This window comes from Prosopis cineraria, unplaced genomic scaffold (assembly GCF_029017545.1).
Source record: "Prosopis cineraria cultivar Desert tree isolate PC_DT_omini unplaced genomic scaffold, ASM2901754v1 PC3, whole genome shotgun sequence".
NCBI lineage: Eukaryota > Viridiplantae > Streptophyta > Magnoliopsida > Fabales > Fabaceae > Prosopis > Prosopis cineraria.
Window position 1 is genome coordinate 7,112,355 of NW_026555334.1, and position 143,397 is coordinate 7,255,751.

Genomic DNA, 143,397 nt, shown 5'->3' on the forward strand with positions numbered 1-143,397 from the left:
AAATTTTATATAGGAATGCATAGATTCAACTTCAATTTCAACGAGAGGAGAAATCAGGATGTGATGCATTCCAGCATGCCGTTCCTAGAAACAAAGTCAAACAATACCCCGTTTCCTGCACTGCAAAAGAGTCAGCCGTTTTTGACTTCTCAAGAAACCCTCTTCAGATTCCAAATGGTCCAATAACAAGAGCAAGAGCTAGAAGAATTAAAAAAGTTTTGTGTGGCTTTGTTCAAGACACTTCGACAAAGCAAATGACAATGGGCCCATCAAGTCAAAACGAAAATGTCAAAAACATCACTAATATGTTTTGGGCTGAAGATGGAGCTGCTATGCATATTTTGGGCGTAGAGACTTCCAAATAAAAGGCTTGAACCAAAGTGCGGATTATATTTAGTGATTTATAATTGTGCAAAAATTAGATTTAATTTTGGCAGATTCAACTTTTGAGTTTGTTAAGTTCATTTGAATTAAATCTTTACAATTTCCTAAGCTAGAATTAACTATTTTCAATTTTTTGTTTCTATTTCTTAGGTAATTAAGTCAAAATTTGAATTGCATCACCTAAAATGCTTTGTACCCCTTCATCTTGCAATCAAATTTGAGAAATTGAAAATTGATGATTTTCATCATTTTGGTTTTTCTAGAGTTGAGAGACCTTCACTCTAAGGTTCTTAGATCTAATAGACTTATCAAGGCTTGATTAACCTTGTAACGTTTTTCTTGCACTTCAGGTCTTTGCTCGATAGTGCTCAAGGGTTCAAGTGAATCACCGGACCTTTGTTTAACATTCTTGAGCTGCGTATATTCAAATTGATTGTGGGTTCGCACCAACTTGGTATACTAACAGACTTATTAAGGCTTGATCAACCTTTTGAGGTCTTCCTGCACTTCGAGTCCTTGTTCAACAATTCTCAAGGGTTCAAGTAGATCATCATGCTTTTGTTTAGCATTCCTGAGGTGCATATATTTGGATTGGTTGCGAGTTCAAAGGATCCCTCCCGGACCAACATGTCTCCAGCTTAGATCGCTTTCAAACCAGGAAAAAAAGGGAAAAAAAAAAAACAGAGAGAGAGAATATATTGTCTGATATCGATTGCAAAGGCAGGACAAATGAAAACTTCTCTAGTAAAATCGATCTATAAAAGATATATCAACTCCGTCTACAAAAGATATAGCTAACTAGCATTTGCTGTTTGATCTGTAATATGATGTTCACTCTCTGTGTAATCAAATACAACAAAATTGTATTCCACCCATGGTATAGAGTATCCAACAAGAACGTAGAAAATTACCTACCCATCAAATTTAAGCATCACTAAGGATATGAAGTAAGAATTTGAAACTAACCTATATTCAGGGGGGGCTCTCTTTCTCTTCAAAATATTAGCTTTGGGATCTAAACAGCAGCATCACAAAGTCACCCATAAGAGGCCCAAAAAATGGCTCTACTTTCGAAGGATCATTGAATCAGCTCATCATTTCTTCATCACATCAACCTGCATTTTTCTTGTTTCTGAAGTTCTCCTTCATCAATGCAAATTTTTTCTTGCACTGGTTCATAGTCTTTCCTGGGACGGCTGCTGCAACTCTTTCCCATCGCTGGGGAGTTTCCTTCGGGAAGGCTTTCAAAGCCTGAACCAATGCTCTCTCCTGTACAGCTGACCAGACATCTTGGTCTGAATTAGAGGATACTCCATTTGCAGTTACTGAACCAGAGGAGACTTGGTTGTCAGCAATTTTGCTGCTAGAGTCCTCCGGGTTATTTGTTGTCGAGGAAGCATCACTATGGGAGATCACAGGAGTTGATTCCCCTTCTAACTCTGCTCTAGTTGTGAGTGGAGATGCAATTGATTGTGCAGGTTTCCTTTTCTCAAGAAAAGCATCAAAGGATTTGGAGGAATCAGGCTTCTGGAGGAGAACTGTTTTCGTTGCCTTCATGATTTCTTCCACAGATCGTCCAGTACCAATATACTCTGAAATAACTTCCCATCTTCGTGAAGTTCCTTTGGGATATTTTACCATTCCCTTTCTTAATAGATCAATCTCTTCCTTACTCCAAGGTTTTTCCTTCCTCTCCAAGTTTCCCAGTGAGGCACTCCCATTAGCCTTGACAGAACCATTATGTTGATCAGTTGTTTCTTCTCCTTTCTTATTTTCTCCATCTTTTTTGTAATCATGTGCTTCTCTGAGAACTTTTGCTTGTTCTAGCATCTGTAAGCCATCCATTTTCTCACACAAACACCTCAACTGCTCAGTATCAAGTGACATACAAAGACCTTCTATATCATCCTCAGATATACCAAGTAAATTTTGTGATGTGATATGTCCTGAAAGTGTTCGTAGACGAGCACGCTCTTTTCGCAAGAGCTTTTTCTCTTTCTCCTTCAACTTCTTCTGTTGTAAAGCAGCTTCTGCAGCTCGTTTCTCTTCCTCCTCCTTTTGCCGCTTCTCCCCTTCTGCAATTCTAGCAGCTTCTTCTTCCTGCAGCCTCTTTGCAAGTAACTTAGCATCCTTTTTTCTTTGCTTCTCAGCTTTTTCCTCTTCCTTCCTCTTCAGTATTCTAGGATCTCTTTTATAAGCATTATCAACAAGAGCACGTATCCTCGCAGATTCTTCCTTCCTTGCTTTTTCTGACAATTTAGCATTCTGCCTTTCCATCCACCTCCTGTGGTCTCGAGATTCAGCTTGCTCAAGATCAAATTCATCAGCATGAGGGAATTCTCTCCAGCTTTTGAAGGTGTACCAGAAACTGTAGAAATTATCAACTTCTTTTAATGGAGTCTTGTTATCACCCAAAGATGGAACAGGTTGATTAACTGACCACCTCCCATTCCTCATAAAAGCGGGACCAAAGACCTTGAAGAAGTCTTGTAGGGTGCAGTCAGTAGGGATCTCATCATCAAATTCATCTGTGGAATCATAGATTCTTCTCTTCACAGGATCAATCAAAACTTCATAGGCTTCCTGGATTGCCTTAAAATGACTTTCTATCTCATCCTTCTTTGCCTGCTTTGCAGCTTCAGTCTCCTCAGCAAGAAGTAGTGCTGCCTGTTTGTCAGGATGATACCTCAAAGCAGTTTCACGATAGCTTTTACGTATTTGATCCTCTGTGGCAAGGTATCTTAGATGGGCCAAACCCAACAATGCATAGTGATCTTGTTGCTTGTCTCCAGAACCAGATTTCTTTTTACTCTTGCTGCTATAAGAATCAGATGATGGAAAATAATTATGTTCATTATCATCAACCACTTTTTTATCATCAGCAGCATCCAAGTTTTCTTCCTCTACACCAAGAAGTTTAAGTACAGCAGAATGGAAAGCATGACCCGCAGGTTCAAATTTCCAAGCCTTGACAGGAGTACAATTGGAAGAAACTAATATTGGCTGCCCATCTACAATATCTTGTGAGTAACCAATAAGCCTGAGCTGTGAATGTACGGCCATAATGATGGCCCAAATAACCAGGAAATATGAACTAGGTTATCGTTTAGTGTCAAGAAACAGGTCCACTTCAATTCAATACCTCACTTCAAAGATGTATTCTAACAACGGGAACCTGCATCTTATTGAAATTTTAGTTAGAACATTTAATACCACCCTGAAATTATTACATCAGACAGGTGAAAAAAAATCATCACATAATAGGAACAGATAATGGATCTATCAATCAAGCATAAACGCATAGTCAAAAGACACTGAACCGAAGTAACAGAGCAGGACAGTTGGACTGGATATTAGAAATGTGAAATTTACAAGGGATTGTATAGAGCGTAGCACTTGTGGGGTGTGGCGAACCTGCAACAAGTCCATTTTTTGGCAAGCTGCCCAGCCAAGAAACATGGGCTGAATTTCTCAGCCTAGCCTGCACATTGGTGGGCTAGCTGGCCAAACGTGCTTTTTTCCTGTTTCTTTTCATGCTTCCCTTCTCAATTCCCTATCCTTTGAGGAGTAGAAATACTTATCTAAGGACATAAAACTCACATAAAAAAACATTAAGAAAAACATAAAATGCTTTTCCGCCAAACATCAATTTGGGTTTGGTAATTGGTATCACATAATCACCGAAACATTACCAAATAAAAATTAAAATAATATATCATCGAAAATCTTACTAATTGACATTTAATCTGCATAAGCTCAGATATGTAGGATACAAACATTCACCCAAGTGTTAATTTATATCAGCAAAAAATAAGCCTTTAGTTTTAATATTACAACTGCTTGATTCCGTTTCCAACTTGTACATCGAACATATAGAAATAGAACCCACCGACAGATTTCACTTACGATATATTCTACGACTGCTAGAAAAATAAGCAACAATTCGAAAATCAAAAGAAAACGAAACATGATGTTCTTAGCACAATTACTTAAAGCAACTAAACAGAATAATTAACTTAAAAAGAACGCCACAAGGCAAGGGAAAAAAAAAGGACTTTTACAATGCTATTTTCTTCTTAACAGAGCAGTAGGAAAAGGCAGAGGTGTAAGCAGATTTTTGGTACCTCTTCGCTCTTCTTAACAAATGCTATTCCCTTCTTCGCCGGAGTAGATGACGATGAAGAACGAGACTTCAGAGAATGGCGGGGGCGCGGTGGCTGCGGGGCACAGTGTACTCCAGACACAGACGGCTTTGTCTTCGCAAGAGTGGCAGGCGGTCGAGCGGAGACGGAACCCTAGAACGAAATCGGAGAGGGAATGGAGGCCGAGTTGAGTCTCCGAGGGGCTTGGAGACTGGAGGCCGCGAAAAAGGAAGCGTGATTAGGTCAGGTATTTCTGGGAAGTTAATAAAAAATTTAAAAATTAATTTAAGGAAAAATAACCCGCGCTGGCTGGCGAGCCTGCATAACCCGCCTTTTTTTTTTTTTGGTGAGACTAATGAGTCCATTTTGCTAGTACGGCCCGGCCCATCTATTGTAGGCGGGATATACTAATCTATTCTCCCATATTTAGATTTAGTAACTACATTTAATATAGACACTGAGTATCTATAATATTTGAACTGTTAAAATATAAATTAATTATATAAATTTACTTATTCTTTAATATCAAATGAAATATAAATTTAGAATTATTGATATGAATTTTAGCGGTTCAGATGCTGTATGCACTTAATGTCTATATTAAGTACAGTCACTAAATTTAAATCCATATTCTCTTAGCTTTGTATTAGTATTTATTTATTTTTAAATGTTATAATATCTTTTTGAATCTCTATTTATGAAAAATAATTTATTATTTAATTATTTTTATAATAATTTTTGCATTTTTATGATAATTTCTCTCACCTAGTGTATCATATTATTTTCAAAATATATTTAAAGTGACATTTTAAAATAATTATAAATATATTTTTTCATATTCTGATTATTTTAAAAAATTTAAATAAATATAATAAAATTTAAAAAATATTTTTTAAAAAATAAATGATGTTTTCATGAAAAAGATTAAACAAATGGGTCCTTAAGCTCAACTAATTACACTAGAGCTCACTTAAGTTTCAATATTCATCCCTTGACAAATTTTTTAATAAGTGGAAATAGAAGTGGAAGTAGAAGTGAAATTGTAATATCTCAAATTTTTAAATTTAGAATTTAAGGACTAAATGAGGATAAATTAGTCAATTAAAGAATTTATTGAATTAATTTAGTCGTCGGGACACTAATAGACTTGTTGGAACATTAGACAACCTTAAGATTATCAGGCCAATCGAGCCCAAGATTAGGACCCAAATCTCTATAGGCTCAATATGCATTCTGTCGTGGCACATACATGGTTTGCCTTGGCAGACCATACAAATTTTGAATAAATATGTCACGAGCTTATTCAAAAAAATAGAGTAAGAGAAAGGGAAGACAAAAAGAATGAAGGGAGTGTGACTTGGGGACTGCTAAGCAGTGACAAATCCACAAGGAGCCAACAGGGGCTATGGCCCCCCATGCTACAAAATTTCATTTATAATTAAGTAACATTTTATTTATAAAAATGATAAAATTAATTTTAGTCTCCTTACTTTTTGATAAAATTTTAGTATTCCCCCCACACAATGATTTCTAGATTCGTCCCTATTGTTAAGGCTTTCTTGGGGAGCTTTTTAAAAAGAGGTGATTTGAGCTAGATTAATATTTAGGTAAGCTTCCCAATCACTTTTCCTTCTCTCTTATGTGAATTTTCTAAGGTTTAAGAGTTGAAAATTTCTTCTTTCATTATTGGTTGGGTTTTGACTAAACTCAATGGATTTATCTAAGCTAATAAGAGTTAAATTGAGTTTCTATACCTAGGTTTAAAGATTATATGATGTTTTAGAGTTGGGTACTAGGTTTTGGATGAACCTTATGCTTAAAATGGGATTTCAGGAGCAATGTGAACCATACTTTAATGTTATTTAAGTTTATGAAAGATAAATGAAGCCAATAGAAGATTGTTAAAGCTTTGGTTAAGCTAACTGTAGAAGGTGGAGAGTGTAGATAACTAATATAAGCTTAAAAGTGTGTATGTTAAAGTTGGATATTAATTATTAGTGTTCAATCATATAGATTATTATTGCTTGGATACCATTTGAGCAATTGGAGGCTAAAAGAGTGTGTAATTTTCATAGGTAACTCTTTTTGTGACTAAAGGTTTGAGATAATTTAATGATCTAATCATTTCACTTACTTGTTTAGATTGTTGTGAGTTTTGTGAAAAGAGTAATATGTTGTTTTGATATGTAATTACGCATATAAAAGCACATGTATGATTTTAGAAAACTTATATGAAGTGGGAATAATTTTAAAAACTATATATACATGTATGAATAGTTGTGAAAATGATTTTATAAGTTGATAATCTTGAGCATAACATTATAGAATGTGAATATCAATATGTTGAGAAAATGAATGTTATATTACATTGTGTTATAGCATGATCATATTGTAAAATGGTAGGAGTTTACCCTACAAGGATAATTTCATAAATTCATATTGTACTCATTAACACCATTAGTGGCCCTAGTGTTTATTTCTTCTTATATAAAAGTCCTAATACTATCATAAGTGGTAGATTGGGCATATGAAAGTTAGAGTATTTGAAAAGGAGGAATCTATGGTTTAAGAGTGGGCATAGGCACCTTTGGCCAAGCTATCTCCCATAATTAGTGAGTTTAGGCCAATTTAATCACATAGACTTGGTTTTACTGAATTGTTAGCCCACAAATTTAGTCAAAGGTAACATGGAGAAAATAAGGCTAGTGCAATAATCATGCAATGTATAAATATGAATATGTGCTTATATGCCTTCTTGATCAATTAAATGTTTTATAGCCTACTTTTCATACTCATTTACTTTTCTAGCTTACTTGTAGATAAATTAGTTTACTTAGTTCTGTGTGACAAATCATGTATGGAACCTCTATTATCTCACGCGTGATATGGATGGTAGAATATCAAAGTCATTCTATTATGATCAAAACTCGTGCGGAACTAGAATGATATCATGCATGAAATTGTAGGCAATAATGTATAAACTTGTCTTATGCATATTCACACATGGAACAATGCATAAGTCAAGCAAGATTTTATATGATCAAGAGATATAAATTTGTAAATCAATGATCATACATGTGAACCATTTTGGCTTGGCTTAAGAAGATTTAAGACTTAACAAAACAAATATGATTGTTCAATAAGTGATAAATCACACGTGGCTACTATCAGTTTCATGCATGGTTTTGCACTTTGTCATAATACAATGAAGCAAAGATGCTAAAACTTGCATGGACAATAAAGCCTTTCACGCGTGGTTTTGCATGTAGAGACAAAGCTTAATGCACCATACAATATATTCACACTCATGTGATTTAGCTGTTAATGTGCCTAACATACAAAAACTCGTGAGTAACCTACAGAATCATGCGTGATTCTACCTTTTACTATGCAAACATCTTTTATGAAAAACCATACGCAAGAAGGATATTGTTTGTAAGCCTTAACATATTCAAGTGAGTCTTATTGCACATAAAAGAGACAAATGATACATTCATTTTACGATTAAGAAAAGTGATTAAGCTTTCTAAGTTTTCACATTAAATTTAAGAAAATATAAATTACTTATCCTAAACTTCTTCATCTTCTTTTGATTCTTCATACTCTTGAGGTTTTATTTTCATCCATAATTCTTTATATCTGCACACATAATAAATTTTTCTTCTTTTAATTTTGTAATCATCAAAACACATGATCCAATAGAAGATGCATGGGAAATGTTGTTTGCATACTATGAGTTAGTCTTGTATGACTATACAAGATCAAATTAATCACACTAGAACATGAATCCATTCAGAAGTATAATGTTATTTTGGTTCCCAAAGTTGACTTAAATGAATCCAATGGACAAGGAATTTTTATGATTACATTAGACACAATCAAGTTTAATACAAACTTGGGACCATCTTAATTGATGTTCTGGAACACATGTTATAAATTTAACAAATTAGTGATTAGAAATATGGAACTAGTGAAGTGTTTTTTAGGTAATGGTATCCCTATTGATTAACATATATTCAGGATACAAACCAACATCTAGTTTAATATTTTCTATTATAATAGACTTATTAAGATTCCTATAGCCCTATATCATCTTAATTGGATCCCTATAACCCAAGTTATGAATTTTTCAAGTTAGTCCATAAAATATGGATCCAATATCCATAGCCTAGATATGACATTCTTAAAGATTAAATAAACTATACCAATTGGGAATTCTAAAGGTATGTTTCATATTTTTCCCATATAAATAAAGTCATAAGGGTTCCAAAGAGTCTAAGATCATGTCAATTAGAATTCTATAATTCTAGATATGAATTTTGCAAGATAGGACAAAGAAATTTGGATTCAATATGACAAAAGATAAAGCAATTTTGAAGATTCATTAAACTGTATTAAATTAAGAAACAAAAGTCATATGGAACATTTTTATCTTATAAAAAGACACCTAAGTATTTATAATAAGTACTAGATCACCTAGTTTGGATAAGTATGCTCAAGATATGAATTTTCAAAGTGAAACAAATGAATCTGGAAAACTGGCAAAAACATGATAGAGAAATTTAGCCATAAGAGAAAATAGTATTAACTAGCTTAGTCAAAGTCAAGTTTAGATTTTTTTTCCCCTATATAGAGGGCTCATTTAAGTTTAAAAGGAAATAAGGATGAGCTCAATCAAAGATTTCTAGAATAAGTTATGAATTTTTGAATTTAATCATCTATAAATATCAAGTTAAGGAAAACAAAGTTTGAGCTTGAAATGTAAGCATTTCTTATCTTTATGGAGCCTAAGATAGCTTTCATTGTCAAATTATAGTTCCTAAAATAGGATGTTTCAACTTTCACTTCTCTAGTCTCAATTCCATCCTACCAAATAGGCCAAACAATTATAAGATTATTTTTACATTTAATTTTGTACCTATTAAAATAATAATTTATTAAAATATAAAAAGTAAAAGGGTTAAGGGTCATTAAGGATTAAGGGTCATTTTTTTCCTTGAACTGTATGTGAAAGGTCAAAAATACTTTTAAACTCAGCTATGGATCAATTCTGTCTCTTAACTTTAAATTTTTTCTCCACTATCACCTTGACATTAAAAACACTTAACATCCGTTAGTCATCAGTGAGCCTCACTATTTTTTAATATTTTTTATCAAGCTAAGGGTAATATTTGCCACTCAACTTCTATTTCAATGTCCATTTTTGCCTCTCAACTTAAATGTTTTATAATAAAAAATAATAATAAAATATAATGTGAAGTCCATTAACGATCAATTAATTATGAGAACATGACAAGGTGATGGGAAAGAAAATGTTTAAAGTTAAGGAATATAATTGACCTATAGTTGAGTTTAAAGGCATTTGTCACAGTTCATATACAATTTAGGAATAAAAATAACCCTTAATTTAAAATAAAATTATATTAAATTTGAACTATCCAGTTTAAATACTGACAATCTTGATTGGTTCAAATTAATCAGCATTAAAGTTGGCTTCGAGCCCCAAATGAATGGCTCATGCAATCTTAGCAGCCAGCACAATCTTTTCTAGCATTTATGAAACCTTGTTTTCTACTTTTCTAGGCAGAAGAATTGGGCCAAAGTTTTAAGATATTGCAAAAAACGCATGGCATGATGGTATATTTCTTGATTCTATCACTAGTATATAGAAAAATATGGGATGTTATTATCACCACCTGCTCAAACTAATTCAAATCCTCCATGGCATTTTTTCTTAATATGACTTTATATTTTAAAATTCAAACTCAAAATCAAGTACAAGATAATTCAACTCCCATTCACATGTCAAATAATAACAAGTCTTATTCTATTATATCGGCTACATATATATTACATGACAACCTTTTATATATATCAAGGTTTTAACAAAAAGCCCCAAAAATTATAAATAGAGACGCCAATCCAATAGTAAATATAATAATTTTAATTAGCTGAGCCATTAGAGGGGGTTTCAGCAGACTTGGGTAGAAGTCCTTTCTCTCTACAAGTATCAACAGCTTCAGTGAACATGTCCTCTAAGCTATATTTAAACTGGAACCCTAAATCTTTTATCTTCTTGGTAGAGAAGTGTGCAATCTCTAAGTTCTTCGGAATGTTCTCAAACCTACAAACAAAATCATCATTCGAGCTTACAACAATCAGTCCAACATGGATTCATCCACTCACATAAAATAAATTAATGAAAAAAATAATCATCTCATCTCTATGGGTATAACTTAGTTTTTAAACATTGATTCAATATAACTCAATCTCTATAATTTTAATTTGGTTATAACTCAATTCATTAAAAACTTAGTAGTTGTCATTTTCTTCTCGTAAGTTGTTAATAGATCTTATGGCATTTAATTGTCTTGTGAGGGATCCCAAAGGAATTATACCTATTTTTAATTATTGAAATTGTTGATCCCTATTATTCAAAAAATAAAATTATAAGGACTAAAGTTATTTTTAGAAACATAAAGACTAATATTTTAAATATTTAAAATTATAGGAATTGAGGTGTACCGAGTTAAAATTCAAAAACTGAACTACAACTGAGTCAAACTATAAGAATTAAGTTGCACTTAGTCAAAATTTAAAAGCTGAATTATAAACAAATCAAAAATATGCGGACCAAATGATTAATAAGCAAGAAAGGTTGTGTACTTGGTGGGGACATTGTAGTGTGGGTATTTTTGATTAAGCAGGTTGGCAATTTCATGAATGGTGGCCTGATGGGAAGAGCATATGTATCTTCCTTGTGCTTGAGGATGCTCATACAAGAATATGTGACACATGCAGAGATCATCTACATGAACAAAGTGGCCTTTCTTCAGGATTGAATAGTGGGCTTCATTCCCTACAATTAGAGTGCATTAAATATGATTAGAGTTAAAGTACTCAATGTTGAAATTAATAAAAGGAATAATGAATTAATATGAGCGCATTACCAGTGATGGGAGAAAGAGAGGTAATAAAACTAGGAGGCATTGAGTTGATGAGAAAGGGGCCGAGCACGTGAGGAGGAATTACACTGATGAAATCCATGTTATGCTCTTTGGCAAATTTCCATGCCTCTTTCTCTGCCAGTGTCTTTGAAACGAAATACACCTGGAAAATATTTAATTTCTTTATTTTTTTCCTAAAAATAATATAGAAAAAATGACAAAAAAATTCCTCTGAAATGTATAAATAACAATTTAATCTCTCAAAATGTTATAATTTTCTTGAAGTTTCTAGGAACTTTTTTTATTATTAATAAATTTATGTGAATTACCAAATCACCCTTGTTGAAAATAAATGATTCACAAGTTTTATTTAAATATTCATAACTTTTTTTCTTATACTTATAACAATGTAACAGCAAATCACAAAGAAGTAAAGTTGTGAATATTTAAACAAAACTTATGAATCATTTATTTTCAACAACGATAATTTAATAATTTATTTAAATTTATTAATAATAGAAAAATTTCTAAAGACTTCAGAGAAATTATGATATTTTGAAAGACTAAATTATTATTTATATATTTTAAAAACATTTTGTTATCATTTTTTCCATAATATATCTCATATGGCTAATAAAAACGTTGAACAATAAAGTAATTAACGAAACATGGGAGAGAGATACGGAATGACTAACCCAACCAGTCATCTTGGCTCCACGACAGAAGTCAACGTCGGTCCAACAAGTCTCATCGATCGCAGGCTTGTGGTGCTCCGTGATGCCGATAGTTCCAGCCGAAGATGTGAATACCAATCTTCTCACTGTCTTGGTCCTCAGGCATGCTTTCATTATGTCCAATAAACCATTTATTGTTGGTTTTATCATTTCGTTCTGCCACCTCCCCATCAAATTCATACTATTTATTTAAGCGTAATTAAGTACTCTAAAAACTTTGCACCAAAAGAGAATTAGAAGTAGAAGGAAAAAATAATGAAACAGAGAATTAGAAGAAAAAGACAAATTATTTTCTACCTTTACCTTTCCCCAATTTTCTTCTCAAGAAATTAAAGGAAAAACTAAAAAAATAAAAAAAAAACTCTATACCAATGTGGAAAAATGCCTTTTTTTTTTATCAACTTTTGTCTTTTCCTTTTTTTTAAATAGGAAAATTAGTTTGCAGGTCCTTTTAGTATTTTACAGGTACTTACTTCCTCAATTTTCTTTGAAAATGATTTTATTTTGAAAAATTAATCATTCATTAATAATTCTGACATTCAAAGATTGACATATCTAACGGTTTAAACTACAAGAGCTTAGTTAAAATAAGATAAACTTAAAAACCCGATTTAAAATTAAACAAAATTTTATGGATTTGCTTATTAATTTTTTTCTTAATTTTTCTATTTTAAATATTCCAAATAGATGGTAAATCCCACACTCCTTGGTCTTAACAAAGCTTTTAGATCAATTTTCACAATCAATCAATGATTAATTAATTACTACAAAAATAATTTTTTGCAGTGATTAAAAATGATTTGTTAATTATTTTTCACCCACCATAGGAAATTAATTTTTTACAATGGGTGTTCTTCACCTTTTGTAGAAAGTTTTTTTTTATAGTGAGTGACTATTCACCAGTTGTAGAAAGTATTTTGTATATCAATTTTCTTTTCACCCATTGTAAAAACTATAAACTACCGTTTTAATTTTTTATATCGTTTGTCTTTTAATTGATGTAGAAAATACCTATTAAATTTTATATTTTATATTAGTGATTATTCTAATAACAACATCACCCCTATCTTTTAAAAGAGGTTTTAGGTTTGAATTCAGTTAATATGCTTGCGTGCGTGGTGTACTCATTCTCACCTACTTATGAGAAAGGGATAGGTTAATGAAAAAATTTTTAAAACGATCAATTTTCACACGTGCTTGCATGTTAGAAACAGCAGAAGAAGAATAAACCTCAGGGTCACGGGAATCGAAATCCAAGGGGGTCGCCACGTGGAAAACTCCAGAGCAGCCATTGATGGCATCGTCGAAGCTTCCCTCTCGAGCAAGGTCTGCCTTCCACAGAGTCAAGTGCGTGTCAGCACCTGGCAATTCTACCAGATGCTTCACCTTCTTCATGTTGGCTGCAAATATCCATCATCGAGTATCCAATAATTCATTAATTTATGAAGAAGGAACAAAAAACAAAACCCATGTGATAAATAGCAATATATTCCTTCATTTTAAGAGTCAGATCGCCGCATAAATATAAAAGCGATTCGATTTGGCTCGTTTATTTAGAAATATTAATATCAACTTACTTCTTAGTTATTCTAATAAAATTTTGACTGTGTAATTTATTTATTGGCAATATATGAATGAAAGAGTTAAGAAAAATAAAAACTCATTTTCTTTAAAAGGATAAATAAGATAAATAAAAAAATATTTGAGAAAATTCATAATTTCATATGTTATGATTGGACAATTATGAACTATGAATGATATTATCAATATTTCTAATATATATATATATATATATATAATTATCATATTACTGGTTCAATTGTTGATTCAACTACTAGTTAAATCATGAGAACTAGTTAAAATCCGATTTAAATTTTAAAACATTAAACATTGATTATAAGTTACTTAATTGGATATTAATTAATTTTTTTAATATTATCTTTATTTAAAGTCATTATTTATGAGAGATAATGTAATGTAAACATGAGAAAAAAATTATTTAAATATAAGTAAAATCATAAATAAATTCCCAATGATTAAAGCGAGGGTTTTTTTTTTATAATAAAGACGGGAAAGAACATGAGAAAAAGGGACTGGAACTGAACCAGGGTCGCGCACGGTGGCTCGAACGGTATAGCCACGTTCAAGGAGTCTCATGACGAGCCAGGAACCGATGAAACCGGCAGCTCCAGTGACAAAAACGGTTTTTGACAGTGAAGCCATGATGTTTTGTTCTGTCTGATGAGACTCTCCGTCGTTTGTCGCAGCCATTTGTCGGAAGAAAAGTAGCAGTGATTAATAATAGTGACGATGATAATGGTGGGGAAAGAGGTGGGTGGTGTACTAGTATTAAGGATTAAAAATGATCAAATATGGCTGACACTGACAGTAACAGTGTTATAAGAAGAACAAGAAGAAGAATCCGACGAGTGAACGACTCATATGTGGAGGTGTAATATTAATATGGGAATATTTATTAGAGTAAAAACAGTAATTAAAATAATGGTTTGGGTTTGGATTACACTGTTAATCATGTGATCAACCTGACAACTTTCTAAATGGGTTAGGTGGGTGCTGACTATCAGCTCTCTCGTTAATTTTTGCTTTTAGTCGTCTCTAGCTGCCTCCTCCTAATTACTCAGTTCCATTCCTATTATATACCCTGTTCTACGTGCGTTACATTCATTCTTGTTTTGTCTTGTTTTGTGTGACCAATATAGTCAGAATCTTGATGTTTCTGTTGGAAAATCGGGTAGAAAATCTGATTTGAATTGTACGAGGATATTGTTTTCGAGAGTTATCCTACCACACAATATAAGAAATGCGACAGTTTTTCAGAACTAAACAAGTCATCTCTGCAAAAAAGTAAGGGCCTCTTCCAAGAAAGCAATGTGATATTACTCTTTAGACGACTAACCATTGACAATCATTTTTCCTTATATCTTTCTCTCACTCTTAGATTAAAAATTGAGTGTATGAGATTTAATATTAAATTTATTTATTTATTTTAACTATAATTTATGGCTGATCTACAACTATAAACTTCTCTAAAAATGTCATATATATTTTTAACATCTAACCTCATAAAAAATAATACCTTATATTTTTTAACATCTATAGTATTAAGCAAGGAAAAAACTTATATACTTATATTTACATACTTAATATGTTTGTTTTCAATTAAATTAAAATATATAAATTTTTTATAAATTATTTAGTCTGTAATAAATTTCTGTTATTGATTTTACTCACATATTAAGATTCAGTTGTTATGATTTAATTGGATATAAATATATTGAATATATAAAGCTAAATACATAAATTTTGTCATTAAGCAAAATCAGAGATGCATTGCTATAGTTTGGAGACTTCTCTTGAGCTCTTAAACTGGTTATATTTATTGATCTCGTTTTGTTTTCAATAGAATGATAATATAATCTGACCTCTAACTTTTAGTCAACCAGTTACTACTTTGTACAATAACAAATAAGATAAAACATACTTTTAATCCTCTAACTTTATATAAAATTTTAATTTAATTCTTTAATTTTATAAAATATTTTTTAGTCTTTTAATCCTAATATCGTTAGTTTCAAATGATTATTTTTTGTGTCAGTTATTATTATTTTGAAAAAAATAAATTTAATATATCAACATTTCAGAAGGTTTTGTCAATATTTAAAAATTCAATGTAAAAATTTATTGGGGGAAAAGCTAACAATATTAGGGTTAAAGGATTAAAAAAATACTTTATAAAATTAAGAGACTAAAATGAAACGTTGTATAAAATTAAAGGATTATATGTATACTTTAGCCTAACAAATAATCTTAAAATTACTCCTTCTGTTTAAAAAGTAAGGTATTTTTTAAAGAGTTAGATGTTAAAAAATTTAAAGCATTTTTAATCTTTCGAAGTGTAATCATTGTCTTTTTTAAAAAAATGCCCGTATTGATGGTGACTTTATATTTATTGTAGGGTGTTTAATATGAATAAATATAAAAAGAGAGGGTTAGTTTGAAAGTAAGTAACTACTTTAGTGGGGATGATATTCGATTAAAGATGTCTTATATTTTTGAATGAAGGGAGTATTTCAGAGATTGAAATTGTTGGCAACCAAATCTTGATTGATTAAGATAATTGTCGTCATTTATTAAAAAAAAAATTAACAACAACAACGTAACGAATAATTTATGATGATTACAAGGCAATTGGTCGTTGGAACCAAGAACGGATAAGATTAATTGCTTTCAGACACAAATGGAAAAATGACGTTGATATCCGATTTCCGAGATCGAGGAGCAGCGTTATATATGTTCAAATATTTCAAGTACAAAAAGATGAAGATTGAATCTGAATTTAAATACAAGAGATGAAGAGAATAAGTAACGTATCATTATCCTTACAAGCCTAACCGTGTACCTTCTGAAATATCATTATTGTAATCTTGAATATCTGAGAGCTTGAAGTGTTTTGGCCATCTAACTAGTTAAGAGCATTTTTCTAATAAACTACATTTATATCTGCCGTACTAGTTTGGGGTGAGATGTGTAAAAATTCTAGAATACTAGTTTTAGGTGAGCTGTTTAAAAAATTCCAAAAATTGCCTATGACCTTGCAGCTTATAAGTAACATGTAAGCTCTCATATAAGTAGAATGTTGTGGGTTTTTGCTTGTAATCTTGTGAGAAATTTTTCAATAAACCTGACACACCACATTATTCATAGCCCATCCAAAAAAAAAAAATTTAGTGGCAGCATTACAATTGAAAGAAATGAGAAAGGTGGCAGCATTAAGAATTTTAGAAATAAAATTTACTTTATTTAGTGGTAATTGATGATGAATCCACCACTTACTCAAGGCTTATATATACAAATGGGTCATTCTTTCATTTGGCTATCAACCCATCACTTAGAGGGAGTGTGAGGGAAATTAAAGAGAAGCAGAAAGAACCCTTTGGACACAGAATCTAACAAACTCAAGCCGATAGGAAAAAGAAAAAGGTTATCTCAAGTTAGAGGGAAACAAGGTAGCAAACTTATTCAATTATGTTCTTTAAATTGTTTCAGCTGAATGCGTGAGAAGACTTTTAATTTATGTAGTTGTTGAATTTATATTTAAAGTTAAGCAGGCTTGAAATTGATGTGTCTCATGCCATAGCATCCTTTTATGTTTTAGTCATGACACCCAGATTATTTGGCATGCATGTTAGTATGCCAACTTGCTTTAGTTTAGCGATGTATACTATGAGTAAATATATGCTTTGCTACTGATATTGTCACAGTCTCACTCACCAAAATCTATTTTGACAAGTGCATGAGATTGTCATAGTGTGATACCATGCTCTGTATCTATGACCCCTGAAGTAGTAGTAGAAGTATGGGAAATGTTGTTTGCATAATATGAGTTAGTCTTGTATGACTATTATAAGATCAAATTAATCACACTGGAACATGAACCTATTCAGAAGTATAATGTTATTTTGGTTCCCAATGTTGACTTAAACGAATCCAATGGACAAGGAAATTTTTATGATGACATTAGAGACAATTAATCGAGTTTAATATAAACTTGGCACCATGTTAATTGATGTTCTGGAACACATGTTATAAATCTAACAAATTAGTGATTGAGAATCTGAAACCAAGGGAGTGTTTTCTGGACAATGGTACGCCTATTGATTAACATGTATCTAGTATGCAAACGACGTCTAGTTTAATATTTTCTATTATAATAGACTTATTAAGATTCCTATAGCCTTAGATCATCTTAATTGGATCCTTATAACCCAAGTTTTGAATTTTTCAAGTCAGTGCATAAAATATGAATCTAGTACGTAGCTCAGATAAGACATTCTTAAAGATTAAATAAACTATGTCAATTGGGAAGTCTAAAGGTATGTTTCATATTTTTTCCATATAAATAAAGTCATAAGGGTTCCAAAGAGTCTAAGATCATGTCAATAAGAGTTCTATAATTCTAGATATGAATTTTGCAAGATAGGATAAAGAAATATGGATTCAGTATGATTAAGGACAAAACAATTTTGAAAATTCATTAAACTGTACTAAATTAAGAAGCAAAAGTCACGTGGAATATTTTTATCTTATAAAAGACACCTAGGGATTTGTAATAAGTCCTAGATCACATAGTACGGATGAGTATTCTCAAGATATGAATTTTCAAAGTGGAAAAATTGAATCTGGAAGACTGGCAAAAACAAAATAGAGCAATTCATCTATAAGAGAAAACAGAATCAATTGTCTTAGTCAAAGTCAAGTTTAGTATTCTTTTTTTTTTTCATGTATAGAGGACTCATTTAACTTTAAAAGGAAATAAGAATGAGTTCAATTAGAGATTTTTAAAATAAGTTATGAATTTTTGAATTTAGTTAAAAATTCTATAAATATCAAGTTAAGGAAAGCAAAGTTTGAGCTTGAAACTTTAAGCCTTCCTTATCTTTACGGAATCTAAGATAGCTTTCATTATCAAATTATGTTTTCTAAAATGGGATGTTTTAACTTTCTCTTCTCTGGTGTCAATTCCATCCCACCAAATAGACCAAGCAATTATAAGATTATTTTTGCATTAAATTTTATACATATTAAAATAATAATTTAATAAAATATAAAAAGTAAAAAGATTAAGGGTCATTTTTATCCTTGAACTGTATACGAAAGGTCAAAAATATCTTTAAATTTAAGTATAGGTCAATTATGTCTATTAACTTTAAAGATTTCCTCTGCCATCACCTGACATTTAAAACACTTAAAATCTGTTAATCATCAATAAGTCTCATTATTTTTTAATATTTTTTTATCAGATTAAGGATCATTTTTGTCCCTCAACTTCTATTCGAATGTCCATATTTTACCCCTCAACTCAAATATTTTATAATAATAAAATATAATGCGGGTCTCACTAACGGTGGGAAAACAATAAGATGATGAGAAAGAAAATCTCTAAGAGGAACAGAATTAATCTATAATTGAGTTTAAAAGTATTTGTAACTTTTCGTAGACAGTGTAGGAGAAAAAATAACCCTTAACCTAAAATAAAATTATATTAAATTTGAACTATCTAGTTTTAATACTGACAATATTGATTGGTTCAAATTGATAGCATTGAATCTGGTTTCAAGCCTTAAATGGCTCACGCAATCTTAGCAATTAGCACAATCTTTTCTAGCATTTCTGAAATCCTTGTTTTTTTCTTTTCTAGGCAAAAAAATTGAGCCAATGTTTTAAAATATTGCATAAAATGCATGGCATGATGATATATTCTTTTATTCTATCACTCATATATAGAAAAATATGGGATATTATTATCACCCCCTCAAACTAAATCAAATCCTCCTTGGCAATTTTTTTAATATGACTTTATATTCCAAAACTCAAACTCAAGACCAAGTATAAGATGATTCAACTCCTACTCACATGTCAAACAATAACAAGTCTTATTCCATTATATCGGCTACATATATATTACACGACAACTTTTCATATATATCAAAGTTTTAACAAAAAGTCCCAAAAATTATAAATAGAGGAGCCAAACCAATAGTAAAAATAATAATTTGTCACGATCGCCAATTTGATAGCAGTGAATAGTACACAAAAATACCATTGAATGCAATTATTCTATTAATATTGCCTCGATATCTCAAGAAAAGAGTTCATATATCAGTCATTACAAATATGTTAAAAATTATGCTCTAAAATCAATCATTATACTATGCACATTATTATTTAATGAATTTCTCTTTTGTTATCATATCAATTACATGTTTAATATAATAACTGTATCCTTGAATAAAATATAGTGATTGTCTTAAATATCCCTAGTCGATCATCTATGAGGAGTCATAGATAAAACAAGACTAGTATGACTTTGATTAATTATAGAGATACAAATCAAAATCATAGGCACTTGAAAGAGTATAAGGTGTTGGACCGAGCTGCTATGAAAAAGTTGCATGGTACAAGTTATAAGCTTATATCATATGTAACTGTATTACTAAACCCTTTGACCTGAGATTATCATGGATTCCTACATGATAATTACTGACCATTGATCTAGTCAAAAGTCACATTTGATCAAGTGATCATAAAGGTTATGATTGAGTTTAGTGATATTTATGTAGAGAAATATGAGTGGTCATGATGGAATTTGTCCCTCACATTAAGTGAGAGATATTATCGGGTCCCTCGATGAGTAAGAATAAGAAAATGTATGGTTATACTACAATGAAAAGTTTTTTTTTTCATTACTACAATCAATCCACTTAGAAATGGAGAAAGTAACGGTAAAGTAAAGAAGAATGACAATTTCATATTTCACACTTGACCGAAATATAGCCTGACAAAAGAGATGCGATACCGTTATATGATAGGTTACATTAAATCATTGATTCTCATGTAAATTAGGTAGTTACAATGTTTGGTTAGAGGCCACTTGTGATTTGTGGGCTAATAACATAATTAGCTTATTGTTAATTTCATATGAGCCTATAGGGTCGCACATAAGAACAGCCCAACTCGAGTTATGATATCCAATTTTATTGAATCTAAAATATGTCTGAATTCAATAAATATAATATAGGGTAAATGAATTATATATATATTTAAATATTTATTTGATAAATATTTATATAAAATATAAAATTCAAAATATAATTATATATATACATATACATACATACATACATACATATATATATATATATATATTTATATGTGTGTGTGTATCTGATATATATACATATAAATATATATATATATATATATATGTGTGTATATATATATATATTATAATATGCATATGTGATATTATATTATATTATGTTAGTTTTAAATTTAATTTTATATGATATTAGAGAATATCATATCAATTTTATAATTTAAATTTATAAGATAAATTCAAATTAGATATGATATCATGGATTAAATTTATGAGATAAATTTAATTAAATTTTCGTAGACTTTTATGTAGAAGATGAAAACCCTTATCCATATACTATATATGGATAGAGACATCTTTTATGAAGGAGGAAAGAGTTAGAAAAATTCTGAAGGCAAAAACATTTTGAAAGCCACGGAACATCCTATAAAAAGAAAAACTAACGTTTAAAGAAGAACAAACACTGGGAGTGCTAGCACACTGTTCGAGTTAAGAGAGTTGTTCGTATGGATACTGATAGAGAAAACAAATTTACATTGTCAACTCTTGAGATCCAAACTTTTGAAGAGAACGTGTGCTAAATTTGAAGAATTAAAAAGTAATTCTTCTATCCAACTTGACTTAAACGAGTTCATTTGATCCATATCAGAATAAAAATTTTAAAATTTTAATCTTCTGCTACACCTCCCTGTCTGACAAAATATTGGCGTGAAGATGCTAGGAAATGGAAAAAAATTAACATAAAATAATGAGAGCAATAGCACAAATACTGAAGAAAGAGAACACAGAGGAAAGAAAGTTGAACAGGGAGAAAGTGTCGACCAAATTCTTCTCTGCCCACACCTCAGGCCCAGAGCCCCTCTTGATGCAATCTTCAGCCCAATAATTAAGCCTTAGGCCCACATTAGCAATTTTTCTTCATATTTGTTGCACAAATCAAGCCCATTCATAACATACCCTTCCCCATGGACCTTGTCCTTAAGGTCCAAGCTTGGAAAAATATCTAAAAAAGAACCATAAGCTGCACATAAAGGTGGATCTAAGACCATTCTGAAGGATCAAAATGTGATAAGCCCATAAAAAACAATTAAGTATCCACAAGTGAATAGAAGCATGTATGATTCCAAATATTTTCACAGCAATCATTAGAAAAATTAAGCCAAGAACAATTCTTGAATTATCCTCAAGGTTCAAATTGCACATTTTAACTGTTGGATAAGAAGGAAAACCCAAGCAGCTTCCACGAATTGAAAGAGTGGCCACCGTGACTTGAAGGACAGGTGTAGATGTTGAATAGTATCACAAACAAACTTGAAAAACCCATTCATTATCTCGAAGCTTGGACATATGGGGTACCCAATGCAGATTTTATCTTTAGTTTTATAATATCCTCTTTGCACTATGACCCAAATAAGGCCTATCCATGAAAGAGGATCTAAACCATTCCAAGAAACAAAATTATAAGAGACCCAAGAAACATGTTTGGAATCAAATGAGGGAACTCCATCTTTGAATATTTCAAAAGTCATAATAGCAACCATCGCTCTTGATAAATCTCTTTGAATGCCCAACAGTAAAGTGACAATACTTGGCTCACCATTTAAAGGAAAGTAAGGTGGATCACACATGGGAAAGCTCATCACGGCAATGTCTCAATACTGTAGAGGCTCATCAAAATTAAATAACAAATATTGGTGCAGAGTGAATTCTAGTCTCCCTTGGACCACAATGCAAATATAAAGACCATCCATAGAGATAGATACAGCCATGATAAAAATGGTCAAGAATTATCAAGTGCCAGATGGGAGGTGCACGTACTAATCGAGTAATGAAATCTTGAACCTTGGTTAAGGTAGGTACAATCCAATGCAAAAAAATTCCACCATTTTATGCAAACCAACACGTTACTTTTTAACCCTTCCAATAAGCAATTAAAACATTGTGTCAAACAACTACACAATAATTCCATGCATACAATTTGTGGCCAGCATTGAAATAGAAGATTGCAGGAAATGGAAGCAGGATCAAAGACCATTCTAGGATTGAAGTTAGTGATATCTTGTTGCTGCATGTCTAGCTCAACAAATTCCATGGATAAATCATTTGAAGATTCAGCAAAAAAATGAATAGTATTGCAATGATAATAGTACTCGATTGCAAATATAACAGAAGCACAGCATTTTAATGGGTTCCCATGAAGAAAAATTTCAAATCGATGATAAGTATGAAGGGCCATAACTAAGTACCAAATGGTAGAAAACACTACATATGCATAACAGGAAATAACATCCCATTAAACCTGAGTTTCAAATTGTGGCACTCACCATGTAGAGATACAGAATGTTCTAGCATTCATGCATGATTGTAAGAAATTAACCCTTGCCATATATATCGCCTTGATAAATTTAAGGTACTCATTGCTTGTAGCATCTCCAGGATCAAAGATAAAAATAGCAAAGCCATATCCAGCAACATAAATTACAGATCTGGAATAACCTCCTTCATGTTGCAATTTATGAAAATAAAACATAACCCCCATAGTTTGAGCAGGCTCAGAATAGAACAAAACATCAAAGATAATCCCAGGATCATAAATGATGATAAAATTCGAGTTATCAGGTCCTTGTAGTGTCTCGTGTGCCCTATAAATCAGAGCCAAGCAACCAATTATCTTAGAGCAATTTAAAGCAATTAACCAGGGGATACGGCACCATAAAAGGATTATTCTCTGGTGTGAATTTGAACATAACAAATGCCAGCAACTGAGCCATAAGCAAGCCATCATTCCACAGAATAAGAATATTGCATAAGTCCCTACACTGAAGGGAGCCAAAATAGATATAGTGGAAGAGGAAAACACTGGGTTTAATACTAACTACTAAACCAAGAATCAAGTTATCAACAAGCCTCAGCTGAAACATATATCCACTAAAATTAACTCTGTATTCATGGAATTTTCCTGGTTCCTTATACCAATCCATACATGCTTGCAATTGGTAGTTCATGTTCAAAGGAAATGGAAGAAAAATACCTGGATCTAATTTGGTGTAATGAGTCAAGCCATTGTTAATCCCTTTTGTTGCATGAGCCGAATCTTGTTTGAGCAAATTATTTTCCTTCATTAAAGAAGTTAGGGCCAGAATAGATGCTGATTCTACGATTGAAGCTTGAATGGTTTCTGAGTTGACGGCCGCTAAAGTTGTGTAGTCTTTGGAGTCATCCTCCTCGTCAATGGCGGATGAAGAAGAGATGCATTCCATTTCTGGTTCGATCAGCAACATTGATTCATGATCCACTACCATCGATTTGCATGCGTCACTTGGTTCTGAACTTGAGTGTGGATTTTTGATGGAGTCAGAACTCCAAGGTAAGATTGGCAACAGTGACGACGTTTCATTAGTAGTGATTGTCTTGAAGTCCGAAGACGTAGTGGTGGAACGCTGAATCAAAAGCTCAACATTGGAGGATATTTCCAAAATGTTTCGACGCAACTCGGCCATGGTCTGCTCAAAGTGGAACATGCGATTAGTGTTTTCCGCCATTCGATCTCTCAATGAAAGTACCTTTGCCACGATCACCAATTTGATAGTAGTGAATAGAACACAAAAATATCACTGAATACAATTATGCTATTAATATTGCCTCGATAACTCAAGAAAAGAGTTCATATATCAGTCATTACAACTATTGGCATGAAGATGCTAGGAAAATGGAAGGAAATTAACATAAAACAATGAGCGAAATAGCACAGATATAGAGGGAAGAGAACACAGAGGAAAGAAATTTGAAAAGGAAGAAAGTGTCAACCAAATTCTTCTCTGCCCCTACCTCAAGCCTAAAGCCCCTCTTTGTGCAATCTTCAGCCCAATAATTAAGCGATAGGCCCACATTAACAATTTGCTTCATATTTGTAGCACAAATCAATCCCATTGATGACATAATTCTAATTAGTTGAACCATTAGAGGGGGTTTCAGCAGACTTCGGTAGAAGTCCTTTCTCTCTACAAGTATCAACAGCTTCAGTGAACATGTCCTCTAAGCTATATTTAAACTGGAACCCTAAATCTTTTATCTTCTTGGTAGAAAAGTGCACAATCTCCAAGTTCTTCGGAATGTTCTCAAACCTACAAACAAAATCATGATTCGAGCTTACAACAATCAGTCCAACATGGATTCATCCACTCACATTAAATAAATTAATAAAAAAATAATCATCCGGTCTATATGAGTATAACTTAGTTTTTAAACATTGATTCGATATAAATTAATTTTTATAATTTTAACTTAGTTATAACTCAATTAATTAAAAACTTAATAGTTGTCATTTTCTTCTAGTAAGTTGTTAATAGATCTTATGGCATTTAATTATCTTGTAAGGGATCTCAAAGGAATTATACCTAGTTTTAATTATTGAAATTGTTAATCCCTATTATTTAAAAAAATAAAATTATAAAGACTGAAGTTATTTTTAGAAATATCAAGACTAATATTTTAAATATTTAAAACTATAAAAATTGAGGTGCACCAAGTTAAAATTTAAAAATTAAACTGCAGTTAAGTCAAATTATAAAAATTGAGTTAAACTGAGTCAATATTTAAAAGTTAAATTATAAACTAATCAAAAATATGCGGATTAAATGATTAAGGAGCAAGAAAAGTTGTGTACTTGGTGGGGACATTGTAGCGTGGGTATTTTTGATTAAGCAGGTTGGCAATTTCATGAATGGTGGCCTGATGGGAAGAGCATATGTATCTTCCTTGTGCTTGAGGATGCTCATACAAGAATATGTGACACATGCAGAGATCATCTACATGAACAAAGTGGCCTTTCTTCAGGATCGAATAGTGGGCTTCATTCCCTACAATTAGAGTCCACTAAATATGATTGAAGTTAAAGCACTAAAGGTAGAACTTAATAAAAGGAATAATGAATTAATATGAACGCATTACCAGTGATGAGAGAAAGAGAGGTAATAAAACTAGGAGGCATTGAGTTGATGAGAAAGGAGCCAAGCACGTGAGGAGGAATTACACTGATGAAATCCATGTTATGCTCCTTGGCAAATTTCCACGCCTCTTTCTCTGCCAGTGTCTTCGAAACGAAATATGCCTGCAAAATATTTAATTTCTTTTTTTTTTCTAAAAATGATATATCTCATATGTCCAATAAAAACTTTGACCAAAAAAGTAATTGACGAAACATGGGAGAGATATGGAATGAGTCGAATGACTAACCCAACCGGTCATCTTGGCTCCACGACAGAAGTCAACGTCGGTCCAACAAGTCTCATCAATCACAGGCTTGTGGTGCTCCGTGACGCCGATAGTTCCAGCTGAAGATGTGAATACCAATCTTCTCACTGTCTTGGCCTTCAGGCATGCTTTCATTATGTCCAATAAACCATTTATTGTTGGTTTTATCATTTCATTCTGCCACCTCCCCACCAAATTCATACTATCTATTTAAGCGTAATTAAGTACTCTAAAAACTTTGTACCAAAAGAGAATTAGAAGTAGAAGGAAAAAATAATAATGAAACAGAGAACTAGAAGAAAAAGACAAGTTATTTTCTACCTTTACCTTTCCCTAATTTTCTTCTTAAAAAAAAAAAAGCTTTGTACCAAAGCAGAAAAATGCCTTTTTCTTTCAAATTTTCTCTATTCCCTTTTTTTTCATGAAAAAATTAGTCCGGGAATCATTGTATTTTTTTTTATAGCCATATATGTACTTAGTTTTGCTCAATTTTCTTCAAAAGTATTTTTATTTTGAAAAATTAATCATTCATTAATAATTTTAACATTTAAAGATTAACATATTTAATAGATTAAATTATAATAGCTTAATTAAAATAAAATAAACTTAAAACCTAATTTAAAATTAAACAAAATTTTAAGGACTTGCTTATTAATTTTTTTCTTAATTTTTCTATTCTAAATATTCAAAATACATGGTAAATCCTCTAGTCCCAAGCCTTAACAAAGCTTTTAGATCAATTTTCACAGCCTTTAGTTTGTTGTCCTAATAACAACGTCATCTTTATCTTTTGAGAGAAGTTCTGGATTTGAACTCAAGTTAACATGTTTATATGCATTGTGTACGCATGTACTTTACTTATGTAAAAGGATTAGGTTTATGAATTTTTTTTTTAAACGATCAATTTTCACACGTGCTTGTATGTTAGGAACGGCAGAAGAAGAAGAATAAACCTCAGGGTCGTGGGAATCGAAATCCAAAGGGGTAGCCACGTGGAAAACTCCGGAGCAGCCATTGATGGCGTCGTTGAAGCTTCCCTTTCGGGCAAGGTCTGCCTTCCACAGAGTCAAGTGCGTGTCAGCACCTGGTAATTCTATCAGATGCTTCACCTTCTTCATGTTGCCTACAAATCCATCATCCAAGTCCAATAATTAATTAAAGAATGAAGAAGGAACGAAAAACAAAACCCATGTGATAAATAACAATATATTCCTTTATTTTAAGAGGACTGACGGCCCCTGAAATTCAGATCGCCAAAGATATATACATATGCTTTCCCTAATAAAATATTTTTTGAGGAGTTGAATATTTAAAAATATAAAATATTTTTAATATTTTAAAGTGTAGTCACTGTCTTTTTTTTAAAAGTGTCTCTATTGATGAATAATTTTTTATTTATTGTAAAGTGTTTAATAGGAGTAAATATAAAAAGATAAGGTTAGTTTAAAAATAGATAATTACTTTGTTAGAGGTGAAATTCATTTAAAAAAACCTTATATTTTTAAACAAAAGGAGTATGTATAGCAATTCGATTTGGCTCATTAATTTAGAAATATTAATGTCAACTTATATCCTAATTATTCTAATAACATTTTGAATGTATAATTTAATAAAAGTGTGGAGCAAATTAAGATTTTTTAAAAAGATAAATAGAATAAATAAAAAAATATTTGTAGGAAAAAATGAAAAAAATTCATAATTTAACATTTATGACTGAGCAATTCTAAACTAAAAATGATATTGTCAGTATTTTTAATATAGATATATATTTAATTATCATGTCCGATTTGATGTTTAAAACATTAAACATTAATTATAAGTTACTTAATTGAGTATTAATTAATTTTTTTAATATTATCTTTATTTGAAGTCATTATTTATGAGAGATAATGTACTGTAAATATAAAAATAAAAATTATTTAAATATAAGTAAAATCATAAATATATTCCTAATGATTTAACCGAGGGTTTTATATAATAAGGACGAGAAAGAACATGAGAAAAAGGGACTGGAACTGAACCGGGGTCGCGCACGGTGGCTCGAACTGTATAGCCATGTTCAAGGAGTCTCATGACGAGCCAGGAACCGATGAAACCGGCAGCTCCAGTGACACAAACGGTTTTTGACATTGAATCCATGATGTTTTGTTCTGTCTGATGAGACTCTCCGTCTTTTGTCGCTGCCATTTGTCGGAAGAAAAGTAGCAGTGATTAATAATAGTGACGATGATAATGGTGGGGAAAGAGGTGGGTGGTGTACTAGTATTAAGGATTAAAAATGATCAAATATGGCTGACACTGACAGTAACAGTGTTATAAGAAGAAGAAGAACCGAGGAGTGAACGACTCATATGTGGAGCTGTAATATCAATACTGGAGTGTTAGGTGGGTGCTTTTTTTTTTTTTTTTTGGGGGGGGGGGTGGTTAGGTTGGTGCTGACTATCAGCTCTCTGGCTTAATTTTTAATTTTAGTTGTTCAGCTGCCTCCTCCGATACTACTTTACATTCATGATTGTTTTGTTTGACCAATGTAGTCATGAATCTGGATGTTCTTGTTGGAAAATCAGGTAGGAAATCTGGTTTGAATCGTACTTGAGGATATTGTTTTCAAGAGTTATTCAACAACACAATTTTCCAGAATTAAACAAGTCATCTCTGCAAAAAAGTTGAGACCTCTTTTAAGGGAGGAATGTGACATTACTGTTGGTTGGGATAGCTAACCGTTGACTGCCATCTTTTTTTCTTATTATATCATCCTCTCACCCTTAGATTAAAAACTGAGTGTTTGAGATTTAATATTAAATTTATTTATTTATTTATTTTAACTATAATTTATAGTTAATCTACAGCTATGAATTACCCTAAAAATGTCTTATTTTTTTAACATCTAACCTCATTAAAAAATATTTTATATATATTTTTTAACAGATGGAGTATTAAGTAAGGGAAAAACTTATATACTTATATTTACATACTTGATGTACTTATTTTTAATTAAATTAAAATATTTTAATCTTTTATAAATTATTTATTCTGTAATAAATTTTTATTATTAATTTTATTAGCAAAATATATTAAGTGTATAAAATTAAATACATAAATCTTGTCCTTAACCAAGACCAGAGATGCACTGGTAGTTTGGAGACTTCTCTTGTGCTATTAAACCAGTTATATTTATTGATCTCATTTCGTTTCTAATAGAATAATATTCCCTCTGTATTTTTTAGAAGGTTAAATGTTTAAAAATGTAGTGTATTTTTAATACTTTAAGGTATAATCATTGCGTTCTTTCTAAAAATGCTTCTAATAAAAAATTATTTTATATTAATTTTAGAGTGAAACACCCTATTAAATATGAAAAATATAATGTTAGTTTAAATATAAGTAACTCATTTATGAAAAAGATAACATTACTACATTTTATAATAACATATAATCTAAAAATTATTTCAGATATTGAAATTTTAGGCAACCAAATCTTGATTGATTAAGATAATTGTCTTTATTAAAAAAAACAACAACAACGTAACGAATAATTTAGTCGTTGGAACCAAGAACGGAAGTATGATTAATTGCTCTCAGACACAAATGGAAAAATGACGTTGATATCTGATTTGCGTGATCAAGGAGCAGCGTTATATATGTTCAAATATTTCAAGGAGAAAAAGATGAGGATTGAATCTGAATAATACAAGAGATGAAGAGAATAATTAACGTATCATTATCCTTACGAGCCTAACCGTGTACTTTCTGAAATGTCATTATTGTAATCTTGAATATCTGAGAGCTTGAAGTGTTTTTGCCATCTAACTAGTTAAGAGCATTTTTCTAATAAACTACTTTTATATCTGCTGTATTAGTTTGGGGTGAGATATGTAAAAATTCTAGAATACTAGTTTTAGGTGAGCTGTTTAAAAAATTCTAAAATTTGCCAATCACCTTGCAGTTTATGAGTGATATGTAAGCTCTCGTGGAAGTAGAAAGTCATGGGTTTTTGCTTGTAATCTTGTGAGAAATTCTTTGATAAACCTGACACACCACATTATCTATAATTCATTCAATAAAATTGAATCAATTTAATTAAAGAGAATTTTATGTGTAATTTTTTTAATGATTTTATTTTTATAATAGAAAGCATATTTAATTTCTTATATTTTCTCTCCCTATTGTCATTAATATTAGAATCAATTTATATTTAATATAATTTAAATATTATATTTTTATTGGATAGATTATGGATAATATGGTGCATTGTTCTATTTAAGTATTTCTCATAATCTTAGATCATTAGTGTCTAGTGTCTACCCATTAAATTGTAGATGATCTTGCTGTAAAACTTACTGGGACAGTAATTAAATTATCATAATGATAAAATTTCTTTAGTGCTACTCTAAGAGAGTGTGTAGGTCAAGAGACGGAGTTAGGATAACTCTTGTGATGCATGATTTTTCCCCCCTTGTCTCTTCTCTCGAGTTGACTATAGTTTTTTTTTTTGGGCCAGATTGAGTTGACTATAGTTAATTGTGCATTTCATTACACACAATTATCGCACTATCCTCATTTAAATGAAACTAGGTTATTATTATAATAGATTTTTTTCAATTTTGTATGTTATTTAAATGAAATAAAATAAATAACTTGATGAGTGATATAATTTTATTACATTATCCTTGTTGTATCTTCTGACTTTTTTTTTTCATGTGATTACATGATGCTACAAACATATTCATTAGTTACTTGTTATTGTTAAGGGTCAACTTGGAAATAGCAAGTGTATGTTCATATAAAAATATGGTTAGCGTGAAATGAACTTTTTTTTTCCTGGCTAAAAGTACGTACGAGGAAAAAGAAATCGAAGGAATACTTTTTAAAACAAAATAAAAGACATTTCATATTTACAAAATTATTTTTTTTATTTTATTCCACATGATGAGAAGCATTTTTGTTCGTTAGAGTTGGAAGGGAAGGTGCGTAGTCAACATATATAAGAAAGTAAGTCCACGAAGCCAGGCTTTGATTTCCGACTTTCGGGGGGGGGGGGGGGGGAAGCTCCATGTGAGCCATATTTCATTATATCAGCTTCTGTGGACAATACCAGCTCAAAAAATGGCTTAGAAGACTCAAGGATGTCATGTCTTGGGCTGCGCGTGTGTCCCCTTCTACTCGTCCCTTCTTGGTCACACCACATTACAACGTGGTAGTTTCAGAGATGGTAGAACATCCAAACGCACTTGGACTGCATTGATTCATGTAATATGAGTTTGTTCATCTATTTTTCATAATCTGGTACATCATCCGACTCTTAGAGGTATTCTTAAAATGGTTCATTAATTTTTTTAGCCATGTTTGTTGCCGTCATTTACAGCTCCTTTTTCTCTCTTTAAAAGGCTCGGTGGAGATGTTTTAAGGATCATCATTTCGACGACTTCTCCTCTCTCCTGGATTTTTTTTTTCATGTCCGCCATCTTTATGGAGTCTTCAGACTTCCTTTATGTTGATTGCCTTGAGATTGGCCTGGTGGAAGACATGATTTTGTGCAAGGCGGACAGATCTTACCTGAGGACTGAGTTCGATATCTACGACAAGGACATGGGTCATCCGAAGAAGGTGATTCCGTGGATCTCATAGTCTTCGACCCTGCTGTAAGTTGTGTCCTTCATCTTTGTTCTTCGTCTTCAAATACTTTGTGTATGATTAAATTCATTCATAGCCTTTCTCTAATGTGACAGTGAACCCAACTCATTATCCCTATTTTTGGTGATGAACAAATAGTTCGTCTGTGCAACTGCTTAGAAGAGGGCAAGATATATTATGTCCAAAATTCTAAGGTGGTTGTTGGTGGTCTAGGCATTCATAAACCGTTTCACATAGAAATGATGAATGAAACAAGTGTCAAAGAATAACACACAATGATGCCTAAGCACCTATTCAAAATTAAGTCAGTGGAGTGGATTCGTAGAGAATGGTGGCCAGAAGTCAGAGTTCGTGGTGAGCATTGCAACTTATCCTTGACATATTTCCTTTTCTAAAAACTCTCAAAATAGTTTTGGCTGACTTCTATTACATTTGTGCGATGCAGATGTCTACGGATTTTTGGTTGAAGTCGCTCAAGATATATGGCATTTTGAGAAGGGACTTCTAACAGAGTTTGAGTTTGTGGTGGAAGATAGCCAATAAGTCCCATTAATCAGTTTGAGCCATGTCTTGCGTATAAAATTAATCGAGGATTGATTTTCAATTGTTTGGTTGCAAAAAGTTCAGTGAGAATAAAACTTGCAGGAGAAATAGGATTGAATGTGTCTTTTTTTACGACACTGCTATTGAAGCATGGACAAAATTCCAACACAAGACTAAAAAGCTAGAGTTGATGGTGGCTATGCAACAAGTATTAGTTAAGCAAAATGAAGGTATATATCCTTTATATTCACGTATCTAATCAAGTTATTTATATATTGACATGACTTTAATACTATGGATTTGTAGGGATTTGTCATCTGACCAACTTCGCCAGTGATACTAGGTTTTTCTAGGACCCAAAGTTTCCAGAATTGCGTGATGTTCGTAAGGCATTGCTTTTAAAGGCGGCGGGTCGAATGAAAGGAGGATGTATATTTAATTAAGGTTAGGCTTAATCCAAATAAGCCCGATCAGAATAAACCCGAACCCGAATAGGCATAATTCTCAGAAAAGGTTGAATGGCTAAGTTCGGCTTGAATTTTTTCGAGCTTCGGGCGGCCCGAATACCTAAATTTTATTTTAAAAATCATTTTTAATTAATTTTTTAACTTTAAAATTAATTATTTTATTTTATAAAAAATATGAAATATATATTTTTGATACTTAAATGATGTATAGGACTCAAATACATGATATTTTAGCATAAAATGACTTAAATATTTATTATATTTTATATATTTCTTAAAAATAAAATTTTTTATTCGGGTATTTAGACCAAGTCCAAACCCGATCAGGCTTGGCCCGAATTTTCCTGAACATAAAATAACCATAATTTTTTAAAGCCTAACCCTAAATTTTTTTTGATGGGTTCAAGCTAGCCCGTCTAGCTCAACCCGAATTACCGACTCTAGATTTTACTACTAGATATATAAAGTTACAGTTATAAAATATTAAAATGTTAGTTATAAATTGTTGATAAAATAATTGTAAATAATTAATGTTAAACTTTATTAGTAATACATAATTTGTTTAATTATTAGATATATAAAGTTCTAATTGCATAATATTGAAGTGATAGTTATAAATTATTGATGAGATAATTATATACAATTAGTACTAAACTTGTAGATTAGGTGTATCATGTCTTTTGTGATTTATCCAATAAAAATATGACATCAAAATGATATTAAATATAACTTGATTATGATATTAATGATGGTGTAGGGAGAAAAAGCAAGAAATCAAATATGAATTTGGTTATAAGAATAAAATCAATTTAAAAAATGTCATATAAGATTTTATTCAGATTACTTGTAGCATTTTAATTTAATAGACCACAAATGATGTAGTACATCCGGTCTTTTTAAGTATTTCTCTAAACTTGTAATGCATGATCGATTTAATTATTGAATATATGAAATTATAATTATAAAAAGTTAAAGTAATACTTGTAAATTATTGATAAAGTGATTATAAATTACTTAATTAATGTAATATATTTTTAATTGGAGTTTTATTATCTTCACATCACAATTTTAAATTACACTTAGATTCTAAAAAACTTGGTTGTTTTTTTTTTTGAATTTTGTGAAACCTATTTGCAAATAATTTATTCCATGAGACCTAAACATAATTTTTCTTTCTTTATTTTTTTTTTGGGACGTTGACTCCCAACTGAATAACAAGTTAATAACAATATGCAAAAGGAAAACGGCGGAAACAATGAAATAAATAAAAACCTAAAATATGCAAGTTTCTCCCCACTTTGAGCTTTGAAGTAGTTACAAATAACTTCTTGAAAGTTTAAAATTAATCTTATTAATTTTTTATTTTTTAATTGTAGGCTCTTTCATATTATTTTTTAATTATCTTACTAATAAAAATTATCATTTCATATTAAAAAAAAAACACATAACAACATATATTGTATCCAGTGTAAAATAATAATAACATAAAAATTAATAGTTCTATAAAAAGATTTATTAATAATTTTTTATCATTATTAGCTTACATCAAATGCCACATAAACTATTATGTGCCTTTTGTAATATGAAATGACAACTTCCATTAATAAAATAACCAAAAAATAATAGTAGGAAAATCTTTAGTAAAAAAATAAAAAAATAAAAGGTCAAGGAGATTAATTTTAAATTTTTAAACATAAATTTTTTTGTAATTGTTTTAAAATTCAATATATTTTAATTTAAATAAAATACTCTTTATTTCATGTATATTAAAAAAAGTTAATTTTTTAATAACAAATAAGATATACTTTTATTCCTGACCTTAAATAAGGATATAATTACATTAAATAGTTTTATGTTGATTAAAAAAGGTTAAATTTAAAAAGTAATTTAATTATTATTATGTACCTTATATTTTAGGCTAAAAAATTATTTTCAAAAGATGTTTAACAAATAGCAAAAGGGGGCAGAAAAGAAAAAGAGGCCAATAAGAAACTAAAAATTCTATGTTAATACTTAATATAGTGTGTGTGTGTCGAAGGCTGTAATCAAATCAAATGTCAAAAGCAAGATAACTTACTGCCTATTTCTATTACATGCTTACATTGTAAAAAAATAAATAAACAAAGCTTAAGATATATTTAAACTTTATTTGGTTTAAAGGAAGGAGAGGAGAGGGAAAGAGGCCTCCCCCCAATTTGGGGGGGAGGTTTTAGAGGAAAAAAGAAAAAAAATTTTAAAAATTTTTTCTCTCCTCTATCTAATTAAGAATTTTTTCTTGTTTGGATGGGATAAGGGGAGGGGAGGGGGCTCCCTCCCAACCAAGCAATATTTTCATTGGAGGGGAGGGGTCCAAAATTGACAAAGTCCTCCCTTCCCCTTATTTTTAATTAAATATAGCCTAAACTAACTCTAGACTTCCATTAAAAAGCTGTGTTTGAAAGACAAATGTATCTTTTAATTATTTCATATAATAAGTTAGTTTGTTTAAAGGATTAATAAATATAATAGTTTTTAAATTATTACTCAAGTAACATGTTGAATTTTTAACTTTTAAAATGAGCAATTTTTTTTAATTTTTTAATTTTTAAATTTCAAGCAAATTAACCCTTATTTTATTTGTATAACGTTGACGGTTATGTAATCCAATTGACATGCCAAATGTTAAAAGAGAATTAGTGCTATATCAGCCTTTGTCTGGACCCTATAAAGTTAAAAGTAATGGCTATTATATGTAAATTAACAGCGGAGAGTAATTTACTATTTGAGCAATGATTTATAGTTCAAGATATTTATTTTAAAAAGTCAGAATTCAAAATGCTATTCAAGTAATAATTTAAAGTACATGATATCCATAACCCTTTTTATATTTAAAAAAGAATGTATTTTTATTTGTATTCTTAACTGTAAATAATGATATGATTACATTAAATATTTTCACATTAATAAAAAATAAAAAAATTAATTTAATTATTACTCTATATTCTATATTTTGAATATAAAAAAATAGTTATTACAATATATTTTATATTTTGATTTGAATCAATACACACACGTTCTCGTAGGCGGTAATCAGATCAGAAGTCCGAAGTAACTTTCACTGCTCGTCCCTGTTACATTGTATTGTATAAAATATAAAGAAAAAAAAAAGCCTAAACTAACTTTAGACTTCCACCGAAAAGCCGTGTATGGAAGATCAAGGCAGTGAAGGAGGAGGCGGAGAAGAAGACGAAGAAGTTGAAAATTCCCAAGGCGGTTCGCTGACGGCTGCTATTGTGGCTACTACCTAAGGAATTTGCGTGACGTAGGGAAGAGTATGGGTAAAAATAAGGGTAAGGGTCTTCTCTCCTTCCGCTCCTCAAGCTTACGCCGGCGCCCGAAGAAGGCAGCCGATCATCGGCCGCCACCATCGCCGCCGCAACAGCAGGCAATCGGCACTGCTGGGTCTCCGGGTGATGGCGGCGGTGCCGGCGGGGCGTTGGTGAAGAGCAAGAAGAAGGCCGGCGTGGCGAGGTTGTGGATAAGGTTTAATCGGTCGGGTGAATCGGAGCTTGTTGAGTTGGATAAGAACGCCATTATAAGGCTCGCGGCGATTCCGGCCAGGGATTTGAGAATTTTGGGCCCTCTTTTCTCTCACTCCTCCAATATCCTTGGTAATGAATTTGGATTGTATTGTGCTGTTCCTCTTTACTTCACCAACTGATTTGTGCATGGTTTTCTGGGTATTACTGTTTTCCAGAAATTTATGTTTATTTTTGCGATTGTTTGTAGAAGGATTGTGCTGTATTTTAATCTGAATTTCATGAGCACTTGATGAAAAGACGAGATTGCAATTTGAACGAGGAGCGGGGAAGTATTGCATAATTTGGATGTGAGTTTGTTTTGATCTTAACGTTTTGGGTAAAGTACACTTTTTGGAAGACCATTACTCGAGCACCGTAATAACCTTTTGTCTTTCTTTGCTCCCTGAATCCCGATGATTTTGTCTCTATTATGATACTTTACATTTTTGGGCTTCAGTGGCATGTGTGTATGCCAGTTCTGATAAAAAGTGTCTGACACTGACACACAATAATTGCCACGTATATTTAGAAAGGAGGATTTTTTAAACTTAACAAAATATGTTCTTCTAATTGGATCGATTGCAAAATATATGTTGCTTGGTTAATGGTTACTTGGTTTGAAAAGAATTGTAGCCTTGGTCTGACTGTTGGTTGCACTGTATTGTTACATCTCTTGTCAAAGAAAACTGGCTACTGATGTAGTTTAGTTGATGATCACTATCTTTATTTCAGCTATTAGAAGAATATGGATTTAACCATGTCTTTATGTTATTTCTCTATCCTCATGTTGCAATATATGTTTTTCACAGCCAGGGAGAAAGCAATGGTGGTCAATTTGGAGTTCATAAAGGCCATAGTCACAGCTGAAGAAGTCCTCGTTCTTGATCCTCTTTCCCAAGAGGTTCTTCCATTTGTTGAACAACTCAGGCAACAAGTTCCATTTAAAACTCAGCCAAAACTTCATGGCCATGCAGATGAACAAGAAAATGAAATGCTTGTTTCAACTGATAGACAATGGTTACCTGTGCCAGAGTCCACAGATGGTTTGCAGGCAGAGCTTCCATTTGAGTTTCAAGTTCTAGAGATTGCTTTAGAAGTTGTCTGTACATATTTGGACTCAAGTGTGACAGACCTTGAGAAAGGTGCCTACCCTGTATTGGATGAATTGGCTAGAAATGTTAGCACCAAGAATCTTGAACACGTGCGAAGTTTGAAAAGCAACCTTACACGTTTGCTGGCACGCGTGCAAAAGGTATGCTGCATTAAGTATTACATTCCCTTTCCTGTGGTTAGTCCCTTTGTTAGTCTCTACTTTCTCACGGGGCTGCAGGCTACAGCAAGTGACCAAGAATAAGCTTTTGTGAAAAACAGTACAATGCTTAAAATGATATAAGGGGGGCTAAAATTTTTACAAGTCTGAACCTTTGTGACAATTTTATGGCATTCAACTATGTGGTCATTAAACAAAGAAAAGAAAAATGCTATCTCCTCCCCATCTAATTGATCGGTTTCTGTTTATGAGCTGTTCAGAAGTCATTCCTTTCTTGACCAGGGAAATTCTTACAGCTAATTAAGATATTTATGTTTTATCATTTGATGATGCTTGCAATCATATTGGAGGCATCATCATACTTAGTAACGTGTACAGTCCTTTTTCTTTAGGTGCGAGATGAAATTGAACATCTTCTAGATGACAACCATGATATGGCACAATTGCATTTGACGAGGAAGTGGTTACAAAATCAGCAATCTGAAGTTCTCTTGGGAGCCACAGCCTCCAACGCTCATGCTACTGCAGCCCTTGTTCCTCACATTGGCTCTAACAGAAGTGGAAGTCTTGTGACTAGCAATGCCATGGATGACTCTGATGTTGAGGATCTGGAGATGTTGCTTGAGGCATATTTTATGCAGTTGGATGGAACTCGGAACAAGATATTATCTGTAAGTTTTTTATGATAATCATTTTAGTTAATACAAGCTTGTATATCAGCACTCAATGTGGACCAACAATTTCAGCATCTCTAATTCTATTGGATCCACTGAATTGTGTGTTTGTTTAGATTTTGAAATCTAGTATTGTCTGGTTTTTTTGAATAAAAACAAGTTTTCTTGGTTAACTGTTTGTTTTTACTTGTTTGCAAAAATAATTAGTGGAGAGATTTTGCTGAGCTTTTTCTGGCCCAAAGGAGGAAGAAGGCAATTAGTCTATGCTCCATTGAACAAAGGGCCTGTTTGTTTTAAGCTTAAAATATGAGTGATTTTTTTTTTAAATATATTTTAGAGATTCTATGAAAAGTGATTTATTGTGTAGAAATTTTATAAAAAAGCGGAAATTATATTGTGTTTGGTTAAATGATTTTTTATTTAGTTATTTTTAAATTTTATGATATCTCCTTATTTTATGACATCCTTTTTCATCTACCATATCTATTTATTTTTAGAAGCTACTCAAAATGATCAAAAATCTAGTTTCTTTAAAAGATTCTAATTATTTTTGAAAGCTTAAGTAAATATGATAAAATTTCGCAATAGGATCCCCCCTTAAAAAAAAAAAGTGATTTTTTCCTGAAAAAACTTGAACAAGGGCCCAAAATGATGAGTTAGTTGTTGGATACTGAATTATTGAAATTGTCTTCTAATTTGATTTTATGTAGCCATTGCTCATGGAAGGTGTTTGTGTAAGGATAACTTAAGTTCCCCCTATTAACTTCATTGCAGCAAGCACGGCTTGTATAAAAACTATTTTGTAAGAGTTGATGTGTTGAGCTGTAAAAAAAAAAAAAAAGCTCGTACATTTTTTTTTTTGAGAGAAGTTGTTAGAAAGCGTCCAAAAAGTTGTTTCTTGATTTTGTCTTTTCTTGTAATACTATAATGTGGTGGAACTCGACTCTAATTTTGTTCTTAACACCATGGCTATTGGTTTGCAGGTGAGAGAATATATTGATGACACAGAGGACTACGTCAACATCCAACTTGACAGCCATAGAAATGAACTGATTCAGCTGCAGTTGACCCTGACCATCGCATCATTTGCCGTTGCTTTTGAGACTTTGATTGCTGGTGCATTTGGTATGAACATCCCTTGTACATTATATGATAGTCACGGAGTTTTCTGGCCATTTGTTGGAGGCATCACTGCAGCTAGCATATTGCTTTTCTTCATTGTTTATGGATATGCAAGATGGAAAAAGTTGCTTGGTTCTTAAGTATCTTACCAAGTATAATCATCTTGGCAAAATAAAAATAAAAATAAAAACTAGGTTTATTACAGGTTCACTTTCAATGATGCTCCTCCTTGCCCAAGAGAGAAGGATTGTTCCCCTGCTTTGATGAATAAATAGATATTTAGCAAGCTTTGGAAACCCTTCAAAAGAAAGAGGATTGATCCTATGCTGGCTATTCTTGATGAAGTTTATTCTAATGCTTGGATGTGGGATTAATTGCATCAAATGTGCATAATGGAGGTTAGGCTAGGATGTGACTCTGTTTTACGTTCGGAGTACAGGTTCTGGAGTGACTTAAGACTGAACATTTTGAGCAGAGTATTTCACTTCAGAGCACGAGGAAGCATAAAATCAGGTTGCTTATGTGCAAATCTTCGAAGTAGAAGTTGCATTATCATCATGATTGTGTATCAAATTTTCCTCTTTCAAATATTGTGCGATGGAGCTAGTTTGTTCTGTTTTGAACTTAACATGTATGACACTGGCATATTATGGAAGGCCTCCATTCTAAAACTATTTTCCTTAAACAAACCTTGTATGGTTATCAACGTAATATATTCACTGGTTGTTTTTGCAAATATTGATAGTATTAGATATTTATTGGTTTGTATTATGCAGAATTATAGCAAGCTATTGAAGCATAATCTCATCTGAAAGAGATGCAAGTGATACCGCCATAACATGGGGGACATGATGTTCTTGATAAATTATAGATGGTGTATGTTTTTGCTATTATATTCTTTTTTTACAGTTTACTGAAAAGAATGACCATTGGCTTGTTTACTGGAACTGAGAATTGCTAAGATGCACGATCTTCATAGTGGAATTATTATTCAGTGATTAGTATTGCAGATTGCGAGGAGTACACAATTTAGAAAGATGAACTTTATAATTTTGGGTTGCAGACTTCATAATTCTACATGAGGTTGAAAGACTGGAGCAAATTGAATTGAACCGCTGGCATCGGTGGTTTGAATTTCAATGTTGTTTCTTAAATTGTTGTTGTTAGGCTTGTTGATCGAAAAAAGAACTCGATTAAAGAGTTCTTTGAAACAGCTGAAGTGTATAAAAACAAACTGAACCACTGAAAGAGAATGCATCAACTTGAAAGATCTTTTCAGTTCCTGAACAAGTCCGTCAAGGTCCCTCTTACAGTGGGGTGGTGTTATATGCCCTGGTCAAGTTTAGGAGTGTTAAAAATTTAAGACATTAGATACTTCTACATTACATAATCAACAGAGCTTCTTTTTTTTTTTTTTCATGCCATGTTACACTTCAGTTATGAGCATGAAAATACTTATTTATTCTTTTATCCAATCAACAAAGTTCTTCAGATTCTTGTTTGAGCGGCCACCATCTTCGTCACTGTTAATCAATTTTTCCTTCATCTCTGAAGCCCTTACTCTTAATCCCTCATTATTGAGCGCTTGCTTAATCTTAAATGTTATTTCTTCTTGACTTATTATCCCAATGTTTTGATTAAGCCTTAACCCAACCTTCCAGATATCACAAATGTAGGTCTCATTAAGAAACTGGTCGGCAAAGTAAGGCCAACACAAGAAAGGCACTCCATTGATGACACCTTATAAGGTAGAATGTCAACCACAGTGGCTCAAGAAACGAGCAATTGAGGGATGCTTTAGAACTTTCTGCTGAGGAGCCCAACCAACTACCTTCCCACGAGAAGATAATCTGTCCTCAAATGCTTTTAGGAATGCATGGGTTGCCCCACTGTTGATTTCTGTTCTTACAACCCATAGAAATGGGTTATTTGAGAGCTCAAGTCCCAATGCTAGTTGCTGCAACTGGAGGAGATGAAAGATAGCTATACTTCCAAAAGCAGCATAGACATCTGAGTTGTCTGGTTGTTGGTCAAGCCAGTTTAGACAAGTTGAGTCTTCGGGCCAAAATGATCCTGCTAAATGATCAACATGGGTGCTCTTGCTTGCTTGCAGTGGACCTATAGGAAGAATTTCTGGGGGCAAAAGCAAATGCTGAAGGCTCAAGTTCATGGGTTGAGTTGCAGATAATCCAATTTTCTGTTTCCACAATTTTGTTGGTCCTTGTCGTTGAATTAAGCATAATTTTTTGTGCATTCAAGCCATCACCAATTTTTGCCCAGATAAAATGTTTTGTTCTCATAGCAGGCATTTTTCTCGCCAGATGAACAAACAGCTTGATCTTTTGTCGGTGTTCCCGCAATGGAGATTACAAATCACTTGTGAAAAGTTCTAGCCTTTTGGATGCACTCGTTGGGTACTCCTCTCTCTCATATTATCTCTTTTTAACATCAAAGTTGAAGCTGTCAATTAATGATTTTGTATTCATGAATAGGTTTATTGTGATCAAACACGATTCTTTGTATAGATAGTTTGGTTATAGTAGTTTTGGTGGCATTTCAAAAACAGGTCAAGTGAGGAAAGGGAATATAAATAGTTTCAATACTTTTTATATATTTGAGGATAAGTATTTTATTATCTTGTTTTAATTGTTAATTACCACCAGTGGGATCGTCAAGTGCCGTTGCGAGTATTTACTCATTACCAAATGTGAAAGAAAATGCAGAGAAAGGAAAAAGAGTTGAGCACAAAGGTCTCTCACCTTCACTGTCAATAATTTCATCATCAAGCAATTTTGGGATGCTGAAAGACAGCGCCTGGACTGATGCTGATGCGGGCAAGAATGCTGCTCTCTGGACCTCCCATCTTCTCTGCAACTTCAAGTCCCCATGCCATGCCTGCATCTGCCACTACACAACTGATCTTCTCACTGTCTGCTTCATTTATCCCATTTATGAGCTTTTCTAGTTTCTTTGGCATGACTTCCCAGATTGACTCTATTAATATCTCTCTGCGATTCCTGTTTTCATCTTCTTCCAGCCCATCTGGGATTGAGACTAAGTTAATCTTCTTCCCCACTGGTTCTTTACCTTCACCTTTTGTTGCCAGAACTTTCATGATTTGTTGGTGATTGAAGTCTGTGTTCACAAATGTGACTTTGATGCCATTGTTAACCAGTTCACGTGAAAGCTCCACGAGGGGACTAACATGGCCTTGCGTTGGAAAAAGCAGAACCAAAACATGTGCTCTACTCATTGTGCAGCTTTGAACTCTGGAATTTTGATGCCAAAATTGCCAGGAATTGGGAGATAAATGCTTGCCAATGGTATCAAAATATGATATTTCTCAAATTATAAGACACTTTTAAAAAAAATTTAATATCTCAAAACAAAAGATATTTTGATAAAAATAAGGGTTTATTAATGATATTTTTTTAATATTATTGTTTTCATGTATTCTCACTCTTTAATATTCTTTCACCAATATAGTATTAAATGAAGGGTATTTTTAAGAGTTTATATTTTTGTATTGAAAAAAATAAGATTATAAAGTGTATTTAATGAATTTTAATACTATGTGTGATTTTGTTTAAAATAAGATTGTTTTATTTTGTTTTTAAAAAAAATCGAATGTCATTGTGGGATGTGATATGGATGTTGGATAGTGATTACTAGTAATTACTTCTCCGCAGACGGTCCAATTGCATAGGACATGATTGGAAACATTTGGATATGAAATTAGATTTCTTATGCGCAAATCTTTCAAGATAATCTATATTATGTACCGTGATCAATTGTGCATCACGTTTTCCTCTTTGAAATAATTGTGCCACTGATCTATTCCGTTCTTCCTTAGACATCACTTTTATAGCACTATGATTGGGCCGAGGAACCAGGGGCCATACCTTGGAAGTTCTACATTCCATAACTGTTTTCCTCAAACGTCATATTATCACCAAGTTTTTTTTTTTTTTTTGGGATGGAAAAACACACACATGTAGAGTTGAGAATATAGATTAGGTTTGTTGCGCTACCTATTTAATAACATACTTTCTTTTATTAATATTTAATGAAAGAAAAAATATGATAAAAAATTAATAATGTGATTTTTAAATATGATTAAAAAAAAAAAATTCTCTCCCTACCTCGTAAACAAAATTACTATGTTTGTATTGCAGTGCGCACACTTTGGAAAGTATCCATTCTCATAACTTAAAACATCCCTTTTATGGTTATCAATGCCTAATTCACTTTCTGATTAAACGTGCACATTATTATAGGATTACATACAAACATGCACGCACGCGCTTGGATGTATGTGCGTGTATAACATATAAGTAGGACTGTAGCAAGCTTTTGCTCAAAAGAAAAAAAAAAGAAAAAAGAAAAAAACGGGGAGTGAAGCAAGCTATTTGGAGCATGCATACCTCAAAAAGTACATCACACCATATCAAGCAAGGATGTCAACATATGTTGACAATTACTCCTTTAATTCTCTTTATAAATTATTTTTATTGATATCATCAATATCAATAAAATAAAAATAAGTGAAATTCTAAACATAACTCTCAAATAAAAAAATAAAAAGTAAGCAAACCATTTAATATTATTTTTTCCGTTTCTCTCTCTCTCTCTCTTACCTTGCAAGGATAGTTTAAACTTTTTAATTTAAAACAAAATAATTACATCAACTAACAACTTATAAAGTGAACCACTTTGGGTTCCTAAAAAGCATTTAATAAACTAGATTGAGGGGAGTACATCATAAAAATCATGTGAAATATTTTTTTTTTCAAGGTGAAACTCCTTCTTAATACCTTTATATATTTCTGTTGGACAAATATGTACACACACGCATATGTACAACAATAACTTAAATGTCATTTAGTGTCCTAGGAAGTAGAAAAATGGAGCAAAATCTCTGATGGGATTACACTAGTGACTCTGGTCGTAACACTTGTACATCCTAACAAAAAACATCAAAATGTCTCCTTTGTAAATAACACAATCACTTTCTCTTTATCTTCAGAGTCTCAATCATAATCTGCAACCTTACCAGATCCTTGTTCATATTTGAGAGGTTCTTCTTGAGAATTCCTAGGTGTCACCAATGGAACTTACTTGGTTGTAATAATAACGAATCCTCGTTAAAGCTTTCATAGGAGTAATTTGAGAGGTCTTGAAAGTGAATCCTTTCCTGCTCTGCCAAATGACATAAAGAAAGATGGCGATCAACTCGCTGTTACCAGATTTGTTGCTTGGCTCATCATGTTGCTTTTGCTTAACCAGAAGAAGTAAAGGCAACAAATGACCATTGACATCATCCTTTGACCCATCAGCCATTATTCTCAAACTAAGTTGTGAACCAAACCAAACACATTGAGCAAAAGGGCATTGGAAAAATAAATGCACAAGATCTTCTGGAATCTCCCCACAAAAAGCACATCCTTCATTGATCCTTTGATGATGATGAGCTTTCAAAGCACCTCTTAATGGCAAAGCATAATGAACAAGCTTCCATGAGAAAAGTTGCACTCTGGGGTAAACATGTAACTTCCAAATGAATAACCAGGGATCTTTAACTTTAACATCACTTTGAACTTCACAGCTTTTCATTAGATAATTGTATGCTGTCCCTACGGTATACTCCCTGGAGTCATTCAAGTTCCAAATGATACCATCTCGCTCTCCCAGTATGGGAAAAGGCATCCTAATTGGTCTATCTCTTGCTTGTTCATAAAAAATATGATTTAGTAACTTGGGGTTCCATTTAGCTTTGGTATGAAAAGTAAGATTGACTATTGTCATATTTGTTAGAGGCAGAGGAAACTGCCTGGGCCACCAAAGTTTGACAATTTTGCACTTAAGGTGATTCACAATAATGTCACTGTGAGAAATAATACCTTCCCACACACATGACATGGAGGAATACCTTTGTAAATGATAAGAATGAGGAAGATGCAGAACTTGGCTGAGAAGTGAATTTGGCGACGTCGAAATTAAGCACCAAGCTTGCTTACCCAATAAAGCCGTGTTGTATTCTGCAATACGCTTAATGCCCAAACCTCCACATACGTTTGAGACACAAATGGAATCCCATTTCTTCAAATGCAACTTAGGAGAACCCCAAAAGAAATTAGCCAATTTCATATCAATTAAATGGAAGTATTTTAGAGGAAGAGCTTTGTGAGATAGAGGGTGAGTCAAAAGTGAAACCAGGACCGAATTAATCAACGTTAAACGTCCAGCCTGAGATAAACATTGAGCTTTCCATGCTTGTAATTTCTGATCCACTTTGTGAATCACTTCCTGATAAAGAGCAGAACGATTCTGACCCTCATCTAAATAAGCACCCAAATAACGACCAATCTTTTGGCAAACTTGATAACCAATAAACCCGAGAACTGACCTTTAGAATGATGAAGTACACAAGGACTAAAGGTAATAATTGATTTTTCCTTGTTAATGAACTGACCTGACAATGTCCCATAAAATTGTAGAATCTTATCCACTGTCAGTATCAGTATGTCCTCTTCTTTAGCATGACCAAATAAAACCGTATTATCAGCATAAATTAAATGAGTCACTGGCAAAGAGTTTTGTGCAACCTTAATTGCTTTCCACTTTCCTTGATTTTCCTCATGCAAAACCCTACAAAAGAGTATATTGGCTGTGATTACAAACAAATATGGAGACAATGGATCCCCCTAGCGAATTCCACGTCGGGCTGTAAAAGGTGATGTAAGAGTTTCATTAATGAAGACCTAAAAAGAAACTATTCTTACACAATGCATCACCAACTGTATCCACTAATTAGGGTATCCCATTAATTCCATTGCAACTTCTAAAAAATTCCATGATAATTTATCATAGGCCTTAGCTATATGAATCTTAAGAGCCCACAAACCAGTTTTATTTCTTCGAAAGTTCTGAATTTTATGCAACACTCAGCAAAAATGAGGATATTATCTGAAATCTGTCGACCAGGCACAAAAGCATTTTGAAAAGGAGTAATGATCTCCTCTAAATGCCCTTTCAACCGATTGCTAATTGACTTGGAAACATTCTTATACAGGACATTACACAAGCTAATAGGCCTGAAATCATTCAAAGACCTACGAGAGTCATATTTCTTAATCAAAACAACACAAGTATGATTAATTATTGGAGACAACCTCCCAGTCTCATAAAATTCCTTCACTAATTGAAAAATATATTCACGCATTAATGACCAATATCTCTTATGAAAGTGGGCATGGAAACCATCTAACCCTGAAGTGCTATCTGACCTCATTTGAAAAAGTGCTTGCTCAACCTCATCAATAGTTATTGCCCTTTGCAGTCTTTGAACACTCTCAACAGACAATTGTAGGACATGCAAATGCTGAAGAGCTTGTTTTATATCATCTTTGGACTTCGAAGGAGGCTGAGAAAACGACTGCATGAAATGCTGGTGAGCCAAAGAACGTAAACTCTCCAAGTCACTTACCCAAGTACCTGAAGCATCCCTTAATCTGAATATATTATCTCTAGCCATTTGCTCACGAACAAAGTTATGAAAAAAATCGAATATTTCTATCACCCTCTTGCTGCCACTGAAATCTTTCTTTTTGAGACCAAAGTATTTCCTCACATTCCAACCAAAATTCCAACGTTGCGTGAATATTCTTTTCGTCTGCGGACACATGAGCCCCTGGTACGTGACTTTGCACTCCTGACAATTGCCCCTCTAAATGTCTAATTTGCTGAGATATTTTGCACACATCTGTTTTGTCCCAATTCTTAAGTCGACATTGCAAGGTATTTAGTTTTCAAGATATCTTAATGTCCTTAGGCCTTTTGATAGGAGACACGAAAGTAAAATTGTGCTAGTTTAGGGACAAAATCATGAAACACAATAAAAACACAAGAATAAAAAAAAAGAAAGAAAATAAATAACAGAATAATGATCAAGGATAAGATTCTCTAGAGCACCTGTCTCTAGGAACCTCAATCTTTAAAGACACCACAAGAGTTGATCACACTCTTAATTATATTTGTTTTTCACATGAGATGCCACCACAAAATATTAAGACTCACAAGAGTCATAAACTCTAAAATAAATAATTTAATTCAACTTCTCTTTTATTTACAAGAGGGAGCATACCTAATATATATAGGCTCATAGAGAAGACTATTTTCTAAAATTAAAACCTTAATTTCCTAATACTAAAAGGAGAAAAAAATAATATAAAATAATGAAAAAATATTCAGCCACATAATTTAGTAGAAGTGATCCTAAAATTATGGAATTGCAAAAATTAAAAATTAATAATATAATTAATTTTAATCTTTGACTAGACTCAAAATAGAAAACTAAAACTAATCTTGCTCCTTAAGAAAGGAAGTTAAATCAAAGGACTATTAAAATAGAAAACAATTTAGGAGACAATCAAGGAATCATAAATGCTTTAAAATCATGCCACCCAACTTCTTTACTAGGATTTCATACTTCTTTACTTGTAAGAAGCTCAACTTGTAGTCTTCCTTACATTGGGCTAGGGTTTGCATTTCTTAGGCTTGACTTTTCGTGTATTTGAATCTTAAGCACATTATACATGCTTAGAGGCTCTCCTTTAGACTTGAGAGGAGTGCCTCAAAATATGTTATAAAGGGTCTTTAAGCATGTTGGATTGAAAGTATTGGGCTCCTTGCTCCTTGTCTTGAACTTCTTTCATATTACTATGTTCATGATTATTATCCTCAAGCTTCATTATTATTAACACCATGTCATTCGTGCTATGGGTCCATCACCCTTGATGAGATTTTTCCAAGTTTGGTCAACAATCTCATGACGCTGTTGGAATTGGACCCATGCTTTATTAAACCTGAACATTTGTGGTCCTTTAGAGAGAGACCTGGTCGTGGAAACCATCAACAGAGAATGATCCGAAGCTGCAATCGCCAACGTTTGTAAATTCTTACCCGGATATCGTACCAGTCATTCAGTATTACACAAAGCCCTATCTAATCGTTCCCATACTTAATCATCTTGCCCTGATCTTCTTTCCTCCTTGTAAACCAATTACCTCTAGGAGTTAAATCAACCAGTTTACAGCTACTCACCAAATCACAAAAACTTATCCACTCCTCGCAGATCCTGACCTTTTCCTAGCTTTTCAGTCCCACACAGTCTGATTAAAACCTCCTAATAACAACCATGGACCAGACAAACATGCATTTTGCTGCATAATCCGATTCCATAAAACATAGCCAGACGAGAGAGAAAGAAAACCATACACACCAGTCAAATACACCAAAGGCTCATCATCATTCTCCTTCAATGATAGGTGGATCCAATGAGGGGTAATGTCCAGTATATTACAGGTTACCGAAGAGGAACAAGCCAGAAACAACCCTCCACTTTTTTTTCCTATTACAGTCACACCCACATGCACAAGAGAATCCAAAAGAGCGATACTTAGAAACTATTCTATCAACAGTGGTTCTAGTTTCCAGGAGAAATAGCACTGTAGGTGAATAGTTACATAGGAGCTTCCTAAGCCGTTGAATTGTTGCAGGAGCTCTCAAACCCTCACAGTTCCAGCTCAAGATGTTCATTTTCACCATTGAGATTTGAGACTCAAGGTTGAGGTTCGGTTCACTGATGCATGCCTCTGCCGTTAATTAGAAAGATGTCCATGGCTACTCTGAAATCATCTCGACCAAGCATGCATGTTTGCCACGTGTACGCTCCATTGCTACATTGCTTCAATGACGGACCAGAAAGAAGACCCAGCCCATGACATAAACGTTCATGAGCTGCTTCAGGGCCCGTTTATTAGCTGAATGATCTCAAATTTAACTTCATATGTGAATATAATGCATTCAGAATGCATGTTCGAGGGTGACTGAGACTGAACATTATTACCAAGGTGCTCCACAACTCAGACTGAACATTATTGTAACAAGGAACTTGGAACCCATATACGCATTATTATCAAAGAGTAAAAATGATGTGCATTCAGAACATTATTATAATACTTAAATTTTACTCTTTGAATTATTACAAGTTCCTTTGGAATTATTTTTTAAGTATTGTAAATTTAAGAACTACAAGTATTAGATAGAGAAGCTTATATTTTTTATTCTGAGTTGCAGACTATTTGCTTGTGACAGAAAAACTAGAATTTATTGACTGGCATCAGTGAACTCAGGTTCATTGTTATCTATTACTTTTTTGTCACTTGGTTTATATATGATGGAAAAATAATTCAATAAGATTACTTTAAAACAAGAAAAAAGCATAAAAACAAACTACGACTCTCAAGAAAATCCATTAGCTTAAAATGAATTTCCGCACACTTCTTACAGTGACGTTGTATTATGCCCTGATAAAATTATTAGCTACATTCTCCGATGTCACATGTCGAACAAAGCATGTCCTCTTTTTCCTTTTGTCATATTACATTTCATTTATAAGGTTGCAATATTTTCTTTATGCTTTAAGCCAATCAACAAAGTTCTTCAAATTCTTGTTTGAGCTGTCACCTTCTTAGCTTTGACACTACTTATGGCTTTTTCCTTCAGCTCTAAAGCCCTTGCTCTGAATTCCTCGTCATGGAACACTTGATTAATCTTAGATGCTACTTCTTCTCTGCTAATGACCCCATCGTTTCGACCAAGCCTTAACCCGACCTTCCAAATATCACAAATATAGGCCTCATCAATATATTGATCAGCGAAGAAAGGCACTCCATTAATGACACCTTCTAAGGTAGAATTCCAAGCACAGTGGCTTAAGAAGCAAGCAATTGAACGATGATTCAGAACTTTCTGCTGTGGAGCCCAACCGATGACCTTCCCTTGAGAAGACAATCTCTCTTCAAATTCTTTTAGGAAGTCATAGTTTGCTGCTTTGTTGATATCTGATCTTACAGCCCATAGAAAAGGCTTATTTGAGAGTTCAAGTCCTACTGCTAGTTCTTGCAACTGGGTATGATCAGTTATAGCTATACTTCCAAAAGCAACATAGATAACTCATTTAGCTTGTTGTAGATCAAGACAATTCATGCAAGTTGAGTCTTCTGGCCAAAAGGATCCAGATAAATGATCAATATGGTTGCTCTTTCTTGCTTGAAGTGGACCTACAGGAAGAATTTTTGGAGAGAGAAAATGTTGAAGGCTCAAGTTCATGTGTTGAGTTGCAGATCACCCAGTCTGTGGTTTCCAGTGCTTTGTTCCCCCTCAATGTGAAGTTAAACAAAATTTTTTGTACATTCAAGTTGTTACAAATGTGTGTCCAGAGAAAATGTTTTGTTCTCACAGCAGGCATCTCTGGAGCCAAACGAATAATCTGATCTTCTGTTGGTGTTCCTAGAATAGAGAGTACAAATTAGTTCAGAAACTCTAATAGTTCGGATACATAGATTTGATACAACTTATAATTTAAGCTATCAAGTAAAAAGGTTAATTGCTTATGAAAAGTTTTCTTATGTACAAATAGCTTAGTTATAATGTCAAACATACATGTCAAAGGCTTGATTACTATGTCAGAAACCATTCAAGTGAGGAACCGTAAATAGTTTCATCACTTTTTATATATTTAAGTCTAAATACCCATCGTGTTTTAATTAATCATCAATAAGGTGATCTGAAGTTCTATTGCAACATTATGTAATGATTCCCAACATGTGAAAGAAAATAATGTAGCAGAAGTAAAAAATAAATACTGAAGCACAAGGTCTCACCATTCCTGTCAATGATTCCATCATGAAGCAGTTTTGGGATGCTGAGAACCTTAGCCAAGAGTGAAGCTCAAGCAGGCCAGAATACAGCTCTATGGATTCGCATCTTCTCTGCAACTTCAAGTGCCCATCCCATGGCCCCTCTGCAGCCATACAGCTTATTTTTTCACTGTATGATTCATTTATCTCTTGTATCAGCTTTTCCAGCTCCTTTGGCAAGACTTGCCACATTGATTCCATTAATCTTGCCACACGATGACGATCCTTGTTTTCATCTTGTTCCAGGCCATCTGGGATTGAGACCAGTTAAATCAAATCATTTCCCACTTGTCCTTCTTCTTCACCTCTTGTTGTCCGAACTTTCATGATTCTCTCGTGGCTAAAATCAGTGTTCACGAATGTGATTTTGATGCCATGTTTGACCAGTTCATGTGAAAGCACCATAAGAGGATTAATATGGCCTTGTTCTGGGCAAGGCAAAACCATAACATGTGTTCTACTCATTTTTTAACTCTGAACTCTTGTTTCTCCCAAAGTTCATGTAAATATTGCCTGGAATTATGACATATATGTGTCTGTGTGTACTTGCCAAGGGTATCAAAATTAGACCAAATAGATTTATTCTCTTGTGGCGAAGGGCATTGATGTGTTGAATAATGAATACCACCGATTCTTTCTTTTCATGGATGATCCAGTTTGATAAATGATTGGAAATATTTTGATATGATTGGACATTGGTGGATTCCCTTGTCCATAAGATGACGAAAAGATTTGATCATGAGTGATTGCTCCGTCGTTTTTTCAACCATACGCCAAATATAAAAGAAGCTAACAATTTTCTTGACTAGATTACCCACGCATACCCTTTATATGAACTCTGATTTTACAACCATATATAACTCACCTCTTGGGCGCAACAATCTTTTGTTTGTTGATTTATATGATAAGAATCTAGCTCCTATTTATTTTTTTCATATATTTATAAACAATTTTTATTGATTTTTTTTTTTAAATGTTGGTAGGGGCATAATTGTTCGCTTTTTATCCCTCTCCATTCTCATCTCCTTCCTTTCTTTTAAATTTATTTCTTCTCCTTTCTTTTGTTGTACCAAATACTATGCTAGGCTTAAGAGAAACAAATGAGTTTCAAATTGTTTTAAAAAGGTCATATATTATTTAGAGATTTTGCTTTGGTTATATTAAAAAAGACTTTTTACTCATAACCTTTTTTTTAAATAATTAGAAATATATATTTTTTATTTTGATTATTGTTTAATCAGCATTCCTCGTGTTGGGTAAGGCAAAACGAAACCAAATCATGTGCTATACTCATTGTTGAACACTGAAATCTTCTCCCAAACTTCATGCAAGAATTGTAAATTATATAGAACCCAATAGTTTCATAACTAAACCAAATAGATATTTTTATATTTTTACCATGGTATTTAATAATTGAATCATGCAATGGCCACGAATTAATTATTTGTTCATGGACGGTGCACATGTCTTGAACATGATTGAAAATATTTAGATTTATATGAACGGAAATATCAAAATGTTTATATATTATGGTCTTTGACACAAGTTTTTGGCTTCAGATGCTGGTTGCTTTGGAAGAACAGATGTAAATTCGAGCCAATGATCTTAACTTTCGTTCTTGGATTTGATGATTTGGCACAGAAACTGAATGAAAAACAAGCAATTCTTATTCTTTCAAGTCTGCTTCTTTCACAGCCACAAGGGTCCTATTTATAGTCCTAGAATTCGTGAAACTGAACCATACAAATTTAAAAGGGAGTTACAGAAATTAAGGGGAGGTTACAAAGAGTTTATGATGCTCCATTATGTGTGTCTCCCGTTTCTGCTTCATTATGTGTGTGCCTTCCGTCTTAGCTCGTTTCTGCTCTTTCCGTTTCATCCTCCTCGGGTTGGGAAGAACTCGCCCTCGAGTCAAATTCATCATCTTCATCAACGTACGGAGATAAATCAGTGACATTGAAGGTGGCAGATACACCATAAGAACCAGGTAATTCCACCTTGTAAGCGTTGTTGTTGATCCTTTGCACTATCTTGAACGGACCATCAGCTCTTGGGGACAACTTGGTGTTTGGCTGTTTAGGAAATCGTTCCTTTCGTAGATGTATCCAAACCAAGTCTCCTACCTTAAAAGTCTTTGTCTTCGATGCTTGTCACGTTGAGCTTTGTATCTCAAATTCTGCTTTTGGATTCGCTCGCGGACTTGCTCATGCAACTTCTTAATTTCCTTGGCCCTTTGGTCAGCATCAAAGCTGTATTGCTGCTTATCAAGTGAAAGGGTCAAGTCTAGTGGACTAAGGGGACGAGTGCCATAAACAACTTCAAACGGACACTTCCCAATTGCTTGGTTGACAGAGTTATTATAAGCAAACTCAACTTGAGCAAGAATGAGATCCCACTGCTTCAAATTCTTTCCCACGAAACTACGAAGAAGATTACCAAGAATCTTGTTTATTGCTTCAGTTTGGCCATCTGTCTGGGGATGACTAGTGCTGCTAAACTGGAGCTTAGTTCCCATCTTCTTCCATAGTGTCCGCCAAAAGTGGCTGAGAAACTTCACATCATGGTCAGAAGTGATAGTCTTGGGAATGCCATGAAGACACACAATCTCCTTAAAGTATAAGTCTGCTACTTGAACAGCATCATTAGTCTTCTGGCATGGAACAAAATGGGCCATTTTTGAGAAACGATCCACAACTACCATGATAGAATCTTTTTGCCTCTGAGTCCGTGGTAAACCCAGAACAAAATCCATAGTTATATCTTCCCAAGATGCTTCTGGAATTGGCAGAGGCATGTACAGTCCGGTATTCTGACCTTTGGATTTAGCCAAGTGACAAATCCTGCATCTTTGTATATGCCTGTTGACATCTCGTTCAAGTCGAGGCCAGTAAAAGTTCTCCTTCACCAGGTCAACTGTTTTATCCCGTCTAAAATGTCCTGTTAATCCACCGTCATGTGTTTCCCAAATTATGACTTCTCTCAAGGAACCCTGTGGAATACAGAGGGTTTTACCTTGAAATAAAAACCTGTTTTGTCTGTAGAACTGGTGGAAAGGTTGATTTACAGTTGCTTCCCACACTCCTCGAAAATCAGGATCATCCTGATACAACTCTTTGACAAGGTCAAATCCAACAACCTTGGTTTATAGTGTTGTAAGTAGCACATGGCGACGACTAAGGGCATCAGCTACGGAGTTCAAAGTTCCAGCCTTATGTTTGATAAGGAATGAATAAGACTGTAAGAGTTCACTCCAACGAGTATGTCTGTGACTGATCTTCTGCTGGGAATTCAAATACTTGAGAGCCTCATGATCATAAAAAAGTATGAACTCTTTATTCAGGAGATAATGACTCCAATGTTGGAGAGCTCGAACAATGGCATAGAATTCCTTATCATAAGTAGAATATCTAAGCTTGGCATCATTAAGCTTCTCACTAAAAAAGGCAATAGGATGGCTCTCCTGGCTTAAGACAGTACCAATCCCGGTGTTAGAAGCATCACAACTAACTTCAAACACTTGGTCAAAGTTAGGAAGAGCTAGGACTGGAGCTTCAGTCAACTTCTTCTTAAGCTCCTCAAAGCTTTTCTGAGCTTGCTCTATCCACTGAAACTTCTCTCCTTTGGTACAATCTGTAAGTGGTGCAACAATTGAACTAAAATTACGAATGAACCTCCTGTAGAAAGAAGCTAATCCGTGGAAGCACCAGAATAAAGCTCATCATTTGAGCTTCAGATTTTGATACCTTGAATTCCTCTTTAGTCAATTCCCTTGAAGATTGACTAATCTCATTGGGTGGTAGAGGCGCTAGTGTGAACTTGACACCATCTTTCATAAAAGAATAAGTGTTCACTCGCCCGTTGTGCATAGCATGTCGGTCATATTGCCATGGCCTCCCCAAGAGAAGGTGGCATGCATCCATGGGAACAACATCACATAAAACTTTATCACAATACTGATTCCCAATAGAAAAGGTCACAAGGCATTGTTTAGAAACTTTTACCTCATTCCCTTTGTTGAGCCAGTGAAGCTTGTAAGGTTGCGGATGATCTTGTGTTGGCAACTTCAATTTCTCCACCATGTAGTCAGATACTACATTTTCACAGCTTCCATTGTCAATGATGACATTACAAACTTTTCCTTGGGCTGTGCAACGAGTGTGAAAAATGTTGCATCGTAGCCAAGATTCTTCTTTGACTATTGTTGTATGCAGACTTTGTCTAAGCACTAATGCTTCTCCTTGATCAGCAGGTGTGACCTCCTCGTCATATACAGGATCAGTGCCGTAGAACTCAACGTCCTCCTCATCTTCTTCAAGTGCTTCATACCCTGATCCTTCTCGAATGGTGACAACCCTTCGTGTAGGACAGTCTGCAGCAATGTGGCCAAATCCTTGGCATTTAAAGCATTTGATTACTTTAGAACCAGATTCCTTGTCAGCATTGGATGGTGGTTTGCGCATAGCAGTAGGTTGTAGCTTGCTTGAGGAGTTGGTCTGCTGAAATTCTACCTTACGGCCTTTTGGATAACTCCTAGAGGATGAAGGTTGGAAAGTGAATCTCTTGGGCATCTGCTTCTCAACACGCACGGCCAAATGGATGACATCATCCAAGGTCCAATATTGTTGAAGTTGGACTGGACGACTGATATCTGTGTTTAAGCCTGCAAGGTACCGGGCTATTGTTTGCTCCTCCTTCTCCTGAATATCACACTTCATCATGAGTTGTTCAAACTCTCTAGTATATTCTTCTACAGATAAAGATCTCTGTCGAAGATTTTGCAACTGGATAAAATTATCCTGGTGGTAATGATCTGGTAAAAATTTCCTAGTGAGCTGGCGTTTTATTTTCTCCCAAGTCTCAATCTTGCGCTTTCCCTCACGTTCTCGCTTCTGTCTGAGGTTTTCCCACCAAATAGAAGCATGTTTCTTGAGTTTGAGGGCGACAATTTTGACTTTCTGCGCATCTGGAATCTCCTTGTATTCAAATACTCGTTCAACAGTTTGCAGCCAATCTACAAACTCGTCTGGCTGGAGCCTTCCCTCGAATTCAGGAATGTCAACCTTGATGTCATTAGGGCGGAATTGTTATTGTCGTGGGCGGCGGCGGTTGTCAGTAGATGACGAACTACTGCTTCTCGAATCTCTCTCTAAGTTTTCTCTGTTGTTGTTTAACAGAGTTTGTTGCAATTCTGCAGTGGCTTTCAATTCTCGTATCCTACATCTCAACTCTTCCATCTCAACCTTGTGCACATGTCTACGTCTTGGAGGCATTTTGGATAAGTGTCAAGGCTAGGGATATGGGAAAGATTGGGGTGTAAATGGAAACGTTGAAGGATATAGGGGTAAGGTGAGATTTTTCAAAAGGCTAGGGGCAAAATGGGGATTTTGGACTGTCTAGGGGGTAAAATAGAGATTCTAGAAGAATGATGGGGTCAAATTGAAATTTATGGAAAATATAGGGGTTAAAATGGAATTCAAGTAAAATTAAGGGGCAAAAGTGTAATTTTAGGAAAAGTTTAGGGTTCAAAATGGAATTTCAAAAAATTTGGGGTCAATATGAAATTTCATAAAAATTAAGGGGAAATATGGAATTACTTAAAGATTTGGGGCAAAAATGTAATTTATGAAAAATTGGCTGACTGGGTGTAGTGACGTGGACGAATGTGACACGTGGCAGATAATGATTGGATTACCTGGCATTTGACTGGTTAGACAGATGACGTCAGCGTCGTCTACCTTGGAATGGCACGTGCGGCGCGTGAACCGGCGGCGAGGCGCGTGATCTTCCGACGGTGGCGCGTGAAGGCGCGTGTGGTGTTTTTCAGTGACGGGGAACCTCTTGTTCCATGTTTTCGGACCTCCTGAGCACGATGGTGATGTTAGTTTTTTGAGAAAATGCCTGGTTTGTAAAACGCAAAGACGTTAGGGACTCCTCCTCTGAATCTCTCTCCTGTCCGGCATACTTTCTCAACTGTAACTCACTCTCTCGCTCTCTGGACCTTGCTCTGATACCAAAATGGCACAGAAATTGAATGAAAAACAAGCAATTCTTATTCTTTCAAGTCTGCTTCTTTCACAGCCACAAGGGTCCTATTTATAGTCCTAAAATTCGTGAAACTGAACCATACAAATTTAAAGGGGGGGTTACAGAAATTAAGGGGAGGTTACAAAGAGTTTATGATGCTCCATTATGTGTGTCTCCCGTTTCTGCTTCATTATGTGTGTGCCTTCCGTTTCAGCTCGTTTATGCTCTTTCGTTTCATGATTAAAAACAATTAAGGCAAAAGTTAATGAGTTAATATAGAAGTGATTTAATATCAATAAAATCACTTAATGTGGTTTATTCTGATGTTTGGATATGAGATTTTTTTTTTTGTACTTCATATGTGTATAGTGTGTTATCTCATGGAGAACAATATTAATCGAAAGAGCCTCACAATTGAAAAAAATTCAACTCATTACTTCAATCAAGTCTTAAAAAAATACAAAAAGTTGCCAGGCACATTCTTGTTTCTCATGTACTTCTTGAGCTTTTCCTAAAACTTTGGAAGCTTTTTACCAATGATTTGGTGCTCTAGTAAGAAATCTTATCATCAAATTAGTGCATAATCAAAAAATTAATGGGTAGTGATTTTTATTTTTATTTTTTTATACTCAATGTGTCGTTGGATCAAAACATTTGCTCCATTTTAAGTTTCCAACCAAGATAACCCTTGAATGATCTAAATTTGGATTACCCTTGAATGGTGGATATTTACCTTTTGGTCAGAAATGTCAAATTTGGATTGGGATTTCCTCCTCTTGGAGTAAACTTCATCTTCACTATAATCACTATGTTTATTTCCTTAGGAAGCTTTTAATTCTCTTAGTTCTCTTTCAAATTGAGTAATGCAACATTCTCAATTTTAAACTAAATTAAATAAGCCCAATTAAATTAATTAAGTGTATTAGTGAGGTGTGTGGCCAAAGAGGCCTAACGGGCGTGTTTTATTTTAATTTCTACCCTAAACATAGGTCCAAAGGAGAATCGAGTCACCTAAGAATGAAAGAAAAAGAAATTCTGAAAGGGGAGATTATATGCCATGCACCGCGGCTTGTGGATAAACCGTTGCAGCTCATGTGTGGCAACACGCCTAGGAGGTGCTCTCTATGCCATGCACCGCTGTGCATTATGCGTTTGCCGTGACGTATGGTCACATTTTTGCTATCATAAGTTTGCTAAATAAAGCAGAAACCAGAGGAGGAACAAAGGAATACGAGAGGGCAGCAAGAGAGCAGTGCTAGGCTTGGAGAATTTGAGTATTAGGAGTATTTTGGAGCTCCTAAACATTAAAGGTAATCTTCCTACACCTAAATATTTCTCTCTTCTTCCATTTTCTTAGTGATAGAAGTTAGGGTTTGATTAATAATGGTGATTTTTGATCCATAGTTAATATGGGTGTAAACCCATTGACTTAAATGAAGTTAATGAGAATAGATTAAGCTAAGTAAACTTAGTATTTATGATTATATGATGATTGGTAGTTGAAGGACATTAAATGCCCAAAAATTCTCATCAATGTGTTAGTTAAGGACAATATGGCTTCATTAATGAGCATTAAAGAGCTCAATGATGTTAGTGAGGGTTAAAGGAAGCCAAGACACCCTATGGGTACTTTTACATGAGTCGAGAATGAATCTTGAGCATTAAGAAGTGTCGAAGTAATAGATAAAATTACCCTAAATGTGAATATTGATTATTTGCATTGTGATTGCTTGTAGAACAACATTATTGGCACCATTATAACTTCTTGGAAGCTTTGGGGGTAAGTATTTGAGGGGTGAAACCTTTGACCACTCAAAGGTTTAAGGTAGCCAGGGAAATTTTATCTTATATTTTTGTGTGTTAATTAGTTTATTGATTAAGATTTGATAATTGAATTGTGTGAAATTGATTAAAATGTAAATGTGACTTGCTTTGTTTGAAAAGCCCACTATAAAATGGTAATTTAATGGAGTTCAATGATTTTTGAAATTTATAGAGTTCAATGATTGTAAATGCATGAGGTACAATGATTATGATAAATTTAGAGTTCAATGACTTGTTTGATTTGGAGTTCAATGAAAATGTGTTTAGAGAGTACCATGATTTCTTGTCAATGAGGTTTTATGAGTATATGTATTGTAGGAGTTCAATAATTTATAAAATGGTGATGAAAAGTAAAGTTGAAGAGTTCAATGAATATGAGGAGTTCAATGATTGAATGGTATTTGTTGACATGATTTTTGTGTACAATGATATGTTTGTGTATGCTTAACATTGAGTAATTGCATGCCTTGAAACGTCACATGAATATGCATTGCATGATCTTGAAAGGCAGGAGTTCGCTTGAGAAAAGGAGTAGAAAATTAAATCCATGTGGTAGGGCTTCCATCAGAGTTGATAGCTTGCCTGAATTGTTTATATACTCATTGCACCACTTGTTTAATGAGAGACTGTCCCATTGGTTCAATGAGAGATTCAAACCTAACTAGCTATCTACTGGTTCAATGAAAAAGCTAATTTAGAAAAAATGATACCACATAGTGTGAGAAAATAGGAGAAATTATGTTTCGCAAGTGAGTTGGGTGAGCTTTAGCTGGGTAATCCCCTCACAAGTATTTAGACTAGGGAAGTCACGGATTATGGCCTATCTCATTATGCTATAGCCCATGGTTTCATGTCACAAAAATAAGGAGGATATAAGGGAGGTGTGAATATGTATATATGGAATAAGAACACATGGTTATCTGTATTATGACCTTAATGATTAATATTCTTAATTGAGTCTTAATCCATTTTGAGTATATGTCATTTGATTGTGTGACAAACTCTTTTTGATATGAAAGTTGTTAAAAAGTATTATTTCATAAGTATCGTGCTATTATGCCTAGAAAAATGAATTTATGCTCTTGAATATTTTATATGGTTTGGAAATTAATTTTACTTGCCACTTGCATCTAAATTAATTTACATGCATTAGTATGAGTTAGTTAAACCTTGGTTATTAAATGGTTGTACTCACTCTACTATCTTCAATATTACAGGGAATAACTTAAGAAGATTGGATAAAGGAAAGCACCCAAAGGTGTAGGATTATGATCCTATTTAGTAGACCTCTTTATTTTTGAGTCATTATGTGTATTTGACTATTTAAATTGCCAACTAGGATTATTCTATTTTTGATTCTTACTTGCATTATGCATTTATGAGTTTTAAGTATATTTTGGGCCCTATGGAGTGAGTTAATGATATGTGATATATGTGATAAGGCCAAAATACTAATGCAAGTAAGGGTTTAGACATAATCTGTGTTGATTATGAAATATTTGATGAAAAGTGACCTGAACTCCCCTTTATATGTTTTTAAGATTAATGGATTGAGTAGTAAAATTGAGATTTATAAGTGTTTAATAAAATATGGTGCATTGCACAAGTTAGTTTTAGTGTTTTGCATGTGGTCTAAATGGTATCAATGACTATTGACTTTTGATGATTGAGTTGGACACTTAGTTTTAAGAAAAATGTTGAAAAAGTGTAAGTTTTAAAAAGAGTGTTCAAATTTTAATTGTATGATAAATTGATTATGAAACTAAAGTCATTAGTTAGAGTTCGGAAAGAGCTTTTCGCAGAGACCTAATTCACATCAATCGGATATTAGACGAAGGATTGGGGCACGTCAGAAGTTGCCCCAAAAACTATCAAACTGATAGCAAAATTTACGGTCATAGCTCGTGCATATGCATTGTGGCACATGATGCCATGAGCCATGGTACATGTTAGACGAGCCGTGGTGCACGCTCTAAAATTTTGTAAAATTATTTTGTTTTCGAATTCTTTTGCAAATGTATTAATTCTTAAAATGATCCCATGCTTCTACATAAATTGTAGACTCTAATTTGTCTATTTGAAAAACCTTGAAAATGGTCTTAGTTTTGAACACTTGGGATCCCAACTTTTTCACCATTTGCAATTTGGTTTTATATTAATTATCTTAATCTAATCTCCTTGATATTTGAGAGTTGAGGTTAATCATTTTTTTAAAAGGAGGATATTACAAGTAAGCTTCTCATATAGAGCCTTTGCATAATCAACTATAGGTATCTGGGAAGAGTTTTCCCTTGAGTAGAAATACTTGTACTTGAAAGGTTACTATAGCAAAGTAAAAAAAAAAAAATTGGACCTTGTATACTAGCTCACGTATTTCACTCAATAAAATATCACTATTATTTATCACTCTTTTAATGTGAAGCTAAACAATCTTTACTCAAATTCGATTTGGCAAAGTTCTATGTGAGAAACAACAATGTGAGATAACAGTTACCATGAAATTAATGTTAAGTTACAAAGGAAGTGTAAAAGATGAGATATGATGAGGTATGTGAGATAAAATAAGATTGAATGGGATATGATATGGTAGATAAAATAAGATGAGATAAGAATGAGATAAAAGAAGGTATGGTAAATAAGATATGATAAGATTCACCGAATCAAAAAATATATCAACTCTATTATCTATCAAATTGAATCTCCACTCTCTTTCTCTCTTTTTTTAGATAAACTTTTATTTTCAACTCTCTCTTTTTTTAAAAAAATTATTTTGCACCTTTTTTTGCTTGATTTTTTTTCTTTTTTTTCAATAACAATTCTGGCTCTCCTTTTGGAGCACATGCCTATTGTTTCAATATGAAGATATAAGGGAAAGAGATTTAAAAAACTCAATAACAAAATGACTGAGTTTTTTTTTAATAAAAGAATGGATGGAAAAAATATAAGTAGATGAAAAAAAAATGAATGAATGATATAGGGAAGAAATGATAGATGAATGAGAAAGATGAATAAAAAGACAATGAAAATGAATGATAAATGAAAATGAGGATAAACAAATGAGAAAGAATGAAGAACACAGTGAAAGAACATGATAGAATGACAAAACTTCATTACAAAAAATATGACTTTTGGCGACAACAATTTTAGCAGCGACAATTAACATGATAGAATGACAAAACTTCATTACAAAAAATATGACTTTTGATGATGACTTTTAGCGGCGACAATTTTAACGGCAACAAATTGTCGCCGCCAAAAGTTTACAATTTGCCACCGCAAAAAATCGTCACCAAAACTATATTTTGATTTGTTGTAGCCAAATTCTAGTAGCGACTTTGATTTGTCGTCGCCAAAAGTATTTTTATAAAAAATAATTTAAAAATTAAAAATAATTAATATAATTTACTTTTGGTGGCGATAATTATTTTTATAAAAAATAATTTAAAAATTAAAAAAAATTAATATAATTTACTTTTGGCAGCGACATTTGTCACCACCAAAAATATTATTATAAAAAATAATTTAAAAAATAAAAAATAATTAATATAATTTAATTTTGGTGGTGACAAAGTATTATTATAAAAAAATAATTTATATAATCTACTTTTGATGGAAATATTTGTAAAATTATAATTTAGTTTTTTAAAAAAATTATGATTTTTTTAAAAATTTGAAATTAAATAAAATTATTCAAAATATATTTATGAAATTAAATTTCTTATTTTATGTATAGAATTAGAAATAAATTATATATAGGAACATGAAACAAAAAATAATAGTCAAAGTGTGCTAAGTTATTAAATATTTTCTAATTTTATATTATTCATAATCATTTTTTAGACATATATAACTCTTTTTTTTAAGAATTATGTTATTAAGCTAGTATTTTAATATGATAAATTAAAATCTTCATGGGTTCTTACTTCATTTATAATTAGGTTAAGTTATACATAAATTATTACTTACAATCAAATACATAAATAGCATTGGGAAGTTAAAGTTGCACAAACATCGTGAGATGCAAATGATATTATAGACTACTTAGCATATTGCGCACTTTATACTTAGCTTGATATACATATGATATTTACTTCTTTTACTGAGCTCTAATGACTTTTGGATAAGGATTTCATGTAATTTCTCCTAGTATATTTAGGTTTTCATTACTATAATAACATTTTATAACTAATTATTACTAAGAATAATATGAATAACTATTCAAATTTACCTTGCTATAAGATTGGAGATAATTAGATGTTAACGAAATTTATTACATATAAGATTCTTATAATTATCATATATCGTAAAATTTATTAGTATTTATTTTCAAAATGACTATTAACAAAATTTATGTTGTTAAAATTAATTTTTTATTAAAATAATTTTTTAAGATATTGAAAAATTATCTATAAAATATATTTTTATTAAAAGAGGGGGAAACATTTAACTATTTTGAGAGAAGATAAAAATTTAATCATTTAGTTTATCAATTTTTGAGAAAAATATGGAGAAGAAAAAAGTAAAAGATATTTAATATAAAATAATATAATACATATTTATAAATAAATTATATACTTAATAATTTTCATTTAAAAAATAAAAATATAATTTAAACATTTATTACAATGTATATAAGAATATTATTTAATATTTAAAAATTGTTTATTTTAAGTTCATTTTCCTAAAAAAATATTTACTAGTAAAAAATAATATTTTATTAAAATTATAACTTAAATATTCATATAAATCATTTTTTCATATTAATAATTGAAATAAAATATAATATATGTATATCTTTTTAATAATATATTATTTGATATATGTGTATGCAGTTGCATAATATATATTTAATTTTGCATATAATAACTGCAGGTACATTTCAATTCAACTGACAAAGAAGGAAAGCTTAAGGCTTGGAGAAGGGAGAGGTCAAGGATTTAAACCTTGGCTTTGCCATATTTTGTAACAAATATGTGACGTGGCGCGTGGTGGTGACGTGGCACATGAGGTGGTTTGAGAAGGCACACACGTGACAGGTGATATGGCACAAGATGGTAGCATGGCACATGAGGTAGCTTGAGAGGGTACACACGTGGCAGGTGACGTGGCACGAGATGGTGGCGTGGCACATAAGGTGGCTTGAGGAAATGCACACATGTCATGTGACATGACATGAGATGGCTAGGTGATATGGCATTATCTGTTGAACACGTGGCCTGTGACGTGGCACAAGATAGCAAGTGACGTGGTATCATCTGTTGCATATATGGTAGGTGATGTGGCATCACTTAATGCACACGTGACAAAGTGATGTGGCATAAAATAAATTATCATTTCTTAAAAAAAAGTTTTGGCGGTGACAAATAGTCTTTTTGGTGGCGACATTTGTTGCCGCTAAAGAGACCTTTAGTGGCAAAAAGACCAAATGTCATCGCCAAAAATTATTAGTGACGATTGTTATAGCGATGACTTTTAGCGGTGGAAAGTCGCTGTTAAAAACATTTGGTGACGACTTTTTGTCACCGTCAAAAGTCTATTTTTTTTTTTGTAGTGCTTGAACAAGCAATCAAAGCTCTAAATACCAAATAATATGAGACAATTGAATGATAGCTCATGATAATCTAAAAATCCTACAATGTGTTATCTCACGGAAAACAATACTAATCGAAATAGCCTCATAATTGAAAAAAATTCAATTCATTAATTCAATCAAGTCTTAAAAAATACAAAAGAATGAATTGTTTAAATAGACTTTTAAAAATACATAAATGATGCAATCCTATTTAATCCAGGATATCAAATGGATAAATCATATCCTACTAGGTATATCATATCCTTATTTGAATTTAAAGCAAGATAAACTAATTTCTTAAATTTAAAAAAATAATATTAAATAAACTAATGAGATTCATGGGCTTGAGTTTTTTGGAATAGATCCAATATGTTAAGAGTTTTTTTTATGTATTCTAGAACTCTATTTTCCTTTAGGACTTCTTGGTCATGTAGGACATTCTTTATTAATGAATTTAAGAATTCTTTTATCATGTTGGTTTTAGATCTAGTCTTTGGTCTTCCAATGCTCTGCAACATATCAAAGGTATTAAATGTAAGGTTTTGACTTAGCTCTTAATTCCCATCACATTATCAACAAAATGTTTTGCTTCAAAATTGGGAAGCATCAAAGCAGCTTCTTTCATAATCTTTATGCGCAAATCTTTCAGTATGATTTGAATTAGTAATCCATTTTAAGCCCTAAGATTGAGCATCAAATTTTACTCTTTGAATTATTACAAGTTCCTTTGGAAGTATTTTTTAAGCATTGTAAATTAAAGAACTGCATACATCAGATGGAGAAGCTTATACTTTTTTTTCCCCGAGTTGTAGACTACTTGCTTGCGACTGAAACTAGAAAGCTGAACTTAATGACAAGCATTAGTGAACTCAGATTCATGGTTATTTATTGTTTTTTTGTCACTTGGTTTATACACCTCCGGTCTTTTTAATATTTCATTTCTACTAACTTCATTAATATCAGTACAAAAATAGTATAAGGAATAAAAATGTGTAGAATTTTAAATATGCCCTTATATAATAAATCTAAATAATAATGTCATATTACTTTACCCCCATGAAAAGTAATTTTGAAAATATTTTTTAAATATTATCTAAAAAGTTACGTCATGACTTATAAATGAGACCAAATTAATTTTTTAAAATGTGCCTTATAAATAGAATCGAAGGAAGTATATGATAGAAAAATAATACAATAAGATTACTTTAAAACAACAAAAAAGCAAAAAAAAAAAAAAAAGAACAAACAAACTACGACACGAAAGGAAATCCATTAGCTTAATAAGAATTTCCACACCCTTCTTACAGTGAGGTTGTACTATGCCCAGATGAAATTAAAAGCTACATTCTTCGATGTCACATGATGAACAAAGCATCTCCTCTTTGTTCTTCTGTCATATTACAGTTCATTTATAAGATTGCAATACTTTCTTTATGCTTTAATCCAATCAACAAAGTTCTTCAAATTCTTGTTTGAGCTGCCACCTTCTTTGACACTGTTAATGGCCTTTTCCTTCAGCTCTAAAGCCCTCACTCTGAATCCCTCATCATCGAACATTTGATTAATCTTAGATGCTACTTCTCTGCTAATGATCCCATCTTTTCGACCAAGCCTTAACCCGACCTTCCAAATATCACAAATATAGGTCTCATCAAGAAACTGATCAGCCAATAAAGGCCAGCACAAGAAAGGCACTCCATTGATGACACCTTCGAAGGTAGAATTCCAACCACAGTGGCTTAAGAAGCAAGCAATTGAAGGATGGCTTAGAACTTTCTATTGAGGAGGCCCAACCGACGACCTTCCCACGAGAAGACAATCTCTCTTCAAATTCTTTTAGGAAGTCATAGTTTGCCTCATTGTTGATACCTGATCTTACAACCCATAGAAATGGCTTATTTGAGAGTTTAAGTCCCAATGCTAGTTCTTGCAGCTGGGCATGATCAAGGATAGCTATACTTCCAAAAGCAACATATATAATTGATTTATCTTGTTGTAGATCAAGCCAATTCAAGCAATTTGAGTCTTCAGGCCAAAGGGATCCTTCTAAATGATTCAAGCAATTTATCTTTTTCTTTCTTGCTTGAAGTGTACCTATAGGAAGAATTTTTGGAGAAAAAGCAAAAGTTAGAGACTCAAGTTCATGTGTTGAGTTGCAGATCACCCAGTCTATGCTTTCCAGTGCTTTGTTTCTCCTCATTATAGAGTTAAATACAATTTTTTGTGCATTCAAGTTGTCACAAATTTGTCTCTAGAGAAAATGTTTTGTACTTATAGTAGGCATCTCTGGATCCAAATGAATAACCTAATCTTCAGTTGGTGTTCGTAGAGTAGAGATTACAAATTAGTTCATAAGTTCTAATAGTTTGGATACATGGATTTGGTACAACTTATAATTTAATCTATCAAGTAGAAAGCTTAGTTGCTTATGAAAAGTTATATTATGATCTGTACAAATAGTTTAGTTATAATGTCAAACATACATGTCAAAGGCTTAGGTACTATGTAAGAAATAATTCATGTGAGGAACTATAAATAGTTTCGTCCCTTTTTGTCTATTTAAGGCTAAAAACTCATCATTTTTTAATTATCATCGATAGGATGGTCTGAAATTCTGTTGCAACATTGCATACTGATTCTCAACATGTGAAAGAAAATGACGCAGGAAAAGTAAAAAATAAGTACTGAAGCACGAGGTCTGACCATTACTATCAATGATTCCATCATGAAGCAGTTTTGTGATGCTGAGCACCATGGCCAAGAGTAAAGCTGAAGCAGACCAGAATACAGCTCTATGGATTCCCATCTTCTCGGCAACTTCAAGTGCCCATCCCATGGCCCCATCTGCAATCACACAGGTTATCTTTACACTGTCTGATTCATTTATCTCTTGTATCAGCTTTTCCAGCTTCTTTGGCATGACTTTCCACATTGATTCCATTAATCTTGCCCCACGACGATCCTTGCTTTCTTCTTGTTCTAAGCCATCTGGGATGGAGACCAGTTGAATCAGATCATTTCCCACTTGTTCTTCTTCTTCTTCACCCCTTACTGTCCAAGCTTTCATGATTCACTCATGGCTGAAATCAGTGTGATTCTGATGCCATGTTTGACCAGTTCATGTGAAAGCTTCATAAGAGGATTAATATGGCCTTGTAATGGGAAAGACAAAACCAGAACATGTGTTCTACTCATTGTTTAACTCTCAACTCTTGTTTCTCCCACAGTTCATGCAAATATTGCAAGGAATTATGAGATGTGTGTATGTCCTTGCCAAGGGTATCAAAACTAGGCCAAACAGATCTGTTCTTTTGTAGCCATGGACATTAGTGTTGAATAATGAATACCACCAAAAAAATTTCATGGATGATCCAGTTAGATAAAACATGATTGGAAATATTTTGATATGATTGAACATTCTTGGATTCCCTTGTGCATATGATGACGAAGACATTTTATCATGATTGATTACTATGTCACTTTTTCAATTATATGCCTGAAAGAAGCTAACAATTGTGTTGACTAGATTACTCGTACAGACCAACTATATGAACTCTGATTCTACAACCATGTATAACTCACCACTTGGGTGCGGCAATCTTTTCTTTGTTGATTTATATGATGAGCATCTTGCTCCTATTTATTTTTTCCTATGTTTATAAACAATTTTTTATTGAATATTTTTAATGCTGTAGGGGTATAATTGTTCACTTTTTATTATTTTCCCTCTCCATTCTCATCTCATACCTTTCTTTTAAATTTCTTTCTTCTCCTTTCTTTTGTTGTGCCAAAAACTATGCTAGGGTCAAAAGAAACAAATGAGTTTCAAATTGTTTTAAAAAAGTGATTTATTATTACAGATTTTTCATTTGGTTATAATAAAAAAGACTTTTTACTCAAGCTTTTTCTAAATAATTAGAAATTCATTTTTTTATTTTTTTTATTGTTTAATCAAGATTCCTTGCGTTGGGTAAGGCAAATCAAAACCAAAACATGTGCTCTCCTCGTTGTTTAACTCTGAACTCTTCTCGAAAACATCATGCAGGAATTGTAAATTAAGTACAACCCAATAGTTTCAAAACCAAACCAAATAGATATTATTCTCTTTTCGCCATGGTATTTTACTTTCAAAAGGCTACATTATTGTCTTGTACTATAATTAAATCATGAAGTGGGATGTACCACCTTCTGCAGACCTTGGTTAATGAATGGCCACAAATTAATCATTTGTTCGTGGACAGTGCACATGCCTCGATCATCATCGAAAATTTGGATCTATATGAATGCAAATATCAAATATGCTTATATATTTATATTAAATGAATGGTTGAATTGTGTTGGGGGAAAACTGAACTGGCTGACACTTTGGGGTCATGTGCTGAAAGCTTTAAACACCATACATCCACACTACTGGACTTTGTATAAAAAAATTGAAAAAAGTTAAATTTAAAGCTATGATGTATTCTGTCTTGTCAATTTAAAGTTAAAAGATACATGTGGGTGAAAATCGTGGCCAATACTTAGCTCCGCTCCACCGAATTCAAACAAGCAAATTGGAGCAGAGAAGGTTAAGTTGACGGCAAGGGTGGAGAGAGAGGAGGATAGACAGGGGAAGCAGCCCCTAAATTTTTTATTCTTTTAATAAAATATAAAAGTTACATATTTTCAATTCTCTAAGTTGGTATACTATAAAAATTATAAAATGTTAAATGAAATTTTAATTTTAATTTTATATATAATTTTTGACATATATATAGAGCAATTATTTTAATAGTTTAAAAATATGGTTATCATAGAATCTACTCATTTTCAACCGAATAATATTGTACATACTTTTAAAGTATTGATATTATTTTATTTTACTTTCATTTTATGTTTGATGAAAGAAATTATAAGAATTATTATCAACAAAATTTGTTAAGTATTTTAATAAAAATCTCAAAATATATTAAATGTTATGTACTTGATATCTATGATAAAATTACTTATTCAAAAGTTAAGAGATTTGATGAAGATGTTCTTCTAAAAAAAATTACTTTTTTAAAATAATCAAGTTATTAAAATTTATTATATGCATGATTTTTACTCTGACATAATTTGATTAAATTGACATAAATATAAATATTTTATGATAATTGAGCATTATTAATGTGTTGATATATTTGTTTACTACAATTATTAATTGAAAATTAAATAATAAATTCAATAGGTAAGTAATATAGCTTATTATATTAAATAGAATTTTAAATTTTAATGATATATTTAAATCATTTAATACTTATAAGGGTGATAAATTTTTTTATCAATTTAATAATAATTCATATTGAAAAGTAAATTGTTAAAACATTTATCGTAGATATAATAATTAATAATTTTTATACCATAAAAAATTAATGAGCAAAACTTAATATATATATATATATATATATATGTATATATATATATATATATTGTTATACATGTGTAAAATTAAATATAAATATATGTGTTGAAATATTTATATAATATTGGTAATATATATATGTATATAATTTTTTTTTAATTATCATATACATATACACACACTTTGTCATCTTAGCCTTTTTTAATAAAAATTTCTGGTTCTGTCCTGATTGATAGGGAGTTGTAATAGGATAATAGGGCTAGTTACATTAGCATTGGTATCCTTAGAAAAGATCTTTAGTGAAATGATGATGATATTCCAGTTAAGCAGGGTTTAATATAGTTACAGTGAGGTTGTACTTCGCCCAAATAAAGTTAAAAACTACATTCTTCTATTGTCACATGATGATAAAAGCATGTCCTCTTTTTCCTTTTGTCATATTACATTTCATTTATAAGATTACAATACTTTCTTTATGCTTTAAGCCAATCAACAAAGTTCTTCAAATTCTTGTTTGATCTGCCACCATCTTTGACACTGTTAATGGCTTTTTCCTTTAGCTCTAAAGCCCTTAATCTGAATCCCTCATCATGGAACACTTGATTAATCTTAGATGCTACTTCTTCTCTGCTAATGATCCCTTCGTTTCGACCAAGCCTTAACCCGACCTTCCAAATATCAGAAATATAGGTCTCATCCAGAAATTGATCAGCAAAGAAAGGCCAACACAAGAAAGGCACTCCATTGATGAGACCTTCTAAGGTAGAATTCCAACCACAGTGGCTTAAGAAGCAAGCAATTGAACGATGATTCAGAACTTTCTGCTGTGGAGCCCAACCGATGACCTTCCCACGAGAAGACAATCTCTCTTCAAATTCTTTTAGGAAGTCATAGTTTGCTTCTTTGTTAATATCTGATCTTACAACCCATAGAAATGGCTTATTTGAGAGTTCAAGCCCCAATGCTAGTTCTTGCAACTGGTTATGATCAAATATAGCTATACTTCCAAAAGCAACATAGATAACTGATTTATCTTGCTGTAGATCAAGCCAATTCATGCAAGTTGAGTCTGCTGGCCAAAAGGATCCTGCTAAATGATCAGTATGGTTGTTCTTTCTTGCTTGAAGTGGGCCTATAGGAAAAATATTTGGAGAGAAAGCAAATGTTTGTGGCTCAAGTTCTTGTGTTGAGTTGCAGATCACCCAATCAGTGCTTTCCAGTGCTTTGTTGCCCCTCATTATAAAGTGAAATACAATTCTTTGTGCATTCAAGTCACAAACTTGTGTCCAGAGAAAATGTTTTGTCCTCATAGCAGGCATCTCTGGAGCCAAATGAATAATCTGATCTTTTATTGGTGTTCCTAGAATAGAGATTACAAATCATTTGAGAAGTTCTAATGGTTTGGATACACACTTTTGCTACACCTCTATGTCTCTTCTCGTTGTCTTTCTTGCTCATAATTTAAGCTATTAAGTAAAAAGCATGTGCTTATGAAAAGTTTTATTATGATCTTCTGTGCAAATAGTTTAGTTATAAGGTCAAACTCAAATGTAAAGTTTTAGGTACTATGTCAGAAACAGTATCTATTCAAAATCTTAAACAGTTCAAGTGAGGAACTATGAATAGTTAATCAATTTATATATTTAACTCTAAATACTCATCATGTTTTAATCACCATTAATTGGATTGTCTGAAATTCTTTCACAATTATATACTGATTTGCTGCATGTAAAAGAAAATAATGCAGAAAAATTAAAAAAAATAAGTGAAGAATATGGTTCACCATTACTATCAATGATTCCATCATCAAGCAGTTTTGGGATGCTGAGGAACAAGGCCAAGAGTGAAGCTGAAGTAGGAATGAATGCAGCTCCATGGATTCCCATCTTCTCTGCAACTTCAAGTGCCCATCCCATGGCCCCATCTGCAACCACACAGCTTATCATTTCACCAACTGATTCATTAATCTCTTGTATCAGCTTTTCCAGCTTCTTTGGCATGACTTTCCACATAGATTCAAGTAACCTTTCCAAACCACGATCCTTGTTTTCCTCTTGTTCCAGGCCATCTGGGATTGAGACCAGTTGAATCAGATCATTTTCCACTTGTTCTCCTCCTCCTCCTCCTCTCATTGCCCGAACTTTCATGATTCGCTCATGGTTGAAATTCGTGTTCACGAATGTGATTTTGATGCCACGTTTGACCAGTTCATGTGAAAGCTCCATAAGAGGATTAATATGACCTTGTGCTGGGAAAGGCAAAACCAGAACATGCGTTCTACTCATAGTTCAACTCTCAACCCTAGTTTCTCTGAAAGCTCTTTTAAATATTGCCTGGAATTATGAGATATATGCATCTCTGTGTGTACCTGTCAACGGTATCAAAATTAAACCGAGTTGATATTTTCTTTTGCGGCCATGGCCCATGGACGTTGGTGTTGAATACTGAATACCACCAATTGTTTTTTTTTTTTTCAATGGATGGTCCAGTTGCATAAATCTTGATTGGACACATTTGGATGTGATTGGATGCCGTTGAATTCCACCTTGTCCTGGCAACTAGGAACGTATCTGGACAATTGCCCCCACAAGACCAAAAAAAAAAAAAAAATATATATATATATATATATATATATATACACACACATAATAACTCAAAATTTTTCAATTGCTCCCTGAAAAAAATCAATTGCCCCCTATTTTAAAAGAAAATTTTCACTTTTCCCCTCAAAAGGCCTCTCTTATCCCCTAAAAAAATTACTTAACTTAAATTTTATCTATATTTTATAATCTTAAATAAATGGAGGGAGAAATAATTTAAAAAATAAACTTCTTTAATTTTAAATATTTTGAAAAATAATTAATATTTATCTTGTGCAACAAATTTGCCCCTACTATCTAATTTTTCTGGATCCGTGATTGCAGCTCATATGATGAATAAAGAAAGAATGACAAGTAAGAATCTTATAAAAACATTAATGTCAAATTAAAAACTATAATACTGAAACATGATAGAAGGAATATTAAAATTTAAAAACATCAATATTAAAAAATTCTAATTTAATATTAATATTCTTACAAAGTCCTTATTTATCATTCTTCCATGAATATAAAAGCCACATATTCATTTTTAGTATTGTATCCTCTCATAATCTTGTCATTTTAAAAGAGTTCTGATTCCTAAAAAAGATATTTGAATGATTCCAACACCTCTATATAAACTATTTTTTGGAACTAGTTAAAAATATAAAGAAAAAAGATAGAGATTAATCAGATTACTAGCTGTTCTATTGGCGGAAATTCTTTTGCTAGGACAAAATAACATTGTGGGAACTGTAATTTTTTTTTCCTCATATTCTAATGCTATATATAAATGGGTAAGACTTATGTATTTAGCATTATATACTTAATATACTTATATCCAATGAAATCATGACAAGTGGATCTTAATGTGGTAATAAAATTAATAAAAAAAATTCATTATAGAATAGATAATTCATACAAGATCTACATATCTTGATTTGATTGGAAATAAATATATTAAGTATAGAATTAGAGTAATGTGAGATTTCCAAATCTGATGTGTTTTGTAACCCCTGTGTAATTTCTAAGCTAATTGATATGAGTAAAGGTTCTTAATATAGCAATTTGAATGGGGTAATGGAATTAAAGAACCAAAAAATTGAATTAAACTTTAAAAAAAAGATTAAAAGATTTGAAAATCCAAGATAAGGACCAAAATTTAATAAGTCTAAAAAATAAGATAATTGAACAAATGATTTTAAATACATGAATTTTAAATCTAAGATTTTAAAATAAAAAATTCAAATTCAAATTCACCAATCCAAACACTACCTTAGTAAATTGATCTATAATCTCATTCCATGATTTGTAGCCATCAAAACAATAATTTGTAAGTGAAATTTGCTAATTTTTAAAGAAAAAACTTGTCAAACATATTGCTATTTTTATTGATTTTCTACTTTTGATTCATATCCTATTCGCAACTCTCAAAACATGAGTTTGCAAGATTCATTAATTTGTTAAGGAAAATAATTTTAAATAATGATACATTTAACAAGTTTTGCTTTTACAAATTAGCAAACCTTTCTCGTAAATTTGCAAATTTTTGTTTTGAGGGTTGCAAATCATGAAATGAGATGAGAACAAGAAACTTTTAGACCAATTTACTAAAGGACCTTTCGTCCTTATTTTAAATTATCAAATCTTTTAGTCCTCATTTATGTTTAATTCAACTAATATAAGAACATTTGGAGGTGAAAGAAAGGATTCTCCTATAAGAATTGGACTATATCAAAAATCATCTTTGAGTCTTTATTTATTTAACTTAGTTTTAGATATTTTGACTGAGCATATTCAAAAAAAAATCTCTAAATGCATGTTTTTCGTGAATAATATAGTTCTTATTGTGAAGACAAGAAAAAAAATTAACTGTAAATTTGAGTTATAAAAGAGAACATTAAAATCAAAAGATTTTCACCTGAGTAGAGGTAAAACAAAATATTTAGATTATAATTTTAATAAGAGATCAGCCAATAATAATTTGAAAGTGAAATTGAGAGATTATATTATACCTTAAGTGAAAAAGTTTAAATATTTGAGAGCTATTATTCAACATGATGGGAAAATTGATTAGGGATGTTGCACAAAGGATACAAAGCTGGATAGTTTAATTGAAAAAAGGCAAAAAAAGTTATTTGTAATTGAAAGATATTTAATAAACTTGAAGGGAAGTTTTTATCAAAGTGCTATAAGATCAGTTATATTTTATGATAGTGAACGTTGGGCTTTAACAAAACAACAAGAGTATAAAGTTAGGATAGTAAAGATGAGAATGTTAAGATGGATGTGCAGGCATACATATGTAAAAATAAAATTTAAAATGAGTATATACAAGAAAAAGTGAACATAACACTTATTGAGGAAAAAATGGTATAAAATCTTGAGATGGTTTGGACGCATAAAAAAGAAGACCATAAGAGGCACTGGTGAGGAGCTAGTGGAACTAATAATTTTGAGCCTCGTTAAGAGGAGTAGAGGAAGACTAAAGAAAATACTTATAAAAGTTATTAATTTAGATATTTTAATTAACAACATTTCTAAAAGTTTAGTAAATGATAAAGCATAATGGCTTCATACAATTCATGTAACCGATCTCACCTAATATGATAAGACTTGTTATTGTTGTTGATGTTAAATTTAATTCAATATTTTGGTCTTTTAATATCATTCCTCCAATTTGAAAACATGACAAAAAGGGAAAACCCATTAAACAAAAAACAAACTTACTCAAAGAAAATGCATTGGCTTAAAAGAGATTTCCACTCCGTTAAACCAACTAACTCGTCGAGTTGGAGATCATTTCAAATATAAAAGAGAAGACTAGTGTTCTATGTCTAAATTGTTTCTCTTTGTTCTTATCATATTTTACTCTTTAGCTATGATCTTGAAACTGTTTACTTAATTATATCATGCTTTTATCCAATCAACAAAGTTCTTCAAATGCTTGTTTGAGCTACCACCTTCTTGAACACAGTTAATGACCTTTTCCTGTAGCTCTGAAGCACTTGCTCTGAATCCTTTGTCATGGATCGCTTGCTTAATCTTGAATGCTATTTCTTCATGGCTGATTATCCTATCGTTACGACGATTAAGCCTTAAACCGACCTTCCAAATATCACAAATATAGGTCTCCTTAAGAAACTGATCAGCAAAATAAGGCCAGCACAAGAAAGGCACTCCATTGATGGCACCTTCTAAGGTAGAATTCCAACCACAATGGCTCAAGAAACAAGCAATTGAAGGATGTTTCAGAACTTTCTGCTGTGGAGCCCAACCAACTATCTTCCCATGAGAAGACAATCTGTCTTCAAATGCTTTTAGGAAGTCATAGATTGCCCCATTGTTGATATCTGATCTTACAGCCCATAGAAATGGCTCATTTGAGAGTTCAAGTGCCAATGCTAGTTCCTGCAACTGGGTGAGATCCAAGATAGTAAAACTTCCAAAAGCAATATAAGTGACTGACTTATCTGTTTGTTGATCAAGCCAATTCAAGCAAGTTGAGTCTTCTGGCCAAAATGATCCTGCTAAATTCTCACTATGGTTTCTCTTGATTGCTTGAAGTGGACCTATAGGAAGAATTTGTGGAGCAAAAGCAAATGCTGAAGGCTCAAGTTTATGAGTTGAGTTGCAGATCACCCAGTCTACAATTTTTGCTGCTTTGTTGTTCCTTATCATATAGTTGAACACAACTTTTTGTGCACTCAAGTAATCACTAATCTGTGTCCAAACAAAATGTTTTGTCCTCATAGCAGGAAACTTTGGCGCCAAATGAATAATCTGATCTTTTGCTGGTGTTCCTGAAATGGAAATCAGAAATCACTTTGATTCTAATGCCTAACAAGTAAACTTGTCCAAAAATTTTTGGCATAAACATCAACAGTAGTTCATATATGTTGAAAATATTTAAATTGTCTAACCATCAGTATCAATGATTCCATCATGAAGCAGCTCTGGGATGCTGAAAGGCAAGGCCAAGAGTGAAGCTGAAGCAGGCCAGAATAAAGCTCGTCGGACTCTCATCTTCTCTGCAAGTTCAAGTGCCCATCCCATGCTACCATCTGCAACCACACAACTGATCTTTTCACTGTCAGATTCATTTATCTCTTGTATCAACTTTTCCAGCTTATTTGGCATGACTTCACGGATTGACTCTGTCAAATTCTCCAGACAGTTTCTATTTTCATCTTGTCCCAGCCCATCTGGGATTGAGACCAGTTGAATCTCCTTCCTCACTTGTTCTTGATCATCTTCACCTTTTGCTACCACAGCTTTCATAATCTACTTGTGATTGAAATCTGTGGTCACAAATGTGATCTTGATGCCATGTTTGACTAGCTCACATGAAAGCTCCATAAGAGGCTTAACATGGCCTTGTGCTGGGTAGGGCAAAACCAAAACATGTACTCTACACATTTTTTAACTCAGAACTAGATCTCACTATTCTCCTCTATGTGAATAGTTCAGCTTCCGATAATTTTTATACATACTGATGATTCTTTTCCTATAATGTTTATGGAGGAAGAACATGACTTCTAAGATGTATATATACTACTTCACGTTCATTATGGCTGAGAAAACAATGTAATCCTTGTTTCTCTAACCATTGTCCCTTGATGGGTATGATTTTATGCATGGAATAATTTGGTCTATATAATAGTCAACATTCTTTACATAAATGTTGGGGGTAATTTGCTCAAATTTTAAAGTTCAAGGTCCATGACACTACTCATGTAATAGTTTAGGGTCTATGGCGCTAATTAAAAAATGAACAATAACGGTGTTAAAAAAAGTTAACAGTAAGATTTAATTTGCTATAAATTTAAAAGTTTAAGGTCTATTTTACATATTTTAAGAGTTTATGGTCCAGGACGTTTTTCATGCAATACTTTAGGGTTCATTTTGCTCATTAACCCTTTAAAAAATTATAAATGGTGGTTATCTTCCTACATTGCAACTCATATCAATTCATATACTCATGCATAAAGAAAATGTCACAATGATATATCAATGAAATAAAAATAATTTACATATATTAATTTTAAAGATTTCATTGATAATGTGGAGGTTTGAATTGGAGTGATTTCTTGTATTTTTATAAAACTAATTAATATGGCCAAAGAGAAAAAGAAATCATGAATGTTTACGATTTATATTTTGCACATAATTTTACTAGTCAAGAGTCAAGACAACTCATATATCTATATTGTGGAAAAACAATACACAATGATGTAGATTTTTTTTTTTTTTGGGTTAGGATTTAACTATGCCACACATTATTCTCTAATAATTCTTCTAATAAATTTGATTTTATAATCAATCAATGGTGTGTTTCAAGTCAAGCAAACTCATGAGCCTTTTGCTCGGAGGAAGTGGGACATCAATATGTCTTTGTTGATGTTTGATTGCAACTCATATGTCAGAACTCATTTAATTTGTGGTTATCTTTTTATCAATGTAATTCATATCAATTCATATACTCATTACATAAAGCAGGGTCAGAAACAACTTTTGAACTAAAGGGGGCCAATTATGTTTTTGAAATCAAGATACAGTGTTAATTAAAGTTTTTTATAACTTAAAAAATCAAATCATAGTAAAAAAAATAAATATTTAATCTTATATGTACAATTCATATTTTTCAGAAAAAATATATGATTTTTAACCCGTCACATGATTTATGACTCTCTCTTATCATTAATATTTTCTATTTTTAATTTAAAATCCAATTCTACTTATTTGATTGAAAAAGTACACTAAATACCTAAATTTAATACCTTGTTTCTTCGATAATAAATTATGTAAAATGATGAACCACTTGATATTGATGATTTGGGGGAATATGATAAATATATGAATTTTATAAACAAATTAAATCAATATATATGTATATATGTGATGAAAATTTAATAACAATATTTGGCATATATAGAATAATCTTAATTAATATTATGCAAAAATTAAATAACTAAAAAAATTCTATATTAATTCAAAGGATGAATTTTTATAATAATTAATATGTTTTTTCAAATAATTTAGTTAAAATAAAAAATAAAAAAGACTTATAAGTATAAATAAATATTAAGCATCATTCTTTTTTATAATAAAAATTTAATGTTAATTAATAGAAAATATTTTAATGAACTAATAAATTATATATTTTTAAAATGTGTAGAAGAATTATATAGTTTATAATATGCATTTGTGTTTTTTTTAAATAATACGTATAATACATAATATTATTGGAAGCATGAAAGTAAATAAGTGTTGGATGGGGGACTAAATCAAAGTGAAAATAAATAGGAAGGAGGTGTGGGGACCAATTATATTGTGGACAAATATTACACAATGATGTAGATTTTTTTTTTTTTGTTTGTTAGAATCTAACTATGCCACATGTTATTCTCTAACAATTCTTAAAATAAATTTGATTTTATATTCAAATAGTATTGTATATCTAAGTCAAGTAAACTCACATGACATTTGCATAGAGGTGGGACAAGATACGTGTTTGTTGAAATTAAAATGGTCCATAACGCGTCAACATTTGAGTGTCTTGTTGATTTCAAGATAACATCTCTCCCACTTGTCATGGGTTCAAATTAACATTGGGAAAGACGAAGATCGACAATGGTTCATATCATCTATTGTACCACTGAGAAGGAAAAAGAATGTTATTATTTCACATACAAACTAACAAAAATAAATAAATAAATATGATTGCAAAAATTTGATTAAAAACATGTATCCACCCAACTGCTAAGTAAATGTTAAATCGCACTATTTAAAAAGTTATAAATGGTGTTATCTTTTTGTCAGTATGATTTATATCAATTCGTATGCTTATTGCATAGAGAAAATGGCATAATGACATATAGGTCATTGGAATAAGGATAATATCTATATATTTATTTTAGTCACTTCATTAATAATATTGAGGTTCTATGAATTTGAATTGGGGTGTTTTATTATCTTTTTGCATAACTCATTAATATAGCTAAATTAAAGACTAAAAGACAGAAGTCATGAATAATAGTGACAATAATTCATATTTTATGCATATCTTTCTAACTCATGACAACTAATATACATATATTGTGGAATAGATATACAATGATGCAGATTTTTTTTTTTTTTTGCTAGGATATGACATTGCCACGCATTATTCTCTAATAATTTTTATAATGAATTTGATTTTATAGTTAATGAGTGGTGTATTTTTAAGTCAAGTAACTTCTCTAACAAGTTGATAAATATGCCAATATTGTCAAGCTCAACAAGACAAGGATACTAGTTAGTTGTATTCATATTGGTAAAAACAACGTAGCTTTACGAGAAAGAAATCTTAATTATTTTTCATACATTTTAAATGAAGAATTAGGGGCTAGTCCCTCAATTCTTTTTTTTAATGAACTAATAAATTCTATATGATATGAAAATCAATTTTTATAATAATAAATATTTTTTATATAATTTACTCCAAAAAAAATGAAAAGACTTACAAGTGTATATTAATATTAAGTATCAATTTTTTATTGATGAAAAGTTAATGTTAAAAAACATTTTAATGAACTAATAAATTATATGTTTTTAAAATGTGTAGAAGAATTATATAGTTTTGTTTAAAGTGAGTGAGTGAGTGAGTGAGTGCGTGCGTGCGTGTTTGTGTTTAAAATGTGTGTAGAAGAATTATATAGTTTTGTGTGTGTTTAAAATGTGTAGAAGAATTATACAGTTTTGTGAAGAATTATATAGTTTTGTGTGTGTTTAAAATGTGTAGAAGAAAATGTGTTTTGTGTGTGTTTAAAATGTGTAGAAGAATTATATAGTTGTGTGTGTGTGATATTGATAAGAATAAAAATAATTTATGTCTATTTACTTTATTCATTTCATTGATAACATGGAGGTTGTATAAATTGAAATGATTTTTTTATCTTTTTACACAACTCATTAATATAGCCAAAGAGAATAAGAAGCCATGAATGGTGATAATTCATATTTTATACATAATTGTCCCAGTGAAGACAATGCATATACCTATATTATGGAAAAACATCACAGAATGATGTAGATTTTTTTGTTAGAATCTGAATGTGCCACACATTAGTCTCTAATAATTATTCTTAGAAAAAAAAATTGATTTTATAATAAAAAAAAGTGTTGTATATTTTCAAGTCAAGTAAACCCACAGTCATTGGCAAATGAGGACAATAACATGTGTTTGTTGAAATTAGACTGTTTCTCACCATGTCAATGTTTGAGTGTCTTGTAGTTTTGGAGATGGCAGCTCTCCACTTGTCGTGGGTTCGGATTCACATAAAGAAAGGAGAAGAATGGTCCATATCATGTATTGTACCACCAATGGAGGGGAAAAAAAATTATTTCACATACAAACTAATAAAAATAAATAAATAAATATGATTGCACATCGATGGATTTGTTTGCTTCAAATGTAATTTTATAGTAATTTCAATGCTCCAAGGTTAATTAATAGTACTAAAATGTTATTATATAAATTTATCTTTAAAATACACTGATGATGGACCTCTTATCTATTTTGCTTTAATTACAAGAATTTAACTGAAAATATTCATCCACCCAACTACTAAGTAATAGCTAAATTACACTATTAAAAAAAATATAAATAGTGGTTATCTTTCTGTCAGTATGATTTGTATCAATTCATAAAGTGAAAAGAAAATGGCATAATGTTATATATGTCAATGGAATAAGAACAATTTCTGTATATTTATTTTAATCATTTCATTGATAATATTGAAGTTTTATGAATTGCGGTTGTTTTTTTTTTCCCCTTTCTTTAAAACAACTCATTAATATGGCCAAAGACTAAGAGCATGTTTGGATACATTACTTTTGGCTTTTGAAAATCACATTTCCACCTTTGAAATGTAGAATATTGTTTGAAAATTTGATAATGGATCAAACTCACTTTTGAATGCACATTCAAGAACCCATTGATAGTGAATTTGGGAACTTGCCACCAAAAAGCTTTTAAAATTCAGCTTCTGAGATGTTAATGGGATAATACACATGGCATATGATAGGTGGATTGCAACATTCCAAAAATTTAATCCAAAATTAATTAAATTAATTAAGGATAAGTGAGTAATTTTAGAGACATATTTAGAGATAAATAATTTTTGTTAGGAGATTATTGTTGAATTTAATTTAGAATAAATTTAAATCTTAAGTTATGATTTTTTAAAAAAAAATAAAAATTATTATTATATAAAAGGAAAAAAAACAAGAGAAATAGATGGGAAATGGACGTTTGTGCATGTGTGTGTAGTGTGTAATATTATTAAAAAAAGAAGAAGAAGAAGAAGAAGAAGAAGAAGAAGATAAAGAAGAAGAAGAATGAAAAGGATTAAAGAAAATGAATAAAGAAGGGGCGGATGGGTTTGGCATGTCAAGGGTGTGTGTGTGTATTAAATAAAACAAAAGAGAGAGGCGTGAATTCTCTCACACGAGACCCACAGATTTTTTTTAAAACAATGCACCTGATTCTTTTATTCATTTCCCTTTCTTCTTTTTTCATTTCTTCTTGCGCGATAGAGAAAGCGAAAACAAAAACAGCAAGCACAGCACCTGCAACTCAAGCTAAAGTAGAAGATAGGACTTCATAATAAAATACTTCAGATAAAATTTTAAGTATTTTAAAACTAGATAAGTGTTCTAAACATTTTTTTTAATCAATTTTTTCCTTGAATTGCAAATTTTAAGATTTTGAAAAACCTAGGATTTGAAAGAAAGATAAATTTTTTATTAGTAAATCTGGTTATTCAGGTTGTTGGTAGTGTAAAAATATTTTAGAGTATTATTTTGTTGATAGAATTAGAATTTGAGGCCTTTAAGTTTATCCCTAAATTTTTATGGGTAGATTTTTTATTAAATCTGAGAATATAAATTGATTTGTTGATGTTTAGATAATTATTTAGAATGAGAAATAAATTATTATAGCTATAAGATAATGATTCTAGGCTTGAGATCAAGTTTGTAATTTTTGAATATTTTTAGGTGCAAATTTTTAGAATAAAAGGAAAATTTTTGATATTAGAAAATTATTTAAATGATGTTTTTAGCCAAATTTCAATAAAATTATTGTGAAGGAGGCTATTGAACTGAATAAATAGGTTCAAATACATGAAATTAAATTTTAGAACTTAAGAGGCTAAGACTAAGGTCTTAAAAAAATGAAATAAAATAAAATAATACTTAGGCGTTAGAATATGAGTGAAAATTATTTTAATAATATTATTGACATGTTGGAATATAATTAATTATAAATTAATTTTCTTTTGACACCATTCAAGCTTTGAAAGTGCTGTAACTTGAGAGATAATCTTTAACCCCTCAAAAGTTGAGGTAACTAGAAAAAATCTATTTTATACATTTATGTGTTAATTAATTATTTATATTTGTAAAACAAATGAATATGTGTGTGTGTGTATCCAAATCTTGAATTATTGTTTGTAATACATATTGTGGCTTTGTTGAAATCCTATAATTTGTAACCTTGTTAATTATGACATAATTTGAGTAATGAGATTGAGGGTTGATGTTGATGTGCATACTCTCAATTATAAATTGTGGATTATGCATAGTGATGAATTGTATAAGAGCATGTTGAGTTTTATATGATGCTAATGTAATTTATGTGATAATATAAAAATCGATGCAAGAGGCATGATTGAAATATAATGATTCTTGATACTTGTTGAGCAAAAAAGTTAATGAGCATGTGGGATAATTGTGAATTATATGTATAAGTTTTTGAAATACATTTTCTCATGAATATGATCATATGGCGGGAGTTTGCCTTAGTGAAGGAGCTAGTGGTTGTGCAAAATTCATATGGTACTTGATTATTAACCAATAATCTTAGGGGTTAAAGCTGTTACTTACTTTGTAAGGTACTGTAGCATTGTTTCTATTAAGGGATTTAATCCTACTAGCTTACCTGGAGTTTTGGATAAAGCTAGTTTTGGATATGACACCCCATAGTGTGTGATTTGAGGGAAATCATATTCATAAGTGAGTAAGGTAACCTGACCCAGTAGCCCCTCATGATATAATTAAGGCCTTAGGAAGTCTCACCACATAGACGATTCCTTCTAGTTGTTGGCCCACGAATTTCATGTTAGAGAAAATAAAGGAAAATATAAGGAAGATATTGATCATACATATTATTATTTTCATGCCATTTGAGTGATTGATGGCTATGTTGAAAATATGATTGTAATTGTGAAAACGAGAATATGTGGTAAATATGTGAATAATGTATATGTGGCCATTTGTGCTAATTTAGTACAAATATTCAGTACTTGTGGGTGATCGTGCCAATTCTATACTCGGCTTTATTCTTGAGATTATTTACATAAGTTAGACATTAATGTGATTAGCATGATCTTGATTTGATTGTTTACATGATCATCTTGATGGATTATTAGCCACTTGTATTCATAATTACTTATCATACATTTATATAACTTAAATGTACATTGGTTATTGAGTGGTTGTACTCACCCCTCTCTTTTAACATATTATAGGAGCTAACTCATTTGGCAAGAATAGATGAAAGGAGCATTAGACCAAGTGATAATAATCACTTTTATAGGCCTTTCTCTTTTTATTTTGATATGTATATTTAGTTTATGATATTGCCAACTAAGATAATATACTGTTGATCCACTTGCATTATAAGTTTTGTGTTGGATGGAAATGTATTTTGGGTCCTTAGGAATGTGGCTTGATGCTTGTGTTTATATTAATGGACCAGAATATTTATGCAAGTGAAAATAATTATTATCTACTTAATTTAAAAACTTGAATGTTGTTATGGACTCCCCTTGTTTTTTTGATGTCCAAGGGTGAATATTAATTATATGTGAATGCAAAGAAAAATACATGTATATGATGAGCTATTGATGAATAGATGATATATAGAGTATGATGACTAGGTAATAGTCATTGGAATAAATGTGATTGAAACTTTAACCCCCTACTGTCAGTTATGAAAGGACTTGAGTAGCCAAGTGTTATGTTGATAAATATGTGTGTGTGTGTGTGTGATGTGGAGTAAGGCATAGAGAGCAAATAAAGAGAGAAGTTTTTGTCCTATGTTGAGATGTGTTTTCTTAATCATACTTCCGCATATGTTCAATTGAATGATATAAGTTTTTGAAATATTTTAAAGACCTGAGATCCCTTGATTTTATATAGTTTGTAAAAATACATGTTAAGGATTTGTTTAGGTTAATCTCTATAGGATAATCCTTTTGGGTTAGTCCTTAATTAACCATGGTTAGTGTAATGATCTAGGTCTTAATTTAGGACACCCATTACATGAATAACAAGTTTACATTATTGCATTAGTAAATTCCACATGAGCCCCCATCAACTTTATTTTATAATCTTATTTTTTAAATAAAAATTACATAAAAATGTCATGCGATTTCAAAAAAAAAATAATAATGTTATGTCACAGAGAATTATTATCTTCAATATATCTAACTTTATAATTTTTATTATTATTATTTAAAATACCAAATTTCATGTTATTTAAATTTTTTGGTGGTGAATGTAGTAATGTTTTTGTGGTGAATTTAATAATAATTTTGTCAATATATCTAACTTTTTTTTATTCCTATTATTTAACATATCAAATTTTATGTTATTGAAAATTTTTATTACATTTTTTAAACATATCTAATATATTACATTTATATAACAAAAATTACAAGTCATTATAAATTATTGTCATTTTTGTAATTGTACATTCAAAAATACTTTTTATTATATATAATCTAAATACTTTTTAGTTTATCAAACTAATTTTAAAAAAAATATATTCAAACACAAATTTCATTATAACAATTGATTATTATTAAATTAATTTTTATCAAATAAACTTTTAATAAATAAACTTTTGATAAACTGAAAACCAAACACACACTAAAAGAAGTCATGATTGGTGACAAGTAAACAAAATTTTCCTAATTATGACAAGTCATATACCTATCTATGTTATGGAAAAAATATACAATGATGTAGATTTTTTTTGTTAAGATATGACTATGCCACACATTATTCTGTAACAATTCTTATAATTAATTTGATTTTATAATTAATTTGTGTTGCATTATTTTAAGTCAACTCAACTCTTATGTCCTTGGCAAAAAGGAAGCAGGACAATAATACGTGGTCCTTGTAACTTCCTTGCAAGATAATCATCTTAATTATTTTTTCTTATATTTTAAATGAAGAATTTGCAAGTTATGCTATCGCAGGCCACTCATTGGTACGAAACAAAAAAACACACAGTTTTGTTATTTTTAACATAATATGATGGTGATTTGAATTCTTTGTATGGATTTGAATACTCTCACCACAACGATTCAGTTTTTTCCGATTAAATTGTCATATTAATACTGTAAATAAACCTTTCGATCTCCACCTTTTATTTTTTGAAGCTTTGGATTTAATACAAATTAGACATCTACTGGTACGGAAAAAAAACAATACACAATTTTAATCAAGTGATTTCCAATCAATATTTAATATAAAGAAACCAATATAATTTAAAATTTTGCTTTATTGATATATTTTCAAATATTCGATTTATGAAATGTGATAGTGTAGTGTATACATACAAATGTACAGGGACAATCGTAGTAATACTATGCTTATGTTATGTTTGGACCCATATGTATTTAGATTTGAGCCAAATTCATTATTTAGGTAATTAAAAAATATGTGAATTTGAATTTATCTCAATTTAAAATTTTTTCTAAACCCAATTATTTCAAAGTTCCCTGGAAGCCTTTCTCTTCCATTGCATTCATTTGTAGACTTCATTGCCTTCTCTATTTTGACATTATTGACTAGGACTAGACTACCGTACCAACTTGGACTGGATTACCGACAATAATGGAGATTGGATGACAGACTTTGAGAGGGACCAGACCACTAGCGCCAATTGGGACTGCATGACCAATGTTGACCGAGACTGCACCACCAGCGCCAATTAGGAATGGACCGCTAGCACTGATCAAGACCAGATGGTAGACTTTAATGGAACCAAATCACTGGCGCCAATCGAGACCAAATGATCAATGTCAATTGGGATTGGACGGCAAACTCTAATGGGGACAAGACTACCAATGCTGATTAGGTTCAGACTGTCATCTTCAACCGAGACTGGATGGCCATCTTTTACTAGGATTGAAGGTTGATGCTAATTGGGACCAGACGACCAATTTCAACTAGTGCCAAACCACCAGCATTTATCAAATTTAGGATTTAAAATTTTAATTCACATTCAATCACCCTCTTCTACTACCAAGTGCTGATCCATCATTGTCGTCTTCATTCGATGTCGGTGCACTACTATCATATGATGTTGGTCTACTACAACCACCCAGTGATGGTTTGTCGTATCCAACTAGTCTTGGTTTATGATCACTGTCTTTGATCTGTCTGCCTTTGTTGTGTAGCACCAAATGTCATTGTTAAAAGGGAATGGTTTAGTGTCGTCATCCAGGTTCAATTTATATCCCTCAAATTGATGTCATTGTCTCATGCTAATCCATAGGCATTATTTGAGCACTAGATTGCCACTACCAATCAAGACTGGACCACTAAACTAGAGTTGATTGAGATTGGGGCATAACCCCTAATTGAGATTGGATCGCTAACTTTGACTAGGACTAGACCACTAACTAGGGATAGAGCCAAAAAATTTTATTAAAGAGGCCGAGATGACAAAGCATATATGATAATCAAAAAAAAATTAAATCTATATATATCACTAACATAACATAAATATTTCAACATATATATTTATGTTCAATTATATATACATATATTACAAAATAAATATATACTTTCATTTTTTTAAGTTTTGCTTATCAATTTTTCATAGCATAAGAGTAATTAATTATTATGTCTACAATAAAATTTTCAGCAATGTCCTTCTTAATATAAACTATCATTTAATTGGTGAAGTTTTCATCTTTTTCATGAGTATTGAATAATTTAAATGCATCATTAAGATTTAAAATTCTGTTCAATCTAAAAAATTCTATTGCTTGTTTATTGAATTTATTATTTAGTTTTTTTAATTGATAATTGTGGTAAAAAAATATATCAACATGGTAATGATGCCCAATTGTCACAAATTCTTATGTTGATGAGATCTAATTGAGTATATCATAACAAAAACCATTCATATAATAAATTTTAATAACTGGATTAAAAAATAAGGCATTTTGAATATTTTAACGTGCAATTATAAAAATACACTTAACTAGAGAATGTAATTAATAAGATTTTCTAATTGAGATACTCTATCAAATAAGGGTAAATATAAAAAAAAATATGCAATGTTAACTATAATTAACTAATTAATTAAAAAGTATAATATAATTTAATTAAAAATACTTTATAATATTAAATGAAGAGAGTAACATTTTTTCTTTCATTAATATATTTCTATCGAATTCATTTTTTATTTATTTTCAATATCATGTGGTTATAATCACCAAGAAGTTGGCCAAAAAAATCGCCAACAAGATGAAAGATATGGCAAAAGTGTCTCATTTCCAAACCACGTCATGATTATGACTAGTGGCCACTTATTGATATAAAAGTAGGTGTTATTTGAATTGAGAAATTTCAACTTTAATATTATAATCAACATTTTTAAATGCATATAAAATGACAAATTAAATATGTCTAGTTCTTTTTCAATTGAATCTCTTGTGAGAAAGATGTGACCCAAAAAAAAAAATCTCATCCCATCCTTCTATTTGTATTCACACAAAATTTTGTTGGAATTTGCTTGTGTGTTGCTCAGTCTCGTAGAGGGCATGCGTAGGGTTAATATCAACAGCTGATATCGCTCCACGTACATTAGGCATGATTTCCATCACACACCAAATCCTTGTCTCTTTCTAGTCCAATTCATGATTTTTTACGGACCTAGGAACAGTATTAGAAACCTTGAATTTAAACAAAGTACATCCCTTTAGAATTAATAGTTAAATAGTTAATACAGCGAACATGTGTTTGCGTAGAACTGCTTGAAAAAGAATAGGTTTTTCTTTCTTACCCAACCCAACTTGGTCTACTTATGAAAAGAATTTTAATTAACTACGTGCTACAATATTTTAGGAAAATAATTAAATTAATAATTTTTCAACAGTGTAATGACATTGACCCACACAATAACAAAATATGAATGTTAAATAAACTATATTAATATTATATTTAATGATTAATTAATTTAAATTTATGAAAATTAAAATTGTCTAAAGATATCATTTTTCTCACTATTTATTTTTCTCATTTCGTAGTTTTAAAGATACATTTGTTTGGAGCCTATATAATGGAAAGATATTTAGGTCTGTAAATGTATTTGTCCCAAAACCAAAAAAGGTCCGTAAATGCATTAAGTTGTGAGTGACATGCACGAAGCAGATTGAATCAACAAAAAAATAAATAAAAAAATAAAAAAAATATAATTGCTAGGACTTAGGAGATAGCTTTTGGGTTTATGCTGTTGCCACATGGAACTTAATGGCCACATCAACAAAAAAATTTTGGATTAATGAGTAAAATGAATCTTAAAATATTGCACAAAAAGTACTATGAATCCTAAACTCTTAAAATGTGCATAAAAGATTGTAAACTTTTAAATTTATAACAAATTAAACTCTACCATTAACTTTTTTTTTAATATCGTTACTATTCATTTATTAATTAGTGCTACGAACCCTAACCTAAACTATTACGTTAATAGTATCTTGAATCCTGAATTTTAAAATTTTGAGCAAATTACCTGTAATGTTTATGTATAGAATGTTAACCATTATGTAGATTAAATTAACCTCATCGTGACCCACCACGATAAACACATCATTGGCCATGGCGAACAATCCATCATTTTGTGAAATGACATTTTTACCCTTTTTTTGCAATATTTTCAAAATGATTAGTGGTCCATACTTCTATATACTTTATAACTCTAATTTAGTCTTACTTTGAATAACGTTTATTTATTTAATAGTAAAAACTTAGTATTTCATTTGAAAAGAAATTTAAATATTAGAAGATTTTACAAATGATGGATGCAAAATCCAACGATTTTATACATGAATTTAAAACTTAAATTAACTGGTTAATTAAAATTCTCTAATATTTAAACTTTTTTTCAATGCGATCCCAAATTTTAACCATTAAATAAATAAACATTATTTAAAATAAGACTAAATTAGGGTTATAGAGTATATGAAAGCATGTGATACCAATCATTTTAAAAACATTGCAAAAAGGGGCAAAAATATCATTTCACAAAATTATGAGTCGTTCGCCATGGTCAACGATGTGTTCACTAAGGCAAGCCACGCTGAGGCTAATTTGATCTACATAATAATCAATATTCTATACACAAATGTTGGAGGCAATTTGCTCAAAATTTTAAAGTTTAGAATGTAGGACGCTACTAGCGTAATAATTTAGGGTCTGTGACGCTAATTAACAAATAAACAGTAACGGCGTTTAAAAAAAGTTAACGGTAGGATTTAATTTGTTATAAATTTAAAAGTTTAAGATCTATTTTGTACATTTTAAGAGTTTAATGTTCAGGGTACTTTTTGTATAATACTTAAAAGTCTATTTTATTCATTAATTCATAAATAAATAAATAAAGTTAGACATCACTTCTTTTTATTGAGAAACGGTAATTACTTACTTGATATATCGTCAAGTCCTTAAAATTTTCTTCTCACAACTTCAATCAAACTTCTCTTCTTCTAGACTCCCTATTAGATATAATAAAATTTTAATAAATCTTTCTACATATTGAATCAATTTTTCATGCATTCTTATTTATGCATTCAAATTCTCTATTTTTTATTCTTAGCCAAATTAATTGTATTGTTATAACATAATCTTAATTATGCTTCTTAATCATCCTTTGCCAAGGATCAACGTAAATAATATATATATATATATATATATATGTCATGATTTTCCTGTAAAGCAACAAAACTTAAGGCTTCAATTTAACATTAGTTAAATAAACAATCCTCCCCTTACACATGCAGCTCTAATTCAAAAGAGTAAGGAAAGAGTTTAAAATTTAATATCTAAAATAAGAAGAATATCAATGTTCATGTTCAACACTCACACAGTACACATCAACAACACAAATAAGAAAATGAAGAATTCAGCTTACTAAATTGGCAAAAAAAAAAAAAAAGCTTACTAAATTAGCACAGGTGGAACGAGGGAAGGGAGAAGAAATCGACAGCACACACAAGGAAGAAAAAGAAATCACCAAGCAAACCTCCAGTAACAGCAAACCAGCTACTCGGCCTTCATGCATGGAAAGAAGGGAGTAGGAGGAGGAAGTCACGTGTCTAACGAAACCCACGGTACCGGTATTCGATTAGCAACTACACTCACTCACACCAGCAAACGGGAGAAGAAAAGGAAAGGAAGAACAGAAGAAACAAAGGATCCGGCAGAGATGAGCGACGGAAGAGGAAGAATGGATGACAAAGGTCGGTGCAAGCTTTGAAGACCTCTCTTTCGCTCGCTCGCTCTGTTTCTGCTGCTCTAACCGACGAAGAGGAAGAGAATTTGAATAAAGAGGATCATGGGGAAAATTACATAACAAGATCAAAGCTTGTTGAGGAAATTACAAAAAAATATCCACCAGTTATTATTATTATTATTATTATTATTATTATTATTTTGGGGTTATTACAACTTTGTCATGAAGCACCTTTTTCATCATAATTATTACATGTTATTTCTTCCCTAGATATCATAAAAGTATGTCTCAGTAAAGAATTGGTCGGCAAAGCTAGGACATCAAGGAAACAAATATGTAATTGTTTATAATGTTGGGTTCTCTATTGCATTTCCTCTAGTTTTCCTCTACTCCACTCATTAAAAAAAAAAATCAATTAAATTTTTACAATTTGTCTTCAAACGCTTTTAGGAACGTCTAGTTTGCTTCATATCTGATATTATAGACAAAACTAGAATCCTTCTAAATGCCACAATGTTTATTCTTGGTTGCCATAAGTGAACCTATAGCTAGGAAGAATCCCTATGGAAAAAGCAAATATAGAAGGCTCAAGTTCATCAGTTGAGTTGCAGATCAACTAGTTCGCATTGCAACTTCCATGGCTTCACTATTGTTTCTCATATCGTTGAACATAAATTTTTTGTATGTTTAAATGGTCACTGTGGACACACTAATAATCTTTTGATCTCATAGCAGTAATGTTTGGTTACAATAGAATAATCTGATTTTTGGTTGATGTTCCTAAAATGATGAATCCAGCACCTTTTGAACAGTCCAAGCCTTTTGTACTAAATTATTATTTGGCGGCTCTTATGAAGGCTAATAATAATTGAGGCTTTGATGCTATATCAAAAGATCATTTGAACTCAAAAGTTTGAGTGATCAAGTGAGGGCTGATGGATAGTTTTAATGTAATTTCTAACATTTTTTAGAGTAAAATGTTCATCATGTTTTAATGTATATATTATTGTTGAAAGCTGAACTTTAACTTGTATTTTTTGTTAGGATTTTCTTAAAAATTTAATAAGTAAAGGTTCAACTTTTAATGACAATATATATATGTTTTCACAAGACAGTATTCAATACAAAATTGATGAGTCATTATTACAAAATTTATTGAGAGGGCCTTAAATGTCATTCTCTCGTGATTCAATCATTGATCAGCTTCAGGATGCTGCTAAGAGACAAGGCTATAAAAGGGTATGAAGCTGAAGCTGAGAATGTAGTTTGGTAGATTTCCACCTTCTCTGCAACCACACAACTAATCTTGTGACTGTGTGATCCATTGATTTATCGTTTGAACATTTCCAACTTCTTTGGCATGACTTCATTGAAGGCTAAGTTTACAGACTGTAAAATTATCAACGCTTGTTACAAGCAACCATAAAGAAACAAAACTAGTTGTGAAAGGTAGGTGACCAACACCTTTCAGAGGATATATATATATATGGATTTGGATCTCGTTCATTTATTTTCATGGTAGGTTGAGTTGTTTAACATCATAGTAACACATTGTGGATCTAATCTAATTCTTAGTTTTGATCCACTTGATGAAACTATCTAGATTATTGCTTGAGCTACCACCTTGTCTAATTCCATTAAGGACCTTTTTCTTGAGAAGTTTTGACCTTTCCTTCAAATCCCCATCATTCAAGACTTGCTCAATCTTGTTTCTGATTTCACTGCTTGTGATTATGCCCCTTCTATCTTGCTCTAAATCCATGCCTACATTCCAAACATCACAGACATAGCTCTTATTCAGGAACTGGTCTGCAAAGTGAGGCCAGCACAGAATTGGAACTCCATTGCTTACGCTTTCCATGGTGGAGTTCCAACCACAGTGGCTTATGAAGCAAGCAACTGAAGAATGGGTCAGAATCTTCCTCTGTGGCGACCAACCCACCATTCGGCCGCGATCACCAACTCTATCTTCAAACCCTTCTGGGTATTCATAATTCTTCCCTTCTGTGAAGTCTGGTTGTACAACCCAGACAAAAGGTCTATTGGAAAGTTCAAGACCTAAAGCCAGTTCTTGAAACTGGGTTAGACTCATAGTTCTAAAACTTCCAAATGCAACATAAATTACTGAACTTGGTGACTGTTGATCTAGCCATTTCATAATAGTGAGATCTTGGGGCCAGAAGTTGCCTGCTGAGTTTCCTGAAGGATTGCTTGTCATAAGTGGCCCTATAGGTATGATATTTGGAGCCTCTTTAAATGCAAATGGCTCAAGGTCAAAATTCGAGTTGCAGAGAAGCCATTCAGGAAGCTGCATAGACTTGATGTTCCTCATCATGAGTTCAAAAATATGCCTCTGAGTGGTCTGGTTCCCTACATTAAGCCAGGCAAGATTTTCTGTACTAATGCTGGGCATTGTAGGTGATAGTTGAATGGTTTGTTTTCTCAATGGAGTTCCTGGAAATTGTTAAAAGGAAAGATATCATAATCAAGTTATTGTGTTCTAAATAACTAAGTTTCATCCCTCCAAAACAAATATTTTAGCATAAAAGCCCATTGAGATTAAAGAAGAACTCAAAACTAATCAACGATCAAGTTTTCAAAATTTCAGAAATTATTTCCGAAACTTGCACTTTTGCCCTAAAACTTTCATTAATTGCATTTATGTCCCAAAAGTTCCCAAAATTACAAACTTGGCCATCCAAAAGATCTCTATCAAACTCAAAATGCCCCTAAAAGTTGTCAAATGCTAGAGAAAGTGATGTCAAAATTATATAAACAATGGATACTTATCAGCGCTCTTGAACCCTATACTACAAAACCAAAAGGGAAATGAAGTATTACGAACTGACCATTTTTGTCAATGATTCCATTCTCAATCAACTTTGGGATGATCAATCCAAGCACCAACTGTGCTGCTGCTGCAGGACAGAAGGCTGCTCTCCAAATTCCTTTCTTTTCTGCAATATCAAGGGCCCACCCAATGCTTTGATCAGCAAGAACACAGTTTATCTTCTCAGTTTCTGAACCATTCATGCAATCAATGAGCTCCTCAACTTTCCCAGGCATGTGCTTCAAGACTTCTCCAGTGGTTACTGGCTTTTTTGTCTTCTCTGCAGATTCTGAACTATCAGCTATCCACACCAGACAAAGTTGTGATTCTATGTCACTTCCCTCTGGAAATGAGCTAATGATCCTCTCATGATTGTACTTGGTGTTTAAAAAGGTTACTTTGATTCCGTGTTTAACTAAGCTTAAAGAAAGCTCCATTAGGGGAATCACATGTCCTTGCACAGGGTAAGGTATGACCAGAACATGTGGCTTTGCCATTCTTGACCCTATAGTTTTCTCTTCTGCAGATTCTGCAAAGTTCATACCATATATAAATCATATTAAAGTTGATTATCAAAGTTTATAGAAGTCTTGGATGAACAAGTATTTGATTCTATTCTTGTCTTATTTTGTGGTTTTTATTGTCATGTGTAGACAAGTTTACATACATATGATAAACTGAAACTAAAATTGTATCTCAAATGCCGGATGTAAGAAACAAAAAGGTATATGTGTTAGTACAAATCAGGTGACACAAGCAAAGGACTAAGAATTTTGTTTTCTTCTTCTTTTCTAAATCATTTTTAATTGTTACAGTTAACATTATTGATGCTTGATGAAATATTTTGAGTTCAATTCGGTACTATTGGGGTCCCAAAAGTGGTTAAAGGCCTGAGCAGTCCCTTTTTTTAAAAAAAATTTACATTATATGATTATAAATATAATATTTGTTAATTATGAATTTTTTGGATTTTGCTAATCCTTTCTCATTTATTTCTTTAATGTGATCATTTTTACCTATAGTAGACGCTAATCCAATCTAATTTGTCTCTTTGGATTTTCTCGTGATTGGAGAAGGGAACAAGTATAAAGAGATTACAAAAGTGTTCTTGTTCGCCAGTTGAAATAACACGAGATTTGCATGAACTGATTTTAACCTACGCAAATAATTGAAACTCAAATTATTTGATATTCAAGCCCAAGAACAAGTTATGGGTAATTAATGCATTAGTGTAAAGGATTTAAATAAATAAATATATATACACACACTATATTGGAGATTTGAACAAAATGTTAGAAGATTCATGTTGCATAGATTTGAAAATTGTGAAGATCGATGGTAATTTTTTTTTTTTAAAGGTTAAGTAGCTTTGAGTCTCCCATTAAATGGTTTGGACATATATAGAAAATATTATGAGAAATGCCAGCAAAAAAAGTAGAATAGATAGTCTTAAGTTATATAAAGAGGAGCAAAGGAAAATAATAAAAAAAAACACTTACAAAACTTGTTAAGTGAAACCTTTTAGTTAACAATATATCTAAAGGCTTGATTATTAATAAAAAGCATAATAGCATCGTATAATTTATATAATCGACTTAATCTAATGAAGTAAAACTTGTTATATTTATTACTAAGTAGCTCCAGCTATGTATTTTGACTCAAAAATTAATTGTTTTAATAAATTACTATTTCCTCCAATAATAAAAATAGGACCCCTTATAATTAGGATTCAGGAGTGAAGGGGGTAGTATTCCTAAGCACATCAAAGTGATTACTCAACAAAGTGGGGAAAAATGATTATTGGGCTTTCTCCACTATAAAATGAGACCATTGGCTCTTAAATGTATATCCTCATGACAAAATGCCAGACAAAGATATTATGAAAGAGACAGGCTTTAGATATGAGATGGATTACAAGGAATCTAGAACATATCATGAACTGTGTAGCCCAATTGATGACGACAACTTTTTTGGTGGGAAGAAAATTATACTCAAACAAAAATTAACAACAAATTTTATTAGATAAAAAATAAATCATGTTTTTATTTTAACAATAATTTATTTTATATTTGTCATGTTTTGTAAATAATGTGATTCTCCCTATTTAAAAAAAAAATTGACTGCAAAATCTGTAAAATGATACAAGATATCAAATAATTATAAGCATATGATATAAAATTTAAGAGAATTAGTTAGGTGTAATTCGAGTTTTTTTCATAGAACACCGGGTATCATGAACTTACCCAACGTCAAGTTGAAAAAACTTTAACGAGAACTAGACTAATATCAATCAAGCTAGGATAGGATATATATATATATATATATATATATATATATAAGTCTTGGATGAATAAGTATTTGATTCTATTCTTGTCTTATTTTGTGGTTTTTATTGTCAAGTGTAGACAAGTTTACGTACATATGATAAACTGAAACTAAAATTGTATCTCAAATGCCGGATATAAGAAACAAAACTGTATATCTGTTAATACAAATCAGGTGACACAATAATTAATGCAGTAGTGTAAAGGATTTAAATAAATAAATGTATATACAGACACTATATTGGAGATTTGAACAAAATGTTAGAAGATTCATGTTGCATCGATTTGAAAATTGTGAAGATTGATGGTAATTTTTTTTTTAAAGGTTAAGTAGCTCTGAGTCTCCCATTAAATAGTTTGGACATATAAGGAAAATTATGAGAAGTGCCAGTGAAAAAAGTAAAATAAATAGTCTTAAGTTATGTAAAGAGGAATAGAGGAAAAAAAAAAACACTTACAAAACTTGTTAAGTGAAATCTCTTAATTAATAATATATTTAAAAGCTTGATTATTGATAAGAAGTATAATGATATTGTACAATCTATATAATCAATTTCATTTAATGGAATAAAATTTGTTATATTCGTTACTAAGTAGCTCCAGCTATGTACTTTGATGCAAAAATAATGTTTTTAATAATTACTATTTCCTCCAATTCTAAAAATAGGACCCATTATAATTAGGATTCGGGGATGAAGGGGGTAGTATTCCTAAGCACATCAAAGTGATTACTCAACAAAGTGGGGACAAATGATATTGGGCTTTCTCCACTGTAAAATGAGACCATTGGCTCTTAAATGTTTATCCTCATGACAAAATGCCAGACAAAGAATTAAGAAAGAGACAGACTTTAGATATGAGATTGATTATAAGGAATCTAGAGCATATCATGAACTGTGTAGCCCAATTGATGAGGAGTATTTTTTGGTAGGAAGAAAATTATATACAAACAAAAATCAATAACAAATTTTATTAGATAAAAAATAAGTTATGTTTTTATTTTAATAATAATCTATTTTATATTTGTCATTTTTTGTGAATAATGTGATTCTCCCTATTTTTTAAAAAAATTTGACTGCAACAATTAAAATGATACAAGATATCAAATAATTATAAGCATATGATATAAAATTTAAGAAAATTAGTTACGTGTGATTCAAATTTTTTTCATAGAACACCGGGTATCATGAATTTATCCAACATCGAGTTGAGAAAACTTTAACGAAGACTAGACTAATATTGATCAAGCTAGGATAGGATCCTTTCAAATGGAAATTCTACCCCAAACACTATTGTATTTCTAGAGTTTAAATTTAATATATTTAGTTAAACTAATGTAATTCTTTTACCAATTAAATTAAATGTCCGGTTCAAATTTTATATATTGTAAAAAGGCACTCGCAATTTTCCTCAATTTTTTAACTACGCGCGTAATTGTTTATTTTGTTTGAATTATTGTTTAGTGTCATCTCTGTTTAGAAACAGTGGCTAATAATGCTAGATACCAAATGGATTGTCACAACAAAATTATAGAGATACACTTAAAAATTTTAAAATTTAAAATTATTAATATTTTTATTTTTAATAAAAAATAACTATGCGTCAAATCATTTGATGGAAAGTATATAATAAAATACCAATAAAAGACATCTTTGAGAAAATTATTTCCACTTAAAGCTCAAAAACGTTTGAATTTAATACCAAATATTAAGTATTATATAATAAAACTAACAAATATTGATCAAGTTAGTAAGGGTTTGACCTATAATTTATAAGGTTATGAGTTTAAATCTCATTACTAACGTTAAAACCTTATTAATGGACAATTTATAAATGCATATGTAAACCTCCTTTGAGTTTAAAGGCATGTCATAATCCTAATAAATTATTGAGACCCAAATCACATAAACTTTTATCTTTAAAAAATATTGTATATAAAACATGAAATAAAATTGTATTGTTGCTAACATTATTATTTTTTAAAGAGAGAGAGAGAGAGAGAGAGAGAGAGAGTAAGTGGTGTGGTAATGGTGGGGAAAGCATGGTACTAAACTACTAATGTAATATTTGGTTGTGCTTATAAAAATGGTTATGAAGAGGGCCAACTTGCCAACTTGCTTCTTTTTGCAAATTGATACATTGAAAGTAATTGATCCTCTCTCTCTCTCTCTAAATATTTTGTTTGCTTCTTTAATATTATTCTCTCCCACAAAAGAATTGAATCTTAAAGAGTGATGGTCCATTAATTTGCACGTTGTCTCTTAGTTGTTCAGTGCTTTCATCAAACACATTTTAAAACTCAGATTATCATTTATTTTATTTGTGGGTATCAATTAATGGACTCCTTCAAAATAAGGGCATAGCAATCTCTGTCATGTGAGGTAATTTTTTTTTCTGGAAAAAAAGAAAGTTGTACGATTATAAGTATAAAAAATATTAACTCCAGGACAAATTGATTCTGATTCGATCGAAAAATTAGTCTATTGATTCTCTGTTTTTTTTTTTTGGGCCAAACTATGGATTCTCAATATATAGTTTGATTGGCTTAAAAAATGGGTCAAATAAAAAAAAATTAAATATTGATCACATAAGAATGAAATTAAAATGGACTTGAATCAATTTTTTTGAAGACGACGTGAATCAATTTTTTTGGCCTGCATATTTGTATGAAACTTATTTTAAAGAGGTGTTGAGAGCATCCACGTCAATGTCCTGAAGGGTTGAGAAAGAGACAAGTCATAGGAATGCAAATATCTGAAAATCAATTTATTTATTTTTCTTTTTTAACATGAAAAATATGCCAACCGGATTAATCCTCTAAAGTATTTTGTGCGATAAAATAGACAAAGAGAGAGATCAAAATCGTAAATCTTACTTTTACACATGTGAAATTCCATAGAGCCAGATTCAAAATTTAATTATAAAAAGGGGTGGAGATTGAATAAGATATATACAATATGAAGTTTGCAATTTTTTTTTTTTGGTAGACCAAAAGTGTACAATATTTATATAAAATATTGAGAAAAATTTAAGTAAAAAATATAGGTTTCGGTCCATAGAGTTTTAGTCAATTCTAGTCCCTCTATTTTTTAAAAAGGGATATTGGCTATAAGGATCAAGAGGCTTACATATTTGAGTACAAGTCCCAGATTCAAAAATAGAGCTTCCAAGGGATCACAGTGCTTGAGGGACAATATGTTTTTGGCAAAATTATCAAAATACCCTTCTTGTTGTGCACTTGTTTCTATAGTACAGATTATTGAAGATTCATGGATAACCCCAACAGATTAATGCGTAAAAAGGAAGGGTATTTCTGTCCTTTTCTATGAAAACATATTGTCACTTAAGGACCATGATTCCATATAAGCTTTATTTCTATATTTGAGACTTATGCCCAAATATTTGAATTTGAACCTTTTTATTCTTGTGGCCAGTTTTCCTTTTCTTTTTTCAAATTACAGAACTGGCACTTAGAATTATAATCAACTTGACAAAACGGATCATTGACGTAACAATAATATTTGATAACAATACTTTAACCAAAGTAGATCATAGAAGGACTCAATTTTTAATGAAAAACTGTAAAGATATTAATCTAAGTTAGCCATAACTTTAAATTCTGAAAATTTAATGGATGATGGCCTCACTAATTCCTTGCCTTGGCTACCGTTTACAAAAGTAAAACTTATTATTTTCTTCTTATCTTATCTTTCTCTCCATCCACTTGTGAAATACTTCTTTTATCTTAAATTATAAAATATTTTTAAATAAAATATTGCATATTAATAATTCTTCATTAAATACTCTTAACAATTTTATTTTTTAAAAAGAAAATATAAACTTTTAAAAATATCATTTCTTTAATAATCTAAAATCCACATCTAGTATTAAATAGAGATAGAGAGAGAAATAGTAATATTAAGATAAACTTATTTAATAAAATAATATAATAATTTTTTAAAAATATTTAATCTTTTTTAAAAATATCATATAATTTAAGACGGTGGAGTAGTTAGCAAACTCTTAAGATGCGATTTGATAGAAGGATGGTTAGTAGATATTTTGGTGAAGAGCCAGTGAAATGAGGGAGAGATAAAATGATAAGTGAGTGAGTGAGAAGTGGTCCTTTGATGCAACTTCACCAGCTAAGAAATTAGGCATTTGAGTTGGATTGCCCTCTTTCTCTCTCTTAACTTCAACCACTTGACCTTTTTATTTTAATCCAGCTGAGCACTTAACTTTTTCTATAGGAAATACCACTTTTGACCCTTCATAACAAAAACATGATATATTCCCTTTTGTCTCCCCCCCCTCAATCCTACACCTTCTTCCTTGCCTCTTGTCCCTCTTTTTTTTAGAAAAATAAAATAAAAGTGTCATAATTACATTCATACAAAGTTTAAAATAAATCCTAAAGCACTAGGCTAAAAAAGATTTGATAAATATAGGTGTGATTATATCTAAAATAATCATATTCAAGATACACAGTGAGTTGAACATTAATTCATTATGTTATGAGAGACTAGTTTCTTTTATTAAATCTAACTTTTTATTGATAATTTTTTTTTTGGAAACAATTCCTCATCATTTCATTGATTTACAAAATTTAAACTGCCAAGAGACAATATATATGATTGTGTGAGGTCACAAAAGAAGTATTACAAAAGGAAAAAAAAACAACAAAGAGAATAACCACTAGCGCTAGTTTATATGTAACTCTTGTTGTACCTTCTTTGGCATGGGGGCGTTGCAAACACTTGAGAATTGCATCAATATAATTTAGCATCATTTTGCCTTTTATTATCTTATGCTTTCTTTTCCAAAGACTTCATTGCATCTACTTCTTCAAGCTCCCTCCTTCATTTTCTTCTTCTGCATCTCTTGTTCTTCTTGACGCCAATGTTCATAATTCCTAGATGCCCCAAATTCCACAACATAATCTTCATTTTATGTGTCACTTTCCATCATAAATATTTCAGACAAACAGTTGATGCATTTACTATGTTTGGTAGAGTGGAATCATAAGCTTAGGAAGGGAATTGGAGTTGGAGTCATAAAACAATGATATTTGGTACAATGTAAATTTAAATTTTCAAGAATCTTGGGTCAAGCAAAAAAGGTTGAATTGAATTTTTTGGTGGGAGCTATAGAATTAGAGCAATTTTATAAAATTGTATTTTCTAAAGACAAGTTTATCCTCATATAAAAATTGAGAAGACGACTGTACCTTTACTCATTTGTGATTAATATTGAAATAATTGATCATGTAGACAGTCGCAACAGGGACAATTCAAAATGCCCATCTCTTGTGCTTTCATTCCTTATTCTCTCAAATATATATAAATTATAATATATATATATATATATATATGTTTATATATAATTTATATATTTATAATATTTCTTTTATAAAAGATTTTACTCATTTTTAATATCTATCATCTATATAATATTTTATTTGTATATTAAATAGTATATGAGAAATTAAATCATAGTTAAGCTTTTAATACTTTTTAATTTTGATTATAATTTTTAATGGTATTTTTATCTTTTAAATATAATTCTATTTTCATGTCTTACATACCAAACAAAAATAATATAAGGATTTCATTTAATTTTTTTTGACATACCAAACATATTTTTTAAATTTAATTTTATTTTGATTCTAATTTTAATTTTGATTTCAATTCTATTAAAACCTATTCAGTGATATCAAATGAGTCTGAATATTTTGATTCCTAAACGTCTCAACAATAATAGCATCTTACTTCCTAGAGTTGAACTTAGTGCGTTTAAAGATGTAATTTCCATAAGCATTACATCCAATAGTTACATAGAAAGCAACATGTGAACTTTGATACGTTGATTTTTGAGTCTTCGCATTTTTCGTAACTTTGAGGGATCAAGAGGGTAAAATACTTATTCAACACTTTTCTTTCTCCCATCTTCTTCTTTGATCTTTCTCTTAATCATAATTTTGGTTAGATGCATGGCTATTTCTTAATGAGCTTTGTTTGGTTTGCAAGCAAGAGATATTTAAATTTTTAAATGGCTATTTGAAGATTGTTTAAGAGACAAGATTCGTGTAATTGTTATTATTGTTTTATTATTCTTCTACATACATAACCTCTTTTTATACTTAGTAATTTATAGGCATTAATAAACCATTAGTTTTTTTTTATTTCTACAATAAATTAATTAATTTCTATTGTATCATGTGCCGAATTTTTAATCCTAAGCAGTTAACATGAAGGCAGAATAATTTAACCCTGCAGTACATATACTTTTAAATTAAGAAAATAGTAAGATGTACCTTATCAATCAATCAATATATATATATATATATATATTTATTTATTACCCGAACGTGAGTTTTACTTTTAAAATAAAATTATATTGTCGTGTTGTTTAAAGTTAATAAGGTTATTTTTATTCTGTATTATATAGCTTATATAAAAAATTTAAAAGTATATATGACAAAATCTAAACTGTATAAATCAAATCCGAAAAAACATCTCAGGTCAAAAAAAAGAAATGAAAAAACAGCAAAACCTCCATCCAATAATGAGGCATGCAATTGGGGCATGGCCTACCCTCAACCCAATGGCAACTATTTGTCCTTTTCTCAATTTTTTATTTTTTATTTCCCTGTCTATTGGTTTGTCTGCTCCCTCAGACCCTTTTTTATTTTTTATTAATTCTTTTTTCACTTATTTACGCAAATTGTTATCCCAACAGCTCACAAAAAAAAAAAAAAATATTGTGTATAAAATTTATTTTATAAGTGCACTCCTTTTATTTCTTAAAAATTTTCTTTAAATACATCACATGCGTTTAATTTTGAGAAGCTGGAGGCTACTTTTGATCCAAAAAACAATCAGAATATTAAATAAAAAAATGATAGAAAAATTTATTTAAATTATATAAATTTACAAAAAGGCATAATTTTTTCAAAGTTTCATGACATTTTTTTATCATTAGAGAATTAAAAAAAATAATTAAATTTTTCTCAAATAAAACAAAAATTTTTGAAGTTGTAAATTATTGTTAAATTGTTGTAAATTTAAAAATAAAAGTTGTTAATATAGAAATAAAAGTTATGAATAAAAAGTTACAAATTTTTAACACTCAATACATATCAAGACCTATATATGCGGAGCTGCAAATAACTATTGAATCATTGCAAATTTAGAGACAAATATAGGGACAAAAGTTGTAAATAAAAAGTTATGAATTTTTAACACCTGATGTATATCAAGATCTGTAGATGCAGTGTTGTGAATGACTATTGAATTGTTACAAATTTAAAAATAAAAGTTGTTAGTATAAGAACAAAAGCTGTGAATAAAAAGTTACAAATTTTCAATACCTAATACATATCATAACTTGTGAATAGTTATTAAATTATTGCAAATTTAGAAACAAAAAGTTATCAATATATAAATAAAAGTTGTGAATTTTGTTAATATGAATAAAAGGTAAAAGTGTCATTTCTTATAATTTTTTAATGATAGAAACATTCCTTAAAACTGTAAAAAAATTATATCATTTTGTAAGATCAATTTGTCATTTATATAATTTAAATAGATTTTTTTGTTATCTTTCCTATTAAATATCACATCATCTTTAATATTTTTAGTGCAAAAATTATAAGCCACGTCAACTGGGATACCGGCGTTTCCATAATCCATATCTGATCAAAATTTCATTTTCATTAATCCATGGTCCATATTTGTCTCTATAAAAAATATTTGAAAAAACATGATTTTAGATTTCTACACTTTACTTACATTTTACTGGAGGTTCTTATATATTTTTTTTAGTATTTTAGATTCATACACTTTTATTTTTGGGTGTTCTAGATCTTTTCATGAATAAAGTGTAAGGACTTTGAAAGAATTTAAAACATCAAAAAATAAAAGTGTAAGAATATAAAATATTTAAAAAATATAAGATCTATAGTAAAATGAGAGCAAAGTGTAGAGATTCAAAATTATATTTTTATTAAATGTTAATAAGATTCACATTTAAAAGTTGCAAAATTCTTTCAAAAAATATGAATCATACCTAAGGCGACTCAATTAAAAAATATTGGTAATGACAATATTTTTTTGTTCAAAATATATTTCACTTTTAATATACGCAATTAATATGTATACATATAAAGTTTATTTCATGTCAAAGGGTCAGATTATTTTACACTTCATTGTAACTCATTATTCTAATATCACGTAGTATAATATATAAAAGTAATAAACTATGGTGAAATGAGATTTAAGGATTAAAATATTGAATTGAATTTAACTAGAAACCAAAATATTTTGAAATCTATAATAAAGACTAAATATTTTTTCAGTAAATTGATCTAAAAATTTGTTACTCTCATTTCATAATTTGCAACCATTAAAACACAAATTTACTAGTGAAATTCGTTAATTGATATAAAAAAAAATTGTTAACCCTCAAATGTATCATCATTTTCAGTAATTTGCAGCTCTCATTCTTTTATCATAACTTTCAAAACACCAATTTGTAAATAAATTTTCTTAGTTTGTAAAGGAAAACGATTTTCAAGTAAATTTTTAGACCAATTTATTAGAGGACCTATTTCTATTTCGAATTTCAAAAACTTTTTATCTTTATTTAAGTTTAATTCAATCTTTTAGTCTTTTAATTTTATTCTTAAGTAAAATTTAGAGCAACTAATATCATTTATGAATATTACCACTTATCTTTTTACTTAATATATAAAATTAATGATATTCATACAATATTTTAACTAAAAGCATGCAATGCACATATAATTTTCTTTCATATTCGGTCATTAGCTTCATAGTTAAGCTTGACTTTTTTCTTTTCTTTTTTTTTTTTTAAAGACTAAAGAAGTTGGGCTTATTTTAAAGAAAAGTACAAATTTCTGCAATGAAGTCACATTTGTTAGGAATAGGAGATATATGAGATTACTAAACCAAAAATAATTCTAAAACTCACTTATTGAAAACCCAACCAGGTTGGTTGGGCACTAAACATAAATCATACACTTTTTTGATTGAGAATTTGAATATTAATTTATCATATTATAATGAATTAATTCTTTTCATTAGACTTAATTTTAGATTTGAATTTTTGAAAGTTAAGATTGGTGAATTTATATGAATTTTTTTAATATTTTCACACATTTTATTATTTTTTATAAAGTATGAAATATTCACCCTCTTTCTTAAATAGCAACATTTTACATAAATTCACCCATTTTAATTTCAGAAGATTTTAATCCTGTAACCCTTATTGATATTGTACTCTAGTATTTCTTAGAATTTCAAAAATAAAATTTTGCATCAAATATAAATCAATGGAAAAAATATCACGGTAAATTTATAAAATTTAAAAAAATTTATTAATAATAATTGTAGGGGGGTTGAATGATAATAAAAATTTTGGACTCGAGTTAATCTCAACTTAGAATTAATTGATTGTATCAAATATTAAATGGATCTAACAATTATACTATCTTAAAATTGTTGGTTAATTAAAAAAATTACTACCGAATAAATAAAAATGTAACTATTTTTATCAGCATTATTTATTATCATATTATTATTAATATAAATACAAAGTTTAATATTAATACAAAGTTGAACAGTTATAGAAAATTTCCTTTCATAGTTTCCTGTGAAAATAGTAAAAGTTTGAGGACTTGGGAGCAATACTTCTTATCTTGGGTTTCCTATTCAGCCTAAGCCTCACCTCACCTCGCCTCACCTCACCTCAGGCAGCTTCAACGAGAAGAGAGAGAGAGAAGAGTGCTACTAGTACTGGGGCGGAGAGAGAAAGAGAGAGCTTGGCTTAAAACCACACGGGGGCAAGCGAACCCTAAGAGAGAGAAAGGTTGCTTTGGTCTGAAGCCTTTTTCGCATTGCATTTAGCGATCTGGAATCTTCAACCTGCAAAAGGTGGGTCTCTTTCTTTCGTTGGATTATCAATTACGAAACTGACTTCCGATGGTTGCAGGACAGTCAGTTTCCTGTTTTCGTGCTCAATTCTTTAACCTTGTAAAATTTTTTTGTTGGGTGGTGCCTCAGCCTCATACATTGTAGCGTATCTTCTCTGCAAACAGTAATTTCCATATTTCGGAATTTCTTCTCGTCTTCTGAATGCACGCTCTTGTCGTTTCTGCAAATTCATGCTCTAGATAGGTGCCTTAGGAAAAGGCAGCAAAATGAAGCTTCGATGTTTAATTTTTCCTGATCTGGGACCTTGAGTTAAAAAAAGAAAGAATCTTTGGTATCTGAGAGCAAATTTACTTCTTCCTCATAAATTTTTCTAGACCTGGAAACTGAGCTGTGGGTTGTAAGTTTCTTCTCAGTTGCTACTTATCGTTGCTTAGAGTTATGATTTTGCTTCACCATGAAAGTCTGGGGATTTATTTGGTTCTTCTTGAGTTTTCTGTTACATTGGTAGTGAACAATTCATATAGTTGCCTTTCAAGATTTAGTGGGAATTATTGTTGACTTGGGATTTTCATGTCAAATGTGCCACCAATGAAGTGAGTGAGTGTGTTCAGCGTGATAGCAGTGGCTTAATCTAGACCTTTTGATTATTATGAGATGTCCAGAGAAATTTCGAGAATTTTCATGACAAGAAAATGTTTAAGGCTCTCCATAAAGCTGCAAGCTTCATGCTGATTTTTCTGAATGAAGCATATGCTTTATGGAATCGTGCGCTACGTAGCTCTTAGCAGATTAGCTGCTTATACTTGGTGCCATGGGCAATTTGTCTCTAATCATTTATTGCTATAATTTTTTATAAAGACTTGAGGCTACTGAATGCTATTTTTGTAATGCTTTATTGATTTCACATGGTGTTCCTGATTACTATTTTTTCAAATATATGTACTGTGTACATGAGTGGGATGCCCATGGACACATTTATGTTGTTTTATTTATTTACTTATTTTTCTTGACAGGCAAGCACCATGGAGAAATAAAAACACAGTACTTGGAATCATCATGTGTTTTAAATCATTGATTATGTTTAGTATTTCCAGAAGATCCTAATTTGAACTGTTTTATTGAGAAGATGCATCATATAACTGCCTCTGATGTTTCATTCTTACTTATTTGACAGGTATTCTATGGCTAATTCAAAGGCTTCATCAGGCATGAGAAATTTTATGTATTCCGGAAAGCATGCTCTCCTTCCTCCTAAAAGTCCATTTCCTAGTATTTCTGGAGCATATGCTGATTATGTCCCAAATACTGCAATTGGTTCCAAGGTTGTTCAGAAACCTAGAGTGGGAAACGCACACCACCAACGGACTTCATCTGAGAGCCTTGTCATAGAGGAACAACCTTCTTGGCTTGATGATCTTCTTAATGAGCCAGATACACCTATTCGTAAGGGCGGTCATCGGCGTTCATCAAGTGATTCTTTTGCTTACTTAGATACAGTTAATGTTTCTTCTAACATTAGCTATACAGATCAGGATGAGTGCAATTTTAAGAATTTAAAATCTATTCCATCTTGGGCATCTCAGGACTTTGATTATGGAAAAGATGCTCATCATTTACCAATGTATGGAGAGATCAAATCAACCAAAAAGAAAAATAGAGCATGGGACTCTTCTTTAAATGCTGTCTCGCATCAAATTGGTGTTCCCTCTGGCAGAGATAATGGTGCATTTCAGAGTTCAGGATCACCTAGCACACCATGTGAAGCAGATGGTGTTCTGTCAAATGCTAATGAAAAACTGGATTCAGCAGAATCTAGCTCACATGATACAAAAGTATCTTCTGAAAAAAAGGATGGTTCGCATGTGAAGGCACAAGCTTCTGAGACAGATACTAAACGAGCTAAACAGTATGTACTTATTGTTTAAGCTTTCTGAATTTGTGGTTATTGCACTAATATGCTCAATTATATCTCACCAATATAAGACTTGCAAGCTGTAAGTTCTGTTGTATGGCTTTATCTGCTCCTTCCTGCAGTTTCCTTTCCAACTTTTCTGTGCAGAATGCTTTCCTGTAGCGAACCTGTTATGTTGTGTCAAGTTATCCTCAACCTTTCTTAAAATTTGTCCCAGGAGGGTTCTTGAAGAAGAGCTAAATTATCAAATGTAGCTTATTTTTGTGAAAAATTACAGATTTCAATGGATGCCAATGATGTAAATGTTTTGATAGTTTACTTTGTAGCAGAAAAGGCATGCCTTTTAGTTTGGATTTGAAGAATTGGAGTGAACTCTGGCATTATTTGAGGCCCGGCAGATGTTAAGAGAAAGTGTTGGGCAGCTGTTTCTGGGAAAGGGGGTGTTGTGCCATTATTAGTTATACTGTGTTTCTTATGCCTTGTTTGGTAGCTGTTTGCCTTTACTGTGTTCTCAGCTTACTTCTGTGTCAACTGTGAACTGATGATGAGGTGAAAAAAATAAAATGTGAAATGTTTATATGCAGGCAATTTGCTCAACGTTCACGGGTCCGTAAACTACAATACATAGCTGAGCTGGAAAGAAACGTACAAGCTTTACAGGTAAGTTCTATAAGATACATAGTTCTGAATGATTTTAAAGTCATATTTATTCAAATTCCTGTATGTTCTATGTTGGAAAGTTCTGATTTGATTCTTTATTAATTAATAGGCAGAAGGGTCTGAAGTATCAGCTGAGGTTGAATTTCTTAATCAACAGCATCTTATCCTGAGCATGGAAAACAAAGCCCTTAAGCAGCGTCTAGAAAGCTTAGCACAGGAGCATCTCATCAAACGCCGTAAGTCTTTATCCTTGAGAATTGTGCTCTAGTAAGTAGGATATATTTTTGTATGTTTTTAAATTAACATCCTTGATACTGTGCTTTAGGGGAGCTGGCAAATAGTAACTCCCCATACTTGTTCTGGATATGATGTCTTGATGCATTCTATTTCATGTATTAGCCGTGAAAGATGAAACATGCTTTATTTGTTCATGCAAGTTTGATGTTTAGATAATATTCATAAATAAAGAAAAGGTTAATTTTCTATAAACATGAGCTCGACTGTCTGCAAGAAGTTTCCCTTGAATGAGATTGAGTACAGGAAGGTTTGATCCTAAGGACTCAAAAAAATTAGGGCAGGGCAAAATTATAACACTAGAACTTGCTCCATTCTAGGGTGACTCGTCACAACATGTAGGCCCGGCAGGCACCCTAAAGTATGATATACATCTAAGTATAATATCTTTACACAATATAAAATTCTATAGAAAACCACGCTATTTACAAGCCACAAATAATGTGACTCGCCTTAAATTCCATGTAAAGTAGGCCCCACAGTCTAGTTTGCGCTGAAAATGTGTATGTTGAATTCTGTCAAAATGTTAGTAGTTGATGTATTAATTTTTAAAATAGTTGTGGTAGGTGCATGTATTTACTCTAGCAGCATTTACTCTTGTTGCAGTATATTCCTCCTCTCTCTCTATATGGTTTTGTGTTCACTTTCCATGAATTAAGAAAATATAGAATCTTTTATCTCATATTCTCGAACACTCTTAAACTCTTCATGATATCACTTATCAAAGCTTTTAGTAACTTTGCATCACTCCAAAGAAATTTGTTTTGTTGACTAATACAAGCAATGTGCAATTCAGTGGAGCAGGAAGTACTAGAAAGAGAGATTGCAAGGTTACGTGCATTGTATCAGCAGCCACAGCAGCAACCGCAACAACCACCATCTGGTAGCCTCCGACGCACCAAGAGCAAAGACCTCGATTCCCAATTCTCAAACCTTTCCTTAAAACATAAAGAAGGCAGTTCAGGGCGTGACCCAATGACTGGTCCCGTTCGTACTTAAATCTGCGCTCTATTTGTGTCAGTGTTTTGCCTCTACATTCAACAGATGTTGCTGCGGCCATGCGACGGTCAAATCTTCCCGTTGTGCGGGATTGTGCAGAGATTTCCAGTGTAGGCATCTTCTCTCTGCCCGCTTTGCATATTTCAGGCTTTTCCTGGTCTTCCGCGTTAGCTTGTTTAAATTAATCTTAATGGGCACCTGGTAGTCACAGCTGAAATCTTACGATATTTTGATCTGGGTTTTCTGATCAGAGATGACTTGCCGGAGGTGGTAATTCAACATCCCCAGTGTATGTTATTCATGAAGTGTATTCTCCATTTCTGTTGTGATTTTCATTTTTTAATGGTTGTATTGTAGAAACTCACTCAGCCTAATATAAGCAGCGAAGATCTTTAGGGCTGTATGGATGTGCATTATTTGTATGGATTAATATTAAGCTAGTGTTGTTAAAATGATTTGAGGAGGTTCATGTTTTCTCTGAACATCTTGTTTCGTAGTGTTGATATGATTTACTGTACCTACCTATAATTTTTATTTCCTCGCCCACATGTGGATATGAGCTTCGGTGGATGCATAGTTTCATGCTAATTTACGTGGAAAGTTTTTGAAAATAAATTTTTCTCCTAATTCTGAGACTTACATAAGTGGGATTATATAAAATCAAGATAAGAACTTACCAAAAATATGATGAGAAATAAAACTTCTCAATGAGCCATTATATAATTCAAAGCCATATATATTTATATATGTATGTATTTATCATTGGCTTCGACTGACTCAGAAAATAAGTGGGTATAATTGACAACATTTGCTATAAATTCTTATATATTGGAAGTATTATTTTACATATTCTATGAAGGTGGGGTCTAAGAAATGATTTTATTATTATATTGATGGATAGCAATTTTACAAATTCCAAAATTCTACACGCTAGACACTAGCCATGCCTAAATATTTGTAAAGATATGTTCTAGAACGTGATCTTTCTCTGGGGCGGTATGGTTGAATTTAAGTTCTCCATCTACTTCTGAAAGAGTTATCATTTTGGATTCCGAAAGTGTTTATTTCAGAAATTAGTCCTTTAAACGATAATGATCATCAAATCAATCCAAGCCCTTTGAAAAACTGAAAAGCTTAGATTTGATTGATGAAAAATCGTTACATTTGTTTTTCACGGGAATTAATTTTCTTCATGAAACGTCAGCTAATAGCTATGGATATTCACAGGCCGTTGGATGCTAAAGGTTGTGAATGGGAATAAATGTTGAAGAGGTCGAGGTCTGATGGAAGTTGGTGGTTGTGTTTGGTATCTCGCAAAGGCAATAATGGTGCTGATTGTATAACAGTTATGATAATGAGAGGTATGGTATTGAAATAATGGCTGCGTAGGCCACCATCCTCTCCGGTCTCTATCTTGTCCAAGGACCTGAGTGGCAGAAACGTTGATGCCAAGAAGAAGGGTATAGGTTGAGTCTTGCAGGTCAAGTTGCAATGATAAATTACGTTTTTTTTTTATATATAATTGGAGGCAAAAAGGCTAAAATAAAGAAAGAGACAAGGATCAACCCAGACTCGTAGGTTCATTACTAATATCATAGCCCATGATAGCTAAATACCAAGGGAGATTCCATGAGAATAGTTGTTTGATAGTCAAAAAAGTGCCATGCAGGTCAATTATTATAGGTATTAGATTGCGTTTGTTTTGATGCTTTTTGTGTTTTTTTGATAAGTTGTATTATAGGTTTATACTTTGATTTGTTCACTTTCTGATATTAGTCAGTGTAATTGATTTTTCTTAATATTGATAAAATTGACTTGTTTTTCCTTAAAAAAAAAAAAATAAAAGGCTGTGGATATTCATTAAAAGTAACCGAGGTTTTTTTTTTTTTTAACCTAAAAGAAGTCAACCTTCTTCAGGATGCTTGATGGCAATAACCGGCTGCACTTGGACAATCATTCATGTTTGTTACCTTAAACTACATGTCGTACCAAAATGACAAACATTATTTTTTTTCCTTGTCAGGTATCCAAATTTATCAAGTAATCTTATTATCCACTATCATTTAATGATATAGAGCCGCTTCAAGTGACTACTTCCACTAAATCGGTGCTCATAATTATGCAGAAATATCACACGTTCAAGCATTATTCTTCATTCAGTCATTATTATAGAAACCTATTTACCATTTTACATAAGATTAATAAACCTAGTTAAAACTAGCTAAAGGTAACAATTTATAATTTTTCAAAATACTCTCGATCAAATTAAGGTGAATAATGAATTAGATGATAAGAGTGATAAAGAAAAGACATTTTTGAAAATAAATTATGAACATTATATTAATTTTTTGGAAAAGGTCTTGTATCAAGTGACTGTGCGAGGGTAAGTCTTGTAAATAGAATCAGATAAAGTACCAAATTTTGTTCCAGAAACTTCTATAATGAAGTTCTATTAGCAGAGTAAGTCAACTGAAAGCCACAAGAGCTCCTTTCCTTTCACTCATTTGTCCTTTTTCTTTGTAGTTACTTGCAATAGAAAAATTAAATTCCTCTTGCTGAAGAGATTCTCCTACAGAACTGTGGTTGGTCATGCCGGATCAACCTATATTCGTTCCCAAAAAAATAAAATAAAAACAAATTGCGCACTGCCTCATGTGTGCCTACGTCTTTTAGTGCTGTCTTCGCTGAAAAATTCCCAATTATTATGATCAAGATGGCTCAAGTCATCAAGTTCTGCAATGGCCATCAAGTATTGGGTAAGCTTCAAAAGCTCCTGATCACTATCTCTATTAGCATGAGCCTTCCTGAATGGCCTGATTGTCAAACCATTTTGTGGGTTCATCACAAAATTTCTTCGAAGATCGTCAAGCATGATGGTATTTGTAGCATTGTAGAACTGAAATGAAATAGGAAATCACCATCAAGCAATTTAAATCATTGTTGGCCATTGCTAAACTTCACATAATACAAGTGAAGAAATGAGATGTAAATTTTTTTTTTTTTTTTGTCTGTTCAGATATCCTACATGATGATCTCATCCTCAAAGGATGTTTTCTGACTCAGGGTGATCCTCAAAAGCATGAAATATAGATTTTCAGGTTTTCAGGAAGATGACAGTGCAGCTGTAGTTTATTAAGGTCTCTTTCAAAGTCTTTGGCTGGAGATGGGCATGTTTAAGACAGGTTTACAGCTACTTTATGAAGATAACATGCTTCTGTTTCCATCAAGAAAGAACATAGGTCATAATTATACCTCAGGGAAATGAGCCCAGATCAAACCAAGAGGTTTGCAATCAAAGACCCCACGAGAAGTTGATTGGACAGTGATCATTGCCAAGTGGTCAAGAAGTGCAGTGATTTTATAATTAGGATTGTCCAGAACCCCAAGTTGTCCCATTTTCAGGTTAATCCACTTCATGCTGCAAGAAGTACACCAAGACAAATAAATAAGTAAATAAAATATAATAAAAATGACATATTTAAATATCCATCCTATGTTGGTTTTTGCGTGCATTTACGATTCAGTATCATCAATAGGCATCTTACAAAGTTATTCTCCCAAAGGAAATTTAAAAGAAATGATAAAGTTACTTATACCTGGTTGCAGACCATATCATAATGTCATATTCTGAATAAACTGATGTAAGAAACTCATGAAGATCTGCAGATGATGACACCAGGAAGAGCCATTTCAGGAAAACAATGTTAAGAAAAAAAAATGAAAGCAAGCAAAAACTTGCCAGAAATCAACCACTTACGAGGTCTCATAAGTTCAAGAGGGTTCTCTGCTGTTGACCGATGATCGAATAGGGTATAATCAATATCCAGAACAAGGAGTTTCTTCCCTTTTCGACATGGATTTCGGAGCTCAAACTGTAAAAGAAGACAAGCCATGAGAAAGAACACCATAGATGGCATGCAAAGGAAAATTACTGAGGAAGAATTGCATCAGCATACAAACTTGTTTGACAATTATGCAACATAAGCAGGCACAAGCTGCTTGATAAGCAAGCAAAGCATACTGCCTAATCAACTGTCATGATAGAATGATGGCGTCAAACATTGATTGATAGATATCAGTATCTATATTCCCAACCCCTTCTTTCTGAAATATATTTGTCTTAAAACTAAGCTGCTCATTTCAAGTATAAATGAAGTGAGAAGAGGCATAGACCCTTATATGCCCTGTCTGGTATGATGTAGGGGACATATTCCCTTACTCTCACACAAAAATAAAGATAGAAAATATTTATTAGTACCTCTATTATCAACAGCCAGCTCTCTTATCTTAAAAAATGTATGTTCAAGCATTAAAGCAGAGAGTTAAACATATCAGAAAACATGGCCCCAAAACCCTTGGACTTTGACCCATATGCAAATAGCCACCATTTATTTTAAAGCCTGGAAAATAAATTTTACAAGAAAGGTGGGAGCAGACACTTGCCCTTACTCTCACAAATTTCAGTTTGTGAATCTTTAACCCAAACATATGATTTTGACAAAGACAGCCATGATTGGAATTTGCTTCAAACTCTAACTATTCCATTCACAATTGCAAATACAAACACCATTCTGGCCCAACTTTTGGTCATGACTTTAAAGCTAGACAACCGCTATTCTGACCAAGATAGTTAAAACTTCAGACATTGTTCCATATTTCAATTTCAAACCCCAAATATCCCAATTGCAATTTCAAACCCAGAAACCCTTCTTCCACAATTTTCCATTGAATATCTAATGAAAGGTGGATGGAAGGGTTCGCTTCCATGTTGCCAAAGTAAGGGAGCCTATTATCTGGAATTTGAAGTACATGCTGAATATTTTTGAATGGGTGCCAAAGTATAGGAGGTAATGAGGTATATATGCATTTTCCCTTAAGTATAAATCTATACATGTATGTCAGAGAAATATAGAGGGCTGATGCAACCCCCCTTATCAGTATAAGATGATATAAAGTATAGGAGGCATCTATGTATCAACATCTAATTGTTTAAGATCCTTTTGGCATATCTATAATGAAGAAATGATTGTGCTTAAGAGATGATTGATGGAGCTAAATAAATTGAGATCTTGATAGAATTTTCCAACAATTTACTTCTTATATTTTTATAACTAATCACTGATATTTAGAAGAAAAACACCTCCATGCTTTAAACCAAAGAAGACACTGCCTCACGTTTTAGCAGAATACATAACTGCCAGAAGCAGTCGTTCCTAAATAAACCAGCCTCATCATCTTTTCAGCATAATGTTATGATTGTACTCATAGGAAAATTATAATATCACAATACAATCATAGCAAAATTATAATATCATAATACGCGACAAGTTTTGCGCAGAAAAACATGAAAAATCTCTCAATGCCAGTGCCATGGTGACAATGTTTTGAATTTTGATGTGAACCAAGTTAATTATATAGTAGAAAGTTAACATAGTTCTTACACAATGAACCTCCTTCCAAGTGGAAAGGCCAGCTAAAAAAATGCAAAACAAAATACAAACAAGGACCCAGCAAACTAAACAAAAATTAAACCGCATGTACCTTATGCCTATAAAAAAGACCGATCCATTAGGGAATCACCTTGTATTGGTTTACACGTCTCTTCAATTTTTGCTTGTTCACTTCCATGTCTTTGATATCTACAGCTTCTTCTTGACCAAGCTCAAAATCGTCGACAATCTCAGGCGATTCCACTGGATCAACAATTATATCTTCTTCAGTAGTACTGCAAGTTCAACCATTTTATCCCAAAATGTTTATAAGCAAAGAAAATGTGTTCCAAAAGGATATTGGTGTTCTCCACTAGTTGAACAAAGTCTTTGAATTTCAGAACATGCTACATAACAAGACTGCAATCATTCGTTTACCCTTTCAACTTAAAATCTTTGAATTTCAGAACATGCTACATAACAAGACTGCAATCATTCGTTTACCCTTTCAACTTCGGCCATAAAATCAAATACCCAGAAACCTATCATGCTATTGCCCATTTTTTGAGCAACACTACACTCAATAATTGAGAACTTCTACAATCATAAACATTAAGGGAAAAAATGGAATACCCGATCATGGTCATCTTAAGCGAAGACTTAAGGGGAAGCTGCGAGAGCAAGAGAGAATCGTCGGCAAGTTTGGAACCGACTTTAGGGTACAGAAGCTTCTGGCGATTGGGGAACACATTCGTGAGCTCACAGATTCGGCGCTTCAATTCACCGACAGTATCGTCGCCGCAGACTCGGACGGTGTACTCCTTACCGCTCCACTTCACTGTCAGAGTGAGCTCCTCTTCCGACACCGAAGATGTTGATGCAGCGCTGGAAGCCATGGCCGAAGCTATGCAGTAGTCCCCTGCACCAGCACCGCGTCCCCCGCGATAAAAATGATAAGCACCAAGAATTAAGGAAATTATTATATTATCCTTTAACAAAAATATTAATAAACTTTGAAAGGAAAAAAGAAAGATTTAGAAAAGTTATCAATCCCTAATCATTTTAGTTATTTATTAAATTTGAATTGTGAATTTCAGAACCAAAAATTATGAATAAAAAAAATTATTGTACCTTTTAAAATTGAGACATATTTTTATCATTTTATTAAAAATTTTAATGATAATTAAATCTCTTAAGATTTAAAAGGTATTATTATATTTAGTGTGCAGAACTAAATTATTATTTTTTTATTTTGAAAGAATTCATTTGTTATTCTCTCAAGTTAATACTTCATTTTGGTTAATACTTTTTTTTTTTACTGAAAGGCATGTATTAAAAATCAAAAGAGATTACATTAAGATAAGTTATCCTCCAAGAACACTCTCATCGTCCACTATCTCTTAAAATAAAAGTGAGGGATGATCAAAGGTATGAAAACTAACATATAACCTATAAGCAGGCTTAGTAAGAAAATTAGCATAGGTATTAGAGATAAATAGACTCCAATCCCTATGAAATAAAAAACAAACATTTTTAATTACATCTAAAAAATGGTGTGATGCCTTACAACCTTTAGTAATTAGACTAATAGCATCTGTACAATCGTAGAAAATATCAACATTGCACAAATTGATATCCCAACAAATAAGCAAAACATGAATGATAGCAAGTAATTCTGCATTGACGAGTAGAACAATAGTAAGTTTGTAGCTAAATCTTTTGACCTAATTAGCTTGAGGGTCTTAAATGTTTCCACTACATCCATTACTACCATAAGATAGCATCAACTCGTCCACTTCGAGTTTGGCAGCAGCACTTCTACTTGTAGTTTTGCCTTTAGTGCATTGTCTCTCCTAAATCAATGAAGGTGCAAGCTCATATAGATCTAGATCTGCATGAGTTCTAAAGAAACTAGAGCTCACAGATTGGTATTCAATTACATTTGTTGTATCAAACACTATTTTACATTTATCAGCCCAAATATCCTAACAAATGTAACTAAAGAGGGATGCCCAATATACTTTGTTAGTAAAAGTTGCACCTACTTCATGATTAAAGTTCCATTTTAGCCATTCCACCCTATTCAAGGTAGTAAAGGGATTCTAGTTCTCCTATTTGACCACTAATTTCCATCTTTTTGGGGCATTTAGACAGTCCTGGATAAGATGCATCAAATCTTCAACTACCTTATACCTAAAAAGGCAATTCCCTTTGGTTGCAAGACCTCTCCTCTGCCTCAATTCATACGTGTGGGTTCTTCCATGAGCAAACAGCCACATAAAGGACTTGATTTTCTCTGTTACTGGCCATCTCCAAATCATCTTCCATATACTATTTGTATCCCTTCTTATACTTGCAAATAGAAAAAAAAATAAGTAGATTTAATGGTAAAAAACCATTACTAGACAGTTTTTAGAAGTGTTTATCCTCTCCTCTCTCCTCACTAGGCGGGTAGGCACGAGTCCAGTAGGTAACTGTATTTGGCTAGAACCATGAGTGAAACTTTTGGATATCCTAATTACCATTGTGATATATATAATTTAAAAAACTCATTCTTATCCACAAGACCTTCACTCCCAGTAACCAATTCAATAAGGGAAACATTCACCATCAACCAATTGCCAAACCAAAAGCTCATAGAGTTTCCATTCCCAACTTTCTTCCTTATTCCTTCTTTAAATTTATCCCAGACATAACATCTTGATTTTTAATTCCTTGATTTACTAAGCTTAATTATGATAATTAAGTAAGTGACGTGGTGTGGTCAGAGGAGAATAATAAGTAGAATTTCAAGTATAATTTAGGTTCAAAGTGAAATCGAGTCACTTGGGAACTAAAAGGTTGAAAAAAAGAGTTAAAAAACCTTTGTGCCATATGTTGCAGTGCGAATCTTACAAAAATAAGTCGCGAATTGATGTAAAAAATAGAAGGGAAAGAAAAGGGAAATAGATGAACTCGTATTTGCTTTGCTAGAGCATAATCTAAGGGAGGATTTGATAAGGTTTGAAGCTTCAAATCATCTAAAGTAAAATTTCTAAACCCTTTTTCTCCCTTTCTCTTCCACTTTCTCAAGGATTTGAGTTAGGGTTTGAATGATGATGATGATGATTTTGATCCATATAAGTTATGGGTTCAAACCTATTAACTTAAATGGAGTTAATGAGAGTTGTTTAGAGTATTTAAACCTAGATATATTGAATTTTGGCATTGATGTGGGTTATTGGAAGAGTGTGATGCCATTAATGGTAGTTTAATGGCTTATTAATGTTATTGGGGACTAAAGATAGTTAATAAACTTAATGGATAGACTCAAATATATATAATGTGGGCATTGAGAAAGTCTAGAAAGGGGATAAAAGAGTGGAAAAATGTGTGTTTAACCATATTGATGAATCTAACAATTTGTGGATTGTAAATTAAGCTCTTGATCACCAATTTGGCTTAGGAATTTAAGCTTGAAAGTTATAACATTAAGGGGCAAATCTTTGACTTTTCAAAAATTTGAGATAATTAGGGAAATTTTACTTTGAATAGTTATCTGTTAATTGATTGTTATTGTAAAGTTGTGAATGTTACATGCATGGATTGATTTTCAATGTTTGAAAGTATGATTATGCATAACGTCATATTTGGCTTGAAATGTAAAATGAAAAATCAAAATAGTTTTTGAACTATGAATATGTATATGTTTTTGGAAAAGTGAATGTGATATTGTGTTGAGCTAAATGTGTGTTAATGAAGAAATGGGTTATTGTAATAAGTGAAAATAATGTTATGAAATTTTATTAGATGTTCAATTAAGTAGCGCACGGTTGTGAGCCCAACATGTTGATTGTGATAATTAATAAATGATAATGTGAAAATGAGTGAGCATTATACATAGCATTATCAGTGGGCGAAAGTTCACCTAAGGATTGAGAGTAGAGAAAAATTCATATAGTATTTAGGTTACCCTTTAGAGCATGGGGGTATAGCCTTGTCCTACAATTTGTCAAAGGATAGTCCCATAGTTTGTCGAGGGATTAGAATCTAACTTTCTCTACTAGTTCAACGAGAAAAATAGCTTAGGGTATATGACACCCCAGAAATTCGAGAGTAGGAGAAGTCGTGGTTCGAGAGTGAGTCATGTGATCTTTAGCTGGGTCACACGTCACGATTAGTGAACTTGAGTAGTTCAATCATACGAACGGAGCTATATTCAGTGTTATAGCCCAGGGTTTCAATAAGAGGAAATAAAGAGGGATGAAGTTAATTGTCACATGTTTTGAGTTGTGGCAAGTCGCGTGTTGTGACGGGTCATAATCACATGTCTGAGTGTCTTGTGATTATATACCTAGCATTTGTAAGATAAAAACGTGTTAACTGAATTAATAAGTTATAATATATGTTAAAGTATGTTTAAAGTACTTGGTTTCATATGCATGTGTTTGATTTACAATTAATATATAACTGCACAGGGTAAGTTTTACCTTGGTTATTGAATAGCTAGACTCATTCCTTTCATTTAATACTTTACAGGTTTTAGCTCTGGTATAGAGAGAGAGAAGGCTTAAGAGGCTAAAAATTAGTTCATTCACACTGTATGCCTCTAGTTTATATTTAGTTTGTGTAATATAATATGATTGCCAATTCTAGGTTGCATATCATGCACTTGTACTATTTTGTTATTACAAATGTCTGAATTGTATTTTGAGCCCTAACTAATTCTATATGGAGATATATATATATATATATATATGATAGGGTCAAAATACTAGTGCAAGTGTCAAAATTGTGTTTTAAACATGTCATAATTGATTTATGAGTAAATGCAATGAAAATACCTCCCCCTTTTGTTTTTGGTGAAAAAGGGGTTGAGGAATGATTTTGTGTTGGATTGATATTTAAGTGCATGTGACATGTTGTAATGATAATCCTAGGTCAAATGAGTATAGTCTGGGTGTTAGGAATAGCTTTTGACACTTATTGTGGGTTTTGGACACTCTTTATTTGTGAAAAGTGGTAAAATTATGTTTAAGTATCCAACTTTCTAGTCTGACTTGTTTTGAAAGTGAAACCTATGCTATTAGCTAGATTATAAAAAGAATTTTTTGTAGACACCTATATCATGTCATTCGGATGTCGAATAGAGAATCGGGACGTGTTAGAAGTTCCCAAATTCTGACGTCATTTATGAGCAACATGCCACGGCGCATGGCGCTTGAGCCGCAGTGTGTAGCACGGACAGCAACATGCCGTAATGTAGCGTGCACAAGCCGTGGCACATTGCCTTGTCTCACAGCAAATAAGTTATTCTTCACTTGTTTTCATTCTTTTTCACTCTTCTAAGGTATTAAATGCTTCCATTTGTTTTTATTATGATATAAGATATTATGACTGCTTTAAACTTATTTTGATTAAGAAAACTTAGGATCTCTCATTTTGACAATCAAAAACTTGGTAATCTTTTTAAAGGGTTAATCTTTTGATTACTATGAGTTTGTTTGATTAATTATGGTTAGTAGAGTGAGATTTTACACCAGACACAACAAATTCCTTTTCAATTGAATGAAGAGTTATGTCGTTTTGTTACAAAGGGCATACTGCTATTGTCACATTTGCATTTTTGACTTTAAGACTTGTACCCAAAAAGCATCTTCATTAAAAACCAAGGTTTCAACAAAGTCTCATCACAAATGCTTCATTTTGTCTTTGTAAGTCCTTGATTCCTAAACCACCTTCTTTTTTTTATCTCGAGTGATCATATCCCAAGAGACAGGTGAATTTTTTAATTTTCCTCATTCTCACCCTACAGAAAATGGACTCTCTTTTTCTCTAAATCATTAAGAATTCTTTTCAATAAGATTATAGTTTGCATTTGATAGGTGGGGAGAGCTGATGAGACCACTTTGATTAGAGTTGTACACCCAGCCATAGTTAGAAATCTATCCTTCCACCTAGACATTCTCTTTTGAGCTTTGTCCATAATTGGTGAAAACAAAAGATAAGAGGCTTTATTATGAATAAGGGGAATGCCTAGGCATTTTCCAAGATCTCCCATCATGCCTACCCCTAATTTCCTACTCATCTCATAGCTCCTAGAGAAATGAACACGCTTAGAAAAGCATACCTTGGTCTTGTTCTTGTTCATTTTTTGTCTATAAGCTTCATAAAAGCAATCAAGGCAGAGAAGAGTTGCATCTGCTTGAGCCATTGATGCATCCCCAAACAAGATTAGGTCATTAAAAAAACAAATGAGAAATTTTAGGACCTCCCAGAGTAAGCTAAATGAGATTTCAAAGTCGATCTTCAATTGCATCTTGGATCACATGGTTCAACCTTTCCATTTATAGAGTAAATAAATAAGGAAAAATGGGGTCACCTTGTCCAATTCCCCTAGAGGGTTTGAAACTCTCTGTAGGACTTCCATTCCAAAGCACTTGCATGGATAAAGACTTTACACAAGCCATAAACACCTTGCATAAAGAGGGAGATAAGCCAATAAGCTTAAGGTATCTTGAATGAATTCCCACTCCAAACGGTTATTAACATTTTCAAGATCTACCTTCATTGCCATCATTCCTTTCTTTTTCTTAGATAATTTCATAGTATGAATTATGTAACACTTGCCCCGAATGTTATCCAAAAATCACACAAATCAAATAAACTAAGTGTGGTTAAGGAGTTAATCCTAAAACTAACTTAGGAAACAAACCATTTAAATCACTAAGCAAATACACGATTGCAAAGTAAACATTTAAAACCTTAAAAAAAAAATTATAGGTTCTAACTATAGCGCATAGAAGCAAGCTAGATGAAAGAGAAATAAAAAGATACTGTCATGACAGCATTTAAATTGCTGTCATGACAGCCCTCCCGGGTCAACTTCTGGGAGGCGCCATTCCGCCATCCGACCACCAATCGAAGTGATTTTAAAGTTCACACGTCACATTCAAAGGGTACTATAAGTATACCAAATTTCAAAAAGATCCAATAGTCAGATTAAAAATTAGACATGTTATAAATTTGGTTACTTTTGCTGTCATGACAGCTTTTTAGCTGTCATGACAGCACTTCTGGAACAATTTCCGGAGTGCACTATTTCATCATCTGACCTCCGATCGGAGTGATTCTAAAGCCCATATGTCACTTTTAAAGAATACTATTAGCATACTAAATTTTGAAACGATCCAACGGACGGATTGAATTTTGTGCAGGTTAGAATATAACTACTGTAGCTGTCATGACAGCAATTTAATGCTGTCATGACAGCACCTCCAGACCAAATTCTGAAGTGTCTCGTTTCTCCGTCCGATATCCGATCGATATGATTCCAAAGCCCACACGAAGCTTATAAAAGGTTTTACTTGTGACCCAAATTTTAGAGAAATCCAACGGTCGGATTAAGATTTGGACACCCAGATGCAAAAGTACAGCTTTTTGGTAAAAACCATTTTCAAAATTGTCCAAATCTCATCCTAATGGTCACAAACCTATGGGAATACTTTGGACACGTCAAATAAGATTAAAAACACCTGATAGAACATTCAAATGATGAAAAACCTCTACATCAAAATTTGACCACCCGGGTGCCATTTCCCAAAATGGACCTTAGACTCCCAAAATGCACAAATCATACAAGAGTGGTCACAAATCAATCCAAATACCATATATTTATATAAATACATATGCTAAACATTTTCACTTGGCTCAGAGCTCCTTGTGGGGCCCACACACCCACTCTCTTTATCCAAGGTGTATATTTGCCCATAGCACACCATTTGCAATGCAACCACTTTGCATTTGCTTATAAAATCACATATATATCAAAATAAAGATCTGCTTGTAATAGAAACTTGGTCTACTAAGTAAATTTATCAAAACCACACACCATAACCAAGTTTCCTAGCCACAAGTCTGCAAACAGACAAAAATTCATACACAAGCACACAATCCACACATATTCACACATACATACATAATCATATCCTACTGACACCCTAATCCTAAATACATTACAATATATTTGCTCAAAAGAAAGGGGTTACAGTTCTTTACAAATCACAAGCAAACCCCTAGCTTTGCTCTTTTCCCCGTCCACCACTAGATCCTTCACCTAGACTTGAAAATATTGAAAAGAAAGGGGTGAGACAATCACAGTCTCAGTAACAGAGAAATCTACATTGATTATTACAAAGTAAGCCATAATCAAATAAATGAATAATAAATTCAACATAGTATATAATTTAGCCATTTAAAATGTATGAATGCATGACCTAGGCCGGTATGGCCTTTTATAACCAACAGAATGCCCCCTGGCACTCTTTAACTCGCAGGTAAACCTTATACCTACTTGTACATCCACAGGCACAAAACATAATCTAAGGCATGATCTAATCCACTGAACCGCCTATGCCCATTCGACGTGAATCTTGAGCAGTCAAAGCTAACTCCCTCCCAGAGCCAGCCCGACTTACTCTCCATGTGAGGGCTACCTTGGCCTAGGCACTCAACCTCACACTTCATATGTCGGATTCCCTCCCCCACTGAGAGGTGTCGAACACTCAATACACTAACCACTTTAGTGCACTGAGCCCACAATACGTAAGACAACACTGAGTATGACAGTGTGCCATAGAATATCAAAAATCCACACCTTCTCATTGGTGAACTCCCACCGAGATCATGCCTTTTACTCTTGTCTACCTTTCCTGAGTATTGACCATTCAACACTCTAAAGTAGTATAATATTTATAAATCTCATTTCCATAAAAACATTGTTATTAAACAATTAGAAAACATATTTGCACTATAATCAAAGTAGTACCCCATAACCCCTTATAAAGCACATTTAATCTTTTAAAACATGTAATGCATGATAACTAGTAATATTTATTCAAAAATAGCTAAAACAAAGTAATAAGAAATATAAATTCCCCTATTACCTCAACCCTTTAGTACCAAAAGGATTCCCCTTGTATAAAATAGGGCTCGGCTTGTTCCTTACTTTTCAATAAGTTCCACCAATAATTTTCTACAACATATAAGTGATCCACATCACTTATCATGACAAATAGCATTAATGAAGACTATAACTCATACCACACAACTTGGGTCAATGAGTCATAATCCACCCTAATGGTCCATGTATTAAACCAAACATTCACATAGTATCACTTAACCACCAAAACCATTTATTAGCCATCATTAGGTTAATTTCCAATTTTATATAATTTCTTATCAATTAAAAACTTTCACTTAGTGTCACCAACTTTCACCATTAGCCCTTATAATGAAAACCAAACCTTAATTTAAATTTTATTGGGCTCAAATAGAAAATTATAACTAAATCAATAAGCTTAAACCATTGAAGAGCAAAAACCCAATTTCTCAAGGTTTATTTTGTGCCCAAAACACCTCTTTTCATCCAATTATCCACTCAAAACATTAGATCACTATATAGAAACTCAAAACATACTCCCTAGGATCCAAAGAAACAAAAGCTTACAAGAATAAAGCCTTTGGGATCAAAATCCAAAAATTTTCTCTTCCAAAAATTGAAGAAAATCAACAGAAAGAGAAGAGGATTGAAGTAGGGAGTTTACCTATCGTGTAGCCGAGCTCGCAACGGTCGCAACGACTCCTAGATCCAAGCCTAACTCCCTCCCTTTCTCTTCTCTTCTTCCTCTCTCTCTCTCTCTCTCTCCCGTTTGTGCGTTTCTTTCCTTGCTCATTTTCTCTGCGTTTCTGGTCTGTTTTGCTCTTTAAATTGCTGGTCAAAAAGTTTCGGGAAAATTACAAGAAAGGACCCAACATTTTTTATTATTGCACAAAAGCCCGGGTCAACTTTGGTAATTTTTCCCATAGTTAAAAATCAAATAAAACTAAACTTTTGCTTAGTAAATTTCAAACTCTGAGCCTCTATTAAATTATTCTAAATTTTAATTTAATTATAGATATTTTATTTTATTTTTAAAATAAATTTGAGTCTTAAAATTTTTGTAGAATGTTACAAATTACTTCCTATGCTATGATAATGTTATCACTGCTTTGTCTACTAATGATAAAACTATACTGGTGTTTACCCACAAGCTTTCCCATGACCTTTGTCGATCTCTTACTCAATACTTTAGACAAGATTTTGTAGCTCACGTTGTAGAGAGAATGGGATAGAAATCTTTCATAGATTCTAATACATTAACCTTTGGGATTATCACAAGATAAGTAGTATTAATATCTTCAATTAATGAAGGATTCTCAAACATGCCCTTCATTAGATGGCACACATCCTCACTAATAACATGCCAAAAGTCATGATAGAAGAAGGCTTGTAAGCCATCTAGCTCGAGGGCTTTGAATGCACCCAGTTTAAAAGCAGCCTCTTTAATCTCATTAGTAGTCACCTCACAATGGAGAGCCTAGAATTCACTTTCTACCAAAGTAGAAAAAACATTCCTTATTTGTAGAAATTTAGTTTGCTCCATTCTACTTGTGAAAAGGATCTTATAATAATTAATCGCCACGGATTTTAAATTTTCTTGTTCCAAAATCCATTTTGCATCCTCATTCTTCAAACCATTAATTCTATTTCTTTTTTTTTCTTGCTATGGTGGAAGCATGAAAAGACTGACTATTTTTATCCCCTAACTTAAGCCAATTACATCTCGATTTCTAGTACCACATGAGTTCTTCTTGTGAAAGAAGCTTATTGTACTCCTTCCAAAGGTCTTGCTCCAAGTTGACTAAGAATTGATTATGATGTCTTCCCCTTGCTCTTTCTACCCCTTTTATCATTTTTAGCACTCCTTTCTTTCTAAGTAGGATATTTCTAACCTTCTGTTGGTTCCAACTTATAGCATGCTCAGTAAAAGACTTAATTTTGTCATTTCAAGTTTTAGATGACCAAGCATTCCTAACAACTTTTTCAAAACCTTCTTTTAAAAGCCAAGCAACCTGGCAACAAAATAAGGGGGATTCCTAATTGGAATATTTTATCAGTTAGTGCACATCAAAATAGGTCTATGATCTGAATTGAATTTATGAAGATGATAAACTAAGGTACAGGGAAAAGAATAGCCCAAGAATTATTAATTAAAGCCCAATCTAATCTTCCATTCAAGAGATTCCTTTCCTAAGTAAACCTTTCCCCTGTACAGTCCACAACTTCTAAGCAACACATTCACCAAACTATAGCATAGAGTTTAAATTAGGCCCCGAACCACCACATTTGTCATTTGGTGTTAAAAAAACATTGAAATCTCCTATTGCTAGCCATACAGCATTCACTTTATGGCTAATTTGGGTTAAATCCTCCCAAAGGGCTTTGCAAGCATTAGAGTTTGGTTCAACAATCTAGTAGAATTTACTAAAATGGAGATCGTTAACTTTAAAGTATATGAGTTGAGTAGTAGATAAATCATACTTCACAGAGTAAAAGTCTTCATTTTAAAGAACCCAAATGCCCCCACTAAAACTAGCTAATTCAACACGAATCCAATTACTAAAACCTAATTTAAAACAAACACGATCAACCTTCCTTTTATAGATATGTGTTTTGACCAAAATGAGCAAATTAATCTCATGCCCTTTCAACACATCTTTAATTCTTCTAAGAAAATTTTTTGAGGCCACGCATCTATAGTTCCAAGCCACTAAATTTATAAACAAATAAAAGGAGAAATCAACACACAAGTAGCTAGACATACTCATTCAATCAAAGATTCACGGACAAACTTGCCATAATCCTCTATTGCTAAATATTCATGAACTTCATCATGTGTTTCGAACCACTGATCCGATGATTCCAATGCATTAGTTTCTGTGAGCCTTTTCTCTATGATTCAAGGATCTGGTGGCTTAGGTGACTTAACCAAACCATCATCTCAAGACTAATTAACACTGCTTATGCTTATTGTGGGTAACCTATTTACTCCTTTTTGGATTTTTGCAGCTTGCGTAGTCACCATCTCCTCCCTTTCTTTTTTTATTCATTTATTTCTTGCTTAAAAGAAGCCACTTTCCTAATTGATCCACTCACCACATTATGGGCCTGAGCAACATGCTTTTTTTTCAATAGGGGTGATACTACTTTTGGTCTCAAGATCTTGTTCCCTTTATGACCTATTGTTTTAGTCCTTTCCTTCATTGTTTCTTTATTTAAAGCTGATGGCCTTACTTCCTCTTATTGGGCTTTTGCATTAAAAATCAAGTTTGGGCCTACTTTATTGCCTTTTGGATCTTCCTCTTCTCTTTGCTTATTCTTTCCTTCCGTAGCTTTTATCTCTTTTACAATGCTGGGTCCCATATCCTCCTTTTGTCTTCTAGTGGCCCCTTCTCAAAAGATTTTTATTGCCCTAAATCTTGTGAGTTAGCACAGAGATCTTCCTTATTTTGTTGTAAGGTTGTACCTTCTTTCTTCCTCCATTCAAAAATGCCAGGTTTCATCTTTTGAAAATGTCTTCTATTTGTACCTTCAGTTTCTTTCTTTTCAGTATGATTAGATGCCTTGCCATCCTTTGACAGAATTCTAAATCTCGATCGACCCCCCAATTCACCATCTTATACCTTTGACTTTGGCCCTATATGTTGCTTCATCTGTAGTGTACTTCTTGAATCTTCTCTCTTTGGTCTTTGCCTCAAAGTTTTTCTTGCAAGCATCTAAGCACCTAATTCCTCAATCTGCCAAAAATAACAGATCACTCACTAGTGGTGATTGAGTTTGATTTTCCTTTCTCGTCGCCGACTGTACTTGAGAAGATTCTGACATCTATTGGTTCGATGATTGTTTTTGCTTCAATAAGGGGTACTCTTTCTTTCTATGGCCATACTTGCCACAATGAAAGCACACAACATCCATCCCTTCATAATTCAACTCTATAAATTTTGTTTCTAATAACAAATTTGAACTGAAGACGTTTACTCCAATCAACTTCAGCACACACCTTAGCAAATAGCCCTCTTTCAATTGCAGTGCCTCTATTTCTACAATGTAGCAGAGTGTTCATGTCTACTAATTTAGGAGCCTTATCCACTATATTCCCTAACTCTAACATAAAATCATTAGAGTAACAATGCATAGGTAATGTAGGCACACATATCTACACAGTCAATTTACCTATCAGTTACTATAGTGATTGAAGTTTGGACTCCAATGCTGCACCACTAAAAAAATGCCCTTGAATAAGCCATGGACCTTCAAACAGTAATCTGTGACATAGAGTAAGATCCTCAAACTTGAAGACAAAATAATTATTTAGGAGGTTTATAAGTTTGAAGCTTGTAGTTTTTAGAATCTACTTGAGCTCCTCTTTCATGATTTTTAAGATCAAACCCCTCCCTAACATTGTTAACATGAGTGCATCCTTCTATGGAAGGCAAAGTTGTTTCAACCATTCATTAGATATATTCAAGTTTGGCAAACTATCCATCATATTTTGTTATTCTTCATTCAGTTTTGGCATCAACACTTCCTACTTCTTTAGCCATTCTTTCATCAGTTCATCAAAATCTCTCTCAAACTTCCTCGTCACTTCCCCCACAAGTATCTCTTTATAAGATATTTGAGTTCTTGTAGGTTCTTTGACCGTCTGCTTCTAGCCCTGTTTTTCTTCTTCCTTTGTATGACCGATATCCTTGGCCTCCTTCATTTGCTTATCATTCCTAACTCCTTTTTCTTGCTTTTCCTCTTCGTGAGCTACAACTTCAGTTTCTTTCTTCTGCACATTATCATCTTCTCTACCTTGATCTTGCATGTTGACATCTTGACTTCACTTGTAGATATTCATAGCTATAATATCCTCATCTTGCTTTGATAATCCACTTTGTACATTCTCTATTGAAGTTCCATTAGCTCTAGTTGCGGACCCATGCTCACTCTCACTCTCACTCATTCTCTTATAGTTAATACTCTATTCTTTTAATATTTGAAGATGCTCCCTCCATCTCAATTTACCATACAGTTTTAGATAAAATAACTCATGTTAATAAAGCTTGTGAAATACATTTACAACTTTAATTTTTTAAAATAAAAATGTAAACTTTCAAAAATGCTTTTCATTTAATGCTTCATTTATAAAATAATACTAAAGAGAGAGAATATATGGAAAGATAGTATTAAAAAAGTATTATTAATAAAACCTTATTTTTATCAAAATATCTTATATTTTGAGATACAAAATTTTCCTAAAAGTATTTTTATAATTTGAGATGGAGAAATTATTATTTTCAAATATCATATTTAAAAATATTAAATATTTTGGATCTTACAAAAACTTGTTAATATGGGTAGATTTTGATTAGGTAATTGTATGAGTGCCTGTATTATCTAAATTGTTAAAATTCAGATCAATCATTTAGATAAACTCACTTATACATTAATATCGTCGAGCTTACACCAACAAGCTCGCCTCTCGTCTCTTTCCTTGCGTCCGAATCTCCTTCTCTGAATAAACAGACGATCGCCTTTCAAGTGCCGCGAATCTTTCTCTACGATCGTCAAAGATAGCCCTCTGGTGCTTAGCATGGACAACCAATGAAGAGATCTCCGACGAGTTTCACGGTGTTAAGCTGTGATGGGTCTCCTTCAAAATCAGTCCCATTGCGAACATGTACTCGCCCTACACTGTTTCTTCCGATGAGAGGTTATTGATTCTCACATTTTACAAGCGTCATTGAGATCTGTTCACAAGACAGTCAGTGTTCCAGAATCAAGCAAATCAAGCTTCACACAAACAATCCAAACAAGGGATGGTATGAACAAAAGAAGCACCAATGCCATGTTGAGTTACCATGGTACTGTTGCTGTGAAGCATTCAAGATGCTTGCCAAGAATTAATTACTTGGATGTTGAGACCAACCATTTGTTTTCCAGAATTGAGGGATTGTTGAAGGAGACGGAGATGGCAGGTGTTGCTGAGAATCTAGTGCCGAAGTCAATTGAGGAAGACGAAGAGAGAGTTACTTGCAGAGGTTGATTGAAGCTCTTGAAATAGCAAAGGCCAAGAGGAGGCGAAGAAGAAGGAAGATGAAGGAGCCAAAGGTTTCATGTTATATAAGTAAGAATGATTCCACAACTTAATTCAAAACTTCAAAACATTGAATTTATGAATCTTTTGCTATATACCTCTTCTCGAGCAAACTCTATCAGCTGTTTCTGATGCTTAATATCAATTCATACCTTACATTATTCCAACATTCTATTGATAGGAAGGAGAGGAGGAAAGGAAATGATATTTACCTAGGAATGTTGGTTCGCTCTGTACTCCTATTAGTTAGCTGATTATTGATTAGGAATATTATAAATAGGTTTTGTGTTGTTCCACAATCTAATATTAGTATCTACCGTATATAAATAAAATAAAACAACCAGGCAACCCATCACATTGATAGTTGTTGGGCTTGGATAAATTGAAAACTTTAATTGCAATAGATGTACACATGTTCCCAAATTTTTTTAAAAAAATTAAATATGATGAAAACAATAATACCCTTTGAATTATCTTCTTGGATTTATCAAGAAAATTAAGACTAAAAATGAGTTCCAATTATATATTGATTGATTGTCCAGACATGGGACTACATTGAGATCTGTAATTTTATGGTCCTTCCCAACAATACAAGTATATTGGGGTTTAAAAGTGGTGTGATCTACGTACACCAAATGAGACTTTGACACGTCACAATTTATCTAGGACTGTTTGTGCTATCGATGCTAAGAGATTTATTGAAAGAGAATAATAATAATATTTCAAGCAATATTATTATTATCAATTTCACCGTTTGATGTTGGAGCTGCATAAAGGGCTTTAGTTTGCTCAACATCATTGTAACTGCCCAATAATATTGGAGATCGATCATGTACTTTCCTCGGAACCAAGTCAAGTGCCTGCAATTTTAACTCCATCGTTACACATTGTATTTCAAATTATAATAACATGTATACACATAAAAATCCACAACTTATAACAATTTTTTTTTTCGCGTCAAATGATAGTTATAAAGTTAAGAAAACTATCGATAAAAATAAAAAGAAGGAAATGTCATACCCTTTGTTTTCCTGTAAAAGCTTGACCTCCTGCTTGCTCCATCAAGTATGACATCGGAAACACTTCATACAGAATCCTGTTAATAAAAAAACAGTCTTCGTAAGCCACTTGTATATCCATTTAACACAACCACTAATACAACAACATCAACAATAAATCTTATCCTGCTAGGTGAAGTAGGACCACTAACCACAAATAGAAAGAAAAATGCAATGCACCCTATTAAGTTGTCCATTCTCCTTCGAAAATCATGCAACGAAGGTCCATTTAGTACACAAAATTTAAGAAAGACCAGAATGAAATTAAAACAAGAAATTTTTTTTTTGAAGATAGAAACTAACTATGGTGTTCATACCTTTTAAGAAAGGGGGGAAAAAGTTTTGTTGATAGAGTATCATGGATTCATGGTGTCATGAGATCAATGTGCCAGACACTTAAAAGGGATTAGGTTTGTTGTTGTTATTGTTGTTTTGAAGAATAATTTCAGAAACATGATAAACATTATCTAGAGATGATAGATGGGTTTTCTGTCCTTGTAACCAAACAAAGAATGAGATAAAAGTCACAAGCCACACTCAAAATAGGTTGGTTGAATTAGAATAAAATGAAAACAGTATCATTATCATACCGGAGCTTTCCACTTGAGCTTTTCTTATCAGCAGACAGCAGGGTACATAAAGATACCATCGTAAAGCAATGTCCGGTGGATATCAGCAACCATGATGCATGGCTCATCTCTGTTAACTTCAATGAAGTAATTTTAATTTGGAGAAACCCAAGAAATAGAATCATGTTGAGGAGAACTAGTACCTTCCAATGTACCTAAGAGACTTTGATGGTGAACCATCTTGAGGATATTTGCAGCTTTCGTAAAGGCAAGAATGTCATAACAGACTCAGACATATCCTTCAATGCATTCACTCTGACCGCAATTGGTTTGAACCAAATATGTAATCTTGAAGCATGAGCATGGTCTTTTTGGTAATTTTTACCACACTGATTAAGGTATTGGAAATCTTTTTGCATAAGAAATAGACCTAATGTCAAGAAGGTATTAAGTTTCATTGACAACTTTGAAATACAGGTTGTTAACACCATAAAAAAGGTGGAAGGAATATTGATGGGAACCCAACAAAGTGAAGAACCTCTTCCAAAAGTCAGCCATTGAAAGTAAGAAAATCAATTTACTTAACTACTTAAGTATCATATAGAGTAGCTTACATTACTAAATGTGGGATTAGGTAAGGCATGCCACATAGGCCTCCATGAATTGGCTTCTCTGAGAGCCAAAGTCCTAATGACTACATTCTGCAACATTTTACTCGATTTGTCTACTAGCTATACCCTCCCTTAAGTTACAATTTTCAAGCCGCCAACCATTAGCTCTAATACTAATTGATGGTCATCCCAATCGGATGAGAATCCGCCCTCAAAAGTTAGCGAGTTTAGTAGAAGATTTAATCCATTTAAGGTAACCCATAAAACAGTTCATACATGCTATTTAGTGTGAGACAATCTCAACTACCTTGATTTTCATCAAACATGTTCTATAAACAAATAATGAGGAAATCCTCAAAACTTACTCGGCAATTGGCTCATCCCAGTTTTTGGCATTTCCTTCATTCACAGAATAAAATTTTCCTTTCTTTGGTATCTGTATAGAATATGTAGCTTAGAATACTGTTTCACACTTGTGTAACCATTAACTCGAGATACCAGTTTGTCATCCAAATACCTTGATGTTTGGATGTGTCAATATAAATTCCCAAAGACAAGGATCAAGTGTGAAGCCATTCACACCATTTCCTGTGCTCAACACAAACTGCAATTCCAAAACTTATTGAAACTGTATTCCTCACAAGAAAACTGAAAGATTTCAATGGAACAAAGAAAATAGGCCTCATTGAGAAGATGGATGTCTGTTTTACCGTACAAGAGCTTCCATGCATGCAGTAACCAGCTGCCCACATGCTGTTACCAGATTGCAAAATACCATCAATAGTTGGATTATTTTGGTCCTTCACCAGGTAAATGCCGAAGATCTAAATGCAACAAGAGAAACATTACTTATCACTATAATTTCTGTCACGATAGCTTTCCAAGTCGATCATTTATTTTTGGAACGACAAATTCATACGTACAGTTCCTATGGAAACACCACAGTCAATGTTTGAAGATCCATCCAAAGGGTCAAATATAACAATGTATCTGTCAAAATCAGGAGGTTCTTTCACATAGATATCATGGAATTGTTCAATGGATATGTTTCCAAAATCCAAAGTGTTTGAGCTTACTTTCCACGTTGCGATGGCTCCACGAATATAGGATCCTCATTCTCTTCAGAAACAAGAATGCACTGACAAGAGATGAGGCAGCAAATTAAATTGCATTTCAATTTATTATATCTAATACAAATGCTAGAACATAATATATGTACTATATTTAATACTTTTTCAATGTGTTGGTGCTTCCTACAAGCAAAGGTATATGGCATATTCTGCGTGCTCAATACTCACAAACACTTCAAATCACATCTAACCACTTTATATTATGAATATATACAAGTCATGGATAATATGACTTATTCCTAATTTCTCGCGTGATGGACGAAGAAATGTGTTCAAGTTAAGCGAGAGAAAAGAACGAAGAAGAATAGAGGATTATTGAGAAGAGAGAAATGTTGGATCTTATTAGAGACTTTCAGTACGTCCACTGCTAATTAACGCCTTGACAAACACTTCATTTGAAAGAACATCCAATTTCTTTTGATCTTCACCCTGGAAATGGTTTTCCAGATTAAAATAAAATATATGAAAGAGTTGACCAAGAGTTCATAGAAGCATCGTAAGGAATTCTTAGAATCAGAAGACACGTAACTTACTTGAACATTGATCTCCCCAGCAAGTCCAAGCAATTTTGCCAGCCCTGCCTGTTGATGGAAGTATTTTTCAGTCAAATGTTTAGTTGTTTTATTCCTTTTCCAATTTTTGACCCTTCTGTAACTCAAATAACGTTATTACTGACATCATCTCTTTTTTTAACAAACTGTCTAAATTAAAATTTAATTATTTATTATTCCATTGGCATTCATTCTATACGAGCACTTTGACAAAGAAAACGTAAATAATGGAAGTTACTAAATCCCGAGAGCAAGCACTCGCATAGAATAATTTAAAAATATGGCGGAGAAAATTCTTCTGTTGTTATATCTTTAACAATAATATGATATCTAATACCACCAATTAAATTTAAATTAGGTAACTCCTTGACGAGAAATTCTTGGATGGACCGGTACATTTTTAATAATAATATGATATATATTCTCCTCTCCTTAAAGAATAAATGGCATTTTTAACAAGATTTAATCTTTCAACAGGGTAATTAATTATTTTCAAATTAATATTATCTTTTTATATTTATCATTATTTAATAGTGTGTTTAACTTTAAAATAAATATAAAGTGATTCATTTATGATAGATACTTTTGAAAAAAATATATTAATTACTTCTCAAAATACAAAAAATACTTTATATTTTTTAAGGTTAAACCTTTAAAAAAATATTTTATATTTTTTAAGGGAGAGAGTGTACATAAAAGCATGTGGGCAGGCTCGACCTTTAAGAACTTAAACCCTAAAACTTGATTATCCAAAATTTGATCTAATTTTGAGGTCCAACTCTTATTTATAAGGTTCAAGACCTACTCTTTAAGCCCTCTTTCTTGGAAAAAAAATTAATATTTTAATTTAAATAGGATATTTTAAAATTTAATATAAGACAAATTAAAGTCTCACATAAAATTTAACATAAAATTTGATAAAGATTTCAAATTTAAAATTTAAGATGAATATTAAAATCTTCATAAATCTAAATCCTCCTTATCACCATCTAAAAATAAAATATTAAATTTATCAAATGCAGGTTCACTTGTTGAAGATGGAGTTAGAGATTTAATGTCAATTATCTCTGTAACTTCTTCATCACCTATAATAAATATTAACCAAATTATGTCATTATTAATTAAATATATATATGTGTGTGTGTGTGTGTGTGTGTGTGTGTGTGTGTGTGTGTGTGTGTGTGTATGTAAGATAACTCAGTTTATTAAGGCTTGAAGGGCTGCCTAGGCCCAAAGTCTTTTTTACTGTGCTTATTAGGGCCAGGCCCTCAAACTCGATTACCTTAAAAAAATTAATTTTTAAAGCCTGAATCCTTATTTAAACAAGGTGTTTAAACCTGACTCTTATTTTTGGCTCTACCTACCACCAAAATAATAAGAGAGAATGATAAATAAGTTTCAAGAGAATTAATTAATTTAAATTAGGTCCCAAGTGCGAAACTCCAAAAATTTGCACATTCATCTCTTAATTTTATAATTTTATTAGGATGAATTTGTAATTTATTTTTTAAATTTTAACATAGTTGAATAATAAATAAATTTATTTTTTCTATAAAAATGTCAAACACAAGTTACAAATTCATTACAATGAAATTGTAAAATTGAGAATTGAACTTACAAATTTCTAAAATTTAATATTTGAGACTTAATTTAAATTAATTAATTCCCTTAAGACTTATATCTCATTCTCCCAAATAATAATATAGGATCTAACATTGAAGTCTCTTTTGATATACAGAATAAAATAAAATGAAAATTGAAATATTACAAAAATAAAAAAATATACTAATAAATAAAATCAATAAAAAATAAATAAAAAAATTTACATTTCATTTTTTTACAATGAATATAAGTTTTTTATTTCAAAAAATACTAAACAAAAATCAAAGCTCCTCCCCCCTAACCCAAGAAAAAACGAATTATTTTTTTCTTTTTTGCCAATGGAAAAAACGAAGTCCTTTTCTTTGCCTGAAGAAAATGGAATTGGAATCCACTCCCTAGCACTCTCATGGAAACTGGCAAACTGCTTCTAGCTCCATGCTCTTGCATGATTTTCTTCCTTTTGTATGTGAACACACTATATAAAATGTCCGAATTATCAATATATCCCTTAGCTACAGTAACTTCTTTGTCTTATCTTTAATTTGTCTTCTTCTCAAATACTTGCCAGCCGCACAGCATTATTGGCTTCCTTTTATAATTATTATTTATATTTTCAATTGGACCTTGTATTTGAAATAAGATGTGTAATCAGGGTCCAGTGAGTTTTTGTTCTTTTGTTTTTTACTTTTCGATCTGTCTCCATTGCACCAAAATGGTAGGGGTTTGCCGTTGCTTGGGAACGTTCCAGCTATTCTTTCACCAGAATGTAACCGCCTCTTCTCTGATTCCCTTGAAGCATTCCCTACAATCTTCTTTTTGGGTGATTTCTCCTGCCAAGAGCAGGCTTAAAGGATGCTGGTCGATAAAACGATTTCATTTCCGTCTTCACTCTTCTCAGAACCATAAACCTATTTGGCTACACTTATCATTTTAGTCCCATAATCAATGCTCTGCATTTGGTTTTATGATCTGGAGTTCTTCTCCTCTTTGAACTCCGGATCACAAACAGCGTCCCTTGAGTGGCGGCGGCCTTCACAGCTTCTTCACTTGAGTCTGACGTGAATGGCCTTCCTCCGGTGCTTATTTCTGATGAATTACAAGGGCATGTGTATTCTTTTTCCATCATCGCCCATCTCTCCGATCTTGCTCTCTCGCTTCTGTGAGTTCTTTTCCTTCTTTCTTCTTCATCCATTTCTTCTGTGAGTAGCCTAAGGATTACACACACACACACACACACACACAGACTTCACATGTCTCAACTAGGGGTGCACACAAGTAAGGCTGGCTGGGCTGCCAGCCCAACCCGACCGGAAGAATGAATGGGCTGCATGCTTGGCCCTGCCCGCAAAATGTCCTATTAATTTGGGCTGAGCAGAGCTGGTTGGGCAGCTTTGCCCAGCCCATCAAATAATCACCCAACCCATTAAATCATAACTCTTATTATTTTAAAATAAAACTTTTATAAATCAACAATAGTCCTATACATCAACTCAAAATAACATTCATAAAGTCAAAAACCATAAATTTACAATAACAGTGACAGCCACAATATCTACTTATTCATAATTTAACACCCTACTTGAAAATAAGTCTTGACACAATATCAAATTATCTATAATTGAATGCAAAATAACAGCTATGATGATTGAAAACAACAAATTTTACAAAAGCTTGGAGCATCATATGAGAAACAGCAATTTGAAAGAATATACTCTAATTCACAAAAGACTTCTTCTCAACTCCCATGAATGGAAGAGGAAAAATATGTCATAACTAAACAGATTAAAATCTTTATTCAAGGCAAATGCATAGTGAATCTTAAATGGAGTAAAAGAAAACTCACATGCAAGCCAACATTTGCTTTGGAATACATCAGATCTGTCCTCCTCTAGATAAAAGCGGTCAAAAGAAATGGAATCTATAATAGCCAAAGCATAACTTTGGTAAATAGCAAAGTAGAATAAAAAGGGCCAACAGGGCGCATGCATGCATAAGGGACCTATCACTAGTGTCCACTTCATCCGACTTAATCAAATTTACACACTTGTTATTTAATTTTTCAAAGAGTTAATAAAGGGTCAAGATATACTTGTAAAGAAACACTTCAATCAACATTAGCAGCTGCATTCTCCCCTTTAAGTGTTGCATTTGAAGACAAAAAAAATTACATTAATATAAATACTAAAGTTAAGGGTGTATGTGTGCATGTGTAAACTTTAGAAAAAAAAAATATGTTACATGTAAGCTGAATAATATTTTCTGTCTTATTAAAGTTATCAAACTTATAGAGCTTATCAACCAACTCAGAGAGAGATTGCCTACTTTGTAACCAATTTTGCCCACAAATCAATGCTTCGGTCATTTTAGGAGATAGAGAGCTCCTATATTGATCAACTACACGTCCACCAGTACTAAATGCAGACTCAGAAGCAACTCTAGAAACTAATATAGCCAATACATCTCATGCCATGTGGGAGAGAATTTTATATTTTTCAGAGTTTGCTTTCCACCATGATAGTATGTCAAACTCAAAAACAGATGATGAGATTTCAGCTCTAGAATCAGTTGTAAGATATCTATCTAGCTCACTTTATAGATCCATTGAAGTTCTTTGCTTCAAAGACTCTAACCACATTGCCCCTAGATCCTTAATGTCGTTATCATCATCATCATTAAGAGAGGGCAATGAACTTATAGATGCATTATTTGTATGAGTAGGCCCTGATTTAGTAGAAACGCTAACAAAATACTCATCAAACAATCGATACAAACAAGTTTTGACCTTCTCCATCATCAATGCACATTCTTCAGGGTTACTGAAAAGGAGTTCAAACATGTGATTTACATAAAAATCACAGCCACAATCAACAATGGATTCATATTATCTGCCTGACCCCAATACTTATCAAACTTCAAATGCATCTTAAAGCTCATATCTCCCAAAAAAGTATTACCATTGTTTCCAACATGCTTCTGCAACATCTGCTGAACACGAGCAATTTGGTGGAAATAAACATTTGATGTTACAATAAGGGAGCTTGAAAATTTCAAAGTTATGTCATAAAAGACCTTCAAGAATTTGATGAAAACTTTAGCATTTTTCCAATCATCAAGAATAGGGCTAGAGAAAACACCTCCCTCTTGCCTAGAGCTAAAGAATGCAATATAGTCATCATCTTCATCACGCATCTGCTCAAACACCTTTTAAAACTTCATTGCAGCTTCCAACATCAAATATGTTGAATTCCATCAAGTGCTAACATCAAGGCAGACAAGGCTCTTGGTTTTTACTTTTTCAAATTCAACCCAATTTTTACATTTTAGAAATCATGAAAGAGAAGACCAAACATATCTCACAGCATTCGAATGGCTTCAAAACTATATTTCATGTGTTTGATGCCTTCATAGACCACCAAATTTAAAACATGTGCACAGTATCTTAATTATAAATAGTCTCCACCATAAATCAAGCCCTTCTAACTTCTCAACCTCCTTTTAAGATATCCCAAAGCCGTGTCATTAGATGAAGCATTATCCATAGTTATGCTAAGCACCTTATCTATACCCCAATCTAACAAGCATTGCTTAATGGTCTTCCCTATAGTCTCACCTTTATGATTTTCAATCATAACAAAACTTAAGATCCTCTTGTGAAGCTTCCATTCATTATCAATAAAATGTGCCATCAAACACAAATAATTGAAATTTTGGTTTGACGTCCAGCAATCTATCGTGAGACAAACACGCTTAGAACATTGCTTCAAGATCTTCTTTAGCACTTTTACTTCACCAAGATATAGCTGCCATACATCCCTCGCAATTGTTGTTCTTGAAGGGATTGGAAAGTGAGGTTTAAACTCATTTAACAACTTTTTAAATGTAGGCTTCTCAACAATTCTGAACAACTGCTCATCACAAATAATAAATTCAGCAAAAGCTCTTCTACACCTCTTCTCATCATATAAGTGAGTAACTAAAGATTTTCCTTGCCTACTTATCCCACCAGATAATAGATTTATCATTACTTGTTTCTTATCTTTGGTGGCCTTGTGAGGGTTCTTTAGACACTTTGGGATGTGCCTCAACAAATAATGTGTCCCATGGCATGATGGATCAAAAGCATAAGTTATATGCCAATACTTATATGTTGCTCTATGCTCCCTATTAGTTTCTTCTATAGGAAACCTAATAAAGTAATCCCACACCTTCGATGTATGTTTGGGTTCCTTTTCTTTCCTTTTTCAACCCCTTCTCTTAGCATTTATCACTTGTGTGACATGTTCTGTGGGTGTTTGGGTGGGAGGAGCATGGGGGGAAGAGAAGGAGGTACAAGGGGAGGGACAGATTTAGGGGGAGAGGAAAGGGGAGGCAGAGGGGGAGGGGTTGCTGTTTGTGTAAGAGGAGTATGGGTTGGGGTTTATGTAGATCCAATAGGGGTTGGTGAATGGGAAGGTCCAATAGGGGCTGGTGTTTTAGATATTTCAAAGGGTGATGCAACTGAAGCTTGATCCTTCATGCTAGCATAACAAAATTATAGAACCACAAATTTCATAAAAAGACAAAATCAAGCTTGTTATCCAATCATATAACAATCACAAAGAAATACACATAATAGAGATGCAGAAATGTCATGTAAAGGCAATGATTGTAGATTAGGAAACAAGAAATTTTTCATTTTCAACTACTTTCTTTTTATATAGTAATTGGGATAAAATTCATTTATCAAATCATATAGCAATCAGATAAATAACCCCCTTATTTTGTAATAGCAAATCAGATAAAGTGTTTGTAATGTATTATGTATGTAACATTAATATATTATAACATAATCTATAATAATAAAATCAGAACTAAGAATTGCCTTCACAATCTCATATCAGAATTTTCATCAAAAGAGCTTTTTTTCCAAACAGAAACAAATCAAATCAAATAGATTAATATAGAAATGCACTAAAAGAATGAAGAAGAACAAATTGAAAAACCTGGGCAGATGTGAACTGAACAAGATTTAAGAGTGGAAACAAAGATGAGTGAACAATAAAATAGGTGAACACTAAACATAAAGAGGATAGACAGAGTCGAAGAACACGCAATCGATCAACACACATGGCTGGAGTTGATAAACGCCGAACAGACAATCTCATGCTAGTGGAGACTGATGGTGAACGGGCGAAGAGAATGATTGTGCGAAATACTCAAACAGGGAGAGGGGAGAGGGGAGAGAGGAGAATGATGGTGACCACGAAGATTGTGTGAGAGGAGAATGACGGCAAGCAAAGGCTAACAATGGAACTATTACTAGAGACTGGAGAGCAAAGTGAAGACGAGAAAGTGAAAGGCGCTTAACACGACGAGAGACGAGAGTAGAGAATGGAGATTGGAGATTGAGATGTGTGGCAGTGTTGGTTTGTGCTTGTGCCTTATGGGATGCTGAGTCACTGATCTAATGATACTGAGATGCCAACAAGACTCTGGACTCTAGAGAGTAGAGACGGCTAGGGTTAAAGAATAAGAGGTGTAGGACGCTGAGTCTATAATACTGAGTCACTGATGCTTCGTTTGGTCCTTGTTGAAAATTGAAATGTTGGGTTGTAGGCAGACGTAGATCCACATATTTGAAAAAAAAAATATAAACACATGTTTCGGGCCGAGCCAAATGGGCAAGGTAGCATACCTTGCCCATTGCCCAGCCTTACCCGAATATCAGCCCAACCTAAAAATGCCCAAATCATGTTGGGCTATTTTTTTTAGGTTGAGCTGGGTAAAATTTTATTAGGTTTGGGTGAGTTTGTCAGGCAACCGGGTTCCATGAACACCCCTAGTCTCAACTGCATCCACCAATAATGTTATGCCCATACCTCCTACAAGTTTTTTTTGGTTTTATGTAATTAATTTTGGTTTTATTATCTTTTAAATTTTTATTTTATATAACTTAAAATAATTTTTTTCATAATTTAATATGCTATTAATTATAATATCATCGTGCATCGCACGGATAGTAGAAGTTAGTTCTCCAAATATGAAGGTGGAGGAAGAGGAGGAAAAGAAGAAGAATAGAACCTTATTAACAGAAGAGCAAACAAATTTGTAGCCAAGGACGATGTGATTAAGTAGAATGGTGAAATCGCCACGCAATTCCTTGTGTTTTGATTGTTGGTTCAGAACTAATCGAGTGATCATCGTCAAATCAGTCCTTTGAGCATCCACCGCGTGATTCATTTCTCTCTCCCTCTCTTCCTTTGTCCCTTCCCTCACTCCTCAAATCCTTCAAATTCCCAACTCTTCTTCTTCTTCACCAAAATAGGGTTATTCTAAAGATTAAATAAAAAAGAGCCTGAGAAAATGGCAAGCGATTGGAGGAATTATATTGAGGCTTATCTTGAAATCATAGGATTATAAAGCGGAGGTGATGCATGTATATGATGATTCTGACTATGATCTCTATGTATAGAAGAAGTTAAGGAACAAGAGAGTAAAGAAAAGAGATGGAAACCTTGCTAGAATCTCCCAATTATATGATGTTTTGGCGGAGTCAATGAATCAACCTTAATCATCAAGATAAACATGTATGCGTGTGTATTTTTCGAGTCATTCTGATGTGTAACCTCAATCTTCTTAAATAGTTGACTTCCATGAAATAGAATACATGGAGAGATAAGGTTTCCATGAATTCTATTTTTTTTTGTTATTACAAGGCCATAGAAAAACTATGTAAAAGGAATATGAAATATGACTTGATTCATGTTCTTTTTGCCCAGTTTTTTCATGGCCTTATACTCAAAATAAAAATAAAAATAAAATACATGGAAATCTTATCTCTCCACATCTCAATTCTATATTTGAGTTCAGTTATGTTTCTTTATTGTCTCCCTATTTCAATCTCCAATCACTTTAGGGGTAAAAAAGGGGCTTTTGTATGTATAATTTTTTATAGAACCAAACTCAATAAACAATCTAACATTTATTATATTTTATATTGTGATCATTTTAATATTTAGTTGAGCTTTATATAGCAAAACTACCCTCTTTGTAAATAATATGACCTTCTTTCAAATACTAGTTTTTTGGATGAAAGCTTTTTTTCAAATACTTAAAGATGGAAGAGAGGTTCATTTGACCCTTTTTTGAAAAGAAAGAAATGACGAGATTATATCTATAAGATTAAATAGTGTTGATAAATTTTTATTGATATGATTTATTAATGATATATTATCATAAATCAGAAGCACAAAAAAAGCATAATTATTTGCCCAAAACAAATCAAACATGGTCCATAAAATTTTTTGAACATTTTAGCTTAGCACAAAGAATTAAATACCTAAACTAATAAATCTTATTT

At 32.2% G+C, this 143,397-nt stretch overlaps 12 protein-coding genes and 2 pseudogenes across 21 annotated transcripts; 2 read left to right on the top strand and 12 right to left on the bottom strand.

Annotated features, from left to right (window-relative positions):
• Nucleotides 1–1,107: 1,107 nt before the first annotated feature.
• Nucleotides 1,108–4,758, bottom strand: LOC129306776 (uncharacterized). 2 transcript variants are annotated; one of them, XM_054947502.1, is made up of 2 exons: nucleotides 4,509–4,758; nucleotides 1,108–3,559 (listed from the first exon to the last, which is right to left on the bottom strand). In XM_054947502.1, the coding sequence occupies exon 2, from the start codon at nucleotides 3,445–3,447 to the stop codon at nucleotides 1,495–1,497; it is 1,953 nt and encodes a 650-aa protein (XP_054803477.1). In that variant the 5' UTR covers nucleotides 3,448–3,559; nucleotides 4,509–4,758; the 3' UTR covers nucleotides 1,108–1,494. The 2 variants fall into 2 exon arrangements, with proteins under 2 accessions (XP_054803477.1, XP_054803478.1); XM_054947503.1 differs by having other exon boundaries at nucleotides 1,108–3,565.
• Nucleotides 4,759–10,324: 5,566 nt separating this feature from the next.
• LOC129306209 (dihydroflavonol 4-reductase-like) lies at nucleotides 10,325–14,628 on the bottom strand. Its single transcript, XM_054946670.1, has 6 exons — nucleotides 14,313–14,628; nucleotides 13,438–13,607; nucleotides 12,169–12,363; nucleotides 11,477–11,636; nucleotides 11,193–11,385; nucleotides 10,325–10,650 (listed from the first exon to the last, which is right to left on the bottom strand). Exons 1-6 carry the CDS (start codon nucleotides 14,476–14,478, stop codon nucleotides 10,470–10,472), a joined length of 1,065 nt encoding a protein of 354 aa, XP_054802645.1. The 5' UTR covers nucleotides 14,479–14,628; the 3' UTR covers nucleotides 10,325–10,469.
• A 7,737-nt stretch (nucleotides 14,629–22,365) lies between these two features.
• LOC129306003 (dihydroflavonol 4-reductase-like) lies at nucleotides 22,366–28,462 on the bottom strand. 4 transcript variants are annotated; one of them, XR_008592094.1, is made up of 7 exons: nucleotides 28,159–28,462; nucleotides 27,091–27,260; nucleotides 26,120–26,314; nucleotides 25,835–25,994; nucleotides 25,551–25,743; nucleotides 24,713–25,008; nucleotides 22,366–24,387 (listed from the first exon to the last, which is right to left on the bottom strand). XR_008592094.1 is itself a non-coding variant. In XM_054946286.1 (6 exons), exons 1-6 carry the CDS (start codon nucleotides 28,322–28,324, stop codon nucleotides 24,828–24,830), a joined length of 1,065 nt encoding a protein of 354 aa, XP_054802261.1. In that variant the 5' UTR covers nucleotides 28,325–28,462; the 3' UTR covers nucleotides 22,366–24,827. The 4 variants fall into 4 exon arrangements, 1 of the variants encoding a protein (XP_054802261.1); XR_008592096.1 differs by having other exon boundaries at nucleotides 22,366–23,526; nucleotides 23,916–25,008; XR_008592095.1 differs by having other exon boundaries at nucleotides 22,366–23,703; nucleotides 23,916–25,008.
• Nucleotides 28,463–35,926: 7,464 nt separating this feature from the next.
• On the top strand, nucleotides 35,927–40,143 carry LOC129305826 (magnesium transporter MRS2-4). 2 transcript variants are annotated; one of them, XM_054945956.1, is made up of 5 exons: nucleotides 35,927–36,431; nucleotides 37,151–37,593; nucleotides 38,004–38,282; nucleotides 39,269–39,410; nucleotides 39,613–40,143. In XM_054945956.1, exons 1-5 carry the CDS (start codon nucleotides 36,095–36,097, stop codon nucleotides 39,669–39,671), a joined length of 1,260 nt encoding a protein of 419 aa, XP_054801931.1. In that variant the 5' UTR covers nucleotides 35,927–36,094; the 3' UTR covers nucleotides 39,672–40,143. The 2 variants fall into 2 exon arrangements, with proteins under 2 accessions (XP_054801931.1, XP_054801930.1); XM_054945955.1 differs by having other exon boundaries at nucleotides 35,928–36,431; nucleotides 39,269–40,143.
• A 605-nt stretch (nucleotides 40,144–40,748) lies between these two features.
• LOC129305331 (UDP-glycosyltransferase 83A1-like) lies at nucleotides 40,749–42,660 on the bottom strand (annotated as a pseudogene).
• Nucleotides 42,661–44,501: 1,841 nt separating this feature from the next.
• LOC129305332 (uncharacterized) lies at nucleotides 44,502–47,091 on the bottom strand. Its single transcript, XM_054945392.1, has 3 exons — nucleotides 46,312–47,091; nucleotides 45,880–46,111; nucleotides 44,502–45,784 (listed from the first exon to the last, which is right to left on the bottom strand). The coding sequence occupies exons 1-3, from the start codon at nucleotides 47,089–47,091 to the stop codon at nucleotides 44,502–44,504; spliced, it is 2,295 nt and encodes a 764-aa protein (XP_054801367.1).
• A 2,819-nt stretch (nucleotides 47,092–49,910) lies between these two features.
• Nucleotides 49,911–50,579, bottom strand: LOC129305333 (UDP-glycosyltransferase 83A1-like). Its single transcript, XM_054945393.1, has 2 exons — nucleotides 50,535–50,579; nucleotides 49,911–50,375 (listed from the first exon to the last, which is right to left on the bottom strand). Exons 1-2 carry the CDS (start codon nucleotides 50,577–50,579, stop codon nucleotides 49,911–49,913), a joined length of 510 nt encoding a protein of 169 aa, XP_054801368.1.
• Nucleotides 50,580–65,840: 15,261 nt separating this feature from the next.
• Nucleotides 65,841–68,065, bottom strand: LOC129307066 (UDP-glycosyltransferase 83A1-like). Of its 2 annotated transcripts, none has more exons than XM_054947932.1 (2): nucleotides 67,299–68,065; nucleotides 65,841–66,683 (listed from the first exon to the last, which is right to left on the bottom strand). In XM_054947932.1, exons 1-2 carry the CDS (start codon nucleotides 67,654–67,656, stop codon nucleotides 66,253–66,255), a joined length of 789 nt encoding a protein of 262 aa, XP_054803907.1. In that variant the 5' UTR covers nucleotides 67,657–68,065; the 3' UTR covers nucleotides 65,841–66,252. The 2 variants fall into 2 exon arrangements, with proteins under 2 accessions (XP_054803907.1, XP_054803906.1); XM_054947931.1 differs by having other exon boundaries at nucleotides 67,293–68,065.
• A 2,276-nt stretch (nucleotides 68,066–70,341) lies between these two features.
• LOC129306649 (UDP-glycosyltransferase 83A1-like) lies at nucleotides 70,342–72,357 on the bottom strand. The gene is made up of 2 exons (XM_054947338.1): nucleotides 71,756–72,357; nucleotides 70,342–71,332 (listed from the first exon to the last, which is right to left on the bottom strand). The coding sequence occupies exons 1-2, from the start codon at nucleotides 72,255–72,257 to the stop codon at nucleotides 70,446–70,448; spliced, it is 1,389 nt and encodes a 462-aa protein (XP_054803313.1). The 5' UTR covers nucleotides 72,258–72,357; the 3' UTR covers nucleotides 70,342–70,445.
• Nucleotides 72,358–75,461: 3,104 nt separating this feature from the next.
• Nucleotides 75,462–76,970, bottom strand: LOC129305086 (UDP-glycosyltransferase 83A1-like). The gene is made up of 3 exons (XM_054945003.1): nucleotides 76,880–76,970; nucleotides 76,475–76,741; nucleotides 75,462–76,354 (listed from the first exon to the last, which is right to left on the bottom strand). The coding sequence occupies exons 1-3, from the start codon at nucleotides 76,968–76,970 to the stop codon at nucleotides 75,462–75,464; spliced, it is 1,251 nt and encodes a 416-aa protein (XP_054800978.1).
• Nucleotides 76,971–92,305: 15,335 nt separating this feature from the next.
• LOC129307396 (UDP-glycosyltransferase 83A1-like) lies at nucleotides 92,306–94,552 on the bottom strand. The gene is made up of 2 exons (XM_054948339.1): nucleotides 93,984–94,552; nucleotides 92,306–93,588 (listed from the first exon to the last, which is right to left on the bottom strand). Exons 1-2 carry the CDS (start codon nucleotides 94,504–94,506, stop codon nucleotides 92,699–92,701), a joined length of 1,413 nt encoding a protein of 470 aa, XP_054804314.1. The 5' UTR covers nucleotides 94,507–94,552; the 3' UTR covers nucleotides 92,306–92,698.
• Nucleotides 94,553–106,028: 11,476 nt separating this feature from the next.
• On the top strand, nucleotides 106,029–110,580 carry LOC129307311 (uncharacterized protein At4g06598-like). 4 transcript variants are annotated; one of them, XR_008592337.1, is made up of 6 exons: nucleotides 106,029–106,241; nucleotides 107,416–108,147; nucleotides 108,738–108,813; nucleotides 108,923–109,049; nucleotides 109,904–110,216; nucleotides 110,358–110,580. XR_008592337.1 is itself a non-coding variant. In XM_054948236.1 (6 exons), the coding sequence occupies exons 2-6, from the start codon at nucleotides 107,423–107,425 to the stop codon at nucleotides 110,104–110,106; spliced, it is 1,044 nt and encodes a 347-aa protein (XP_054804211.1). In that variant the 5' UTR covers nucleotides 106,030–106,241; nucleotides 107,416–107,422; the 3' UTR covers nucleotides 110,107–110,580. The 4 variants fall into 4 exon arrangements, 3 of the variants coding, with proteins under 3 accessions (XP_054804211.1, XP_054804209.1, XP_054804210.1); XM_054948236.1 differs by having other exon boundaries at nucleotides 106,030–106,241; nucleotides 107,416–107,737; nucleotides 107,825–108,147; nucleotides 109,904–110,580; XM_054948234.1 differs by having other exon boundaries at nucleotides 106,030–106,241; nucleotides 109,904–110,580.
• A 1,914-nt stretch (nucleotides 110,581–112,494) lies between these two features.
• On the bottom strand, nucleotides 112,495–116,482 carry LOC129306471 (ubiquitin-like domain-containing CTD phosphatase). Its single transcript, XM_054947084.1, has 6 exons — nucleotides 116,169–116,482; nucleotides 115,687–115,831; nucleotides 113,864–113,978; nucleotides 113,703–113,766; nucleotides 113,359–113,524; nucleotides 112,495–113,002 (listed from the first exon to the last, which is right to left on the bottom strand). The coding sequence occupies exons 1-6, from the start codon at nucleotides 116,429–116,431 to the stop codon at nucleotides 112,757–112,759; spliced, it is 999 nt and encodes a 332-aa protein (XP_054803059.1). The 5' UTR covers nucleotides 116,432–116,482; the 3' UTR covers nucleotides 112,495–112,756.
• A 14,777-nt stretch (nucleotides 116,483–131,259) lies between these two features.
• Nucleotides 131,260–142,277, bottom strand: LOC129305334 (fructose-1,6-bisphosphatase, cytosolic-like; annotated as a pseudogene).
• Between the last annotated feature and the right edge of the window lie 1,120 nt (nucleotides 142,278–143,397).

Bases quoted from the DNA above. Each gene is read 5' to 3' on its own strand.
- LOC129306776 (XM_054947502.1), bottom strand. From the start codon at position 3,447: ATGGCCGTACATTCACAGCTCAGGCTTATTGGTTACTCACAAGATATT.
- LOC129306209 (XM_054946670.1), bottom strand. From the start codon at position 14,478: ATGGCTGCGACAAACGACGGAGAGTCTCATCAGACAGAACAAAACATC. The intron at 11,637-12,168 runs GTTAGTCATTCC...AATATTTTCCAG, and splicing joins GAGCCAAGATGACTGGTTGG to GTGTATTTCGTTTCAAAGAC. The intron at 11,386-11,476 runs GTAATGCGCTCA...CTCTAATTGTAG, and splicing joins CTCTCTTTCTCCCATCACTG to GGAATGAAGCCCACTATTCA.
- LOC129306003 (XM_054946286.1), bottom strand. From the start codon at position 28,324: ATGGCAGCGACAAAAGACGGAGAGTCTCATCAGACAGAACAAAACATC. The intron at 27,261-28,158 runs GTTCAGTTCCAG...ATGGATTTGTAG, and splicing joins AGCCACCGTGCGCGACCCCG to GCAACATGAAGAAGGTGAAG. The intron at 26,315-27,090 runs GTTTATTCTTCT...GGGAGGTGGCAG, and splicing joins TCGATTCCCACGACCCTGAG to AATGAAATGATAAAACCAAC.
- LOC129305826 (XM_054945955.1), top strand. From the start codon at position 36,095: ATGGGTAAAAATAAGGGTAAGGGTCTTCTCTCCTTCCGCTCCTCAAGC. The intron at 37,594-38,003 runs GTATGCTGCATT...CTTTTTCTTTAG, and splicing joins TGCTGGCACGCGTGCAAAAG to GTGCGAGATGAAATTGAACA. The intron at 38,283-39,268 runs GTAAGTTTTTTA...ATTGGTTTGCAG, and splicing joins CTCGGAACAAGATATTATCT to GTGAGAGAATATATTGATGA.
- LOC129305332 (XM_054945392.1), bottom strand. From the start codon at position 47,091: ATGTGTCCGCAGACGAAAAGAATATTCACGCAACGTTGGAATTTTGGT. The intron at 46,112-46,311 runs GTTTGTGGGCTC...GGAATTCGCTAG, and splicing joins CTTTCGAAGAAATAAAACTG to GGGGATCCATTGTCTCCATA. The intron at 45,785-45,879 runs GTCAGTTCATTA...TTGGTTATCAAG, and splicing joins ATTTTATGGGACATTGTCAG to TTTGCCAAAAGATTGGTCGT.
- LOC129305333 (XM_054945393.1), bottom strand. From the start codon at position 50,579: ATGAACTTGAGCCTTCAACATTTTCTCTCTCCAAAAATTCTTCCT. The intron at 50,376-50,534 runs GTAGGTCCACTT...GATCATACCCAG, and splicing joins TCTCTCCAAAAATTCTTCCT to TTGCAAGAACTAGCAGTAGG.
- LOC129307066 (XM_054947931.1), bottom strand. From the start codon at position 67,656: ATGAAAGCTTGGACAGTAAGGGGTGAAGAAGAAGAAGAACAAGTGGGA. The intron at 66,684-67,292 runs GTCAGACCTCGT...TTCTTCCTATAG, and splicing joins TGGAATCATTGATAGTAATG to GTACACTTCAAGCAAGAAAG.
- LOC129306649 (XM_054947338.1), bottom strand. From the start codon at position 72,257: ATGAGTAGAACGCATGTTCTGGTTTTGCCTTTCCCAGCACAAGGTCAT. The intron at 71,333-71,755 runs GTGAACCATATT...TCTCTATTCTAG, and splicing joins TGGAATCATTGATAGTAATG to GAACACCAATAAAAGATCAG.
- LOC129305086 (XM_054945003.1), bottom strand. From the start codon at position 76,970: ATGTGTAGAGTACATGTTTTGGTTTTGCCCTACCCAGCACAAGGCCAT. The intron at 76,742-76,879 runs GCATCAAGATCA...GGCTGGGACAAG, and splicing joins ATGTGAGCTAGTCAAACATG to ATGAAAATAGAAACTGTCTG. The intron at 76,355-76,474 runs GTTAGACAATTT...TTTCCATTTCAG, and splicing joins TGGAATCATTGATACTGATG to GAACACCAGCAAAAGATCAG.
- LOC129307396 (XM_054948339.1), bottom strand. From the start codon at position 94,506: ATGAACTTTGCAGAATCTGCAGAAGAGAAAACTATAGGGTCAAGAATG. The intron at 93,589-93,983 runs GTCAGTTCGTAA...AACAATTTCCAG, and splicing joins TGGAATCATTGACAAAAATG to GAACTCCATTGAGAAAACAA.
- LOC129307311 (XM_054948234.1), top strand. From the start codon at position 107,423: ATGGCTAATTCAAAGGCTTCATCAGGCATGAGAAATTTTATGTATTCC. The intron at 108,148-108,737 runs GTATGTACTTAT...GTTTATATGCAG, and splicing joins GATACTAAACGAGCTAAACA to GCAATTTGCTCAACGTTCAC. The intron at 109,050-109,903 runs GTAAGTCTTTAT...TGTGCAATTCAG, and splicing joins GGAGCATCTCATCAAACGCC to TGGAGCAGGAAGTACTAGAA.
- LOC129306471 (XM_054947084.1), bottom strand. From the start codon at position 116,431: ATGGCTTCCAGCGCTGCATCAACATCTTCGGTGTCGGAAGAGGAGCTC. The intron at 115,832-116,168 runs GTATTCCATTTT...TTGAACTTGCAG, and splicing joins CTTAAGATGACCATGATCGG to TACTACTGAAGAAGATATAA. The intron at 113,525-113,702 runs GTATAAGTAACT...TACTTCTTGCAG, and splicing joins ATGATATGGTCTGCAACCAG to CATGAAGTGGATTAACCTGA.